The sequence below is a fragment of the Cladophialophora immunda genome, assembly GCF_000835495.1.
Source record: "Cladophialophora immunda strain CBS 83496 unplaced genomic scaffold supercont1.5, whole genome shotgun sequence".
NCBI classification, from domain to species: Eukaryota; Fungi; Ascomycota; class Eurotiomycetes; order Chaetothyriales; family Herpotrichiellaceae; genus Cladophialophora; species Cladophialophora immunda.
Window position 1 is genome coordinate 3,800,997 of NW_015622545.1, and position 103,129 is coordinate 3,904,125.

The 103,129-nt window shown below is 53.1% G+C and overlaps 18 protein-coding genes across 18 annotated transcripts; 14 read left to right on the plus strand and 4 right to left on the minus strand.

Annotated features, from left to right (window-relative positions):
* Positions 1–8,421: 8,421 nt before the first annotated feature.
* Positions 8,422–11,019, plus strand: PV07_09439 (uncharacterized protein; the record flags this gene model as incomplete). Its single annotated transcript, XM_016396699.1, has 4 exons — positions 8,422–8,783; positions 8,833–8,971; positions 9,028–9,815; positions 9,864–11,019. The coding sequence occupies exons 1-4, from the start codon at positions 8,530–8,532 to the stop codon at positions 11,017–11,019; spliced, it is 2,337 nt and encodes a 778-aa protein (XP_016246555.1). The 5' UTR covers positions 8,422–8,529.
* A 2,180-nt stretch (positions 11,020–13,199) lies between these two features.
* Positions 13,200–13,394, plus strand: PV07_09440 (uncharacterized protein; the record flags this gene model as incomplete). The annotated part of the gene is made up of 1 exon (XM_016396700.1): positions 13,200–13,394. The coding sequence occupies one exon, from the start codon at positions 13,200–13,202 to the stop codon at positions 13,392–13,394; it is 195 nt and encodes a 64-aa protein (XP_016246556.1).
* A 1,353-nt stretch (positions 13,395–14,747) lies between these two features.
* On the minus strand, positions 14,748–17,001 carry PV07_09441 (uncharacterized protein). The gene is made up of 3 exons (XM_016396701.1): positions 16,311–17,001; positions 16,126–16,258; positions 14,748–16,061 (listed from the first exon to the last, which is right to left on the minus strand). The coding sequence occupies exons 1-3, from the start codon at positions 16,337–16,339 to the stop codon at positions 15,237–15,239; spliced, it is 987 nt and encodes a 328-aa protein (XP_016246557.1). The 5' UTR covers positions 16,340–17,001; the 3' UTR covers positions 14,748–15,236.
* A 14-nt stretch (positions 17,002–17,015) lies between these two features.
* On the minus strand, positions 17,016–20,423 carry PV07_09442 (uncharacterized protein). The gene has a single exon (XM_016396702.1). The coding sequence runs from the start codon at positions 20,214–20,216 to the stop codon at positions 17,133–17,135; it is 3,084 nt and encodes a 1,027-aa protein (XP_016246558.1). The 5' UTR covers positions 20,217–20,423; the 3' UTR covers positions 17,016–17,132.
* Positions 20,424–20,500: 77 nt separating this feature from the next.
* On the plus strand, positions 20,501–22,538 carry PV07_09443 (uncharacterized protein). The gene is made up of 3 exons (XM_016396703.1): positions 20,501–21,565; positions 21,615–21,858; positions 21,929–22,538. Exons 1-3 carry the CDS (start codon positions 20,940–20,942, stop codon positions 22,412–22,414), a joined length of 1,356 nt encoding a protein of 451 aa, XP_016246559.1. The 5' UTR covers positions 20,501–20,939; the 3' UTR covers positions 22,415–22,538.
* A 144-nt stretch (positions 22,539–22,682) lies between these two features.
* PV07_09444 (uncharacterized protein) lies at positions 22,683–26,077 on the plus strand. The gene has a single exon (XM_016396704.1). The coding sequence runs from the start codon at positions 22,869–22,871 to the stop codon at positions 25,572–25,574; it is 2,706 nt and encodes a 901-aa protein (XP_016246560.1). The 5' UTR covers positions 22,683–22,868; the 3' UTR covers positions 25,575–26,077.
* Positions 26,078–26,280: 203 nt separating this feature from the next.
* On the plus strand, positions 26,281–30,942 carry PV07_09445 (uncharacterized protein). Its single transcript, XM_016396705.1, has 3 exons — positions 26,281–27,143; positions 27,196–29,866; positions 29,922–30,942. The coding sequence occupies exons 1-3, from the start codon at positions 27,015–27,017 to the stop codon at positions 30,089–30,091; spliced, it is 2,970 nt and encodes a 989-aa protein (XP_016246561.1). The 5' UTR covers positions 26,281–27,014; the 3' UTR covers positions 30,092–30,942.
* An 834-nt stretch (positions 30,943–31,776) lies between these two features.
* On the plus strand, positions 31,777–34,764 carry PV07_09446 (uncharacterized protein; the record flags this gene model as incomplete). Its single annotated transcript, XM_016396706.1, has 1 exon — positions 31,777–34,764. One exon carries the CDS (start codon positions 31,777–31,779, stop codon positions 34,762–34,764), a length of 2,988 nt encoding a protein of 995 aa, XP_016246562.1.
* Positions 34,765–35,300: 536 nt separating this feature from the next.
* PV07_09447 (uncharacterized protein) lies at positions 35,301–36,961 on the plus strand (the record flags this gene model as incomplete). Its single annotated transcript, XM_016396707.1, has 2 exons — positions 35,301–35,494; positions 35,554–36,961. The coding sequence occupies 2 exons, from the start codon at positions 35,301–35,303 to the stop codon at positions 36,959–36,961; spliced, it is 1,602 nt and encodes a 533-aa protein (XP_016246563.1).
* A 543-nt stretch (positions 36,962–37,504) lies between these two features.
* On the plus strand, positions 37,505–39,544 carry PV07_09448 (uncharacterized protein; the record flags this gene model as incomplete). The annotated part of the gene is made up of 7 exons (XM_016396708.1): positions 37,505–37,622; positions 37,688–37,774; positions 37,830–38,438; positions 38,501–38,652; positions 38,709–38,847; positions 38,952–39,366; positions 39,430–39,544. The coding sequence occupies 7 exons, from the start codon at positions 37,505–37,507 to the stop codon at positions 39,542–39,544; spliced, it is 1,635 nt and encodes a 544-aa protein (XP_016246564.1).
* A 15,238-nt stretch (positions 39,545–54,782) lies between these two features.
* PV07_09449 (uncharacterized protein) lies at positions 54,783–56,902 on the minus strand (the record flags this gene model as incomplete). Its single annotated transcript, XM_016396709.1, has 7 exons — positions 54,783–54,896; positions 54,998–55,118; positions 55,183–55,286; positions 55,339–55,947; positions 56,010–56,187; positions 56,251–56,524; positions 56,581–56,902. The coding sequence occupies 7 exons, from the start codon at positions 56,900–56,902 to the stop codon at positions 54,783–54,785; spliced, it is 1,722 nt and encodes a 573-aa protein (XP_016246565.1).
* Positions 56,903–59,756: 2,854 nt separating this feature from the next.
* Positions 59,757–62,125, minus strand: PV07_09450 (uncharacterized protein; the record flags this gene model as incomplete). Its single annotated transcript, XM_016396710.1, has 9 exons — positions 59,757–59,831; positions 59,896–60,035; positions 60,109–60,807; positions 60,891–61,033; positions 61,098–61,222; positions 61,277–61,381; positions 61,435–61,860; positions 61,920–61,984; positions 62,044–62,125. 9 exons carry the CDS (start codon positions 62,123–62,125, stop codon positions 59,757–59,759), a joined length of 1,860 nt encoding a protein of 619 aa, XP_016246566.1.
* A 6,293-nt stretch (positions 62,126–68,418) lies between these two features.
* PV07_09451 (uncharacterized protein) lies at positions 68,419–71,292 on the plus strand. Its single transcript, XM_016396711.1, has 3 exons — positions 68,419–69,497; positions 69,551–69,849; positions 69,904–71,292. The coding sequence occupies exons 1-3, from the start codon at positions 68,932–68,934 to the stop codon at positions 70,935–70,937; spliced, it is 1,899 nt and encodes a 632-aa protein (XP_016246567.1). The 5' UTR covers positions 68,419–68,931; the 3' UTR covers positions 70,938–71,292.
* A 3,092-nt stretch (positions 71,293–74,384) lies between these two features.
* PV07_09452 (uncharacterized protein) lies at positions 74,385–76,975 on the plus strand. The gene is made up of 2 exons (XM_016396712.1): positions 74,385–75,403; positions 75,464–76,975. The coding sequence occupies exons 1-2, from the start codon at positions 74,534–74,536 to the stop codon at positions 76,397–76,399; spliced, it is 1,806 nt and encodes a 601-aa protein (XP_016246568.1). The 5' UTR covers positions 74,385–74,533; the 3' UTR covers positions 76,400–76,975.
* A 9,523-nt stretch (positions 76,976–86,498) lies between these two features.
* On the plus strand, positions 86,499–88,389 carry PV07_09453 (uncharacterized protein; the record flags this gene model as incomplete). The annotated part of the gene is made up of 4 exons (XM_016396713.1): positions 86,499–86,687; positions 86,740–87,134; positions 87,192–87,788; positions 87,840–88,389. The coding sequence occupies exons 1-4, from the start codon at positions 86,553–86,555 to the stop codon at positions 88,387–88,389; spliced, it is 1,677 nt and encodes a 558-aa protein (XP_016246569.1). The 5' UTR covers positions 86,499–86,552.
* A 4,147-nt stretch (positions 88,390–92,536) lies between these two features.
* Positions 92,537–93,448, plus strand: PV07_09454 (uncharacterized protein). Its single transcript, XM_016396714.1, has one exon. It carries the CDS (start codon positions 92,635–92,637, stop codon positions 93,343–93,345), a length of 711 nt encoding a protein of 236 aa, XP_016246570.1. The 5' UTR covers positions 92,537–92,634; the 3' UTR covers positions 93,346–93,448.
* A 1,205-nt stretch (positions 93,449–94,653) lies between these two features.
* Positions 94,654–96,075, plus strand: PV07_09455 (uncharacterized protein; the record flags this gene model as incomplete). The annotated part of the gene is made up of 2 exons (XM_016396715.1): positions 94,654–94,973; positions 95,028–96,075. The coding sequence occupies 2 exons, from the start codon at positions 94,654–94,656 to the stop codon at positions 96,073–96,075; spliced, it is 1,368 nt and encodes a 455-aa protein (XP_016246571.1).
* Positions 96,076–96,269: 194 nt separating this feature from the next.
* Positions 96,270–97,996, plus strand: PV07_09456 (uncharacterized protein). Its single transcript, XM_016396716.1, has 3 exons — positions 96,270–96,632; positions 96,686–97,080; positions 97,135–97,996. The coding sequence occupies exons 1-3, from the start codon at positions 96,477–96,479 to the stop codon at positions 97,394–97,396; spliced, it is 813 nt and encodes a 270-aa protein (XP_016246572.1). The 5' UTR covers positions 96,270–96,476; the 3' UTR covers positions 97,397–97,996.
* Positions 97,997–103,129: the final 5,133 nt, after the last annotated feature.

The window sequence follows — 103,129 nt, forward strand, 5'->3', positions numbered from 1 at the left end:
AAAAGGGAAATGTCGTCTCACTATGGTTAGATAAAGTCGAATTGTCCTGCACCAACATACTTGTAGGAACCGTGCTGTCTGCATGAAATAGGAGCAATCCACAGAGGAAGCAACAAAGTACACAACCGCACCTACACTTTTGGAGCATGGTTTAGTTTTGAACAGTTCCGGAGCACAACTGACTGCATGGGCATTGGAGCATTCTGTCACGGCGTCTGTGAAATCGACATCAATAACAACTTCAGTGGGACCATAACACATTCCGATCTATGGTATTGTAACTCCCTTGCCCTCGAAACAGGGTGGGTGGGGCCTCGTGATTCACAGGTTCAGTAATCTGAAGTCAGAATGATGGCATGGCCCTTACAGTCCGTTTAGACCCTAGTCCTCCAGCTATCCCATAAGCGGTGGGATTACCATCATCTCCATGGCGGTGGTTGTGACAGAATAATGAACAGGATTTTGAGAGCAGAGCTGCGCCTTGAGGCCATCGGGAGTAACCTATTTCAGCTGATCGGGCATTTGCTGCTCTAAGGTTGGTACACTTTCGGCCGAGCAGCGCAGGCAGCTTAGGGCAGGCAGTACGAGGCACTTCTACGCACATTGAGATGCTGAGCGTGGTGGAGTCCGGGACAAATATCCATGCAGTATCCAGTTGCCTCATACACCTTCCTGGGCTTCCCGCTTATTCCATATGCTAGCACTCGTGAAACGTGCTAACGGGACCACACCACCATTGGCACCCGGAGGTTTATCCGTCCACATGAATTCTTTGCTTCCTACATCTAGTTCACATTACACCCGGATATTCTTTCCGCCAAGGAAGGTGCATTGCTAGGGTCCGCTAGGGAAACAGTGATCTTGGCACTCGATGAAGTTATAATCAAAATTTACAAACCGTCACAATTAGTTTCGTGCAATCTGGATCGGCCCAGACTTACGGATTCAGTTGGCTTGATAGAAAAAAAGTCCTTCCTGCAAAGCTAGAATTATTAAGATAGAGTTTATGTCCCCGAAGATAGTCATTATCACAGGGCTACAAGCTCTTGGAGCCTTGCTTCGCTGCGATTGAATAAGATATATCAGCATTCGTAAAGTCAAATATCAGAATTTTCTGCCACTGAGACGTAACCAGGCCGGAATGACTTTCATTTGATTGATTTCCGTCCGCCAAAAGTCCGGCGATATCCAAGCGAAACACGAGCATGCTGTGAGATCATGGTGACGAATTGTCGTTCAATAATCTTGATTTGTAGTCCACGACCATGGAAACAGTGAAACTGTTTCTTTGGCCGCGAAAATCTTGGTAGACGTAACTTGATGACATTTGGAGGCCAATAGGCTATACAGACCCTGTTTTTTTTTTTTGGCCGTTCAGCAGGTCAGAATCGGAGCAAGGCTAGTTCTGCTTGATGTCTCTATACACAGGACACTCTTGGTGCCATCATCTCTCACCGGCACAATTCTTTCATAGCAACACTTCGTCTTCTGCTCGAACAGTGTCTCCTCCACAGTCCGACATGGGCCACTCGCTATACTCTCCTCGCATCGCCCGCGTTGAGCGCATGCCCGATAATAGGTCCTGACGAAACTTGCAAGGAGCGCAAGCGTGGAGGCATAATGAGTTCTTTCAATTAGATCTTGTACATCAATTCATCAACATCACAAACATATAGAGATGCATATTACCAGATCTACTCGGACATGTCAACCTTCGATGATACGTGCACCACAAGCCCCCTTCCAAGTGCATCAAGATCATTATCTTTGTCATCGACAACAACTATACATGATGAGGATCTACGACACCGCGACATGGCCCAAATGATCAAAGATGATAATACCTCCAAAAACAGCCACGATATCGACGCCAAAGACAACGCTCCGCTCGGGCGGAAATCCAAAACAAATACTCGTCACGGTGTGGTGGAACTCGGATACCAGAAAGTCCTGCGCAGTATGATCACCGAGCCCCGGGAGCCTTTCAGATACCTTGATAGGAGCACAAGCACTGTCCGACAAGTCCAATGCGCCACTGATATCGAATTACGCTTATGGAAGCGTGCGCTTCATTCACTAAGGATACGGAAGTTCTCGCAGGTCAGCAAAGCTGCTCTTCCTGTGTTCAATGTCATGGATGAAGGAGTACCGAGGGCATTGGAGATACTGATGGCCAAGTTCGGACGTGCAACCCACTCGTCGTTCTTTGATGACATCTACAGCATTTATCTGCCAGAAGGTGAGCAAGCCGCGGTTTGCTTCAAAGTCATAAAGAAAGTAGCAGTCATGTACGGAGATCCACTTTGCGCCGCCGATGAGGTAGATCACGTCTTCGAGGCTTTCTGCAGCTTCTGCCACCGGCGACGATGGCATATCGCCGTAGTCGGCGCTGGTTTCGCTTTGGCCTTGTATGCTAAGAACAAACACTGGAGGACCATGGAATTTGCGGTGGAGCAGATCCTCAATCCTATGACAAATTCTGTCCTCGACGAGAGATCTGGAAATACGATCACAAGAACGAACAAGAGACTCGTTGCCAATGGTATTCAGCTGTACCTCTATGAACCTTGCCGCGGTATTCAGTTCAAACTCGAAGAAGAGCTCATCAAGGTGTATAGTGGCTGGCAACAAGATCGAAGAAAGCGGAATGCTCCTCAAGCCTACTCCGCAAGCATCAATCCTTTTGCTTTACCAGCTGTCAATCAGTACATGTACACCACTGACAGCAATGACAAGCCCAACAGTTTGGCTGGGCTCATACGGCTGGGTGCGAACGGTGGATATCTCCTTGAGCCATCCATTCAGCTCCCAGATGCTCCGAAAGGGGTCATTGGTTTTCTGGTAACTCATGCGATGGGTTTACTAAGGGATGAAGGGGTGGCATACATGACCTTTGGCCTCGAGGCTTTGCCGGAACTAGGCGAGATGACTCTCATGCCTTCATTGATCTAGACTGCCTCTCGTCGCATCTATCGTACCACCTTCGAAGGCTTGGGATTACTTGGAAGAAAAGGGTTCCACGAGTCATTTCACCCAGAGAAAGATTGTCAAGTTCCGTTGTACTTACTCTTTCCACCCGGTTCGCCTCGATTTAGTATGTATGAAGCGGTCCTCGATGTTACGCACATCAGCCTACACGAGGTGTGGCGTCGTTCGCGATCACTCAGTCGAAAGCAAGACAAGACCATAAGAGCAACCCATCTGTAACCACCAATCGTTCGGGGCAGGTAGACCGGAATATGGTGAGCGCAGCCGATCGGAAGCTGGATTCCACTTCCTTGATCCCACATTCGAGAAGGCTAGACACGACACCAGGAGAAGGCTTGCTGTACGGAGGTGCTGGAGAGAGAAATCAAACGCGATGAGTGATTCGAGAAGCATCCTTGCATGTGGAGAGATATGTGCTCAGAGAATCGAGAAACGGACGGAACGACACCGGTAAACGACGTTGGATGGCTGACTGTAATGGAATCTTTGTAGGGTGCCAGTCCTCAAAAGCCATCTAAGCTTCATCAACCGAGAGTGTGGCCATGATGCAGTAGTCCGGGGGACTTATCTTGCTGCTCCATGGGTCTTTGACTTTCGAATATATTTAGTGGCATGGTGAATAATCTAGTCACAGAGAATCTACAAATTGATTAACTTTAAAACGAGGTTCCTCGAAAGGAGGCTTCATTTCAAAGAACGTCATTGCGATATCGACACACTGCCTTATGTAACGGCTGGGAGTTCTAACCCGGGCATGCCCACTTCAGGTATGACCACAATATCCTGTCGCAGCCGAGTCCCAAAACTCTCAGTCTCTGCTCGAAGCATCTACCACTTCACACTCGAGTAGGACAATTTCATTTGCTATGGGTTCTCAACAATTTTGTGCAAGTGCCACACCGGGGGAAAATAGGGGATAAGATATCGCAGCTGGGTCAAAGGACATATGATACATCGAAGAGTTGGATAAAATAATTGGACATCACTAGCTGTGGACGAGTGTATGTCGCCCTACGCCCATCGCCGTGGAACATAAGATCCAACAGGAGCAAAGGAGTGATGATAAACCTGGAAAAACAAGTTGCAATCAGCACAGACTCTTTGACATGCATCCAAGTGCTCCGGATGCTTACCAGTCAGAATAACGAGCATAGTAGCTTTCGCGATTGCTGCCAGCCACACTAGTCGTGCTTCTGTTATACTCAACGTTGATGGGAGTTCATCCTTGATATGATCCCATAGCATAGAAGGCCTGCATGGCAGTCAGGTTGATGGCCGCTGCAATGCAATAGAAGATCCGATGCTTCTGGGGCTTCATGTGGCCGGCTACGATGACACCGAGACCAACCATGTCCATAACCGATACGATTGCATAGTAAACGTCCGAGCCATGACTGGTGATCGCGATAGCAGCACTCTTGCCGTTTTGGGTTGGATTAGAGGAAACAGCGTTATTCCGCTTGAAGAACGGATGAGATGTTCAGAAGCCATGGTGTAGGATCAAGTGAAGCCTTGCTAGGTCGATAAGTACCTGGAACAGAAGGCTTTCAGAAGAGAGACACTGGCAACTGCTAGCAAACAGCGGTACGAGGATATATACATGCTTGGCTGACATGACACCATGAACACTACGCCATTCCATGACAGGAGGTTTAGTTTTGCACAAGCTAAGTTGAAATATGGTTGCGTCATCTCGCTTGGGAAACGGCGTGTGATTCTTGGAAAGCTTGATCAGAATGTTAACAATGAGCTCATCAAGAGCCGGTGGAGTCCGAAAGCCGCTCAGGGGTCACGGACTTCAGATACGGAAGGCTGACAGCTTGATAAAAGCCGGGAAGCCAGAGACGCCTGGGAGTCAAGTACCGGAAGGCAAGCAGAATGAAACCCAGACCACTCTCATTTGAAACCAATAGTGGCCAGGATTCGGTCGATTACGCTTTGATCATCTGCTGATACCGTTGTTCTCAGATTGGCCCATTCCTTGTCCGCCTGACCATTCGGTACCGAGGAGTTTGGTTTTCTCGACCAGGGTAAATGCTCGCCGCGTGTCACTTTTCTTTTCAACGTTGACTACAGCGTGATGGGCACCTTAGGTACTTGAAGATGGCTCGATTCAGCAATCATCGCTCCGTCGAAAGAGAGGGGGAGCCGGAGAGACGGGCTCTCGTGGTGTGGTGAGGAACACTTGGCCAAGGCAAAAAGTCCATTACATCAGCAAGCCTTGAAGCCGTACCTTACAAATGAATTGATCCGTGTTTCGGAGGCACCGAGGATGTCTAGAACGGACCTTTAAATGGCCTAGACTGCCGATCTTCTCCTGACTGGAGCTCCAAGAATCGTTCAAATGTTCAACAGCCAGCCCTGATGCATATCTCATCTCTTGACAGTCGAGGCAGTGACAGCGTCCACCGAAGATAGGTCGGGCGAGGCAGGCTCTGCATGCATGATAGTTAATTACCTCAACAGGGTTGGTCACGACATGCGGCAGGCAGTAACACGTACAGTATTAATCAAAGGCCTCATAGGGGTCTCTATAAAGGATTCCACTAACGTAACCAGCACTTGCTGGCCTCTAGCACTCCGTGCTACTCCGACCTTAACAAACACGGATTCAGGGACAGGCTAATCCTTACTCGCTAGCATTAGATGACAAAAGGAAAGTGGTAATATAGGAGACAGGTCACTAATGATCACACGGAAGGGACAAAGAAAGGCTGGCTTGGATAGCCCAAGGCGCAAACGTCGATGTGCTTATATCGACTTTGGTGCTCTTCGAGGCTCAGCCGATTAGGATTCTGGTGTCCGTTGAGTATAGAAGATAGGTGAAGAAGAATCACGAGTGTCTGCGCCATCAATGGATTGCGAGAAACAACCACCCCCGGGCATCAAGTCGCCCATAAGTCATTGTGTGCAATTCAAATCTGCCAAGACGGGCCGAGAAGCGGTGCTGCAGCAAAGCAGTTCCTCAGCTTCGTGGTTAGGAGATTGCCACGAGATTCCCCAGACTGCGTTTGCCTTTTCTGGAGTTTGGCTTGCCAAGCAGCTAGAGTGCTTGTCGGCGCAAAAGGCAAACTCGACCTGTGACGATCCCTTGCATAGCTCTAGACCACAGCACCTGACCTGAGTCCGCTTATACCTTGGTTGTAGCAACATAGGTCAACGAACATCTTGAGATGAGTAAAGCTGTGTGATATAATGATAGAGGAGGCTAATGCGGCCGGGCAGTGATCCAAAAGTTGCAGAAAAGATGCCAACCTTGATTTAGCTTGGCGTAGTGCATCAATTTTCATTTAAAGACAATTTAAAGTCCAAATCTTGTGCTGAGGTTTGATTTAGCTATGCAAAGCACTTAAATATGACTATCAGTATCTGACCGCAGGTTTTTATTTGTTTTCCGGCGACGTTGCTGAAAAAAGTTGGGTTTGGTATGCTTTGGTCGCTGTGAAGCCTCTGATGCTGGTGGGATCTTAGCAGGTCCTTTTGAAAGAAATGCAGGCAGTCCTGCGGACGTCAGCGTGCTAGGATGATCTATCCCGAGCTTGCTCCTCCGCAGTTCCACCAACTTCTCCGTCAACTGTAGTGCCTCTGCCATCGCTAGGCCTCGCTGGACCAAACCGCCAGATCGAGCATCGATCGAAACGTGTCAGGATGATCCGCCCCCAAGCGTGCTCTTCCGCAGTGCCACGACCTCCTCTGTCAGAGGTAGAGCATCTTTGATTGACCCATTCTCGGCTAGAATCAGAGCCAAGACCGGCCATTGTTGGATTTTGTCCCCTTTGCTCAACTCATCTAGCTCATCCCTTGAGTTGCAGAAGCTCGTGCACATGCGACACCAATGACCGCCGAACCGTGTAGTCTTCACTCGCAAACCTCCATTCCATAGAGCTGGCCAATAGCGTTAGCGCTGATTGATAGCTGAGCGGTTGCTCCTCATCCTCGGGCGTGCGGTCGCAACACCATTCCCGCACTCGAATTGTCCCTGTCGCGGGTCGTGTCGCCGCTTACCTCGGATGTCCAATTCCATGCCATTGTCCATTCCGCGGCCGGCGACATCGATATACTTGCAGCTTAGCCGCTTCTGCTAATTCTTTATTGTGCTCTCCTTTTGATGCGGAAATCCTTCGCGCGCCATTCGAGGCAAGCGTTGATCGTCTCCGCCTCGCAGGCCTTGAGGCAATCGATGGGCTCGCATTCGACTCTGCCACAGAAGCTACAGCAGACAGCCAAGTTAGGATTAGTCACAGAGCGGGGACGAACTGGCGAGGGGAGAAGGGGGGCATGTTAGACGTATTGCGGCCAGTGGTCGAATTCTCGGTCCCCAAGCGACTGAGATCATGGCTTCCGCCGCGACCGAGCTCGACCTTTTTTTTTTTTTTTTTTTTGGAATCCGATCCTCTCTAGAAGGTAGTTGTCCTCTGGACTGGAACGCCTGTCACTCTCGGAAAGTGAATCGACTTCGGAAGCCGAATCTGTGGCGGCACCATCATTGAACAACGATTCCATATCTCCATATCCGTAGAGCTTTCTGACCCGCCCCAGACTGCGCTAGGGTCCCATCCAGGCTCCATCGTTGGGGTATTAGAGTAGGAATGAGGGTCGCAGCATCTGGTGGTAGCCAGATAGACGGGGCTATTAGACTGTCGCCGTCACCGGAGGCACCAACCCGTCTATCCCCTTTATTCGATGAATTAAGTTTGAGGCGGGGCAGTTGGCTTCGAGCTGCGTAGGAAGAGTAGGAAGAGAAGGAAGGGCAGGGACGGTCTAACAGACCTCTCAAGAGGCAGGAGTGTGACAAATGGCGAACCCATGCTGCCCTGCCGTGGATTGCTCATTCCTGGCCGACGTAGCCATCTATATACAGAAGGCAGATGGCACCCATGAAAGCGGAGAGGGAAGGGATGTTGCTGAGGAGAACAGAAACCAGCAGAACTTCAAAAGGCGTGCTGGGATGTGGGCGGAAGTCGGCCAAGCAGATCTGAACCAGGGTTGGTTTTAGAGGTATGTGGCTGGAGCGTCAAGCCACAAGTGGAGAGAGCTCGCAAAGCGCCACTATCACGCCCCGTCACTGTTTGCGGCCTGTCATGCTCATGTCTACTCGAACACCCTACCCGGAAACCTTTCCCGCCAGGACCTGGTGAGAGCGGTTGAGTGGATTAGAGCTTGCTATCAGGATTGTGCTGCTGGTCAACCACTGGTCATTTAGCAAGCCGCGTGATCTTCCTTAGCATGACGGCGTGGATCAACCAAGTTTCCCTGCCATAACTCGAATCCCCGGCTTGCTGCGCGACATTGGCGAGGAAGGAGTTTTTACCGACATACACGTGCCGCCAGTCATACGTTCCTAACGCAAAAGCTCACATGAGCGCTTCCTTCCCCTCTTGATAAGACGATCTTCGTTCAAAATGCTTGTCCTTTCCTCTCAACTGACACATCCTCTCATGTGGCTTTCCTTCCGTTTCTACCTGGTGCGGACTATTCAATGGATACAAGACACTCCTCAATGCTCTCTCCAGCACTTGAATTGCGACCTAATCTACCCTTATGGCAACCTATGCCGAGAGTATCGCTAGTGCGTCACATGGCCACGGTAGTCCCGACCAGTGTCATCGGCGGAACTCCCCTCCCAGACAGCCATCCTCGAGGAAAGCTTCCATTGCGAAAGCGCGTGCCTCACATGCTTGTGATCGCTGTCGGGTAATGCGAACAAAATGTTCCGGGGGCAATCGTTGCACCAAATGCCTTAAAGACAACGCACTTTGTGTGTACGGTGACCGGAAAAGGGAGCGCAATAAGAAGTTCTGAACTCGAGGCTCATTCATCGACATACCTGCTGATATGCAGCAGGGTCCTAGCCGAGAGCCTAGACCGCATCGGCTCGTTGGAGAGTGAGAACAGCGAGTTACTGACTGCTCTTCGTGCAATAACAGAGCGGCCTGATTTTCAACCGAAAGAACACATTGATATAGTGGACATCTTGGCCAAGGTACCTACTTGTACATCACCCTTCTGCGAGATATAGGGTTCCTAACAAGCACGAAGTACTCAAAACAAGAAGAGCATGATCCAGGACACGACTCAAGCAGCCAATCACAGACTAAGACCACCCCTTCTACCACTCCACAAACATCAACCGCTCATGGCCCGGCACGGGCGAGCGAGACCACGGGCGAAAACCGAGCCAGGTCGAGCGTGGGCTCTCCTGGCAAACAAGGCGAGCTACTTCGCATTGTCTCCCTGGACAACGGAGGAGGGGCCTCGGGCTTTGTTGGCAAGATGTCAGAGATTTCTTGGATCCAACGTGCATTCGAGACTGTCCGTGGATATCGGATCGACAATCTTGGTGACATCTATGCGGCAGAGATGGATCAAAATATAGCCACAACCACAGACTTCATCTATTTCACGGACGATACAAACATTCTGGCCATCAATGAGGACTACGTTGATCAGTTTCATTGGCCTGCCAAAGACACCGTGGTGCTCCTGTCTGAAGCTTTCTTTCACGCCATGCAGGGCGCGTATCATTTCGTCCTCCGAGAGCAGTTCCTACAACAAGCATACCAGTTTTCGGCCCAGGAAAAACCATTTCCATGGAGCCAAAGGCACTGGCTAGCACTAGCAAACCTCGTGTGGGCCATTGGGTCCAAATGGCTGCAGTTGACGAAGTTGCACGAGCCACAATCCGATGACAATCACCTCATATATTATGCGAGAGCGCGCGCTCTAGGCCTCGACCACAGGGTGATGTTCGATCATCCTGACATCGAGCGCGTTCAAGACATCGGCCTGCTGTCTTTCTATCTCCTCATCAACGGGTCTATCTCGCGGTCTGTCACACCTTCTTGAGAATTGCCTTTACTAACCCGTTTAAACAGCGCTTGGAATACTTTGGGTCACGCTACTCGCCATGCTACGGCACTTGGGCTCCACCTAAGAGTCACGGATACCAATGTCAGTGAACTGGAAAGGGCACGCCGTGCTCGAACGTGGTACTCTCTTTATAGCCTGGAGATATTGATTGCCGAAATTACAGGACGTCCAAAATCCATTTTCTTGACTGACGTGACCATCCCGATCGACCTGTTCTGGTCAGTCCCTCGGGAAACCCTGGCATTTTCCGAACAAGTCGACCACTTCTTGTCTCCTGCTGGCTCCAGGAAAATCTGGCTCGAATATTTACATTCTGGCTCCGGGATATCCCATATGACCGGCGGCATGGTGCCTTGGAAAAGCCTTTCGTCCGTTGGACGCGACGTGCCCATCTCTTACTTGCCCCAGCGACTGTACCTATGTCGTTTGAGCGATAAGGTCGCGTCGCATTTGTACAGTGGCACCTCCGAAGACTCGTGGTCTGAGATACAACAGAAACTAGGCAATCTGCAAGACGAGCTGAGACAGTGGGCTGGCAATCTACCCCAAGAGCTGGCCATCCAAGGCCAAGAGTCCGCCGGGACTGATCCGAGGGCGAAGATCGAACTGGGTATATACTATTACAGTGTCGAAATGATTCTCAATCGCGTCTGTCTTTGCGAAATCACTATACCAGATGAATCTGCCGGGTCGCAGGAGTTCAACCGCAGTTCGGCGCGGACGTGTGTTCACGCGGCTATGTCCATGCTAGCCATGCTGCCAGATCATCCGACCGCGCATGAAGCCTACCAGCTTCTCCCTTGGTGGGAGCTTCTTCATTTCGTGGCACAAGCGACAGCGGTGTTACTGCTTGAACTCGCCCTTGACGCACAGCACTTCCGTAACGAGGTAGCGCAGATAGTCACTTCTCTGCGCAAAGCGATGGGCTATCTCTGGTGTATGACCGAGATGTCTCTATCAGCGTATAGAGCATGGAGGATCTTTCGCCAACTGCTGACCGAAGTTATGGGTCGGCATGACGATCTGGATCTAACGGATATTCCGACCGAGGCAGCACCGCCGCCGGGGTGGAATGATGCGCTTGAGGCGGTGACGACGAGGGCCTTCCCAGGCTCCTGTAAGAAGGTTCTCATTCCCTGTACGACCGTAATGATGGCATGATCCACCCCGAACTAGAGGGAATTTGACAGAAATGTGAAGGATAGAAGTTCCCTCACCTTCCACATGGCTGTCGCGTGGCTGTCGTAATCGGCGGCGAGGTTCAACTTGACATGATGGTCGCCGGTGCTTACTATACGGACGGATTCCGACGCGGCCGTCCCAATTTGCGGCATCTGTGGAGCCGACCAATATCGAAAAAGCGGCCAAAAGAAACGGATGGTGACAGCGAATGGATTCACAGCGAGCGACAATGACAATGTTGAGGAAAGCCTAACAGAAAGAACAAACATTGGCATGTCGCGACATGTGATGGCATGTGAAGAAAGGCGTTTCGGTGGACAAGCTGCATATGGCATTATCTTTAAGCTGATATCTTGTCCTTCGAACGCGCTGAGCTCGGTGATTCTTGTCCCCTCGATTATCGCGATTCCGGCAAAGGCTTCTGGATGATATTCGCCTTTAACGCTAACCTGTATTTGTAGGCTTGACGTTGCGTGACCCAAGGTATTCCAAGCACTGGTTCAAACAGTTAGCAAAGAGAGATTCTCACCAAATGACGACAGACCGCAAGATTGACCCGTTGATGCGGAGGTAAAAACCACCAGGCCGATGCCTTGAACGCGCTCGATGCCAGGATGATCGAACATCACCCTGTGGTCGAGGCCTAGAGAGCACACGCTCGCATCCTGCTACTGTGGAGCGGAACATTTTGCCAGGTAAACGCAGTCGACCAAACCCATCGCTTGGAAGAATCGTTATTACTGTAAGTCAAAGTCCCGGGTAGCCAGTTCGTGAGAATAAACGGAGACTCAACCACATATTCACTTTCAGACTCGATTTTGAATGTAGTCGAGATCACTTATACACCTCGGATTGGAAGGCAGGCCGGAATTATATCGTCCTGGACGACATGCTTGGCGCCAGATTGCCTCTCATGGGTGATGTCATGCTTCATCTCCTTATACGATACAAGGAGCACGAAGGATAAAAGGCACTATCATGTGGTGAAATGGCATCCCCATGCTGTGAGGAGCCAATAAGCGTCGAAAATGGGTTGAACTCTGCGGGCCAGTGTCGGAGTAGCCACTTAGAGGCAGACTTCCATCTTTTATCAGCGGATGTAATGCCACCTGAGTGTTATGTGCTTTCCCAATAAAATGCAAGCGCATGCAGCATCCGTGAGATTGTGGTCTTCCCGAGTGATTGTTGGCAGCAAATCTGTAAGGATCAACCGTGAGTGGAAGTAAAGGAGACGGCGTAACTGACCTTGCCACAACGGTTGGGCTGGTCCTTAGCTTACTTGCCCTCTGACTGGGTCTTCAACACTACAGCCTTCTCGCCTCTCTCACATCGGAGCTTAACCTATCTCAGATGACGACTTAGCTACTCTTGATATATCCCTCTCCGAACCATCCCCTTTCCACCATCCCTTGCTCACCTTCACTCTAATCAATTTTACTTATTTCTACCATTCCCGGTATCGATTGATTCATCCAACTTCAAAGCACCTTGCTCTCCAATGGCCACAAGGCACCTGGCAGTCATGCCGGAGTACCGACCCCTACAACATCCTCCAATGGCAGAACATTTGGGGTCCAGCGGAAAAACTAACTCTGATTCCAAGAAAACGCACATCACAGAGACAACAATGACCATATACAACTGGTACGAGCACGTCAATGGGCTTAATTTCACGCTTATTGTTTTCGTTCGTGTCTATAGCTGCGTCCAAGCATTCTGGGTTCCTCTTCAGCTCAAAAGTGCGATCTGGGCTGTCATCTACTACTTCGCCACTGGTTTAGGTATCACGGCTGGTTACCACAGACTACGGGCACATTCATCACACCTAGATAGTCCGTAGTTGAAATATTAACCGTAGCTTTAATACAATAACTCTTAGTAATAAATCTATTAGTTCTCTTACTTCTTTACTTATATTTAGTCGCCTCACTAAGAGCTATCTAGATCTAAATTACATCAAAATCTAATAAGTTTTAAAAATGTGAAAACACAAAATAAGTTTTGTCACAACCTATCACTACAGTCCGGGGTACTTTCTTGTTAGCCGTAAGGGGACTAGTATAGGTGTGAGCGAGATGAACTCCGCCCTATCTACCATCAGCTCGACTTGATGCGCTCGCACGTCGAGAGCGATAGAGTGTGCATATAACCAGCACGACATGAAGGAGCGCGACGAGAAGGTTAAATTGATGCAATATGTTTTTTATCGCGCCGTCAACGTTCAAGCCTGGCTTGGGCATTCTTCACAAACGATCGAACCGTTAATTGATACCATCAACGATGACACTGCGCTTCAATCACTCTTCATCAAAACAAAATCCGACCCTCACCTAGATATCTGTGTGCATGAATAAATGCATTCGTGAGCCTGAAGTATTGGACGCGGATGTGGGTGATTCAGGAATTGGCATTGGCGCGCAGTGCGGTCTTTGTCTTCGGAGCCAAGACTTTCACAATGATAAGAGTGAATAAGCTGTACGAGGCTGTTAGAATGGGGACAGAGAACTTCAATGATTCGGGCCGGAGTCGCGCTCTCAGGACTTTCAGCCTTATAATGCGGGCGGAAACACAGTTTCCCGCGGTTACAATGGGCGCCCGCGGATGGAAAGCCGAGCGTTTAGTCGATATGCTGGCTTCTACACGTTACCTGGAATGCTATGATGCTCGAGATTGTATTTATGGGATGATTGGGATTATGATGGTTATGTTTGGCCCTGACTTCATTGACGCTGATTATGAATGCAGCTTGAGTGATGTTTACACCCGCTTTGCGAGCAGATTGATCGAGAAGACAGGGACGTTAACCATACTGAATCAAGCAGAGGCCATTTGTCCTTCAGCGGGAGGGCTGCCGACATGGGTCCCGGATTGGACGTCCCGATTTCGTCACTACGATGCCCTTAATCGATTATACCACCTGTTTGACTTCCAGGCAGCGGGGTCATTCTCAAGCAAGCCCGGAACGCTGGCCCCTACGTCCATGTTGTCGCCGTCACGCTCGAGTCTTCTGAAATGCAGGGGTCACTTCTTTGGCACGGCTCAAGTCGCCGGTGCGTATTGTGGGTCATATCAATCGCCCAATATGCGAAAAGGGCATGAGGCCGTGATTCGAGGCTGAGGAGAGAGCTACTCGGGCTCGACCCAGGCATTCGTGAGGACCATCACTTTCTCGGTAGGGGAGAGAGCTTCGGACTTGGTGGAATGTTACGACGCGGGATACGAGGCGGACACAGACGAAGGGGACAGAATTCGGAGAGGATGCATAATTGCTACAGGTGACAGACGATTCTTCGTGACCAACAACAACGCGCCTGGCCTGGGGCGCTAAAGATACGCGACCAGGGGATTGCCTTACCGTCCTGGCTGGAGGAAAGATGGCCTATATTTTGCGCCCCAGTTCAAAGTCAGGTGCTCTCCCAAACACATATTCTCTCGTTGGCGAATGCTTCGTCGACGGCGTCATGCATGGCGAGTTATTCAAGGGGATGACTCAACCCACCTTTTCGGATGTCTATATCGAATGATTGAGAAGCCTCGGAAGTAAGGACATTGCAACCACTCCATATTGAGGTCTCGGCGGGACGCAAAGGACGATCAAGCATGCCGAGAAAGGAAATGCAGCAGTGGAGCAGAGTTGATCGGAGATTCATCACGACAGTGCCTACCGGTTAACAAGACTTTCTACACCAACGAAGATAGCAATCGAACGGCCTCCAAATTACCGCGCAGCCGGCGACCGGCGAGCAGCAGCTGCAGGATGCAAAAGATCTCGCCGACAAGCAAAGGATGTTATTGGCATCTCTCGACCACGCCGTTCCTGCAGCAACCGACTAGAAAAAGATCTTGGACCTTGGAGCGTGGGTTAAATGAGCTCTGCTGTTCACGGGATATCAAACTCCACCGAAGCTCCATATCTCGTGCGTGTCTTGCTTTTCGCTCGCTTGTGGCGACGTGCCCAAACAACCCAAGCTCCATAACTGGCTAGAGACGAAGACCTGCCCTGGTCACAAAATACCGCGACGACGCCAAAGTGAACCTCCGACTTCTTCAGCATGGATTCTTTCTTTTTACCTCAATGTCTCCCTGCGAACGAAGGGAACGAACAGACGGTGGTCCTGAACGAAAGACCCCCCAGAGTCGACACGGAAGATTCACGCCAAGCACCGCTCCTCTCCTCTCACTGTTCTGTTGACCGCTCATGGCTCCTTCTTGACCTTCTTCGGAGTAGGCGCCCCGGCTTCCTTCCCCTTCTTTTTGTCTTCCGCACCCTCAGCGCCCGGCGCGGTCTCCTGCTTCTTCCTCCCTCTCTTCTTCGGCACCTTCGGCGGTTCGGCGGGGGTGTTCGCCAGCTTGTCCTGTGCCGCCTCCAGCATGCTGGCGACTCTGCCCATCACGGCCCAATGGAAGCGCGGGTTGCAGGTTATGATCTGCTGGAAGGTTGGGTCGGTGTGGTGCGAGAGGAAGTGCCGGCTTGTGGTTTCGGCCAGGGTCTTCCACAATTCCGGGTCTCGTTGTTCAGAGATGGCGAATCTTGCTGGTGGAGGATTGGTGTTGGTGGCGCCAATGTCTTGGTCAGTAGGGACGCTACCCTTGTTGCCATCCATAGAACTGGCGACTGGAGAATTGGTGACAAAGAAATGGGCCAAACACGGCAGCAATGCTTCCTTCACCGAGGTGAGGATTTCGGTGATCTCGCATACGGCCTTCTCGCGCAGTTCCGTGATCCCGTACTTGTGAGCGATGAGGTACATCTTCGCGTGCAGTGATATAGGAGAAAGATCCATGCAATCAACATCCTCCTCAGCACTGTCAGGTCCCGCTTCGGGTTCGGACACCTCTCGGTCGGAGTGATTGGATGGAGAGACCTTGCCATGCTTGAGAAGACTGTGTATGTCGAACCCAGCGATGTCGGACATATTCTCATCGTCGTATTCCTCGGTGTACCACCAGAGGATCAAGTGGGCAATAGTGACCGGTTCGTCATCCTCAAGATGTACTTTGCGTCGCTTACCATTCTGTTCCTATAGAGAGGCCCCGGTTAGTTCATGTCGGGGCTGTTAAAGTCCTAAAGGATTGGAGGCCTACCTCAGGCGCATCACTGCAGAGTTCCCCGAAGTCCCCGTGACCGCTGATGACATGACCATGGACTGCCCATCGATAATCCTTGACAATGATATCGAAATCGGGCTGACGTTCCTTCTTGAGGGAAGAGGCAAAGCTGATCCTTGTTAGGTCGCTGGACAATGGGTAACAAGCGATCAGGTACATACGTTCTGAGGTCGCTGTCCGTGACCGCCATGTCGAGTGTTTCGATTCCACCTCTAAACTCGCTTCACGCAGACAATCTCTGCGGTCGTGTCCAAAGTGTACTTACGAGTGCCAGTTTGAGAGAGTAGGACGGATGACAAGCATGAAATAAAGGAAGAGACATGCGAGAAGTGAGAAAAACAAGTCAAGCAGAAGCGAAGAACAAGTGTCGGAAAGCTTCATATTTAATTCACTTGAACGAACGGGGTAAGCAGATCGGCTCATCAGAGCATCAACCGAATGATCGCAGTCTGGCGGCCTAAGTCAAGCAAAAGTGAAGCATAAAAGACAGACATGCTGAGACTTGGTGCCAACCAACATTCAGTTGAATTGCCAGTGATATTGCGCATGGAGATTGAGAAAGAGTAGTGGCTGAAGGTGATTGATATACGAGGAAAATGAGAAATCATGTACGCACACCTCTAGTCTGCCTTTCTTGAATCTCAAAGAATAAGACAGGTCTGAAATAGATATGCCTATGACAGCAGTTGGGCATTCACAGTGAACATCAACCCGAAAGCAGAGTTTGCTGGAAGAGCAACCGGCGGTCAAGCCTCGATCTCGCGCGGAAGAAATGCTCGGTGGCACTTCGTGACTTGTGATCTCCGACCATGGGGATAGTTGCGGTCGCAGACGTAATTGCTCTGTTCTGAGTCGCGCTGTTGAAAAGAGAGAGGAAAGGGGAAGGACGTGAGATAACCAGTTGGCTCATTGGACTCTATTGGGGTATCTTTTGAAGAGTGGATAAATATACAATGTTTCACAGCACTTACTGTAACAAGTGTCTAGCCCTCGGCAGACATGTTCAAGGTCTTGACCTGCCAACGATCTGGATCGCGCTCGATCCAGTCTTTCTTCTCTCCAAGGACGCAGACGGACTTCAAATCCGAAGGGAGGTCCACAAGGTACTTTTGGGCGACCGCTTGCACAGCCTCTTTGGTGACACCCAGTAGGCGCTCGCGCATCTCCTGGTCCATATCCTCCGTGATGCCGTACATAAACTCTTTACTAGCTTCGCTGCTCACGCTTCTGGGAGCATCGATGCCTTGAAAGATGCTTAGCTTGCTCTCCTCAAGTTCTCGGCCGCTCCAGTCTTTGTCGCGGGCGTGCACTCCCGCGCGCTCGAACACACTTATCGAAGTGCGGGGATTAGGATCCCGATACGAAGACATGGTGAACAATCCACTGATGGGGCTTGCGCTCGCCGATGCACCGTATGCGCCACCTTTTTCTCGGACTTCGGGATGGAGAAAGCTGTGGACCAGCAGCTGGCCAAGCACGGTGAGTGGTGCTTTGTCCGGTGAGTTATAAGGTGCAGTTTGCAGGCATGTTCCTGTATAGGAGACCTGGAATGGCAAGTCGAAGAATGCTCGCCTCGACAACAACGAACCAGGTACAGCGTTTGATAGAGCTGAACTGCTCACTAATGGTTGACCTCGTGGTAGTTGCACCAGAAATCTCTCAATGAGATCTCGATTATCCTTCACCGAATCAGGCTCACACACGAGACGCATTGACAAATCGGCTGAGTTGGTGACTGCTATTGATTGAATGGTCTGCAGCTTCTGGATGACCTTCTCCAAGCTCTCCGGATCTCGCCTGGCTGCTTCCAGAATCCGAGCTGTAGATTCTATTTGTGAGAGACCAGAAAGCTGATCTTGAATCCGGCCTCTTTGCGTCAGGGCTGCAGAAGCGCTCGTTATGGCGAAATGGTGACCGCTTTCTGCAACGGTGTCCAATGCGCCTGAAGCTTTAGATTCCAGGAGCTCTCGAATGGCAGCAATAGCCCCTGGGCTTGTGAAGTCAATGTCCAAAAGCAGCGTACGGATGAGGTCAAGCATGGCTGGAACATTCCTGTCGAGCGCATACCCGTCAATCAAGAGGCCTTCGTTGCATCCCTCCAAGCTCCACGGGTCGGGTGCCGCAAACGATGAGACCGTTATGCCGCCGGTCTTCAGAAGAATTTCGGCTTCCAGGTCTCCCACGGACATTGTTTTCGTGCCCAATCGCATCAGCGAATCCGTAAATAGTGGCAGGAGTAGCCTCAGCTCGTTAGGAAGGTTCTTCAAAAGATGCTTGGCTTGGAAATATGTGATGCCGTTTGTCTCGGTTTCCCGCCACAAGCAATCCACATCACCAATCTTCAGATGATATCGTGGTTTCCTCTCCTTTTCCCGAGCAATGTCACTAACGCGGAGAGTTGGGAGGGTGTCCAAGTTCTTGTCCTGGGCCTTTTCTTGTTCCTCAACGAGGTCGAGTTCCTGTTGACCGAGCTCAGAGATGGCGGCTTCAGGTGAGCTGGCGGTTTTCTTGATGGTTTCTAGGATGCTCTTCCTTCGATCTTCTTCTCGTGTATCCAGGTCTTCACCGTAAGACTGTGAGGGTGTCATTGTAAATTGCATGCAGCTGTCGTTCAAGAGATATCTTTGTACAAGTCGGTCAAGATATTTCTCTGTTGTCATCCGCTGTCTGAAGGCGTCGATGATCTCGTTCCATACCAGTGAGTCCATTGGGTTGACTCCGTTGAACCACCCAGGGAGAGTTTTCTCCAGTAGACCCATTCCAAAATTGGCCGTTTTGTGTTTCAAGGAAAGCTCCAGCTGGTGCATGTAACCTTCAATCTTGTTTGACTGAAACGCTTCGTGAGCTTTTTCTTGCAAAATTTTCTGAATGGTCTGTTTCAGCCCAGAAATATCTTCAGCTTTCATACCATCGAGCCCGATCGAGAATACCCCAACCCTTGCAGAGGCATCGTATCCGGAATTAGGGCTGAAGTTGGTACCCAAGCCCGATTCGATCAGCCCTTGATACAGAGGGGAGCCATAGCCATTCATCAGCAAGGACATCATTATGCTCACACAAAAGGTCTCGACAATATCCGAAGAGGGACAGCCCATCCAGGAAACGGAAGACTTAAATTGCCGGTCAGGGGGCTGCATTGTATCGACTGGGCCGGGGACTTCGAAGGCTAGGGGGCCTTTAGAAAAACTGATGGGCATCTTGATCTCTGAATCCGGCGCGGCCTTTTCAAATTTTGATATGGTCTCGTCCACATACTGAAGTTGTTCTGCCAGGCTTAGACTGCCATAAGAGAAGATCTTTGCGTTGCTGGGATGGTAGTTCTTGCGAGAGAAGTCGACGAGTCGATCGTGCGTGAGCTGGGTCATGAATTCGGGATCACCCCCAGAATTGTGTAGAGAGGGTATAAGGTGTTCTCTAAATCTGATGTAGAAAAGATAGCTAGCATCCGACATCTGCCCTTTCATCTCGTTGTAGACAACTCCTTTGAACTTGATATTGTCTTCCGTTGGCGGTGCCCGGGGGTCTTCGGGACCAAGCCGCCACCCTTCTTGCAGGAAGTCCGTCCGTTTCAACAGCGGGTGGAGAGTTGCATCCATGTACACAGACGACAGATTGCGGTAATCTTGAAGATTTGTCGTGGCAAACGGGTATGAGGTGTAATCGGAAGATGTAAATGCGTTCATAAAATTGGCCAGTGATCTCGGCATCATCTTGAAAAAGGGATCCCTCACAGGATACCTTTCGCTCCCGCATAGCGTCACATGTTCGAGGATATGCGGCAAACCTGTTCTGTCCGTAGGGTTTGTTTTGAAGTTGATGGCAAAGACATTGTTCTTGTCGTCCCGAGCGACATGGAGGTACTCTGCGCCGGTCTTGTCATGCTCCAACCTCAACGCCGTCAAGTGTAACTCGGGCACATGTTTTATTTCTCTCAGGGTAAATCCATGTATGCTCTCTCCAGGTTTGGGATAACTCTCCAAATCCGTCACCGACGCATACCCTCTTCTAGACAGATACGACCTGGCGCACCGACGAATGCCCTGGCGAACGGCGCCATGCTTCAGCATCTCCCGATTGTAGGTTTCGTGGTAGGTAGCCCTATCTCAGGGTAAGGTTCTCTAGGGCCGGTTTGCAACGGTACGATGTTGGCGTAGAAGTGTCGGCCTGTTGTCAGCAGATTTCTTAACGATAGTAAACCCAGGGACGCGTAAATGGCGAAAGATGGCGAAAGAGAAACCAGAATTGCCTAACAAGAAATCTACAAGTCACGTGCTCAGAGCCCCGATCACGACGTTGTTAACCGACTTCGAAAGGCGATTTGCATTTGCTGGGAGGGGTCACAGATGAGTATGAATAGTTTGCTGTCGATGCTCTGTTCAAATCTTGCTGTGGGGAGTAGACATCTCGATTCATCATTGAGTTTGGTATATTGCGCATTTGTACACAGTGCTTGGCCGTGAAGGAAATCCCAGATCTGCGCGGCACGTCCTCCGATCGAGGTTCGTTTCGCTCGATCTCTTTCCACCGTGCTTGACTGGACTATCTCTCCCTCTGTGGTCCGCATAATTTACACACAGCAAAAAATAGACCCGTCATCACATTTTACCTAGAGATATTCCGGCAATCCTCACGTTCTTTTGCGTCCAATTGGTGTCTGACGCCACTGTGAAAGTCTTTGTCGCAGATGTCAAGGCCGAGTACTACAGTCGTGGGCACGAGTTTCGAAGGCTATCACTGGTCTTAAACCGACATACAAACGCTGCAGCTCACGGGCCTGCGCTTTCGATCATATGGCTACCGCAGCGCACAGTCCTACTTCTCAAACCACGAATGGCGACAGCCACGATTTGCCCCCGCCCGCACCCGCTACAAAGAAAGGCAAGGGAAAGAAGGACAAGCAACTGAGCGCCGAGGAAAATGCAAAACTAGTGCAAGCGCGGTTATCACAGCTGGAGCAGGAGAAAGCGGGTGACAAGGCTCAGCAGGCGGAGATCGACCGCGAAGTGAAGAAAGCTATTCGCGACCTCAATGAGTTGATCAACGGCGTCGAACCCCTGAAGGGGATCGACCTTGTCAAACAAAAATATGAAGAGCTCCTTGCTGAAATGAAAAAGACCGAACGCGAACACCTCAAAGCCAAAAAGAGTCGCGACCAGTACCAGAAGGAGGCCGAGAAATCCAAGTCGGAACACAACAAGACCACCACGATGAAGGACAAGTTGGAAAAGCTGTGTAGAGAGTTGACAAAAGAGAACAAAAAACTCAAAGATGACAATAAGAAGCTTGAAGAGACCGAGAAACAGGCTCGAGACAGCATCAATGAGCGTCTAGACCAGATGCTTTACGATGTGCAGGAAGCTATGAACTCCAAGACAAGCGCACATCCCGAGAGCCTTCATCTCGAGCTGGACGAGTTGTGAGTATGCGCAATCATTGGTTTAGGAGGTTGGCTAATATTTCGACAGATTCAGGACGCGATGCAAGGTCCTCGCAGATCAAGCTGAAATCCGAGAAATGCATTTCAAATCAATACTTCGCCACAAAGATGCCGAGATTGCCCATCTGCAAGCCAAACACGAGGTCGAGCGGCGAAGGGCCGACACTGAAGCAGCTCGGTGCCGGACTCTGACGGGCCAAGTGTCGACCTTCTCTCATACTGAGGCGGAGCTCCGCAGTCAATTGAATATCTACGTGGAGAAATTCAAGCAGGTTAGTCCCATTCCACCCCTTACCTTATTTTGATTGATGCATGAGCTGAAACTCTTTGCTCACCATCCAGCAGGTGGAAGACACCCTCAACAACAGCAACGAGCTATTCCTCACCTTTCGAAAAGAAATGGAGGAGATGTCCAAGAAGACAAAGCGGCTCGAAAAAGAAAACCTCACGCTCACGCGCAAACATGACCAGACAAATCGCAACATCTTGGAAATGGCCGAGGAGCGCACGAGGGACAAGGAGGATCTGGAGAGGCTTCGAAAGCAGGAACAGCGGATGCGCAACATCATCAAGATCATGCAGGAACAGGGCCGAGGTCGGCCGATCCAACAAGAGCCGGTGGACGAAGAAGGCACTGAAAGCGAGTATGACGAAGAGTACGAGGACGAGGACGACGATGATGAAGCCAGTTATGAGGGAGAAGAGGAGCTGGCGACCGAAATCGCGAAGCCTGTGTTTGGACCAGTGCCTCCGCCAGAAATGGTCGCCTCCAAGGCTAACGGCCAGAATACGGTGGCGCCAACACTCGTCAATGGTATCCAGCATTAAAGATGTGCATGCAAAACATCGCTTGTATTCTTTTGGGGACTCAGGAACAATTGAGTTAGCTCGCACGTTTATACAGGTGCCTAGATGTCAAGGTATCCTCCCAATACACCAAAATCCAACTTTGTTCGGGGCCATGTTGCTTGCGATTGGAAGCAGGATGGCGTACCTCGTATAAGGGGGGGCCTTGGTGCGTGCGTCACTCCGCAGGAACAAAATTCGGGAAAGAGACCAAAGTGGCCCTCTCAGCTCACCAGAATCTTGCGTTGCATGTGAACTACTTGCGCATTGTCCCAACAAGAGCCCACCTGCCCATCCCATGTCAGGATGGCTTGCGTGTCTGCAGTGCTTGCAGTTCCTCTCTTAGACTTTTCTGATCCGCCGTGAAAAGAATTCGTATGATAGACTGCGACGACTCTCCCATCCTTTTGGCGCCCGGTCGCGGCTTTGCCCTCCGATGACGCCTCAGAAGCTCACGAGAAATGAATCTGGCCGATCCACGTCTCAGGAAATCCACGACCAACATGACCTGACGCTGTCTCGCACTCCACGTCCATATCTTCTCCGGGCAGAGAGCCTGAGGCTGGCGCATTTCCAGCGCATTGACAATGGCTCCGATGTTGTCTCCAACGGCTATGTATCCTCCCCGAAACCCAGCCGTTCCGAGTCCAGCGAGAGCGGGACAGAGGCAGACGATGAGAAGGGGCCCTTTCTCAAGGGACTTCCTGCGCCGCCTCCACGTCTGCACAAGGGACTTCGAGGAACTTCGCCCGCCAATTTGACTCCCGCCCACAGCCCGCTTCCCACGCCGCCAGCCTTTGTTGAAGGGGAGGAACCACGATTCTTCGACTCGGTGCAGAAGGCAGGAAAAAAACCACAACGGACGAAAGAGCAGGCGAGAGACTACGAAGCATATAAGAAACGAAAGCGACGCGAGATCGTTCGACGATGCACGGAAACGTCGCTTCTTTGCGGCATCGGGGTGGTCGTCTGGAACAGCAGAGGGGGCTCAACAGGTCTCAAGGACTGGCTCCACGAAATCACGGCTTTCCTCTTAATCCCGCCGTTCGTCTATCTGCTCTATCCGATCAGGCTCACTATGCGTGCCTTGGCCGCAAGAAAGTCTGTTCTGCATGCCATCAGGCTGGGATTCCACATCCCCTCTCGATTTGACCCTGGCCCTCTGTTGTACCCGGTGACGCTGCCATTAATGATATCCATTTCTCTATTCCACCAGAGCATTGCATTTCTCCCAGCAGCAATCATCTGTGGGCTGTCGTCGATACCGCCAATGATTACAGCAACACCAAAGACTCCAACCCTTGGGGTGCATCTTCACTGGCTCCTTTCCATTGTACCTTTACATACCTCGAAATACCGATTATCTTCTGCCTCAGTTCCGAAGCCGTTGTCTTTGAAAATCGATCCCGGCTCTCCGTTGACCAGGGAAGACCTGGTGCTCCTATTTCCCTTGCACCAGGCCTTGATCTCAATGCTCGGATACCTTACGACTTCAAGTCTGGACGTTTCAGAACTACACCTCCTTTCCTCAGCACTGATTAACCTCTACATTTTTGCTCGGACGCCCCAGGCCGAGATTCTCAAAGCGATGATATGGCTGGGAGGTTTGAGCATTTTCATTACATGTAAGAACGTCCTGATGTGGGAAGTCGCCCTGGCACGGGTGCCCACTTGGAGGCTGTTGCGTTCACGGCGGCCTGGGGGATTGATGTCCAAATTCGATCAGTACATATGCAGCTTCCTTGTACGCAGCAGACATCAACGCGCCCAGGCAGACAGTTCCGACACTGAAGATGAGGTTCAACCCATGAATCCTATTCGGAGACTGAGACCCCGGTTGAAGCTGCAGCTGAATGGCAGAGCTTTCTCTGCCACGGGACCTGCCCAGGAGCCTGTGTCGGCCTTTGAGACGCCGCTTTCCAAGGCTACTTCACTGGATACCGCAGCTTTGTCGGCACCGATCCGAAGAAACACGTTCACCGCTTTTGATCAAGGTCGGCGCAAGCAGCAAATACCGATAGCAAAGAAGGTCAAACTAGCTCCCACTGGGCCTTCGGCGGCGTTTCTCACATTCAGCGTGGCACAAGCTCGAGTTCGAAAGTATGCGTATGCGGCGATCGCCTACCTGCTTGTGATGGGCACAATCCTGGGACCGGTTCGGATCTACGTAGGCCGACGTGCTTTGTCGAACCACGAACCCGTAGGCTGGGCGTTGGGATACTTGCTCGGTAATGTACCCGCCTTCCGACTTTGGGTGGTCAGCAACAACCTCGAACGATGGATCTGCCTCCCGGCTCGAGAAACGGACGACCCGCTGCCGTTCGGAGATGGTGTGATTGAACATGCCCGCCAACATACTCTTGGACCAGCCACCACACGCCTCATTATTTGTGCCTACTGCCTGGTGGTGCTCATGGTTGGGATAGCCGCCGTCCTCCGCCTCACCTCGGTCGTCGAAGTCGACACAAGACGCAAAGTCTTTCATGGCATCATGGTTGCCATGCTCTTGCCCACCATATTTGTGGATCCCTGTTTTATTGCGTTGGCGCTCAGCTTGATTTTGGCGATTTTTCTCCTCCTAGACCTGTTCCGGGCGTCACAACTACCTCCGATCTCCAAACCCCTGACTGTTTTCCTGGCTCCTTACGTGGATGGCCGAGATCATCGCGGGCCTGTGATTGTGTCCCATATTTTCCTGTTGATTGGATGTGCAATACCGTTATGGCTGTCGCTTGCTGCTGCGCCGCGCGTGGGCCAAGATCCTTGGGCTGGCTGGGACACCACATTGCGTGACTTGAGCATGGTGAGCGGTGTTATCTGTGTTGGAATGGGGGACGCAGCGGCCAGCTTAATCGGACGGCGTTATGGCAAGACAAAGTGGTACTGGGTCGGTGGGAAGAGCTTGGAGGGCAGCCTCGCGTTTGCGTCTGCCGTCACTTGTGGTCTCTCGGCGAGTTGGCTCTGGCTCAGATTGGGTGGCTGGGCCTCGTGGCATAACGGCGATCCATTTATGCTGACGCTGGGGAAGTGTGTGGTTGCGGGGACAGGGGCGAGCCTCCTGGAGAGCACGCTGACCGCTGCCAACGACAATGTCGTCGTTCCGGTTGGGCTCTGGCTGCTGGTGAGAGGCCTGGATATATAATCCGACGGAGCGCGGGCATCATTGCCGTGTGTAATTTGTAGCTGTGCAAGTGATCAGATACCCCCTCTGGACCATGGTTTACAGCACGCACCGGACGTACGAGGAAGTCGATGCGCGAACTTGGTGTTCGGAGACCCTTGCCATTAGTCTACCACTACGTCAGGTACGAGGAGCAGATCCGGAAGAACGAACCCACTTGGCAAAGATGGACGGACGGGCGAGTCCGATAGGGACAGGGAGTCAGGTGTTGGGAGGCGATGATTCGCCCATGGCACAGAGAGGCAAAGAAGTCCGGGGGAGAGTGGCAGAGCGAGGCAGATGGCTGCAGATGGCCGCAGATGGCAGCTCTAGCCAACGAACGAGCTCCCGCCGCCTGATCAGCGAACGAGGCGAAGCTGGGAAGATGATGGCCTTATCTCTTGCTTTCCCATATCACTCCGATTAGTCGTAGCCGGCAGCAGAGGAGTCACACGTTCGCTCCCACGCCTCCCCCCAAAGTCCGAGGGCAGGGTGGGCAGTGGACATTGGACAATGGCAGAGCAGGGGACCGCGAGCATCCACCGCCCACACCACCCACACCACGCCATACCCACGTCCAGGCTTGTCTTGTCTTGTCTTGCCGCTGGGAGCGGGCGAGTGCTGGTGCGATAGACACGGACAAGTCTCGCCTTTTTATCGCTTTATCGACGCCGAATGACTGCATGACTAACTTCCCTCTCTGCACGCTGCACGCTGCGCCCTGCCTGCCCTGCACCCTATACGACTGACTGCACTCCGGACTGCCCTTCCTCCCACCCCTTCATCTCGCTGCTTGAATTCACCGTTACTGTAGCCTACAATTATTTTTTGGTCCTTCTTCAACACCTCATCTATCCTGTATCCTATCTCTCTGGCCTTTAAGCCGCATCACGTTCTTTGTGCGTCGTGCCGGTTGTTCAGTGCTCCGCATCCCCCCAAGTCACACGTCACTCATCTTGTCCAACCACAGATTTCCCCCCAGAGTCGCGCGCCCGACAACCACCACGTCCTCGCACCACCCGCCATCCCAACCGACCAACTGAGGTCTATCTGTGCTGTTTCATCCAGACTCAACCATTGCACCTTGGGCCCCTATTTCCCCGCCGAGTCTGTGAGAGCTTCTCTGCACCGCAGTTGCGCAACCTCCCGAAATCACGCAGCCTGCCGTCCAATTGCGCCATCTCCACTCCTACGATTTGTGCCCGGTCGCCTGCTACCTGTTGACTCAAGCCATCCATTCATCGGTCGTTGTCACCTTTCCATCTCAGTCGTTCGCTTCATCCCGAGCAATCCATGGGCCACCACAACCCCTTGGACCCTTCTCTTCAACGTAGAAGATAGCCTCCGAAGCAACCTCACCTCACCTGACCATCCACCACTGGCCCTGTTGACCGAAGTAGGTGGAGGAGGCGAAGGGAGAACATGGCGTCCACAACCCCTCAATCATCCACTCCCAGGAGGTCGAGGGAGTCGGAGCGGATAGGCAGCTTTCAGCGTCATGAAGAGATTGGTCGAGGCAGTTTTGCAACGGTCTACAAGGCCATCCACACGGTTCGTCCATCCAAGCCACCACTTCTGGAAGACATACTGACAGCTTTCTTAGACCAGTTCGGGGGTCCAGAGCATCGTGGCAATCAAGTCTGTCAATATGTCCAAGTTGAACAAGAAGCTGAAGGACAACCTGACGTCGGAGATCTCGATCCTCAAAGGCCTCCATCATCCCCATATCGTAGCCCTCATCGACTGCAAAGAATCGAGTGCTCACATACATTTGGTCATGGAGTATGTTGCTCTGGGTGATCTTTCCCACTTTATCAAGAGACGAAATGAGATCAAGGACAGTGACTTGGTCGGAAACATGATGGTCAAATATCCCAACCCTCGATACGGCGGCCTTCACGAGGTGGTGGTCCGACACTTCCTAAAACAGCTCGCCAGTGCTTTGCAGTTCTTGCGAGCTAAAAATCTCATTCATCGAGATGTCAAACCCCAGAATCTCCTACTGAACCCGTCCCCTGACTACTTCGAAAAACACAAGCCACACCCCATGCCTTATAAAGTTGGCGACGACTCCCTGAATCCGGTCACCGGCATCAAATCATTACCTATGCTTAAAATTGCAGATTTTGGGTTTGCTCGGTCACTGCCCTCGACAGCCCTGGCGGAAACACTGTGTGGTTCGCCACTCTATATGGCACCAGAGATCTTACGGTACGAGAAATATGGCGCAAAAGCCGATCTTTGGTCTGTGGGAACGGTGCTTTTTGAGATGATGACGGCACGCCCTCCTTTCCGGGCTTCCAATCATGTCGAGTTACTTCGAAAGATCGAAAAGAGCGAGGACAAGATCAAGTTTGGGGATGAATACATTATCACCGAGGAGATGAAGAAGCTCATCCGGTCACTCCTTAAGAGAGATCCCGAGGAGAGACTTTCGTTTCCCGATTTCTTCAGCAACGAGATCGTGGCAGGCCCCATTCCTGGGTTGCACCCTGAGGATATGCCCCAAGATCCCGTTCAACCCCAAAACGACCGTCGGCGGAACAGTCGAACTGATCCTGTAGGGCTTGTCCGTCCAGGCTCCAGAAAGGAACCCGAAAGTCCTTATATTGATTCTTCCAAGACCACATCGGAAGAAAATATACCACGGCGATATAGTCGGCCGTTATCCGGCACAAAGGATCAAATCATCACGCAAAGAATCACAAATGAAGAGCTTCAAGCTACTCTGGCGTCACCCACCAGTCCAGCTGAATGCCGTCCTGCTCTTCATCCTCACGCCACCGCACCAGCAAGGCAAGAACTCATTCTGCGTCCCTCGTCGGCTCCAATGACCCGTCAGACAAGCACAGGCTCGCACAAATTACCCCCTTCCTCGTTGCGTGGCCAAGTCTACGATGAAGACCAGGAAGCCACCCTGCGCAAGGAACAGGAGGAAAAGGAGCGGGAGCGGGTCGCGCAGGATATTGCCTTTGAGCGAGACTACGTCCTGGTGGAGAAGAAGGCGGTGGAGGTCAACGCACTGGCAGATGAGCTTGAAGCCAGTCCACGATTGAACAGGAATTCTCTCCAGACTGCCATGTCCCCCAAGTCTGGAGCCATGGTCCGCAGAGCCACAACACAGGGCGCGCCTGGCTCGGCTACGGGCGCTCAGACGAGCGCTTCTCGTGCTGTCCAGATTGCCTCAGGGAGGAGACCAGAGTCACTTCATCAACGGCAAAACTCCTACGAACGACGATACGGCCCCAGCCCTAGCTCGGCAACTTCTGCGATATCAAAAGCTCTCAATATGGCGAGCGGCCGGCTGTTCGGAGTTGGATTCTCTCCTCCCGTGAACCTGATTCGCGGCGGCAAATCTCCCCCAATCACCTATAGCCCATTTCCTACATATCCTGGAGCACAGAGCAGCTTGGTCGTGATCGGGGATTCTAAGGGAACACCAGCCGCCGACGAAGACACGAAATATGTCCAGAATGTGGAGGAAATTGCCACGAGAAGCGACGTTGTGTATGGCTTTGCTGAGGTCAAGTATAAACAATTGATTCCTGCCGGCCCATCACACCCAGGGCTTGGTTTGCGCAACGCATCCGGGGATAACGCCACCGGGGGACCATTTGGGGCCTCTAATGAAGATCTCACCATTGAAGCAGTCGTGGTCGTCGCGGAAGAAGCCTTGGTGCTCTATGTCAAGGCATTGGCTTTGCTCGCTAAAGGCATGGACATTGCAGCACGTTGGTGGGCGCGCAAGAATCGGGCTGAGGCTACTAGCGATAATGTCACATATCGGTCCAACGCAAACTCGGCTGCTGCAGGGCAGAGGATGAACAACGTCGTGCAATGGATACGGAATCGCTTCAACGAAGTTCTCGAAAAGGCAGACCTGGTTCGTCTCAAACTCATCGATAGCCAGCGACGTTTGCCGGAAGATCATCCCAGTCATCCGAACAATATTTCGTCCACAACTGCGTCGAGCGCCGGCTTAGGGACCTCGGCAGACCAGGTGGTTGTAAGCTCTGGTATCACCGCCGAGAAGCTCATGTATGACCGAGCCTTGGAAATGAGTCGAGCCGCCGCCATCAATGAGTTGACCAATGAAGACTTGGCCGGGTGCGAAATCTCGTATGTGACAGCCATCCGGATGTTAGAAGCTGTTCTGGAGAACGATGACGACAACCTGTCCAGGAACGGCAGTGGGACTAGCGACCAAGATGAGAAAGAGGATCTGGCTCCGATCAATGGATTGGAAGCTGAGGACAGGAGGACTGTGAAAAATTGTAAGTTGTTGTTGAGTGCGTCGGACGGTTCACTTGCTAACTGTTCCTTCCTCAGTGGTAGCGAGCATTCGCCAACGGCTGACCATCATTCGGAGAAAGCTTCAAGTCATTCAGAAGCGTGCATCGGCACCGGCCGTTGCGTCTCCAACGAGAGCATCTCCTCCTATTCCACACCGTGGTAGCCACCCCAATCCAGGGACCGCCGCTACACCTCCACGATCATAACCTAATCGGGATTCACGAAATCATGAATACGTCTTTGGAGCGCTTGTTTAAAATGAACCCGGCAACGGGGCTTGCAGAGCCATCGTGACGGGGACATGGTTTGGCGTATACTTGGGCGTCTGTTTGAACTTCTCAGCCATCAGAGAGACCTCTCAACACTTGAACCTTGTGGGTGTGGTCTCTCTTGGCTTGTAATTATCCTACTTGTGTTATTTTTTTTTCCTACTCATTTCTCGTTTTCCAAATGTCCTCGGGCTGAGGCGATGGTGGCAATCATTCTTGAACAGCGTTCGGCAACACGGATGTGGCATATATTGGCGTTTTATACACTTTCCCCAAATCGAACTCGGATGAATTGAGCAAGCTCACTCGGGCTTACGTGCATGGGGCAGGAGGTGGTCGAGCTTTGATCCGTCCCAGGGAGATTTTGGACAACGGAATGGAACAAGATACCCGCTCACGACACGCAGATCACGGACGACTTGAACTTTGAAGAAAATGCGATGAAGGCTGGCGCGATGGTTCAAAGAATTTCGAACGAGTTTTATGTGGGGATGGGAACAGGCAGGGGTTTCTGTGCGGGCGTGGGTAATCTGGTCATGTGTGTATACCGGGCACTTCTGCGTTATACTCTCCACGGTGAAAGGAATCTATACGGAAAGCGGCCACGAGCATGGGCAGGATGCCCAAGTGCTCCTTGTCTATACGAACTGGTGGCATCGGCTTTTTGGTGGTGGTCATCGTGATATCACCGAGACAGAGCAACGATGGCTCCAAGCTAAGAGATCGTGATCAAAATCTTCAGTATAGAGAAAAAAAGACGCCCGTGGTTTTCCCCTCTCCAATCGTTTCATCCCCTGTTCTCAATAATGTGCCAGACAACTATGGAGAATCACCCACTTAGATAAGTGACTTCCTCAAACTTGCTGGGTGTCTTCGTTCTAGCAAGAAAGAATAGTAAAACAAATCAAGAATGCACGGAGATGTAGAGCATTTTGATGCCGGTTCTTGCGTGAGTGGGAGAGGGGAGGGTGGCGAGAGCTAATCTTGGGTACAGGATCAGGCTATCGGCCATTAAGACGCCTTCAACGTCGAGTAGGAGGTGACTGAGGCCCGCGAGGCTGAGGCCGAATTCGCGTAAGATATGCCGTGTCAGCCTCATCGAAGAAACGAATGGCCCGCCGAGTGTGTTGTGGGAGAGATCATTCTTGTGGAACTGGGGCCGTGCAGCAACAGACACGAGGATTCTGTGGTCAGCAGGACCTTGAGGATGAGGCCAGGGGATCTTGGTGCATCGGATCTGACGGGCTGCGAGTCAGATGCAGGTATTCAGGACAGAATACGGCTCGACAACGCAGGGTGTGCAGTCAAAGAGGAAGGAGAGTGAGAAACAGGAAGTCGATCACTGCAACAAAAGTCCCGCGGGAAGAATTGAACTCGCCGCACTTGCCCCATTGGACACTTGGGCCGGCTAGTCACGCTAGTATCGGCTCACCTGCGCTAATGACCAAGTAGGAAGGTATCTCAGGCGCCTTGCACCGCAGCTGGCTGGCGCACGAGACCTTCTGCCTGCCCACCCTCAACTGCGAATCCCTTCATTCCGTCCCCATTCCTTTGACTTTTTCATTCTAGACGGGGGCTGACCTTTTCTCTGTTGAGAAAGTCAGGTGGTTGAGTACAAGTAGATGCAGCCATTCTACACACGCTCTCTTTCCGGGCTTGCTGTTGAACCGCGGATCCTACCTCTGCAGCGACTACCAACACAGATCCTTCGACGGTCCTTCCAAACGCAATCTACGGACCTCCCCTACGTCAAGAACAACAGTGCCTTTCGTCCAGGCCACAAACAGCTTGCTGTGCGACCTCCAACTCTACAAACGAGGCCCTTTTCTCTTTCATCTTCGAGGCTCGGAGCTCCAAGACATCGTTCTTTGAAGCCGTTGCCTCCTCAGACTTCTGCGATTCCAACTCCCTTGCGGCCTTCAGCTTCTCCTGCAGCTAACATGTGTCGCTTCATGTCCGACTCGCCTGGTGCCGCAACCACTCAAGGCCGAATCGTGCTCCCCACAAATGTCGTCCCGAAACACTACGACGTGACCCTCGAGGTCGACTTTGAGAAGTTCGTCTTTCAGGGAACCATCGTCATTGACCTCGACATCGCAAAGGATAGCACCTCTATTTCCTTGAATACCGTGGAGCTCGAAATCCATTCCACAACCGTCCACGCAGACGGCGTCCTAATTACGTCCTCTCCGAAGCTCTCGTACGATGCGGACACACAAACAACAACCATTGACCTTGGCGAAGGCAAGTCGCTGTCCAAGGGCCAGAAGGTGCAATTGAAACATACGTATACGGGTCAATTGAATGACAAAATGGCCGGATTCTACAGGTCCAAGAGGAGAGACGGGCAGTATTTGGCAGTCACCCAGTTTGAGGCCACTGACGCCAGGCGAGCGATGCCTTGCTTTGATGAACCTGCACTCAAGGCTGAGTTTACGGTCACGTTAATTGCCGATGAGGGTATGACGTGTTTGTCGAATATGGATGTGGCTTCGACCGAGACTGTGCATTCGGACATCATCGGTGGGAAGAGGAAGGCCGTCAAATTCAATCGATCACCCAAAATGTCAACTTATTTGTTGGCGTTCATCGTTGGAGAGTTGAAGTCGATCTCTACGGACAAATTCAGGTTACCCATCAAGGTGTGGATGACCCCCGAGCAGAATGAAGAAGACGGACGATTTGCCCTCGGTGTTGCAGCCAAGACTCTGGCATTCTACGAGAAGGCGTTCCAAGCTCCCTACCCTTTGCCTAAGATGGACATGGTGGCAATCCCTGATTTTGCCGCTGGTGCAATGGAGAACTGGGGTCTGGTCACTTACCGAGTGGTGGATCTGCTCTTCGATGAGAAGTCGGCGGGTGCTGCGACCAAAGAGAGAGTGGCAGAGGTTGTGCAGCATGAACTGGCACACCAATGGTTCGGAAATCTGGTGACAATGGACTTCTGGGACGGCTTGTGGCTCAATGAAGGGTTTGCAACTTGGATGAGCTGGTACAGCTGTAATGAGTTCTACCCCGAGTGGCGGGTGTGGGAGACCTTTGTGATCGACACCTTGCAATCAGCCTTGGGATTGGATGGGCTCCGAAGTTCTCATCCGATCGAAGTACCTGTGCATCGTGCAGAGGACATCAATCAGATCTTTGACGCCATTTCCTACTCGAAGGGATCGGCTGTCCTGAGGATGATTTCGAAGTATCTCGGCGAAGACGCCTTCATTGACGGCGTGAGGAGATACATCAAGAAACATGCCTGGGGGAATACACAAACAGGCGATCTCTGGAACGCACTGGGTGAAGCGAGTGGTAAGGACGTTGCCCATGTAATGGATATCTGGACGAAGAACATTGGGTACCCGGTCGTAACAGTGACGGAAAACGAGAAGGACTCTACCATCACAGTTAAGCAGAACAGATTTTTGCGCACAGGTGACGTTAAACCGGAGGAGGATAAGGTCCTCTACCCGGTCATCCTCGGGTTAAAGACGAAGGACGGAGTGGATGAAAGCCTAATGCTCACTGAGCGGGAACAGACGTTCAACATCAAGGGAGGACTGGACTTCTACAAATTGAATGCAGACCATTCGGCCCTCTACAGGACGAGCTACACGCCACAGAGACTCGCGAAGCTTGGTGAAGCAGCGAAGAAGGGCCTGCTTTCGGTTGAAGATCGAGCCGGTATGATCGCTGATGCTGGTGCCCTTGCTGCTAGTGGATACGGCAAGACATCAGGTATTTTGAGCCTTCTGCAATCGTTCAACACCGAGACACAGTTTGTGGTGTGGAACGAGATTCTCAGTCGGATCAACGCCGTCAGGAATACCTGGATCTTTGAGGATGAGCCGATTAAGGATGCACTCAAGGCCTTCCAGCTGAATCTGACATCTGCAAAGGCCCACGAGCTAGGATGGGAGTTTTCTGAAAATGAAGACCACATCTTAAGCCAGTTCAAGAGCCTGATGTTTGGCTCTGCTGGCCTTGCAGGGGATGCGAAGATCCAAGCTGCCGCAAAGGAGATGTTTGGGAAGTTCATGAAGGGTGACTATTCTGCGATTCATCCCAACCTCCGGTCATCGGTATTTGCGATGGCATTAAGAGACGGAGGAGAGAAGGAATGGGATGCGCTGGTGGCAAGGTATCACTCTGCGCCGACCTCGGACGAGAAGAATACTTGTCTGCGGACTCTTGGGCGAGCAAAAGATCCAGAACTGATCAAGAAGACGCTCGAGTTTGCATTGAGCGGACAGGTCAAGATGCAAGACATCTACATGCCTATCGGCGGCCTGGGAACTACTTCGGAAGGCATCGAGAAAAGATGGGAGTGGATGTGCGCCAACTGGGATGAGCTCGTGGAGAAGCTACCTCCCAGCATGACCATGTTGAGCAGTGTCGTTAGCATCTGTGCTGCGGGCTTCACGTCTGATGCACAGTTGAAGAAGGTTCAAGATTTCTTCGAAGGCAAGGACAAGAAGGGATTCGATCGCAGCTTGCAGCAGAGCATGGACAGTATCCAGGCGAAGGCGAACTGGCTGAAGAGGGACGGCGAGGATGTGCAGAAGTGGCTGAAAAGCAGTGGGTATCTGAAAGAAGGGGTGGTGAGCGGGAAGCTGTAGCTGCGACCGGAAGGAGAATGGTTGTGTGCTGATTCTCTCGCTGAGGGCGGCTGTATTAGTAGTAGATGATACACATACGCATAGATTGCTTACGGCTAGAGAGGTAGCTAGGCGAAACAGCTCTCGTGACCAAGTACTGGAGACCGTACAAATACGTCCTCGTTGGAGTGGACAGGCTCAGCCTCGGCGAAGAATGGACTGACGAGGCTGAGGCGGTGAGGGGAAAATGCACGGCAAGTGGTGCCACCGACTGCAGTGGCTCGATTCGGATGGATTTATCCAGGAAGCCAGCCTCCACCAATCACAATGACTGCGTACCTGGCACGGCCAATTGTCCAAATTAATTTTCTGGTCGCCATCTGCTAAATACTCGGCTGCGCTGCCATACGGTCTCGACACTCTCAACACTCTCCTTATCGCGTCACGACAACCACATTCGTTCCCGCGCTCTGTCGTTCCGCCTCAGTCTTCCGACAACCTCACCACTCTACGCCTCTCTCCCAAGGCTCTGTCACTCTGCGCAACTGAGAACAACAATGGGTCTGCTCGCGGCCCTCTCACAGTCGGCCGAGCGCCTCCTTGGTTCTCTACCGACCTGGCAACTCGGCCTCCTCGGCTTTACCGCCTTCCTTGTGCTCTCCGTGACATGGAATGTTGCGAGACAACTGTTTTTTAAAGATAAGAATGCGCCGCCGGAAGTGTGGAGTTGGTTTCCCGTGATCGGAAACACGTACGTTCTGCTCAAGAAGGAGGCTATTTTCGATTGACTGACGGTGGATCGACCTTTAGGATATGGTACGGCATGGACCCTTTCGACTTCTTCTTCACATGCAAAGCGAAATACGGCGACGTCTTCACCTTCATCCTGCTCGGGCGACGAGTCACCGTCTGTTTGGGAACCAAGGGCAACGAATTCATTTTGAATGGCAAACTGAAGGACGTGAATGCTGAGGAGATATACACCGGATTGACTACACCGGTGTTTGGAGAGGGCGTGGTGTACGACTGCCCCAACTCAAAATTGATGGAACAAAAGAAATTTGTGAAATTCGGCCTCACAATGGAGGCATTTCAATCCTACGTCGACTTGATCGCGAGTGAGACCAAGTCATTCGTGGAGAAGGGCAACCCCTTCCGGTCTCATTCTGGGAAAATCGACGTTGCTCCCGCAATGGCTGAATTGACAATCTACACGGCGTCACGATCGCTCCAGGGCCCTGAAGTGCGGGCCAAATTCGACTCGACTTTCGCCGACCTGTACCATGACTTGGATATGGGGTTTTCGCCCATCAACTTCATGCTCTCGTGGGCACCTCTCCCGCATAATCGCAAGCGAGATATTGCACAGAGAAAGATGGCCGACACGTACATGGAGATTATCAAGCAACGACGAGCTGCTGGTGGCAAACGAGAGAAGGGAGATCAAGACATGATTTGGAATTTGATGGGCTGCGTCTACAAGGACGGCACACCTGTTCCGGACAGAGAAGTGGCGCATATGATGATTGCGCTTTTGATGGCGGGCCAGCACTCATCTTCCTCGACTTCGGCCTGGATTCTATTGAGACTGGCGACGAGACCAGATATCCAAGAGGAGTTGTTGGAGGAGCAGAAACGCGTACTGGGGGAGGACCTACCAACCTTGACGTACGACAACCTCCAGAAACTCAGCCTCAATGCCAAAGTTGTCAAGGAGACGCTGAGATTACATGCTCCAATCCACAGCATTCTTCGCAAGGTCAAGTCACCGATGACGATCGTGGCAGATACGCCGACCTCGACAAAGACTTATCGGATACCCACCACCCATACCCTCCTCTCCGCGCCCGGTGTGACCTCGCGAGAATCCGAGTTCTTCCCTGAACCCATGAAATGGGAACCACATCGCTGGGACGAAGGCCATCCCCTTGCGTACACACGAATGGGCCTGGACAAAGAAGAATTCGAAGACTATGGATACGGCATGGTCAGTAAGGGAGCTTCTTCACCTTATCTTCCGTTTGGCGCGGGCCGACATAGGTGTATTGGCGAGCAATTCGCCTATGTACAGCTAGGGGCCGTGCTCGCGACGATGGTGAGGTTGGTGAAATTTCAGCAGATTGAGGGCACGGAGTTAGTGCCCACAGACTACTCGAGTTTGTTTTCGAGGCCAATGGCGCCGGCTGTGGTGGAATTTGAGAAGAGGGAGAAGGCATGAGAGAGGAGTTGGACGACGACCTTGCAGTTGATGATACTCTCAGGGCGAAAGGATTGTACATACAAGAATAGACCGCTGGAAAACCAAAGGGAACTCGGCCTACAACGGGCACAGTCAGGTCAGGGCTGCCATAGAAGCCAGGTAATAAGGCGTTGAGCATAGCCTGACACGTGGATAGAAGTCAACCGACATAGATGCCTCGGTGGCCACCACGACGCTGTTGAGGATCTCCTAACATAATTCTATATTGTGGCGTCTTGGCTCTCCGCTCCGCGCCACAGTTCGGTGTTGGGTTGTGGCGCCGAGCCTGGATCCGAGCCAATCAAAATGGACACATTCTCGGACCTCGCCCGAGTCACTCGGCGCAGTGAAGAATGGTAGAGGCCGACCATGGCGGCATGACTGGGCTGGTGCCGAGCTACATGTGGTACGGCCTCCCTGGCGCTTGGGGGAATTCCAGGGTTCGAGAGAACCCCGCTGAATATCACAGTGGGCATTTGAATCTGCTACACTTGACTTTTCGCAGAGCCGACCACTGCCATTATGCTATCCACGATTTCGCAACAACCTATTCTGCTCCTGCTGCCACCCTTGGTGATTTTGGCAGCCTGCCTGCTGAAGCTAGTCTCCTTGACATCGCGGTGGAAGGGCGCGCCGCCTGGTAAGTGGCATGAGGAGAATGTTGTTTGTCTGGGCGGCTTGGAATTTGCTCACGATGCTTTGGAGGCCCGCCCACGAGACCGTTCATTGGAAATCTTCATCAAATTCCTAAAAGGGATCTCCATCTGCAGTATCAGCGATGGGGTGAACAGTGTGGGTAGACGCCTAGACAGAATCGGCCGTTTACTCACTCGTTGACGTATCCAAGACGGCCCGATCTTCTCGTTGAAACTGGGTTCCCAGAGCGTTGTGGTCCTCACAAGTGGCGAACTCATCAAAAGAATCGTCGACAAGCGGAGTGGCAACTACGCCGATCGGCCCAAACTCTACATGCAAGACATCTGGGAGGGCTCGAGAATCATCATGAGAGGATACGATTCCTTGTGGAAGGTCGAACGCAAGCTGTACCATCAATTTCTGAACATCAACAAGGCAGCGCGTTATGTCCCATACCAAGACCTGGAAACAAAGCAAATGCTGGTCGACTTACTGTCGGAGCCCCTGGACTTTGAAAATCTTATCTCGCGTACGACATTGAGCATTGCGACGAGCATGGTGTATGGATTTCGCGTGCTCGATCCACGGAGCGAGGTTATGCAGGAGTTATTCACCAACACCCATGGCTTCTTCGTGATGGTGAACAGGAGCAAGCTTTTGGACTGGTATCCCCAGCTGAGACCCTTCGTGCAAGTCTTGCCCACATGGTTGTACCCGATGGCGAGAAGAGCTAAGCAGGTCTTCTACCGTGAGAGGGCCCAGTTCCGGCAGTTGTACGAGGCCGCAAAGCGTGCCGCCCAACTCGACAACTCTCTTCCCAGTAAGTCCAGCACCGAAGTTCCGAATATCATTCGTGGCCATCGCGCTGAGGCTCCCCTACAGGCTTTTCGGCCGACATCAGCCAGGCGAAAGAGTCCTGGAAAGGCACCGAGAACGGAGCTCTTCTCACGGACCATGCGGCTTCGTATATTTCGGGAATCGCGATGGAAGGCGGGGCAGACACCACAAGTAATACCCTTGCCGGCTTGATAAAGGTAAAGATTTTGTTGCATCCGAAACCGCCTGGAACCACTAGTTGACAAGGTACAAGGCCATGATGCTCTTCCCCTCCGTCCAAGAAGCTGCTCAGCACGAGTTGGATACTGTTGTTGGCCCTGACAGGCTGCCAACTATGGAAGATTTCGAATCTCTCCCTTACATTCGCCAAGTCACGAAAGAAACATTAAGATGTATGATGAGTGTCTACCGGCTTCATTGAGTACCCTTCTGTGACATTATGCGTTTCCTTTCTCCGCTGTTGTTGTACAATGCTCACCATAGGTACCTTACCCAGGGCTTCCGACTGCGATCAGCGGTGCTATTCCCCACGCAGCCCTCGAGAATGACGAAGTGGATGGCTATAAGATCCCAGCCGGCTCGACGGTCGTGTTGGCAGTGTGGTCTGCAAACAACGATCCCAGCCTGTTCCCGAACCCTCGCGAGTTCGACCCCACCAGGCACAGGGGAGACGTGTCTTTTCATGAGTCTGCCTCTGCACCCGACTATAGAGACCGTGACAACTGGACCTTCGGCGCAGGAAGGCGAATCTGTCCCGGTATCCATGTCGCAGAAAAGACATTGTTCTTGGCCACGGCTCGTCTGCTATGGGCGTTCAAAATCTCAAAGGCCACCGACGACCACGGCCGAGAAATCGAGGTTGACAGGGACGAGGTCACCCAGTCTATAGCCGCTCGTCCGGTGCCATTCCCGTACGTATATTCACATTTGACTCGTTGCACGCATTTACTGAGATTCTGATCGGATTGGTGTAGATGTCTCCTGACCCCTCGGAGCGACAAGTGCGCGGACATTGCTCGAGCCGAATGGGAAGAGTCGAAAAAGCTGCTGAATGAAGATGGGAACTACAAGCAGAGTGTACTTGACTGAAACATGTGATGAGAAAGGACCTGGTTCAATAAATGTCATCTATGGTACCTATGCTTACCGAGATAGCGTGTGTCAGGGCATGCTGTCCATGCAAAATGGACAAAGTAGATACCACGCCATATCATTACTTCCCATCAAAGTCCGGGCGAATGGCGTAGCTATAAAGCTATTCCAATAACGTGCCAAAACAATAGATGTCGCGACAGCTAATCGCCCTACGATTCTAGCCCAGTTTTAGGGCACCCCTGTAGCTGGCTTGATGTATATCAACTTGACTTCAGCGTCCTCGGGAACGGCGACCTGTATGGTAATGGCTACTGCTACACTCAAAGGGAACAAAACTCCTCGCTGATCGACCTATATCACATCTCTTCTCAGAGCCAGCCCTCCGTCACAGGGTATAACCGCGCCGTGAATGAAGCTCGCCATCTCACTGCACAGGAACATCAGGAGCCAGGCCACGTCCGCCGGCATCCCCAAGCGACGGACCGGCGTGATCGCGGCCAGCCGGGGAGGCGCGTCGGGCGGGCTCGTGAGCCGGAACAGCTCCGTGTCGATCATGCCGGGGCACACGACGTTGATGCGGACCCCCTGCGGGCCGTAGTCCTGCGCGTCGGCTTTGGCGAAGCCGATGATCGAGTGCTTCGACGCGCAGTACGCCGACATGCCGCTGGACGCGTTCAGGCCCGCGAGGGACGAGACGGAGACGATGCTGCCCCGCGTGCCGCTGCCTTCCAGGGGTGCCTGCTTGGTCATCTGGCGGATCTCGGCTTGGTGGCAGAGCCATGTCTTGGAGAAGGGGGGAGAATGAGTTAGAGAAGGAGTTGGAAGAGGACGAGAAAGTACGACCGATCGTGGCGAGGATTGTATCTGGTAGATATAGATCCTCCGGGAAGGAAATGGAAACACAAACTCACCCCGTATTCGTTGATGTGGACGACCCTGTCATAGGTCTCCACGTCGAGTTCCGCGATGCCTTTCCTCTGAGGCACCACGCCCGCGATATTCAGCGCGTAGTCCACCCTGCCAAACAGCGAGACACAGGAATCGACCATCTTCCTCACGGAGGCTTCGTCGGCAATGTCGGTGCGCTGGATTTCCACTCTGGCATCCGGGTTAGCCTGCTGAATCTGCCTCTTGGTCTCTTCGAGACCCTTGAGGTCAATATCCGCCAGGAAAAGAGACCGGCATCCCCCTTGAGCAATGGTCACGGCGCTCCCTCTGCCGATGCCTGAGAGGTATAGACTTAGCAGGCTTTAGAGTCTCTCTGGGCGTTCTCATGCGAAGCAACGTACCTGAGGCTGCACCGGTGATCAGGCAAACTCCGGGCAGAGTGAGTGACATTTTGACCCTTGTTCGCCGTCAGGTGCGGAGTTAGATAGTAGAAGCCTGTCTTTTCTTCGACGTCTCTGGCAAGTTCTCCTTTTGCACTTTCGCCTCGTCGAAGTTCTCCACGATCGCAATTAGAGGCGATCCCAATCGGAAAAAGGAAAGACACCGGGCAAACCTCCAATCGTGGCGGCCCCGAGCCCGGCCTGAGCCCGCCTCCTTGATTCGCAGCCGAGAACCCGACACCGAGGCCGTGCGACTTCCACACATATACGCGCCACAGGGTTCAGAGTCGACGACAACACCCCAAGAAGCCAGGATGAGCCTCGAGATCCCTGACCATTGAACGATATACCCTGTCCATCCACCTCGTCTCTTCTCCTTGATGTTACCGTTCTCGGGCGTTGCGGTGGTGATTGGGGCTGGTTCAGGTACTGTGGCTTTCTGGACAACACCATCAAGCGAAAGATCAACGAGCCGGTGCTGACAAGTGCAGGGGACGGTAGGGCAGTAGCTCACCTGCTCGTCAAGAGCGGCTGCACGAAGCTGGTCCTCGGAGATTTGGACGAGATTGGTCTTGCACAGGTGGTGAAGGAATGCCACGCCCTGGGACACTCTGATGTCGAAATCCTAAGCAGGAAATGCGACACGAGAGTTCCCGACGAGGTGGATGGATTGATCACATCCGCGGTCGGGAAATTTGGGAAAATCGACTACTGCGCCAACTGCGAAAGACCGGACGGGTTCGAGGGCAAGACGTTGGATGTTCCGCTGCCTACTTTCACGGCGGCCGGCGAACGCTGGCAGCGAGGGGTACGTGCCCCCCCCTCTGATCTCGATCTTACAGGATTGTTTCAATTCCTCCCAGCAGTCTAACTGGAGATCGACATGACAGGTCTGGCTGTCGATGCGAGCCGAGGTGCGTCAATTCCTGGCTCAAAAGGAAACCCAACAACGGGGCACCGCGAGTATCGTGAATGTCTCGGCCGCGCACGGGCTGGCTAGCGATCCGGGCTTTCCCAGCTACGGTGCTGCGGCGCACGGTATTGTGGGCATGACCAGGGCCACCGCGCTCGACTATCTGCAGGACGGGATTCGAATCAACTGCGTTTGTCCCGGGCCCTCTGCTCCGTCTACGGCAGGCGCCGAACAGGATGATAGCAGTGCTCGGCGACGTTCTCTGCCACTTTGCCCTCTTGGACGTGATATCACGGCAGAGGAAGTGGCCCAGGCGGTGGTCTTCCTGCTTGGGGAAGCAGCCAGTGGAATCACCGGGATCGAGTTGCCAGTGGATGGCGGCTGGAGTCTTAGACACCATTGAAACCCGTGAAGGAAGTTGATATACACAGGCATAGCCGAGTCTCGTTTTGGTGTTTTGGGACGTGAGTTTCTCTGGTACTTTCCAGCCATCTACGCCTTAATTATTACTATCAGGTTCATGTCCAGCAGGCGAGGAAAATCGACTTTAATCCAAGACGTAATGATAGAATTCTCTCACGCTCGAGACGGGACTAGGACTTGATGAATGATCGAGCGGGAGCCCGTGTTGCAATACAAGAATTCGATCTTCTAAGAAACTAGATACTCGCTTACAACCTCGTAGTTGACTGAGAAGTTTCCCGCTTGTAAAGATCTCGTAGGTGCCTCTTGAGGTACTTCCCACTGGCTGTCTTTGGCAGGGCTTGCACAAAGACGATGCCGCCTGCCAGTTGTTTATATTTGGCAAGGCGTTCTGCGATGTACTGTTTGACCTTTTCTTCATCCAATGCTTCGGCATCTTGTCCCGATTGTCGCACAATGTATGCTCGGGGAAGCTCTCCATCTACCGGATTTGGGGACGGTACTCCAATCACAGCGGCATCACATATCAACGGGTGTGACATCAGCACACCTTCGAGCTCGGGCGGTGCGACCTGAAAGCCTCGAACTTTGATCAACTCCTGTACTCGCCGTGGATGTTAGAAGCTAGTTAATACAAGGCTGGAACCCCAAAGGTTGTAATACCTTTTTCCTATCTACGATATACCACTTTTTCGTCGTCTCGTCACAATACGCCACGTCGCCAGTGTGGAACCAGTCGCCGGAGAAGGATAATGAATTTGCTTCGGGATTGTCAAGGTATCCTTTAATCACCGTTGGGCCACAGATCAATATTTCTCCCGCTTTGTTGTAAGCCCGAACCTCCTGTCCGTCATTATCCACGAGCCGGTTCGAGATGTCAGTTCAATGGATTTTACAGCCTTGGAGGCCGGATTCTGGACTCACTTAACCTCGAGGTTCGGCAGGAAGTAGCCTACACTTCCATCACTGTCGACCTCTGGCCATGGGTGATGAGCCCCAATGCAGCTGATCTCAGTCATTCCATAGCACGGGTTGATACAGCCTTCCGGGTGCATCAGAGCCGTAAATCTCTGTTGAGACAACAGGTCGATTTTGGCACCCCCTGTCATGCCCGACCGCAAGCTCCTCAGTGAGTATTTCCTGACCAATGGAGACTGCAGTATCGACACGATGATCGGTGGCACCACAAACAATTCTGTCACCTCGTATATCTCGGTGAAGCGAAGGAAATCCTCAAGCTGGAACCTTGGCATCACGTAGGCGATGTGGCCTGAGCGCAGCGGGGTGATGTGTCCGATTATAGCCATGGCCGCGTGGAAGAAGGGGAGACAGAGGATTCGCTTCACCTGGAGGCCGTTTAATGTGAGAGACTCAAGATCATGAGGAACTCACTGACTCTGTATGGCTTCTGCACTTGCTCTTGCAGGAGGGTATGCTGGGCGACGAGATTGTGGTGCGAGAGGCAGGCAGCTTTGGGGAGGCCCGTGGTGCCTGAGCTGAACAGGATACAGGCAGGAGTGGACTGTGCTACGGACTTGTCGTCAAATCGTACCCAGTCTTGCTCTCCATGTCGTAGCAAGGTTTGCCATGATGTCGAAGAAAAGTTCCCTTGTGACAGCGAGTCAAGTTTGAGCACGTTGGACTCGGTTATTCCGCAAGATCTGGCCGCCGACAGGATACCATCGTACAGGGACGGCTGTGCTATGATCAACCTCACCTTGGACGCCTTCAGATGATGTTGCAGTTCGTAGTCGGTGTAGCCAGGATTCGTCCCAGTCCATGTAAATCCTGCCCCGATGGCAGCCAGACAAATGCAGGAATAATACAGCTGTCCTTGGAGCTCAGCGGACGGTAACTTAGCAGAGAGTTGGTGGGCTTGGGGCTTTACATCATTGAAACTGTGCACACAAATGCAATCGCCCTTCTCCAGCGACCTTGAGCGGAGCCCGGCTATGAGGCGTCGTATCAAGCGCCTCGCCTGCCTCGAGCTGAGGGAACGATTTGGGTCTCCGGGATCAACGTAGATCTGGAAAATCGTGAGATCAAGCAGACTGGAGCTGAGTTCGACTCACCGGTTCATCTTGCGGGTATCTGGGTTCGTCGAAAATCCAGGACAGGAGGTCCTTGGTTGGAACGTGCACGGTTTTCCTAGGCTTGAAAAATGCTTCTTGGTCGGTTTCCATGTTTCTCAGGCTCTCCGAATGCAAAAGATTGGTCACCGAACGGTTAGACCTTAAGTCTGCTGCTTTGATTCTCTATTACTGAATTGAATGATATGAGATGTGTGTCTCTCCAGGACGTAGATCCACACGGCGAGCTGTCCGCCGAAGAACGACAGATGTATTATGCGTCACCTACCCGTGGTCGACCTCGGACGCAAATCTATTTGCCTAGCACCCTGATCTGTTATAAGTCCGCCAGAGACTGGACCCGTGTTTTATATGAGCCTCGCGGGAATGGTCGGCGGACTCCAAATGGCGAAAACGACACAAGCCTCTGGTTGGCTTGAGGGGTCCTCGGGCCGATTGCACCCACTGATCACCGAGGATTCAAGGCCTCGATAGACCAGCATAGGTAGCGTGCTCATAGAGCATGCTTTATGGAATGCTGTTGATGGGCAAGGGATACTGCCGATCCTGGCTAACCCAAAGCTACAGAGGGCGTTTCAGTCTTCCGATACAAGTTCCATAATACGGTTACGAGCTCATTGATCTAGCACACCGGCTTCCTGTAGTCTACCGCCATAGATAATCTGTTCTTGACTCTTTTGAGTTCTCTACTGGACTTGGGGAGCTATGTCCGTTAGTTTTGAAGAAGGCTCTTCTTCCCTAGCAAATATGGCAAAATCGTGAATATTCAAGCATCATATTTGTGGTGAAACAATGTGATTGCAATGATCAGCTTGGTTACCGGTTATGACTATGGCAAGGGCACGGATTCAGTTCTCAGAATGCCCAGTCTGTCTCGCAATAAGGTCGTTCGGCAGCCAAGAATGACACCCTTGCTCATACACGCTGGCATTCTAGCAAACAGAGTGTGTTTTGGCATCCGCGACTATAACTTCATGCTCCGAATACAGTTGCTCTTGGTTTGAGAGTTTGCCCATAGAAATGTTATCGAGAGGTGCCAGATCTTCGACGACGATGTCCCCAAAAGCCTTGCTGACCTGCTCCAGAGTGAGTCCCTTGGTCTGTACCTCATTTAGCATTTCACCGCCATTTTGGCCATAATTAATATCTCACCTCCGGAAAAAAGATCAGAACGACGAGTACCATCACGGTCGTAAAGCAAATGAACACGAGATAGAATTTCCTATGCTTGTCCTCAGTTTCCGGCTGGATCTCGATTGAAGAGGCCCGTTGGGAAGCACCGACCATTTAATATTCTCAAAAGCTATCGCAGCAGCACCAGTCAGGATTGCCGACCACAGCTGGACGGCCGACAACGACGCACCCACTCCCGATGCTCTCCAGGCGGCAGGGAAGATTTCCGCAGTGTACACAAACGACGGACATTCAACTCCTGCGGCAAAACTTCGAGTGCGTCAGAATGGAGCTTCTCAATGGCACGGGCTGTACTTACAAGCATACAAAGAGGAAAATGAAAAAGGTGCCAGCGGAATTCGCTGAGGTATTGTCAGTACCGGAATATAGTGCGCTCAAGACCGCCGACAGGACAAGGCAGAGCAAGCAGCCCAAAAGTCCAATCACTGTAAAGTTGGTCAACGCCTTTCAAATCAAGTGCTGGGGGAGATATTTATTACCAAGCTGGTGAACGCGGCCAATCTTATCGGTAAGTATGCCACCAAATAAATTGAAGATCATCAGGAGAACGGTCCAGACGCCGGCTAAAATGCCTTGAAGGAATGGACTGAAACCCAACCTTCCATATATGACAGATGAGTATGCTGATATGGTCAACCTACAATGTCGATCTCTGTGCAGAAGTTGCATTCACTTACTCAGAATCACAATAGAGCCGCTGGACTGCGAGGCTGTATTCACCAAGAATCCAAAGATGAAACGCTTTCGCATGTGTGGATCTGTGAGGCCTTCCCAAAAAGATCGCTGGCGCTCAGATTCAAGATCGAGCTGAGCCTTGATATTCTGGAATTCGTGGTGTGCGTACGAGTTGGAGGGGTCTGCTCTATCCCGATGAAGTCGTACGATAGTCTTCTCGGCTTTCTCAACATAGCCAGCCAAGTACACTAAGTAAGTCAGAGTAGGGTTAGAACCTAGAACGAGCCAGGCACTGCTAAGGGAGAAGGTCACTTACGCCAACGAGGGCTCTCTGGCAAGAAAGGCACAATGAATAGCATCGCCAGAGGCGAGATACACTGCAGGGCGAGCGGAACCCGCCAGCCTGCCTGGCCAGTTGTGTGGAAAAATGCAACACCGATCCACTGCGCAACGGTGAAGCCTGCTCCGACGACACCTGCATGAAGTCCAACCAAAAAGCCTCTATTGTGTGCAGGGGCAACTTCAGCTTGGTATAGCGGGCAGCCAGGAAGGAAGTGGCCAATTCCTATCCCGGTCACGATACGTGCCACACACATCATGGCGCTGTGGACCGTGCCAGCTTGAAGTGCTCCGCCTACAATAACAAAGACAGATCCTACCCCGAGAGGGATGCGCCGGCCGAACCTGGAGGAAGAGAGTGGGTAGAGACAACATCCGATGAAGCCGCCCACGTAGAGCAAGGCGCTAAAAGCTGCAATAAGGCTGTTTGTGTGAGATGCACCGGGGCCTTGGAGGTCGAGGCCCAGATATTCGTAAAATGCGGCGTGGCCATATATGTTCGCCAGGATAGATGCGCAGTAGCCGTAGCTGAAGCTACCCATTGTGACGGCTAGCACCACCTGGACATAATCAGTTTTCACACCACTATGGAAAAATGACCAACGGGTGTGTTAAATGTACCAGGATATTGTAGGCTGATGTGATCTCGCCCATCGTCAATAACCGCAACTAATGAACAGCCCTTCAGTATCTGCGAACAAGGAACAAGGCTGAATGTCAGCAGCGATAATGTACGTAGTAATACTCGGTGAGTTGCATATCAGGTGCAGGAGGTGAGACGATGGCGCAGGGTTATCAAGTAAACCCCAGATTCGGCTGTGTCCTCCACGAATGGCCCTCGGCTCCGACTTTGTGCTATGCTTCATGGGGGAGATTTGAAGCTGGAGTGTGGCGGACTCCATATCATGGGTTCATTTGCTACCTTCCTCGGCCGTGTAAATGTCAATGCTTGCAGTAATTCTTCCATATATCCTCTCCGAGTATGCTTTTGTGGCGCTTACCCAGGGTGGTCGGAGCGAGAGGCTTGAAATTTTATATGGTTTTCAGCTATATATCACCGAATTCTATCGCTACCATTCGCTTTGGCAGCACAAAGGTTGGTTGCCCATGGAATATATGTCCCAGCAACAGAGCCCGGGAGATCACTCTCGGTGAGGAATTTGTATCAGGCTTTAGCTTTAATGAATTCGATACTCGCTTTATTGTGCTCTGCCACCGATAATAAGGACCCATCGCTCTTGTCCCTCATTTGCCCGCGGATGGTCGCGAGCCGCGAGCCTTGCTGCAAAACCTCGCACTCGATCTGGAGGTCCATGGCCTCTCGTACCGGTCGTAGATATGTGATAGAGAGCGTTCTAGACACGCCTCCAAACACCCAGAAATCCTCTTTGGCGAGCGGTGCGGCGCACATGGTGGTACACATGTCGTAAATCATGGCCACGGCACCGCCGTGCATATTGCCCATTCGGTTAGTGAAGTCCGGACCTGCCCTCATCGAAAACACGGCCTTCGAAGACTTCCCGTCACTCCAGGCACGGTCGATTTTGATGTATTTTCGCATGAAGTCCTCGTCAAAACCCTTGCTCCGTCAGTTGCCGAGCCTCAAGACCGGAGGAGTATATGTGAATGCTGGATTTATGACCGTACCTTATGATCCTTCATGTCTGCATTGGAGTACGAATCGATATATGCCTGAATTCGCGCCTTGGGATCTGGAACTCGCACATCGAATGCCATGCCAGGTATGCTCAGCAGCTCACTGCTGTATCGTGGCGGCTTCGGCTTCCTGGGCTCCATGGCTCACACTTGTGGAAAGCTGGAAGTCTGGCCTGTGCGTGTGATATCCGAGACTTCTACGAGGAGGCCACAAGTGCATGTGTAGCGTGTCGGCAGAGTTTATGCCACCAAATCTTAACAGGAGGTCAGCGAGTTAGTCCTATAATGCTACAGAAGTTATCGAGATATACGGAGTGGAGCCGAATCTCTTCCAGCACCAGACTCGGCGCCAATTCTACAGGCTCCGTCCTCGGTGAAAGTCCTGGCGACTTACATTCATATAGTAACCCGCACCATAGACAGATCTAGCTAATTCTATTATACCCTCGAAGACTCTTTGACACACGCCTGGCTGGTGCACTTGTCTAAGATCGCACCCTCCGGCTCTAGCTACCAAGGCATTAGACGTCCTAGGGTAACTTCGGTTCAACCGTAGATGATGTGTGTGAGATATTTAAATCCTCAAGGACAGCGGGCAAGGGGTTCTGTTGGCGATTTTGGGTTGATACGTGCAACTGTGGACACAAGAAGACCAGCGAATCCAAGACAAAGATGCTTCCTCTCTGCTCGGTGAGTCTGATTCGAAATCCTCATTTTCACTCGGTCAACAGACGGGACTTCATTGCGGTATCTTCAGTAGGACGCGATGCACGAAATACTCCATCTTGGAAGAAGTGGAGTATCTATGCCGCCCGCCGAGCTTTGGTCCCAGCTTCGGCGCCGAGGTACCACGGTATCACACACTCGGCGTAACTGGCCGCCCGTTGCTTCATCCCCTCACCGTACCCGACAATGATGGCACACTTTCCGTGAATCCTCCTTGCGATAGCAGAGGCTAGCCCTAGAGCCCGTCCCTTTTTGGACAAGCCGCATCGTGGTAGAAGAACCCCGGGCGCACGCACATCTCATGCTGGGCCACAAAGAAGGACCAACGACATTGATGCCATCTTTAGAGCGTATCTTGGTAGAAGTGGCTGAGAATGGCTAGTGAGGCTGCGGAGCTCAGGGGTTCCCCATTAACCTCGTCACCCCGCTTATACCCCGACTTTGCATTCACGTGTTCCTGGAGCTCAGCGACCTCCCCTCCACGAGCTTGACTCGATGGGTGGTGGTGGTATTTCAAACTTTGGTCCTGCTCTTCCGGCGTTTCCCTCCCCTCTCACCTCTGGTCAAACAGCGCCGCGCGGTTTCCGCTGGATTCCTCTGAGAGAATGGATTCTACCGACGACAACTTGGAAAGGCAGCGTTGCCTGGACCAAGGCCCTGTGAAAAGACCGCGGGCGTGCATTCATTGCCATGTCCGCAAGGTGCGCTGCAACGCGTGGCAAGTGGGGATTCCCTGTACGAGATGCAAGCGTCGCGACCAAGCCAGTACATGCACATTTCTACAAACGACACTCGGAGGAATACCCAGGTAATTCCAATGGTTTACAAACTCGTCATTGACGCCGGCTAAGATGTGCAATCAACCGAAGGAGTTCTGCGAAGCGCCAACGACGTGCACTCGACCCACCGGCTATCGACCACTTAACATCCCGTACAACCGGTGAACGTATCTTTGATACTGATGTCCTTGTAAGGCTGCTCTGCACGAGGATGTTCATGAACCGGCCTCTTTGGTTAACGAGCCTGACAGCTCCAGTCTTCTCCCCTGCCCCCAGAAGGGGCACAACCTCAACCGGAGATGGCTTCTGGTGGTCAAAGTGTGGCACCTGGCGACATGATGCAGCAACTAGACGGTCCACAAGTCCAAAGTTCATGTGCTAGAGCATCTCCCGTCGACAATGAACAAGCCGGAAGCACCGGCAGCGCAACCGATCCTGCCACCAGGGAAGAGGACATTCATTTCCGCATATGCGAGGAAATGTCACGCCCTAGGCAAATCGCCGTCTCTCCTTCGCCACAGTCCCATAATACGGACCGGCACGAGGTGATTGAGCTGCATGAGGGGGTGAATCCGATGACCATCCTGGGAGAAGCCCTGGCTCGGCAACACCCTAACCGCTTCGTCAGAGTCATAGTCGAGGACTGCAGCTCCAAGCCCTGTCCGCGCCAGTACATTGCTGGTTTCGACTACGCAGACGTGGTGTATCTGGAGACCAAAGGTGGCCTCAGCTTGCCACCTCGACACATTCGGTGAGTCTCTTGCCAGCCTCACGTCCGGTGTGCTGCCCTGACTCGGCGGACTAGGGACGAACTGCTCCGGTTGTACTTTGCCTATATCTACCCTTATGCCCCGATTCTCGACCGGGTCAAATTTATGCAGGATTACAGGGCCGACCGACACTCCATATTTGTCCTGCAATCGATCTTCGCAAATGTCGTCCCGTATGCTCCCGAGCAGCTCTTGAAGCAGGCTGGATACGAGGATCGCATCACGGCGCAAAAACAACTCTACGCGAAGGCCGCCCTCCTTTACGACATGAGATATGAGAAAAACCAACTGTATCTGCTGCAGGGCTCGATCATGCTTAGCTCCTTGTCCTTTTCGTATGCGATCGACAAAGACTATCGATATTGGCTTACCAATGCCGGGCGGATTGCCACTCAAATGGGACTCCACAGGAATTATGTTTCCCAGAATCTCGGACGGCGCTCCAAAAGACTCTTCCGCAGCATTTGGTGGGTGCTGTACAATCGCGATACGCTGTTGACCATCTCTGGAATCGACAACCTCAAGAGATTCGATGAGCGGTACTGTGACACGGCCCCCTTGGAAGAATCGGACTGGGAGGAGGAAGGAGAAGTTCCCCCCGAATTTCGAAACGTGCTCTCGCCGATAACGCGGGTGCAAAAGGCCTTCATGGTGGAGTATAGCAAGTTGTCGATCGTCAGTAAGCAAATCTTCTAGCCGTACAGAGGCCGAAGAGTGTGGACAACCGAGCTGACGGAACGGTCGTTGCTAGGCGGGGTTTTTATTCGAGACTTCAAAACGCCGGCGAAAACACCGACCCCGGACGAGATTGAACAGTTGAGCAACAAGATCATCGCCTGGCGGAAGCAGCTACCCGTCGAGATCATCCACGCATTCCAGGACGAGTGGACGTCCGACAACGTCCTCATCTTGGTCCTGTTGGCGATGGGATATCGTCTGGAGGCGGTTTTCGCGCGGGCGGCCAAGGACCACTACCGCACGAGAGGAGACCTTGGCTCGATGCAACGGATGACGCAGCGGCAAGAGAACGCCATGTTCGAGTTGTCCACCATGATCCAACGCGCCTCCCTGAACGACGTTCTTCATTTATGCCCTTTGTCCTTGTAAGTAGCCCAACGCCCTGTTCCTGATTCGTTGTTTCTCTCTGCCAACAAACCCCAAACCCCTCCCTATACCACATCATCCACTGATGACAGGCACCTCTACAATAAACAGTATGACCTGTGCCTCGACCATTCTTGCCATGCGGATCGAGATCGCGCTCGACCCCGCCACGAGCCCGCACAAGCAACGCGCCACCAAGGCCCAGATCTTCTCCGAACTCGAGTACGTGCGCGAGAGCTGCAAGTACTGGAACAGCCTCATCTGGACGGTGCGGATGTTCGAGGCCGTCATCGCACGGACTCGGCTCGGCTCGACGGACGCCTCGCCAAACGCTTCCTCAGAAGCGGACGAGGACACGCCGTCGGTCAACCACGTTCCCGGCCACGGCTCCGACTCGTCGTGTCGCCGCGCGGAGCAACCCGCCAACGACCTGTTCGAGGGAGGCAGGGACATGGACTCCGGGGCGAACGTGACCGACGACGTCTTTGGTATCTTACCCGTCACCGATGACTATGACTGGCTCGAGGGTCTCTTTGGCGCCAGCCGCCGTGACGGGACGGATCCGTCGGGTCTTTTTTGACGGGGAAGGGGGGCGGAGCAGCACTCGATCCGAAGATATATTTTATTTTGTTTCTATATCTGCAATGATGAACTAATGAACCCTATTACGGCTGAAGCTCCCAAATATCAGTTTATTTACTAGGTGAAGCTGGTTCAGTACACCGGGTTTGGAAACGATTGAGGCTGCTTGTCCTCGTCGTTCAGCAACCCATAGTACCACGTGAGATCCCGGCCATCGAACTCGCGGGTGTCGAACCCGTTGCCCAAGAAGTTGAAGCGGTTGGAGGACAGGTAGTCGAGGTCGAAATCCTCCCACCGGGGCTTCTGGAGGATGGTGAGGTAGTGCACGCGCGACCCGGGCCAGCACAGGGGTTTGTTCGAGGGAATCCCGTTCTTGAACCAGGAGCTGCACGGGCCCGACCAGGCCGTCCGCTTCAGATACAAATCGGCGTGCCGGGTGAATTCCTCGGCCGTCGCGCGGTTCACGCGCAGGCTCTTGATGTCCTCGACCTGGACCTTTTGCAACACCTGGATGATGTAGTTGGTGTACGCCTCCACCATTGGTATGACCGACCCGTGGCCCAGTGGGCCGTACGGGCCGATGAAGACGAAATAATTGGGCACCGACGGCACCGACAACCCCAGATACCCGACTATATCGCCCGTCTCGAACTCTTCTTGAATATTCTTACCGTCGACCATCATGGGGAAAGTAGGACGGAAGCTCGTGTCGAAACCGGTGGCGCAGATCACAACGTCGACCTCGCGTGCGTTGCCTTGGCCATCGACAAACCCATTCCGGGTCACTTCTTGGATTTCCTCTGTTAAGACAGTGGTCTTGTCCAGCGTCAAGGCTTCTAGGAACCCGTTGCCCGGCGTGGGGCGTCGACAGCCGACCCCAAAATTGCTCGGAATCAACTTGTCCATAAGCTCCGGCTTCTTTGCCAGTTTCCGCCGCATTTCCTGGATGGAGTACTCTCGGGCCTCCTTCGCGTCCTGGGAGCCGTTGATGTAGAACTTGAAGCGGATGTTCAGCTCGGATTCGATGGCCTTGCAGTAGGCCAGGTAGAAGTCGGGCTCGTCGCGGAATTTCTGCTGGGTCTCCTTTGAGTAGGCAAAGTTTTCGCCGTTCGGTCCCGCGTACGTGGGAGCAAAGCCCGCGGTGACCCAGATGGGCGATCGAGCCACCACGTAGAGCTGGTCGACTTTGTCGATAATGGTGGGCACCACCTGGACGCTGGAGCTCCCGGCCCCGATGACCAAGACCCTTTTGTTCTGCAGGTCGGCCTGCTGATCCCAGCGCGCCGTGTGCAGGAGAGTGCCCTGGAAGTCGTGGAGGCCTTTGATCTGGGGCCACCTCCAGGAGTTGAGCACGCCACCCCCGTGGAGGAAGAAGTCGGCGTAGTCGACGAAGACATCGGCGGGGTCCTGGTTGCGCATCACGCTCACCTTCCACTTCCCCGGCTCCTGGAGCCACTCGGCGTGCACGATCTTGTGATCGAGACGCGCGTACTTGAGCACGTCGTAGTCCTCGGCGATCTTACGGAAGTAGTCGTAGATCTGCTGGGAGCCAGAGTAATACCGCTCCCAGTCCGGCGACTTTGCCCAGCTGTACTGGTAGCAGACACTGGGAATATCACATGCGCACCCGGGGTATCTGTTTTCCAGCCAGGTGCCTCCGATGTCATGATTCTTCTCATAGATGACCAGCTCGACGTCCGTCATACGCTGTGAGAGGTGGTGGGCAAAGTTGATCCCGCTGCAACCCATGCCCATGAAGATGATTTTCAATTTCCGTCGGGTTCCCATAGGAGTCTCCCGGATCTTGTAGTCCGCGTCTCCGTTGATTTGGCCATCCTGTGGCTTTGGCAGATCAGGGGTCGAGGAATGGAGCGGTGTGGGCACGAGACGAGGGCTCAGAGCGGGCTTGGATTTTCCGAATGCTTCGTCTCGTATGTCGGCAGCTGGGGGTGCCTCTGCGACAGAAGGGGCCATCTTTCGACACACGTACAATCCTGAGTAAGTGGCAGAGATGCTAATATTGATAGCCTGAGCTCTTGTTACTAAAGGGGGAAGAAAATGGACCAGGGCTGGAGCTTGTGATATACAAGCCTAGCATCACAATTCGGCTTGCGAGGGGAGCAGTAAATCGGCGACAGTGAACTGAAGATCAAACAACATGTGCGAGCAAATAGCACTAGATTACGTCCTGCTCGGTGCTTCTGTGCCTCCTCGTATGACAATAGCGGCGAGGCGTGCGTGATGTTGGGAGAAGACGGCTCGTCCACAGCCCGTTGAACCCCCTTTTGGCCGAGCTTTCTGTTCTCGGTCCGGTTGGGCTTCGGTCTCCTGGTTGACCGGCACGCCGCGTTTTCTGCAGAACCCCCAAATCATCATCGTTATTGCTCCTTCGAGCCATCCTTTTGTTGAGGGGTCTTATTGGAGTAAGGAATGAAGATGGATTGCCTGTTGCCTCGGCCACGGTGCCGAATGCACTCGTCCTTTGAAGGGGTTGCTAGTAAGCTAGGCCGCTCGGTTAGCTTCATACCTCGAAGGCAAAAATGGCACTGATCATATGTGTTTGGATTTGGGAACAATATTAGCTCGCCCGTTGCACGCTAAACTATAGATGATTGTGCTTCGAGTCTGTAGATGGAGGAAACAAAAATCCTATTTAGTATTCACCAACTTCTTGGTTCTCGCCTGTTCGATTGTCTTTTCCGCCGCCGAAGACTCCCTTCAACGACCCCAGGAAGAAATGCCAGTTGATGGCACTGTCCGTTGTGGCCTAGTCTAGAGTTTTGCGGAACTATCGATTGTTGTATTCTGTAACAGCCGCCTCATAACTTTGCCGCTTGGAGTGCGAGGTATTTGATCGATAAAACGTACTCCCGCTGTCAGCCATTTGTGCTTCGAAAGCTTGGTCTCAACATAATCTTGGACTTCCTTTGCCGTCACTGTAGATCTCGGTGCCTTGACCACAAACGCTTTGGGGTACTCGCCGTCTCGTCTAGACTCAATCAGATATTTCCCCTAGAACTGAGATCTGGCTGCGGGGAGCTTGGATTGCTTACCTCCTTTCACCAACCACTGCAGCATCGGCAATGCCCGGATGGGTCAAAAGCGTCTGCTCGATTTCCGCAGGAGCGACTTGAAGTCCCTTGACCTTGATAAGTTCCTTGAATCATATTGTTATCAGCTTGATCGCCACGAGGATCTTCCAAATTTACCTTTAATCGATCGACAATGTATATGCAACCCCGATTGTCGATATAGCCAACATCGCCTGTCTTCAGCCACCTGGTGCCATCTTCGTGGACAATGATTTCCATGGTTTCTCGGGGCTTTTTATAGTAGCCTTTCATGACGTTCGGCCCCGATATCCATATTTCACCCACCGTATATGGCATTTCCTCAGGCTGCTCGAAGCCATCCTCTGGGACCGGCACGATCTTGGCCGATACATTGGGGTTGAGCCAACCAACCGACCGACCGTCGTCGTCGTCGTCTTGAGCAAACCCCGATGCCGAGCACGTCGTCTCGGTCAAACCCCAGCCTTGCTTCACCCGCACACCCGGCCGTAAATGAGTCTTTTCGACCAGTCTGCCTAGTTCTGGATTCAACGGCGCAGACCCCGTGACAACTGACTCGATTGACTTCAAGTTATACGACCTCGCATTCGGGTGCTTTGACAGGGCCACCATCAGAGTCGGAACTCCGGTCAAGAAGTTGATGCGATAGATGTCGAGGAACAACAGGTATCTCTCGATGCTGTATTTCATCATAATGAAGACCTTGACACCAAGTCGCGCCGCCGTCACACAGTAATACATTTGACCCTAGCTTGTCTGTGAGTCTGAGCGTGTTCCGTTCCGGTGGAAGACATTGTAGAGAGGCTCACATAGGCGTGGAACATAGGGAGAGGAGCCAACCACCGCTCACCGGAGAGGTCGATTCGTGCTTTCCGCTCCCGTGCGCATGGCGTGTTGGCCACCATGTTCCGTTTGAATATGACCTGGAGGGAGTTCGCAATGACATTCTGATGTGAGATCTCGACGCCTTTGGGTGTTCCAGTTGTCCTGCTCCAGTCAGTACCTGGTAGCAATCCAATATGAAGACCATGATTTCGATCCGCAACATACCCACTAGAGTAGTTGATTGCAACAGTAGTCTCTCGAGCTTCCTTGGCGGAGGATATGGGTTTCCAAGTCCATGTGGCGCTTTCGTTTTCGGCTGCCCAGATGTCGGTCCAGGATGGTAGGCCACTTTGAGTGCTTTTGTCTTCAGGGTCGGCGAATTCGAACACTCTGCCTTTCGGGATGCCCACTTGCGAAGCAGCTTCCAATGCTGTAGTGATCCCGGCAGAGCTTGCAATGATTAACTTCGCATCCGAGTCCTTCAATTGGTAGATGAGTTCTGAGCACGTTAGCTCCAGTCGCTCAAAGAAAGTCTCGTTGAATCCGAATTTATACCTGCAACAGAAGCACTTGGACTACAGCCAGTGAACACGCACCCCGCCGCCACTGTGCCCCAGTAGAGAATAGGGAAATACAGCGAGTTCCCTGAATAGAGCAACACCTTGTCGTTCGGTCGAAGGCCAAGGTTCTGTAGTCCTTTACCAAGCCTCTTGACGAGAAGCTCCGCCTGGTTTAGACTGAAGCAGCGATGGGGGCGATCTGCATCAAAGAATTGTGGCTGGGAACGCTGCTCATGGTCTCCGGACGAGAATATGAACGTCGTCAGGTCAATTGGTGGAATGTCGACCTTGTATTTCGAATCGTGCCGGATCGCCATGGGCATGCGTTACTCCTGAAGGTCCTGGTATCAAAGTTCCAGAGACCACCGACCCGCGCCAACAAGCTGTCTAGCACTAGGATAGTCATGCTAACAGTCACGGGCGTAACCACCCAATCTTATACACGGAGACTTTTCGTGTCAAAACCAGAAGCCCAGAAAACATGGCTCAAGATAGTCCTTGTTCGGATTGGCGGCCTCGGCTGCCTACCACTCGGCGCCGCATTGTTTCGATGCAAGAGTAATTTCACCCCGTTGTCCAATTGAAACTAGTCCACGCTTTGTGGGCTCGCGTCACAAAGGCGATTTCACAATAGAACTCTGAGAATCATGTATTTTTTAACCCTTGTGAGGGGACGCGGGAGTTCTGACAGAGTGCTAAAAGCTTTGGTAGAGTACCGAGTACACAACCATCAAGCATCCACGGGCAGACGAAGGAGAAAGCGACCAGTGACGCGGTTGCTGCCCTTTGGCTACGACTCACTACCCATCCTACAAAAACCAGTACTACTTCTTGACAACTTCAGTCATTAAATCTTCAGGCCACCATGCCTCGTCCACTCCGTTGCCCCGGGTTCCAACATTGTATCCCAAACGCACCGTCCCCGGTGGGAACTGCAGAACCGGTCTGGGGCTTCGAAACAGGAGTCCCCCCAAGGCCCCAGAAGCCCTTTTCTCAAAGAAGTCGGGGTTGAGGACTGTCTTATCCTTCCTCATCATCTCGATGTAGCGCGGAATAGTATAGTTCATGCTGTGGTAGTGTCGAAACACTGGTCTGCCGTTTCTTGTCCAGACGTCCTCCCAAACATCCGGCGGATACTCCCCTACCGTAAGGGCAAGCCACTGGTTGTAGTAATTGAGTGAGGTGTCGACCAAGTACGAGCCACCATGGACTGCTCGCTCTATGAGTGCATGCAGCGCACCACATGTCCCGATGATGCCAGTACAGTAGTCAGAATTGGGAAAGACGGGGGTGACGGCCTCGTCGTGGCCCATGGCGCGTCCGTAGCCCATAGACACGCCGGTATGGGCGTCGCTGATCGGCTGCCATCCACTCCGGTGTGAAAGGGGGCCGTCCCACCCGAAACAATTCTCGCGGATGTAAATAATGCCCCGTTCCCTGCCCTTGACCATATCGAATACCTGGTCTTGGCCAAACCCGTATTTGGCCAGGACATCAGGTCGGTAGCCGTTGACGACGATGTCCGCCTCCAGAATGAGATTCTTGAGCTTCAGTCTGTTCTCCTCTTTCCGCAGGTCCAGGTCGCAGTTCCACTTGCCCCAGTTGAGATCAGGCTGTAGGCCCGAAAAGTCTGGGAGGTGAGAGGCGGTGACTCTCATCACGCTGGCACCGAGCTCCGCCAGACCCCGCCCGATCGCAGGCCCTGCAATCACCCTTGTCAGGTCGACAACCTTGAGACCGCCGAGTGGTCGCTGCGGGCTGGTAAAGCTGGTCGACGGCCACCACCCAGCCACCTGGCTAGACCCTCCGTGCTTGGTGAGACGATACAAGTCAACCACGGAATTTGCTTTTCCCTGGGGGCTCCTGGCGTATTCCTCGGGGCTTAAGCAAATGGTTGCTGCCTGCCGATAAGTTTCTCCGAGGACCTTATCCCACTCTTCTGCGGTTTTCTCCTTCATGACTTCGATAAATGGCTTCCACGAGTCCTCGATTGTCACTATTTCAGACATGTCTCTGGGCAGACCAGCTGCCTCCAGCGACGGATCCGGGTTGAGGCTGCCATGAATGTGGAACCAACGGTCATCCTTCGTCTTGTAGATATTGTAGGCTGCTCGACGGTATAACGTCGACGCCATCTGGTGGAGATCGCAGTTTGGAAAGTATCTTGCATACTTTTCCGTGAGGTCGCGAATTGGCGTGGGTGAAATTGGAGCAGAGAAATCTGGATCAATCTCTAGAACTATAGATGACATGAAAAACAGCTGTGCATGATCGGTGTTGATGGTGATTTCTTTGGGCGACTCGTTGTACTTCCTCCCCAATAGTGCATTGATCATGACCGCCTCAAAGCCTTTCAAGGAGGCCACACTTTCCGCAAGCCTCCAGTTAATGGGAATGCAAGGTACTGCTGAGCCCTCAAATTTGACATATCGGGCCAATTCTTCGCACTCTGGAGGTAAGGATTGCTGCAGCCGGGATCGCAAAATCTCGCGCTCGAGCAAAGATTTGCATTCCTCTGGGACTGAGTATAGTTGCGACGGATCGACTTTCATCGTGGCTATTGCGACGGTGACATGTTCCCGGTAGAAAATGTGACTGTGTCCAATATATGTGCATGGGTATATAGTATGCTTTGGGAAGGCAGTCGCAAACGGCCTCCAGAATACGCCAATTTAGACCAGACACTTGCCGATGTAAGCAGGGCCGAAGCCAATCCCCACCCCCATGTGCCTCCCAGCAAGCCGACACATTCCTCCCTGAATCGAGGCCGAGAGCAGCTCGGCGAACGAGACGCAATGCCAGCTCGCTCGGCTAATTGCAGATTAACTCGCCGGGCTTTCTTCACGGCAGATCTGTCCCTATTTTTAAGGTCCTTGGAACCCTGCGAAGAGATTGGGTATAGCTGGCCTATCTAGGTCGTTGGGTGATTGTCATTCCTCGCTTGTTATTCTGTCGACAGAGATCGAATTCCGATGTACGCGAGCTTGGCCTCATGTTCTCGACTGCAACTAGGCAGCGCTATATACATCCATTGATAGAAAGTTGGTCTTCTGCCATATTAGCAGAGAAAGATTACTGGAAAGGGAGTCTTTTGTTGCAACAGTTTCCGAGATCATAGAGACATCTCCTTTCTTTCGTCTCACCGCCCTAAATTCTAATCCAAGGGGGAATTTATAAAACCGCCTCCTTTGCAAGAAACTTCTCAGGTATGTCTACATGCCGAGCCCTCAGGTACTCTGCCAGATTCTAAGATAGAGTATCAGCAGGCGAAGCTCAAGCTCAGATGCAGATGAACAATTGGTGACCTTACCTTTCCCAGCGCGTCCATCTTGACGGAGGTGCTCACACCGGCGCCTAGAAGACCGTGAATGACGAAGTGAACGGCACGGATATGCGGGAGTTCACATCGCTCGATATGCGTTTCTGCCGTTGCTTCGCGTGCCAAAAGCTCTGGTATCGTAAGGTCAGTCTTTCCTACGCTAGTACAGTCCCCAGGGCCCAATGCAGGGACGACAAAACTCACCCCGCAACCGTTCAGTCGTAAGAAGACTCCTAAGCCAGTCGTACTTTTCTGCTTCATGGATGCCTCTGGGGATGAAAAAGCCCACGTTGACATTTGCACCCTTGTCACCACTTCGAGCGTATACCGCGAGCCCGAGTGGAGCCTTGACAGTAGGCCCGAAGGCGGAAAACGGCGCCGGGTTGGCTGGCTGATAGTCTGGCTGGCCTGGAAGCAGATGTACCGGTGTGTAGACTTCATGCCCTGGAACAGCTATACCTCGTGCGTGGCCTTGAGAGACAAAGAAGACGTGTAGCTGGACGTGTTTCTGGTTGACCAGCCCCGGGAAGTACGTGGAGAGCAGTTTCGGTTCTGCCGTTCTGAAGTCCACGTTGGCCGTGAGGCCCGGATACCCAGATAATTGATTGCTCATGAGAGGACCCAAAAAGCGCCCAGAGCTCAAACATTTTGGGTCTTTTGCCTGTGCGAGGACTCGAAGCTGTAGAGTCGCTTCGAGCTGGCTTTGCGGATCCTCTTTCGGAGTTCCGTAAAGCTGGAAATCCAGGACATTGTACTGGCTGGTGTCCAGCATCTTGCGGGACATGATCTCGAAGCTCTGTGCCTTCTCCTTGGAGGCTAGCCCCGTCACGTAGAGCGAAAATTCGGCCTGATAACCGCCCAACGCCATAATTGCAACCTTCAGAGTCTCTGGGGCCGGAAGACCTACCACACGAATCAGCCTGCGAACCTGTTTCGCGCAGAACATCCGGCGGGAAGCGACAATTAAGCGGCGGGGCTATACACACCTTTGAATCCGGAGACGTGCACTCTGTCTGGGCCAATCTGCTCAACCTTGATACCAGACAGATCGGCGATTACGTCGGCGTTGTAGTAGAAAGGCCCTTGGATTTCGTAAAGAAGCTGTCCCCGGACCGTGTCCACTGTCACGCTGGTCTCGTATCAGCCGGAGCAATGCGTGCGGTGCACCAGGAAGGTTTGATATGGAGACGCACATCCCGTTCTGGTTCGAATGCTTCTGAATCACGCTAGTTCCATCCGTTCCAATCGAGGCGATCGGGAAGGATAAATCATAGTACTTTGGAAAGAGGCTCTGAAAGCCTCCGAAGTTGCCTCCAGTCTGCGTCGAGAGGTTGCTTAGCTTTGCCGATGCCCTTGGCCGATGACAACTTACGACGTAGCAGCCACATTCTATTAGATGTCCAGCGACAAGGGAGCCCGCAAGTTTGTCAACATCGGTTCGTTTCCAACCATGCCACCAGGCCGCCACCCCCATGACCTTGGAACAGCGTTTGTCAGCCCCAGACCACGCTAGAATGAGGTATTGCCTACAGTGCTTGCATCTGTGCATCGTCCACAAATGACGATGTCGGCTCCGGCCTCCAAAGCCTGGACGATCCCCCAGCAGCCAATGTAGACTAGGGCCAGGATGACATCTGGGTATTTGTGCTTCCAGCTCTGGAAGTCACCCGTCGCTCTCGTCAGGGGCTGTATGTCGAGATTGTTGATCTGGGGGAGGAGGTTGTCGCCAACAACATATGCGACTTTCCTTGGGCAACCTCGAGCCACTAGGAGCTTATGGACTTCCTCAGCGAGCCCCCTCGGATCGAGACCGCCGGCATTCACCACAATCCGAAGATTTGGGTTTCTGTAGTCCACATATTCTTGGAGGGCATCCCTCAGGGAATACAGGAATCCTGGCTCGTAGCCAGCTTTCTTGCCCGCACGAACCTGGAGCGACCTCGAAGCCAGATTGAACTGAGGAATGTGAGAAATGCAGAAGATTGGAACATGGATATGGAACAGGGTGGAAGTACCTCTGATAGCCAGTCCCCAACGATTGCATCGACTGTCGTATCCCCTGTTAGCATCGACTTCAGTCCTGAACACCGCATTAGCTGTCTTCTTGACACCCTCACCAAGCAACTCGATATGCCTCACCGTCTAATCGATCACCGGTCGAGCCTGACACGTTTCCCACCACAATTGGCCGTGACCCTTTTCCGAACACATTTGCAGCCATGCTGCCCGTCTGCTACTCGCTATCGCTGTGCTGGTCTCTTGAGGACACTGCTTGGTGAGAATATATTTAGACGCCACAGGTCTCCCCTTTCGGTCCCAGTCTGTCGTTTTACTCAATAGCAGCATTTACTCCACCTCACGGCGTACAACGCCTTCTACCTCGGCAATGTTGGCCGTCAACCTCCAAGGCCTACAGAGGCCGCTGCACCTCCTTGTACGGAGTACCTCTCCGGGTCTCGTGCCGTCTCGGCCATTGCCGATTCAACCGTGCGGCATTTCTTAGTGAGCCCGAGCAGGGTGGATGTTCCTTCCCTTGCCCTGACATTAGCGGCAGCACATTGAAGTATGGTTTCGGCCCGAGAGCCGTCAAAGCACTGCCAGAGGAATGACCTGAGCATTTCAATCTAATTAATTTAACACGGCTGCCAACCGCTGCTTTGTATTACATTTTCACTGCGCAACATGATTCTTCAGCCATTCTATGATCATGTCGTCAGTAGTTTTCCGCACGGCAGGATCAGTCAACTTTGAACCCATAGCATAAATATGGAGTTGACCCCATTCGATCGTCAGTTTGTATTCCAAGCCGGCCATTTCGCACATCAGCGCCCATTTCTCTGAATCGTATCGTGCAAATTCAGCACCTCCGGTGAGAATAAGCTGTGGGCTCAGGCCCTTAAGCTCTTCGGGCTGGCGATGGAGAGGATTAACCTCGGGGGAGTCGGGCGACCAGTTTCCGATGAAGAGCGAGACCAATGCAGGCACCGCCTTGTTGGCCATGACAAAGTAGTCGCTTTCGACGGCTGGGTTCCCTCCTACATAAGCCTTTAGAGCCATGTCGATCCAGGGAGAGATCAAAACTGTCGCAGCGGGCTGTGGTAGATTGAGCCGCTGAAGTTCGAGCCCAGCCAGTATGCAGAGTCCACCTAAACGTGGCCGTTAGCAGGAGATCCTCTGAAGTTTCTTTCTAATCGTCACCTCCAGCAGAATCTCCCATGAATACGATATTCTCGGGCACGATTTCATTGTCGAGCAGGTACTGATAGGCCTGGATGAAGGCACTCCTCTGTGCAGGGTGGCTTTCTCTGGTAGAGAGGGCTGCCGAGCACGCTTTAGCTCTCTCGGTGCGAGACAAAATACATTACCAGTTGACTCACGGTACTCGACACTGAAGAAAGCTAGATCGAGGTCTCTTTGAGCCGATTTTGCAATCCACCGCTCCATATAGTTGATATACATTCTTGCCTCACCACGCGCGTAACCTCCACCATGGGCAAACAAGACGACGCATTGTTGTTTCCCCTTGACAGATCTCGCAAATTCGGAAAGCTGTCGTGTTCCCGGAATGAGGTATGCGGGTACCTTCTCTTCCACCCGGCGAGCTCGCCGCAAGGAGAGATTTCCCACGGGTAGTCGGTGTGTCAAATCTGGAAAGGTCACAGCTGCCGCGGCGAGGTAGGCTCGTTGTATCTGGAGCCGTAGCGACTGGAAGATGGGAAAATGTGGCAGGAGTAAACGCCGCAGAAGTACGAGCGATACTTGGGACAGAAATGTATGTATGAAGAGCAGCGTCCGCAGCGGATGTCTGAGGAGCAGTAGCACGAGGTTTGCCATGATGAACGAATTGACTGACGATCCGAAATCATTGTCAGATAGAGGGACATTTTGACATTTAGAAAGTGTCTGTCTCTTTTGAGTTTGCTCCGCCAGCCGGCCTCGGTCTTGATGCGTTATCTGTGTAGCTGACACCGAAGGTATTTCGCAGCACCAGCCGTCCAGACCCTCGGCACCATTGTTGGCCGCATCTCTTGGCAGTCCGCAGCATCTATCCCTTTTCTCCAGATCCAGGAGGGCGTTGTTCATGAATCTGCCCTGGCACAAACTAGGACCTAGTCATGACGTCCGGCACAGACGCGCTCGAGCTTAGCCTCGATGGTGTCGTTCGATATACCTTGGAAGACACCGATACCGGTGAAGCCGTATTGATTGCCAAATGGGTCTCAACGCGCATCGTCACCTCTGGGAAAACCGGCACTGGTCGCGCCGTTCGAAGAAAGCGAACCGACCCCGGCGCACCTGACGCGACGTCCGACTTCGTGGGAGCGTGGACCATAGAATATTATGGGCCGGATGGCAAATTAGCAGTCATGCCCTTTCTTCTGGACCTGGAGCGGGAAGGCGAGGTATTGTCAATTCGTCCGACCAGTCCTGCACAACTCCTACGAGGTTTTCCGGAGGGAGTATATGCTGACACGCTGCTGGATAGATTTACCACGGAAGGTGGGCTGACCCTAACGGGCGGCCCTTGTTGGAAGGGTTTGGCTTCGAGGATGACGGAAAACTGTACATGAGATATGGAGACCGGCCAGCGTGAATCAACACCCGAGTATACTTACGCGTGTATGTTGCCAGCAGGCCACACCCAGAGGGACTAGGAGACTTTTAACAACTTGGTGCTGGAGGCTCTACTAATCGGATGAGAAAATGCCACTATGATTTGATACATTTGATCCGAGAACGGAATCCCGGTCAGTAGGAAAAGACACGGTCTGTCAAAGGATATAGTTTCCATTGCCTGAACCTCAATTACTGGCTCTGGCCAGACAGCTCACACAGAGAATCCAAATCGATAGGACTATTAGACGTTTCATTGAGATTCGGCTTTCACAGCCAATCGATGAGACGTGCGCAGCAAGATATCCTGAAGCTCATCCAAATACTCCCCATTCTCGTAGTCATCCTTTCCCAGGTCTAAATACCCCTGGGGCGCGGCGTCCCGGGGAACAATGCCAAAGGACCGCCCTGCAATGGAAAGCTTTAGTTCTGCACGGCATGGATAAGGATGGTGAGAAGTTCATGCTAACCATTTATCGAAGCATCAGAAGCGATCTTGAGCCACGCTCCAGCTGCGTCCGCGGCTTCGGCGAACACAATTCCTTTGCTTTTGCAATACTCTTGAACCGTGGGGCTGAGGATCGTGGTCCCCACGTACCTGTGGCGGAGAGTCAGAAAGATTACCATCCTGCTTGACTGGGGAGACCTGCCATGGGCCCGTAAGGTTCATGCGAACACCATCAACAGCCGTGGTCCTTCGAATGCATCTCATTAAACCGCGGCAACCCCATTTGGATGCCATATACTGGGGGATACCTGGGACGTCGAGGAAGCCCACGAGGCTTGCGTTCACGATTAGGCAACGATCGTGCTCTGCATCAAGAGGGTGCTTCATGAAGTAGTGGCGGGCCAGCTTGAGCGTATACATGACTCCGAGGAGGTTAATATTCACGATCTTTAGCTGAGGCTTGGCCGGTTCTTCCGTATCTGTGCTTCATTCAGATACTGTTGGCAATTGTGGATGTCACACCCCCAGTCCTGGCTCTCACCTTCGATAGTAAAAGCATCATCAGGCCCGCTGATGCCGGCATTGGCAACAACCACGTCGACAGACCTCCTGGGAGAGGCACTCGCCGCGAGCTTGAACATGGCCAGCTGGTCTTCCCAAGATGTGACATCGCAGCGGACGAATTTGGCGTTCCTAACCAGACCGTCAGCCAGATAGGTATCCCAACAACACGAGAGAACCAAGGCTGAGTTTGGAATCAAAGCCGCAAACATACGGAGCCAGTTCTGCCTCTAGCTTCGCTCCGTTCTGCTCGTCTGTGTCTCCGAATGTGACGTAGGCACTTCAAAGAGGATCGTTAGCACGCTGTGTGAAGGAGCTGGTCCAGGAATATTCGTGCCCTGCCGCGACAAATGCCCGAACTCCTTCCTCGCCCATCCCCTTTGCACCTGTTTCGAGTCCGTCAATCAAGAGTGACTCATGGTGAAGAAAACATCCGCCGAAACCCACCACCGGTGATGACGACACCCTTCCCTTCGAGGTTTGCCGGTTGAGCAGCATTCTTGCAGTCGACGACCTTCTTTTGGTACGCTGCGTAGGCCATGGTAAGCGGTTGTTTCTCGAGTCTCGGGAGGCACTGATGGAACAAAGCGAAACAGTCAAATGACGGGCATCTTTGAATGAACAAGGTCTGGCCGGCGTCCCAACAGATACTGAATTACTTGTCGGCAGAGTCGTCGGCGCCGAAGAAACCGGGGTCGAAGGTTGCATATAACCCAAGGACTCGGCCCGACCCCTGCAAGGCTGAAGGAGATATTGAAAAGGCGACCAACCGAGAACGGGAGCTTCAAGAGAGTCAAAGACGACCATTTCCTCTTGTTTTCGCATTATTGCTTGCTTCATCATGCCCACCCATTCCCCGACTCTGAATATTCCGCATTCTCTGTCCACCGTCTCTGTTTCGGTGATTGAGACAACCTCAAGAATCATTGCAAAAACCAACCTCGTCGTCCAACCACATATCCTGGGCCATGACGAGTTTAATTGTCCTTGCTACTCATTCCTCGTTGAACACAAGGGGACTGGGAAAAAGATTCTATTCGATCTAGGGATTCGAAAGGACCCCGAAAACCTGTCGCCCAGAACATACGCCTTCACCCAGGCAATGTCCATTTCCTCTAAACGGAACGTCTCGGACATCCTCGGAGACAAGGTATCCGAGATCTCTGAGATCATCTGGTCCCATCATCACTTCGATCATATTGGAGATCCGTCGTCGTTTCCGTCCTCGACCAATCTCGTCGTGGGGCCTGGTTTCAAGAACGAGTTCCTGCCGGGCTACCCTTCCAACAAGGAATCGTGGATAAAGGAGAGTGACTATGAGGGTCGCATACTTACGGAAGTGACATTCGAGAAGGCGGGCCTGAAATTGGGGCAATATGACGCAGTGGACTACTTTGGAGACGGGTCGTTCTATCTCCTCGACTGCCCTGGGCATACCATCGCTCATATCATGGGGTTGGCACGGACAACACCCGACAGCTTCGTCCTCATGGCTGCTGACTGTTGTCATCATGGCGGAGAGTTTCGACCAAATGCATACGATCCGTTGCCACAGATGGTCGATCTGCCGGCGACTGGCCACCATAAATCGCGAGCCCATCGAACACCGTGCCCCGGATCACTGTTCCTGAAGCTGCATCCCAAAAACTCACGGACGACGCCCTTCTATGAACTGATCAACCCACGTGACTCCGACACTGTCCGCGAAGCGATGAAGAGTCAACGCAAGTTGGAGGAGTTTGATGCCAGTGACGACGTGTTGGTTCTCACGGCCCACGACTCGGACGCGGCTGATATCATCGACCTGTATCCTAAGAAGATCGATGAGTGGAAAAGTAAAGACTGGAAAAGACAGCTCCAGTGGGCGTTTCTCAACGACTTCCAAGTCGAGTGACGCAGGTCGCCGTCGACGATGTCTTGTGCGTCGAGGCCGCGCTGACGTTGATGTTCAACATGTCGCGATGATTGCTTGGCTATTGAGTGTCTGTAGCGCATGACTGAGCCTGAAAATCGAGAGGTATACCTACCGATAGGATACGAAGTTCCCACGTCAGAGAAGATGAAAAATCCATTGGAAGAATGGGCTGATTACGCCGAAATCGCTGGGCGTATGTCCCTGAAATCCTTCTACAGTCGAGTATCGAGTCTGGAATATTTCTCGAAGATGCTCTTTGGTTTTATCTTTGGAAAAAGTACCCCTGGTTGAACCCCCTCCCCTGAGCCAAGGCTGTGCCTGCATCCGGCAGGGCAAGTAGCCCCGTCCAGCACGTGATTTCGTAGGATTCCCACTCGGGGTGAAAACACGCCGGAACCGAGTCGACTTCAAACGGGAAAATAGAAAGCAGGAGATTGGAAGACGGGGACGGAGGAGCCCCCAACACGGTCGAATCTTTCCCTGGTAGTTGTCGTATCCGCAAAGCTTGAAACACTCCCATGCAAGAAGACTGCTTGTTTGGGAAGGAAGAGACTTGGATATGCGAATACGATATGGTTCGTCGCGTCATTGAAGTCGCATGGTTCGTTTTGATGGGCGGCAGAAGGTTTGAGGAGATGGGAGACGAATGATGCCTAACTTGAGATCGTATTTCTTATATTCGATGTCGAGTGATTGGCTGCTCGGATGGTGGAACCTGAGCCCTCCGAATGCCCGTCCCATACGGATAGGCCTGCTGTCAGCACCCCCATTGGCAGGAGGCAAGCCTAGAAGCCCTTAGCGTGCCCAGCAAGTCCGTTGGGGGTTACGGGCGATGGGGGGTCCCTTAGCGAAGCCCACTGGGCGGCACGTAGATCTCGCCTGGGTGCTTCCCCCCTCCCCCCCAATGGTGGCATTTTCTTCAACCACCAAAAACAGCCTTGGGCTTTTGCCCTCGCAAATTTGTCCTCTACCCACCCGCTAAACAACCCCCGTACCATATCTCAGGGATCTTGTTATTATATCTCTTAAATCCGCAGACATGTCTTTCTCCATAGAGTTTCTCCCTGCCCTTTGTTGGTTCAGGGTGATTTCCTTCTTCTTTCGCGGGCCTTGTTCCTGCTTTGAGTGTTACTAGGCCTTGTTTAATACGTTCACATCATTCATTTCACATTTCGTCACTCAAGCTCGTACATACCAAACATTCCTCATCTCTCTGCTACTACTACCCACGGACATCTGCCAAACTCTTGTCCCTCACCAATTCTTGTCTAGCAGCAGAGACGGCCAGCCCTGCGAGATCAGGATCTGAAACAAGGGTAAGCACTTTCAGCTGCAAAACATCGAATCCATCCCGGGCGGCTTCATCCCATTTCCGTCCGACGGTTGCGCAGCCTTGACGGCCCCACGCAAGGACTGCTGTCAAATCCTCCCGCCTCAGAGTACATTCGGAGACCGTACCGCGCCTCGTCGTGGTGAGGCTGTCCCTGCGATGGGTCTGTTCGCGAAGAAGACAACAAACCCGGCCTCGACCACTCTCGAGCCCACCAACCAAAACAATGCCAAGTCTGAAGATACCACTGCCGTACCCAGCCAAAATGTATCAGACACAGATTCGTTGGAGAAGAGCAGAGACACAGAGACAACCGTCGTGGATGAAAAGGCGCCCGAAACCAACGAGGGGCTGCAAGATGCTGCCACAGGACCAAAGGATACCTTTGTCCCTTCGGAGAAGACGACGCACCCCCAATCGGAGACCTGGGAAAAGGCAGAAGAGGAAGTACAGATTCAGAGCGACGCAAAGAGCACAACTTCCGCGAGTGTGGTTGCTCCAGCGGGCCCGGAAGACGATGATGAAATAGTCTATCCTGGAGGACTGAAACTGGCGCTGATCACCCTTGCCCTTTGCCTGTCGGTATTCTTGGTTGCGCTCGACAACACCATTATTGCGACGGCCATCCCCAAGATTACAGATCACTTTAACTCTCTGGGCGATGTCGGGTGGTATGGGTCAAGTTACCTGCTCACGACTTGCGCTTTGCAGTTGTTCTTTGGAAAGTCGGTACCCCAGGAGATCTGACCCAAGAATACCTTTGCTAAATTTTTTCCAGGCTGTACACCTTTTACTCCATCAAGACAGTATACCTTGTCTCCATTGTCATCTTTGAGGTTGGATCGGCTGTTTGCGGTGGTGCCCCAACCTCCGATGCGCTCATCGTTGGTCGTGCGATAGCCGGTGTCGGATCCGCAGGGATTTTTAGTGGTGCTTTGGTGATCATTGCATACACTGTACCGCTGATTAAACGACCGATCTATACTGGTGTCATTGGAGCCATGTATGGAATTGCCTCGATCGCTGGTCCGTTACTGGGTGGTGCCTTTACCGACGGGCCCGGTTGGCGGTGGTGCTGTAAGTGCAAGATGGACGATGTCTAACCTAAGATGCGGCTGACGGGAAATGCAGTTTATATCAACCTTCCTCTTGGTGGTGTTACCCTCGCAGTCATCTTCTTCTTCTTCCACTCGCCCGTCCGCAAGGCCGAGGAGAAAGTACCCCTTCGAGAACGCGCCCACCAACTCGACCTAGGCGGCACTGCTCTCTTCATCCTCGACATTGTCGTCTGCCTGTTGGCCTTGCAGTGGGGCGGCTCGACATATGCTTGGTCCAACTGGCGGATCATCCTATGTCTCACGCTTTTTGGTGTCCTGACCATCATCTTCATCATCCATCAATACTACATGAAGGAATTTGCCACCATCCCTTTCAACATCATCTCGCAACGAAGCGTGGCATCTGCCTGTTGGTTCGCGTTTGCCCTTGGTGCTGCCTTTTTTGTCTTGATTTACTGGGTGCCCATCTGGTTCCAAGCCATCAAGGGTGCATCTGCCTTCAAGTCTGGAATCATGTGCTTGCCCATGGTCCTGGCACTCGTACTAGCGAACATCCTAACTGGTGTGGGCACGACCGCGATTGGTTACTACGCTCCATTCTACATTGGGTGTGTGATCTTCTCTACCATCGGGGCAGGTCTTTTAACGACGTTCGAAACCTCCACCGGCCACGAGAAATGGATTGGTTATCAAATCATATACGGCTTTGGAGTTGGTCTAGGCATGCAACAAGCTCTCATCACTGTCCAGGCCGTTCTCCCCTTGAAGGACGTGCCTACGGGCACTGCGTTGGTTATGTTCATGCAAACATTCGGCGGCGCCCTTTTCGTCTCGGTCGCCCAAAACATATTCAACAATCGGCTCATGTCGGAGATCCCCAAACAGGCACCAGGAATCAATCCTGCCATTATCTTGCACGTCGGAGCGACGAGTCTCAAGGATCACGTCCCAAAAGCGGCGCTGCACGGTGTACAGACGGCGTACAATAACTCGTTGACGCAGACATGGTATATTGCGGTGGCAATGACATGTTTGCAGATCATCGGGGCTGCGTTTGTCGAGTGGAAGAGCGTGAAGGGCATGAAGCCCGGAGGCATAGCTGCCTAGTGGGCACTGCCGACACCACCGTCCAATATTTCGAGTGAGCATTTTGCCTCGGCGTTGGTGGCGATGTTGTTCTGTGGACTCTGCATCTGTATTGTGCATTCGTCAACCATTGATATGGGGAGATGCATTGGCAAAAGTGGTTGTCAGCCCGACTTGATGTGTTGGATATGGTGCTGGGCGTGTCATATCGTGTTACGAATCCCCACTACTTCACGACTGAATAGACTAGATATAGAGATCTGTCGGGACGGGGAGTGGTCCCTGTCCGACCCTCCAAAAGCTGAAATCGTTGTCGCCAGAAGCATTGCATCGCTCCGTTCTTCAGCAAGACGAGTAGTTGACGTTGATCCATCCCTCCTCTGCCCTCAGATGTGTCCTGTTCCGTTCACAATGGGCGATGCTTGTCGGAGCGGCATGCTCGCGATCGATCGGTCACCGTGGTTGATTCCTCGCTTGCTCGATCCGACACGCAGGGAGTGTTGGAGGGGGAGGTGAGATGCCCTTTGTGACCTCCGCCTTCTCCATCAGCTCGTCCACAATCGCACAGCCACTCGTCTCTTCATCCATACCTCCATCCATCCTCCGCGGGGCTCCGTCTCCCTGATCTCCATCCAGTGCTAGACCTGGCCTTGACCATGATGTCTCGCCGTGGCTTCGACCTTGACCGGGGTCCTAATCCTGATCCTGAACAGGACCCGTTTTCCCAGACCGAGATCCACCACCCCGACAACGACCCCGACTCCATCGACCCAAGTCCGAGCCCAACCAAACCCAGTTGATCATTCAAAACACAGTGTCGATATCCCCCCTTTTCCATATCCCTCACCCGACGAACAACTCCGAATACCGTACGCGCCTCCATTCTCTTTAGATACGCTTTGCCGACGGCTCCGTGCTTTTGCCAGGGCTATTCGACGATCCGGCGGCAGGTTAGACCCGAAGGAGATGTCGCGCAGTGTCGACCCGGCTGGTGCCAGCGCCCCTTCCGTGCTTTGGTGTCATCGGATTTAGTGGGTCGAATTGCCATTCATTCTGAATGGGTATGTTTGTCCTTATTCCTTTCGCATTCTTGATCAGGGGTCCCGGTGTGGACTTGCTGCTTCTTCCCATCAGCTACCTATCCCCGTACTCGAACCCCTTTATTGCCTTCGCGGGGACTTACCACAGCAAGTCCCGAGACCGATTTGATAGAGGTCCCTCTCATTTCTAGTAGTCCATCGGCTTTGTTTGGGGGTTGGGTACTTGACAACGAGATTGTTGTTATTGTTGGAAGTGACGTTGGCATCAAGGTTGACAGCACGGCATGCTCATTTCTTGTGCAGACCAGGCACGTACACGTGGCGGAGGTAGATCCCGTAGATGCCCAAGAAGACGGACACGAGGCCCGAGTACCAGATTGAAACGCAGATGAACATCTTTTCTTTTCCTCTCAAGTTCTTTGGGGGAAGATGGGAAGCTTTCGGGTTCGAGCTGATTGCAGAGAAAGGAGGGTGATGGAAAAAGAGTGGAAGAGAAAAGAGATTTAATGAATGAGTTTGTTGCGTCTGAGACGAGCTCGCCTGAGATCACTCGTAGCCTAAGAGAGATATCTGGAAGAGAGAGAATAAACTTGTAGATGATGTCTCCGTGACAGAAGGAGTGGGAGAGAAAGCCTTATATGAATGACGATGATGGGACTGTCAGTGCTTCAGGGACGGATCCATCCCCCCCTTTTTTGCTGATTTATCGCCTTTTTTTCCCCTCTGCTTACCATTATCCACAATTTATGAGCAGTTTGCATTACTCGTCCAGCACAGAGGAGCACAAGTACTCAGTGGCCCCCCCGTATGGAGCGCGAGAAATCAAAAGGGGTGGTGGTGATGGGTGATGATGGTGGGTACTCGTACGAGAGGCAGAGGTCGGCCTCGGCCTCCCAGGTTGGAACGGTATGCCCTTTTTGCTGTTCCCATTTTTTGGAGCCCGTGTGGCTCCAATTGGCCGTGGGATCGAGCAATTATTATCAAGCAGGAAATTGGGGCAAGGTTTGCAACAGAGCAGGGAGGACGAAGGGCCAGAAAAGAGAACCAGAAAAAAGACCGTGCGCCAGTAGTAGCTTGCGAGTTGAAGCTCGATCGTGGGTGTGGAGCTAGGAGCGCGTCGGAATCGCGGCAAGGCTTCGTTTTCGGGCTTCCAAATCGTCAGACGCGAACCCGGCGAGGGGAGCAACGGCTGCTGCTGGCACCACTCACAAGCATCAAGGGCAACAGGCTAATGGTGTGTCCCCATCGGCACTGTCATCATCATCATCACTCGTGATCAGCTCGTAATTAAAGGGGGGAGGATGGCTTAGGTAAACTTGCAGATTGAAACGACCTGAGATATCGACATATGGATGGACATGTGTTCACTGGTTGGTGGTGAACGGGCAAGACAACACAGTTATTAACATGCACAGCTGGGAGCCCGGATCCGACGGCTTTCCGTGCTCCGGCTCCAGTCGTTTTCATTGTTCGTGAGCTGGGGTTTGCCCAGAGGTTGCCGAGACGATCAAATTTCGGGGTGTCGGGAACGAAAACAACGCGAAATCATAATAATGCGAAGCCGGGCCAGCCGGGAAGGGTTCAATGAAATCCCTTCTCCTCCCGTTTCCTTCATTTCAACGTTGTATCGTCTCATGTGTGTTTGAGATCAGTGGAGATGAGATCGGACTCGACTTGGGCTCGAGCTCGACTATCAGGCCGGTTTGCTGCCCGCGAGAGGGGAATGACAAAGATGGTCACGGGTAAATAAATGGGTGCTCTGCCCCCGTCAAAGAATCCAGCAGTAAATTCAGTGGCAAAGGGAAGACAAAGCCTACAAGATTGTCTCTAGGATTGAAGGACTGCCTTGAGGCGAGATCATCATTTCTGAATGGTGAGTATATGTCTCAGCAAATGGTGCACCCAGTTGAGGAGCAAGACTTGGAAGATGGCGAAGCTGAGGACCCTTTATCCCAAGACAAAGAACACTGAGGCTGGACGTTCTCGTATACAGGACCTTCGAGGTAACATGCTGCAAGGAGCTCTTTGATTTCGAAAGAGCCGTCCGAGGCTATGGACGGCATACAGACGTCAATGCAACAAAGCACATAGCATCAGGTTTACTAAATCGAGACTATGGCAATAGCAGTCGGGGAAGCTCTTACAGAACCCTTATTCGTTGGATACATGCATCTTTCTCTATACTTTGCCCCGGACGCAACCTGCGAATACACCATCTTTAAGCCCAGCTATACTATGGAATCTAGACGTCAATGAAGAATACAGTCTTCCACCCTCCCCTGCTCCTCTGGCCAATCAGAGCCCATGCGATATCCGTGGGTCTCTCGGCCTGCCGCAGCCAATCAAAAGCCACGGACCAACACACTTCTCGTATATCAATAAATTGCAGATAACGATACGATCTTAACATCAAAGACTTTGCACCTCGCCCGTCTCTGTAGCGAGCATCACTCGCCCATTTACAAGACTGGGAGACGAGTCCTAGACAATACTCTCTGACTGTGACACACACACACACCGGCAATAACTGACGATCCACAAAGGGGACAGAGCTGCTCCATCTCATAATGCCAGAACATGCCGAGGAAGACTACAGGTTGTTGGACTTGCCGAGCGCGCAAGAAACGGTGTGACGATGGCCGGCCCTGCTGTTCCTCTTGTACACTGCGTGCCATAACCTGCTATGGGTACGACGAGAAGCCACAATGGATGGATGGTGGCGAGGCCGAGAAGACTGTCATGGAAGGCATCAAACGTCAGATCAAAGAGAGCTACAGACGTCGGCGCTCCAGAGGTTCTGGGATCAAGTCTCGCCATGTCAGGCGCGAAATCGCTCCGAGCACATTCGATCCGTCGTCGCCATCGTCGGTGTGGCCCCAGGATAAGCCCACGCCGTCAGATAACAGCACAGTTCCTTCCCATCATCAGCAAGGCCCGAATTGGGGAAATCCAGACCGGTTCAGCGCATACCTTGTTGCGCGCATCGCAAGGACTGAGCCACAGAGCCCAAACACCTCCGGCCCCGTATCGGACCGCAACCAATCAGTCTCTGCCTCCCCGAGTCGAGACCTGAGTACCCGGATCCCGTTTGACGAAGAAGAGCTCAATCTGGTCATGTACTACCTCGACCACATATTTCCCAGGCTGTCCCCGTATTTCAAACACTACGCAGGAGACACCGGCAGAGGCTGGCTTCTCAATCTGTTTTTGCGGACGAAACCACTGTGCAATGCCGCCGTCTGCCTGAGTGCATGCGACAAGGCCCAGTTCGTGCTGGGACCGCTTAGCGACATTCCGCAGCCATACCATGAGCTGGAGATGCAGCATTTGCGGAGCGTGGCAGATATGCGCGACCATCTCGATCAGCTATCCAAAAAGACGGGCGCCAGCCAGATGGCGGCAGGCGTGGAGGCCCTTGCCTGTATCATACATTTGATTTTCTTCGAGGTTCGTTTCACCCGCGTCATTCGCTGTTACTCTGGTGTGGCCCTGACTGACAATGTCCAGCTTTGGATTCCACGAAAGGGACTTATGAGCGATTGGGTCATGCACTTGGATGCAGCCAGCGCTCTGCTGTCCTCTCTCGACGTTTCGCCGCTCCCTTCTGAAGAATCCCCGATCTCCGAGACGTTGGAAGTCTCCCATCCTCACGAATACGAGGCCCAATGCAAATTCCCGACCGAGTTTCTGTCCGAAGGAGAACAATTGGCTTTCGACTTCTTTCTCGACTTCTACATCTATTGTTTCATCAACGCCACAGCGAGCCTGGGACTCACACCACAATCTGCGCAGTCGATTCGCAGAGTCCGCGCCTTGTGCCATCAAAATCCGGCCAGGCTGTGGGACAGACGGGGATGCGAAGACTGGGTCCTGCTCACGCTCCTCGACATTGCCATTCTCCGGGACTGGAAGCAGAAGTCCTCCCGCGCCGGGACCCTGAGCCTCCGAGAATTGAACCGCCGTGCCGAGATCATCGAGAGCCGGCTTCACGAGGGCGTGGCAAAGTTCGCCGGCCCCTTCTCCCCCTCGACTTTTGCCGCCGTGGACGAGGAAAAACGCATGGTCACAAACATCTACGTCAACGGCGCGCTGGTATTTCTCCACGTCGTGGTGTCAGGCTTCTACCCCAACATCCCCGAGATACGGCAGAGCGTCTTGCGGACGCTGCAGGCGCTCGAATACATGCGCGAGCACTCGGCGATCAATTTTCCATCCTGGCCGTACTGTGTTGCCGGTTGCCTGGCCCTGGAGTCGGAGTATTCCCGCTTCCGCGCCCTGGTGCCCCCTTTCGAGAAGGGCAAACATCCCTTGGTGCTGTCAAAGTGGACGCTGGAAATCATAGAGGAGTGTTGGAAGACTCGGGCATCGCAGCCCGAAGGAGAAGAGTCCTGTAGTTGGGTGACAGCTATGAACCATCTGGGGACCCGACTGCTACTTCTATAAATCCCCTTCACCAAAAAAACAACAACAACAGCCCGGTGCGCAATGACTCAGGAGCTCTTCTGCTTGACGGCCAGAGCCGTGGAAATCAGCTCCACTATTCCAAGGATCTTTTCCTCTTGAAGTCTGCGTCCGACGAGCTGCAAGCCGACTGGCGTGCCTTGTTGAACTTCTGGGTCGTCTTTTTTGGCAAAAGGAAGTTGATCGTTAGCAAGGTTTCAACCTGCAACACCACACCAATGTCCGGGGCCTACTCACACTCTTCCCAGGTTTTCTTGTCCAGGTCATTCAAGGGCTGGTAGTCCTTGTCGAAGGTGTCAACCGTCTTGTCGACTTTGGTGACCGGGAAGACGACGGATGTATAGTCGAGGGTGTTAACCCAAGGAGTATAACCTGGGGAAGCGTAAGCAGTCAGTTCCTGGGCCACAAAGTGACGAATCGAAAACCGGAGGATCCAGCACATACCAACGTGCATTGCCTTCTCGAATTGAAGCGCGGCAAAGGGCGCGACTGGTGTCAGGATCGCGTCCACCGGTCTGCCAGACTCGGTTTGCTTGGCGGTGCTGTTCCAGTACTCCATGTACTCCTGTTGATATTGCCGGAGCTTGAGATTAATTTCCCAGACCTTATCGATCGTCTTAGGCGTCCCAGCCTGTTCGCCATAGAATTCCTTGACCCGGTCTTGGAGAGGCTCACCGGAGAGCCCGATGTGATGCCATATGTCAACCCCGGAATCGGCGGTGAAGGCTTCAAACTGTTTCCCATGGTCAGAGCCAGATCTATGCAAACGATGTCTCCGAAAGCAATCGACCACTTACAGCCAGTTCGATGGCCCTCGTGTGCGACGGCGGCTTCCATTCCACGACATCGTGGCCCATTTCGAGGATCAGCTCTTTAACCGTCTCAAATGCCCTGCGGACGGCGGGCTGGGGATCCACCACGCCGTCGGTCGGCAGCAGCCCAAACGTGAGCTTGCTGCCGTCCGCAGGTAGCGGAGAGCACAGCTCATCCCTCCAGGGCATTTCCACCACTGCGGGGTCGTGGAGCCATGGTTCCTGGCTCAATACCGACCGAAGCATCAACTTCAGTGCTCCGGGAGATGAGGCTATCGGCCCACAAACGGATGGGATTGTGTTCTGCCCGGGCATGCTGTTGGCGGCGCCCGCGTATGGGAGACGACCGAATGAGGGTCTGATGCCATAGAGCCCGTTGAAAGCAGAGGGGATCCTGGGGATGATGGAATAAGCTGGGACCATCTCTCGAAAATCATCCGGTAGCCATTCTTACCTTATGCTTCCTCCAATGTCTGTGCCAAAGCCTATGGGACTTCCTCGCATGCCGACGAGGGCCCCTTCGCCGCCAGAGCTACCACCGCAGCTCATGAGACGATTGTGGGGGTTCAAGGTAAACCCGACGATGTTGTTCCACGTGAGGCCGCTCATCACGGTATGTGGGAGGCTTGTCTTGCAAAACGGCACCGCTCCGAGGGCCTTGGCCTCGCGGACCAGTTCGCTGTCGAAGTTTTTCTCCTTCCCCGTGCCCTTGACGCCTTCAAAAGTGTCAATCCACCCGACATATCCCATGGTCGTCTCCACGCCCTTGACGTGGAATTGGTCCTTGAAGCTGACGGGGAGTCCATGGAGCGGACCCGTCGGGCCATTCGCAGCCGCGAATGCCGCATCCAGTTCTTTGGCTCGCTCAATCGCCAGGTCAAAGAATATTTCGTGGAGGCAATTCGTCTGTTCAACGGCGAGGATTTAGTCAACCCAGCCGGATGCACACACACCGAAGATGGGTGATACCAACCAACTGATGGGCCAGCGCTGCTCGATGGCAGAAGGCCGTCACGACCTCGACAGCCGTCCATTTCCCTGTCGTAGTGTGTTCCGTGATCCGGACCGCGTCGCTCTCGGTGATCTCGACTTCTCGCGGAGACAGGAATTGCTGCACGTAGGCACCGGTGACATCCTTCTGATCGGCGGGCGAGGGGAGCGGGGAGGCCAGTCGCCATTCCGGTGGAATAGCCGCCAATATCGACTCTCGCTTCTTCTGCGCGCGTTCTTGCCAGGTCGAAGCCATGGTGATGCAAGATACCAAAAAGATAGCGACGCGTGCAGGAAGGGATGTTTGAGAGGCAGTGGTGAGGGGATTCTTTATGGTGTTGTCGGTGTTGTAGCATATATTATGTTTCCCAGGTCCAGACCTTGGAGAAATTCAGGTCTTGGGCGACTCACAATTCCGCGCCATGGCACGAGGAGATGGGCGCGGTCGAGGGATGGATGATTCATTCCGTGCCTGGGGAAAGCGCACCTCCTCGCTAGGCCACTGACTCTGATAACGTTTGTTTTCTTGTCTTGCATATCGGCATCGATAGAACAATTCCCTTCTTGTTTTGGGACGCGCTGAATGTTCTAGATCAGCGTATGAGAAATCCTTCTGGCCGTTTTGGCAGAGAAACGGACGAAATGCCACGGGTGGCGTCTTGAGGCTTGATAATTGCCGTGCTCGCATACGGGGTGCCCCATAGCACTAAGAGATACGAAGACCGGAGACACGCTGCCCCTGGGTCTCGGGCTGGCCAATGATCTGGCAGTGTTGAAGAGATACTCAACGGCGGGAAACCAGGGGGGTAGGCGCGGTTGAATCCAACGGCGGCAACGTCTGCATACTCGTATTATCTGTCGCCCTTCTCTATTGATCCTGCTGTGATCGACGCCAGACTATCGACTTGCATGAAGGAGATATCCGTAACCGTTTTGCGAGATTCTGTCACTCGCATGGGAAGAACCAGAAGTATCTCTTATCTTCAAAGCCCAGACAGACGGCACAGTTGACTCCAAGGTCGAAGGGACCCCTCTTGTTCTGGGTTCCTTATCTCTCGCTCCGTGCGAGGGATAGAGATATAAAAATGGGCGACATGGAGGTCGGTCTCGCGAGGCCCTCATCTCACTCAACGACGAACCATCGAACCCTCCCGAGCTGCCACCATCGTCTGCGTGTCGCATATCCAGATCCCGTCACCGGCTCGCCATGTCGACATATTCCGTTGGACCAGAGCTGAAAGTGCTGAGCCCCGGCATTGGCTATGGCATCATTGCTGGGATTGGCGCGGTCTTCTGCCTGGTCATGATCCTGACGACCAAGTTCCAGAACCGCTACTTCGCCTTCTCCACCAAACAGTCCGAGGAGTTCAACACGGCGTCCCGAAATGTCAAGCCCGGTCTCATTGTGGCAGGGATTGTGTCTGCGTGGACCTGGTCTGCAACGCTGCTCACGAGCTCCACCTTCGCATACTCGTTCGGTATCTCAGGGCCAATGTGGTATGCTGCCCTCGGTTCGTCGCAGGTGATATTGTTCGCCCTGCTCTCGCTCAGGGTCAAAAGAGATGTACCGGGAGCACATACGTTTCCGGAGATTGTTCTGTCTCGCCATGGCAAAGGTGGGTCATTAGCTGGCAGTTGCATATCAACCAACAGACTAACAAACATGCAGTGGCTCACGGCATCTATACGTTCTTCGGATGGGTCGTTAACATGTGTAAGTTCCCCTCTGCGAACGCATATGGGCACCTCAACATTTGAAGAACTCTTCGCTAACCTCTTGTTACCTTTTCGAATCACAGTCGTTGGTGCTACACTGGTGCTAGGAGGATCACAGGTACTGGCGGGACTCTCAGGCGTCAATGTCTATGCAGCTTGTTTTATTGTAAGTCATCGAAGTGAACAGCATGGACATATTACTCACACGCCTCATCACGCAGATCCCCATCGCTGTCGCCGCCTACGTTATCCAAGGTGGACTTCGAAGCACCTTTGTGGCCGACTACCTACACACTGTGATTCTCTTTGTGGCAATCTTCATCTTTGCCTTTACGCTGTACACCTCAGATGACTACACCGGCAGCCCGGGAAAGGTCTACGATCTCCTGGTCGAGGCTTCGAAGCAGACTCCCCTTGCTGGAAACCGTCATGGCTCGTGGCTCACGTTTCAATCCTCCACCGGCATCAAGTTCGCCGCTGTCATCTTCCTCGGCAGTTTCTCGACGGTCTGGCTCGACCAGGCGTACTGGCAGCGCGCGATTGCTTCGAAGCCAGAGACCAGCGTGAAAGCATACCTCTTAGGCGGGGTAAGTGCCCATTGAAGGGTCCTTCGACTTCTGTTGGCTCAAATGAAAGATTTGGTTGCTAATTCTCAAGGACAGTTGGCGTGGTATGGGATTCCATACGGATTTGCAACGGTCATGGGCCTAGGCGCTGTCGCGTTGACCGGCTCCCCATCCTTCCCAACCTACCCTAACCCTCTCAATGCAGCGCAGGTCGGAGGAGGCTTTGCAGCGCCAGCCACAGCAATCGCTCTGATGGGCAAGAATGGAGCAGCCTTGATGCTGCTGCTCCTGTTCATGGCAGTCACCTCGGCAGCATCAGCCGAGCTTATTGCTGTGTCCTCGCTTTGGACATTTGATGTCTATAAGCTCTATATCAACCCCTCGGCCTCGTCCTCCAAGCTGGTCACTCAGGCCCATTACGGCATTGTGGCGTACTCTTTGATACTGGCGGCCTTCTGCTGCGCCCTGAGTGCCAGTGGCATCGACATCACCTGGATTCTGACCGTGGGTGGCGTCCTTGTGGGAGGAGGCGGCATTCCCCTAGGACTTATCGTTCTGTTCCCGTCGAGAATGTCAACCGCGGCAGCTATCGGGGCTCCGCTGATCGCCTCGCCGCTGGGGCTCACCGCTTGGTTTGTCACGACACATATCCGCTCCGGAACGATCAATGCTGTGACCACAGGCGACCTCACCAATGCCTTGGTCGGTAGTGCCACTGCCTGCGGTACTGGAGCGGTCGTGGCGGTGGTCTTCTCCCTCCTCTTCCCGTACAAATACACCTCGACGGATCCCGCGCATATCGCCCGCGTGCAAAAGATTCAGGGCACCACAACCCTCCACGGCCGTGAGGTACTCACAGAGTTAAACCCCAGCACGGCACCCACCGTAGGGGACGAGAAACTAGGCGAGACCAAGGCCGAACAATCCACAATTGCCCCGGTATCGACGAGCACCTCCCAACCCGGCGCCGGTGCTGCCACAGGCAACGACGTCGTCGACTACCTCCTAGCCAACCACATCGAGCCGCTGGATCTCAAGGCGTACCAGCGCGCCCGCCGCCTGGCCTACTGAGGCTGCGGGGTCTTCTTCGTGCTGGCCATCGTGCTGTTCCCCTTCACCTTTTTCGGGACCGGGTACATCTTCACCAAGGCCGCCTTCACGGGCTGGGTCGTCGTCAGCTTCATCTGGGTCTTCTTCAGCGCCATCGCCTGCATCCTCTGGCCCGTGCTGGAAAGCTACCCGACCTTGCGGGACATGACGAGAATGCTCCTCCGAGACACGTTCGACCGCAAGGCCAACGAAGAGGCGGTGGCGCATTCGGCGCCCGTGGAGCAGCGCGAATTTAGTTCCCCGGCTTAGAGGGAGCGACTTCAGATCAAGGGGATCTGATTTGCGTGCGTCGGTGATGAATAGAGGCCATACATGGACAGTGGGTGATGGGGCATAGAAAAAAAGTCTTTCTCGCGCGAGTCCGAGACCAGGAGGAGATGAGACCATTCAAATTATAATGGGGGAGGGCACCCAGCTGGGTTAAACGAAGACAGGAGTGAAGGAAAGAAAGATACAAAACAAGGGAGTCGACACCGCTCTCGTTCCCTCTTCCCTTTTCCTGTCAGCAGCCTCGAGTGCTAAGTAAAAGCAGCTTGACAGATTCTCGAATGTAGTTAGTGTGTGCATCGGTGCTCATATGTGTTCATGCTCCTCCCTCTTTCCTTCGACGAAGATACATAAGACTCCGACTCTGCCAACTTTGCTTGCTAAAGGGTATCAACAGACCCCTCCAGAGTAAACCAAATCACATCCTCGCGAACTGCTCCGGCATCCTGGAAACCGACGTGACGGGGATAAAGTTGCCATCGCGGGGGAGGACATCGCTCCTGCTCCTGCGCTCGGGCGCCGCCTCCTCGGCGACATGGCGCCTCATGTCGTACAGGTTCATCTCGTCGACGGTCAGCTTGCCCGTGGCGACCGCGGCCGCGTACCCGATCCTCTGGCTGGAGAAGCCGATGCGCTCGGTGATGTCCTCGCGCGCGCGGGCGCTGGCGGCCTGCACGCGGGTGGCGCGGGGCTTGCGGACGCGCTCGTAGAGGTCCAGGCCGGCGGCGACGTCGGCGGCGGCCGCGGACGCGTAGGTGTACTCCCGGCCGAAGATCAGGCCCAGCGCCGCGGCGTCCTCAAGGGCCTGGCACGCCCCCTGGCTCTGGTCCGGGAGCATTGGGTGCGCGGCGTCGCCGAGCAGGCACGTCCGGCCGGCCGTCCAGCGCGGATACGGCTCGTGCACGAACAGCCGCCATGGCCGGATGTCCCTGGCCTCCCGGAACAGAGCCAGCAGCCGCGCGTCGAGGTCCGGGAACGGCGCGAGCAGGTCGTCCACGCTGGCCGCGTGGTTCCACCCCTCCGAGGCGTGGTCGGACTTGGCGGTTGGGAAGAAGCAGTAGAAGCTGTTGACCTCCCCGGCTCGGCACGGCGAGTAGACGATCTTCTCGATCCCCTCGCCGCCCCAGAACTCGATCGCCCGGTTGCCCGTCAGGTCGAGCAGGCCGAGCCGCGCGACCTCGCTGGCCTCGATCACGCAGTGGTAGCAGGTCGAGGTGGACTGTTTGCGGGTTGGGATTATCCCCAAGGTGCGCCGGACGGCGGACTGTGGCACGTTAGAGATGCACTGGGGCCATGTTGTTTGGGAGAGAAAGAGTGAACTCACGCCAATCCCGTCGGCTCCGACGATCATGTCGTGCTGTGCAACGACCCCATTCTCGAACGTCACGATTCCTCTTTCGTGGTCGATCTCCTTGCATTTATGGTCCAACCGCAATCTCGCTGGAGTCCCTTCGCCGAGACCGGTGGCCGAGTCCATGAGCATCTCGTGCATGTTGACTCGATGGAACATGTTGTAGACCTGCAACCAATCCAGTAAGTCAAAGGCTCTTTCTGTTGACTACCCCCGAACTCGACAAGAGACTTACCCAGCCCCATTGATCCTTGTAGTCGGACAGGTCGTAGACGCTCTGCACGGCGCCCGTCTTCCAGTCGTGGCGGATCAACTTCTGCAACACCACCGTCTTGCCGAGGGAGATGTCGACGTTCCACTCTTCCAGCCACCGGGTGCCGTTGGCGGCACAACTGATCGACGCCCCGACCTCTCCAGCAAAGTGAGCCTGCTCGTAAATGGTCACGGTGTGGCCTGCTCGACGTAGAGATGTTGCTGCCGCCAGGCCCCCTTTCCCCGTGTTAGAATACACTTCAAGTACCGTAGTCTCTTGAGTCTATCGCACTCACCAATGCCGCCGCCGATAACAGCGACGTCCAACGGCTTCCAACCTTCCGCCATATGGTGTGAGGATCGGTGATTCTTGTGTGTCGTATGCAGCCAGGCGTCTTGGGCAATGAGGGCTTAGATTGCGCGATCAGAGGAGAGACTTGTTGTGCGTTCGAGCCTTCTTGACCTGTGCCAGTGAACCGCCGTCCAGTATTTCAAATTTCCCAATGTCCCATATGCCGTCATTGACGCCGTTAGGTTCTTATGCCCTGATAAGAACCCAAGACATTTTCTCTCGGGACGCCTCATTGATTGGCGCCATAGCCGTTCCACAGGGTCGCATGGACGTGGTAACAAATGCTTGATTTGGCAAGAAAGATGGCCGGTGTCCGTTTGGTACCGCAACAAGGTTGTCGTTTGGTGGCCTCTTAGGTGAGAGGTTGCGTGGTGTCTGATGCTAGTTGGGTGTCTGACCTCGAGACTGGCAACACCATTCGTCCATTTGTCGGGTAATGCACCAGTGCGCTGCCCGCCACCCGCGCATCTGTTGTTCATCAGCAAAAGCGGCTTAGTCTGACACCCAGCTTCAGTACCGTATGCACGACCACGAGATCTACTTGGACGTGTCAGACCGAAACAACTCCTGTGCGTCGGATATGGGCGTTGGGGTTGCGGAGAAGTGTATCATGAGGAGTTGGCTGTTCGACTGAGTGTCCGAGCGGAGTGACGCCGGGGCTTTTCCGCGCTGTACACACATCAGCGTCGTGGAAGTTGGTTGATTCCTGGAGGAATCTCCTTGTTGAAGAGGTCAGAATATAGTCAAACATCCATATAAGAAAGCAGCCAGTCATCTTCACATCGAGAGTCCTTGCGTTCAGAGTCCTATTGAATTCCAAAATGCTCGGTAAAGTGGCCCTCGAAGAAGCATTCGCGTTGCCCCGATTTGCGGAGAGAACACGATGGTGGGCATCGATGTTCGCGGTGAATCCGGACAAGCATGCCCGCGAGATGACCGACATCAACGACATCCGGATCCAGTACATGGACAAGTACGGAGTAGGGTACCAGATCCTGTCGTACACGGCTCCTGGGGTCCAGGACGTCTTTGACAGGAAGGAAGCAGAGGCGTTAGCGACTGAGATCAATGACTACCTCGCATCGACGATCAAGGCTCATCCAGACAGGTTTGGAGCGTTCGCGTATGTCTTTCCTCCAGATTTTGTGCGTGAACAAGTGTTAACCATCTCCTTAGAACGCTGTCTATGCATGACCCAAAACAGGCAGCAGATGAGCTTCGACGCTGTGTCACGCAATATGGATTCAAGGGTGCGCTGGTCAACGACACTCAACGCACAGGCCCTGATGGAGACGACATGATCTTTTATGACTCGGCGGAATGGGACGGGTTCTGGTCGACGGTGACTGAACTGGACGTCCCATTCTATCTGCATCCTCGCAATCCCACTGGCACCATGTATGAGAAGCTGTGGGCGGCGAGGAAATGGCTCGTCGGTCCTCCCCTGAGTTTTGCCCAAGGGGTCAGTCTGCATCTTCTGGGGATGGTGACGAACGGTGTCTTCGACCGGCATCCTAAGCTCCAAGTGGTCATCGGGCACCTGGGCGAGCACATCCCCTTCGACATGTGGCGTATCAACCACTGGTTCGAAGACGTCAAGAAGCCCCTGGGGCTGAAGGAGACATGCAAGAAGACGATCCGCGAATACTTTGCCCAGAACATCTGGATCACCACCAGCGGGCACTTTTCGACGCCGACGCTGCATTTCTGCCTCAACGAGATCGGCGCGGATCGGATCCTGTTTTCGATCGACTATCCCTTTGAGAAGTTTGAAGATGCGTGCGAGTGGTACGACAATGCCGAGATCAACGAGGTCGACCGAAGGAAGATTGGCAAGGACAATGCGAGGAAGTTGTTCAAGCTGCCCGAGTTCAAGGACTGCGATGTCTGAAGTTGGTGATTGGTTCTTTGGAGGCTCTTCTGGATGCGGCCTAGGTTAGTGGTTAGGTAGCTCTTTGGGCCTCGAGCCCCAAGGCTTTAACTAGAATCAGCCCCCGGGGGAATCTCCACGATGCCCATCAACCCCGCAGAAGCCTTATCTTGCTTATCCTTTAACTAAGGCTGGAGTGGGCCCTAGTCTCAAGCCCTAATAGTGTCGTGCTTATCTGTTCGTTCCACCAACGCCACGAGAATAATGACTCTTGTCCTTACCTACACTATCTAACAACATCCTTCCCAATCACCATCAATGCCTACAACATGAAGAGAGATGCCTCGTCCCAAGGTCCGTCCTGAGGATCGACAGCGGTCCGCCAAAGCATGTCTACCCTGTAAGGCCTCGAAGAAACGCTGCAACGCTCAACAACCATGCTCCAACTGTGTAAGGCGAAGAACGCCGTCGTCCTGTCGTTATCTGGAATCGAGTCATGCCAGGCATCAGTCTCAGACTCCGTATAGTCAGCCAGAAGTGCTCCGAGCATCGGTACATGAGTCCAACCGGGTTGTGGCGAGGCCTGAGTATGGCGCATCAGCACCCAGAGATGCGGCGACACATGTTCCCCGTGCAGTTAATTCAGCCCCGCGCGACTCGTCGGCATCAACTAGCCAGAGGCTCACGGGAGGCCGAATGCTTCTCAATTCGAAGGGAGAAAAAGGTATGAGATTGCTTAGTTGCCGCTGAGAGAGCTTCGAAAACTGAGGCGCTGGTGGTCTAGTCTACATTGGAGGATTCGCCTCGCTGTCATTTTTGCAGTTTCTTCGCCAGACCATCAGGCAGCAAATGGGCCCCTCGCTCTTCACGGAAAATACCCGTCGCCATGTCATGCTAGAGGCCACCAGTCCCGAAGACACAAGCAACAACTTCGTCGAAGACGAACACCAGAAACGAGCCATGATCGACGTCTACTTTGTTGCTGTAAGTTGCGTCGGGCGGTGGCCAAGGATAAAGAGATTGCTCACAACAATAGACCAACGGAATGCTAGACCTATTTTCTCGAGAAGAAGTTGAGGCATATTCTGCAACGGTGGACACCCCAAGTGCCGAGAAACGCGAATACATGACGGCTGCACTCGACCTCATGGTTGCCATTGGAGCGCAATGCCGAGCAGCAGATCAGTTCGATCGTCAGTATGCCGTAAGACTCTTTTCCAGAGCACAGAAAACCGCTCTCGCCAGCGGACTCGAGGACCCCTGTCTTGACATGGTTCGTTGTTTCCTGCTCATGACCTTCTACATGCTGGGAGCCTGTCGAAGGAACGCCGCCTTTATGTACATGGGAATTGCCAGTCAGGCTGCCTCTGCTCTAGGCCTCCATGTCACCGAACAATATCGTCATTTCAATGCTTCAGATCAAAGCGTGCGGTAAGTCACATTCCAGCGTCCGCATTCTTGATCCGTTTGTCCTGCTGACTGCGATAGGCTGCGCACGCTGAGGAGCCTTCGAGTCCTGGATGTGATGTATTGTTCGATTCTCGGGAGACCTTATTCAACAGGCGCAATCAGAACCGACCACGTCACACCGAACAGTGGCGACGTCGAGACAAGCAGTCCCCGCCAGCTCAGATTGAATGCAAGCTTCCGGGTCTGCACCATTATCGCGCAGATCACACAGCGCCTTGACTGTGACGGTTCTATGGGTCTGAGCACTGCCGAGGAGTTTCTGAAGCGCCTCCAGGAATGGAGTGTCAGTCTTCCGGATGACATGCGGCAGTTCAAGAAGCCGGTCGACCAACCCTTGGCGCTGTCGGAGCAGGAACAAATGATAGGGAATATTCACGTCTCCTGTGTTTATTATTTTGCTGTGATGCTCGTGACCCGGCCCTTTTTGATTTCACATCTGATGCAACAATTGACCGGGAATGCAGGCGATGGCTCCGTCACTATAGCAACCCCTGACGCGCAGGCGAATGTGATTGATGTGGCCCAGGCCTGCATTGATTCCGCAATTCTCATGGCCAATATGTGCTACGAGGCCCTCCAGTCTGGCATTCTGCTCAAACAGATGTGCATAATGAAGTAAGGAGCCGACACCCTGCCCCTTGGGCTGATGTAGGCTGACTTTCCCAGGGCGTGGGTCTTCGCCGCCGGCCTGGTGCTGGGATTCTCCATGTTCGCGCAGGGTGAATCCCGCTTCGACATGGACGACGCGTTCAACAACGCGCGCGAGGTCCTCCGGAATCTCTCCATCCACAGCCCGCAGGCAGAGCACTACTACGAGATCCTCAGCGGCTTCGCCGACGTCATCCAACGACACCGCCAGCATCTCTCGCGCGAGAGGCGCCGCTCCAAGAATAAATATGTCGACCAGATCTTGGCGCTGGATGCCAGTCCGAGTGCCGGCGGATCGCACTCGACTTCCTCTCCGCGGACGCCATTGTCCACCGACCACGGCATCGGACCTCTAAGCACTGCAATACCGGGCGGAAGTGAAACAGGAGGTGGTGTTCTTGGGACTGACTTTGACTTTAATGGACCACTGCAGATGGCGGATTATAGCCAGTGGCCGCTGGAAAACGGGGGCGGCTTTGACTTTGGCATGTTCGGCTGGGACAACTTTGCCATGCAAATTTCCGAGAACTTTTCCTTCGACAACGAGCCAGCTTGGGGTGTCACTTGAAAAGCATGCTGCTGTTGGTTTCGGAATTACAGAAATACTCTCCATGAAAGCATTCCAGAAGGACACCGGGGTTTTCTTAGCATACTTGAACTTTATCATATGCTCTCTATTATAGTGAGTGACCACGGTTGCCGATAGCCTCCACGAACTAGAAAGTTACCCCATCACGACGAGGTGCGAAGATCATTCGAGATCTGTATGAATCATATTAAATGACAATGCCTCACTCCTGCCTTACAAGCATCGAATCGCGGTATGACAGGGACAGTATATGGGCCTGTGTATACTTGAAGAGTAATTCATTTCCCAATCACCTGCGCCTGCATTCTACGACTGAGATTACCAGAACAAAAAGGATAGCTATCACCGCGCGCAATCGTCACTCGTATCCCTAGAACTTCAGTGTTGGAACATGCTCCAAAAAAAAATGGCTCTGCTTTTGCAGAGCCTGGTTTTCGGCGCAGTTTGGGAATAAGTCGACAAGTGGCAAGATTCATGGAGTCGTACCCTCAAAACGAGTAGTCTAAAGAGGGCCGCTCTCATTCTGCAGAAATGCTAGATCCCGGTCTCAGATTGCACTCCATTACTTGCCCGAGAGCTTCAGGATTGGGCAGGTCTATAGAGACCAAGATGCTCTGTCTGAAGATTGAAGGGTGGAATGCAAAATCCCGGTCATGCTATTCTGTTGAACAGATTGGAAGTCACTTTTCGAACGCGATTATGCATCCAAACCTCTTCTTCAATGGCACAGGCTTGTAGTGCGCGAGTTTTAGTATGTATTGGGGATCTCCTCGTCGAATAGCCGGCTCTTTGTTGCGTCGCCTTGTCCTTGGAACGCATCTCTCTTCCATATTTGATAGATCTTGCAAGGAGGCCAGAGAGGGTGACCATCGTTGAAACCGTGCGCGGTGCTCCAGTGTCGCGTCCTGTCTTTCCACGTTTTCCCAAAGCCCAGGGAGCCTTGCGGCGGAATGTTTGGGGCGCTCCCTTGCTCCACCCGGAACGTGTCGTCGAGATTCCTCATTCGGCGATTTTGGCCAATTTAAGAACGCACCATACCGGTTGCATTCAGACCAAGTCACTCACCACCTCCTTCATCCTTCTACCACGCACAGCGACTCCTTACTTCTTCTCCTACTCCGCGCGAATCCCTTTCATTTCCCTGGCCCCAGAGGCACAAAAGAAATACCCAGCGCAGAGGAAGCAAAATGGCGACATCCCCAACTCTGCCGTACTTTTCGCCACCAGACCAGCTCCCGGCCCCGCTGCCCACCGTCACCGAGATCATAGCCGCGACGCAATTCATGGATAATGCTCGATGCGAGCTACACCGCAACGTCGTCCGAGTCGGGGAACACTTTGTTGTCAAGTTCGGGCGGCGCATCCGTCTCCAGGAAGGCGAAAACATGCTCTTCATCCAGCAGAGTACAAGCCTGGGTGTTCCGACCGTCTATTCGCTTTTTCACGACGAAGCGACCGGTAACAACTTCATCATCCAGGAATACATCGCAGGTCAGACAAGTATTGGGGAAAGGCGAATCAAAGCGACAAGGAGGCAGTCGTCACCCAGCTCCGGCATTACTTTGACGAACTCCGCAGTCTCCCATCACCTGGCTATTTCGGTGGCGTATGGCGAAAACCCATCCTCGATGGTTATGTAACAGGTGGACCAACGGCTCCGCACGTTCCGCCATGCGATACAGAGAAGCAATGGGTCGACACCATGATTCGACGCGCCGAGGCCTCGTACCCCATTGAACCACCTGTACGATCGGAGCTTACCAAGCGTATGATCTACTCGATCTTCCAAGGCCATAACTCTGTCTTCACACATGGCGATCTTCATCCGTCGAACATCCTCCTCCGCGACGATAACACGATTGTGGTAATCGACTGGGCGTACTCGGGCTGGCATCCAAGCTACGTGGAGTACTGCAACATCATGCTGGTTATGAGCTTTGAGACCGATTGGGCTCTGTGGATATCGCGGTTTCTCGATGAATATGTTGGTGAGTCGAGTTGGATGCACGATATTCGTGGGTGGATGATGCGGGGTGGAGTGGCGGCATGGAGTTGATACTACCTTGGACACGGGCAGTAGTACTGCGCGCAGCGGCAGGCGCTCGTGATGTTGGACAAAATACAAAGAGCGAAAAGGACAGCCTTCCATTACTCTGCAACATAGGTGTCGAGATCGACATTCTTACAAAGCCCTCCGTACCTCCCCTTACTCGCAGACCTCTCTCTAGAGGTTGTCTCCGTCCTTGGTACCGAATCAAAGTTGGGATCTCGCAAGCCCAGCCGCCAATATCAACGCTCTCCAAGTCAGAAAGGAGTACCAGGGGTCGAGACAGGGGGCGAAAGTGCCAGGGTTGAGATCGTGGCCCAAGACATTGATTGGTGCCATCGGTACTAATTTTCAAACCGTTAGCCTTGAGGGTACTGGCCCAAGGAAGTGCAGGAAGACCTCCATGTGGCGCGCTTACCTCAAGGTAGGTTCCATAGCGCCTTGCCACCTCCGTGCCTTCAGATAGTCGAGGGCTATTGCTCTCCAGATAGTGTATGCAAGCGTTGAGAGATCCTCGTTCTTGGTCCCCACGTTCCAGCAGCGCACCATTTCGAGACAATGGACATATAGCCTGTCTTGGGAGAAACTTGAGCTGGTGACAGTTGGTGAAGGGGCCCCCGCGAACGTACATCAGGGTGTTTGCCCGTCTGCATGCTCGCCTTGAAATGGTGACCAATCTAGTTCATCCCAGGAAGCTCAATGTCTCGGAGCTGGAAAATGTGGTATCATCCCTGATGGTGTTGTACGGGGATCGAATTCGTTAGCATACACGTGCTAGAACCCGTAGAGGCCTATCTAGAACCGTTTGATAGGAAGGGTTTTCTGTTCGCGGCCCTGTCTCACTCTGCCACCAACAACACATCAACCAAACCAAACGCTGGAGGAAGGTATATAGTTAACAGGTCAGAATCGACAGCAGGACGATCTACAGGACGTCGCGGGAACAGTAAACAAGGAAGAATAGAAGGCCGAAGGCACAGCTAGCGAAGCTACGGAAGCGGGCGTTTTCAAAGCCTTGAAATGCCGGAAATTGAGAATGCAGGGCCCGCGTTGCAGGTCCCCTTCTGCAGGTTCACAGCTGTACTTACACCGCTCAGGGCCCAGCTCAGGGCTCGCCAAGCCATTTGTGATTTTCTTCCACCCTTTTGGGTTGACAGCGGTGCCGCCATCCATATCTTCAAACAAAACCTCCTACTCTTCCATTCGATGGGAGAGAATTGGTAAGGAGGAACGTTTCGCCTCTCGAATTTTCAAATTCTAGTGTACAGATATTTATCAGCCGCATCAGATCGGTGACTGAGGGCTGATAAAAAAAACAGAGATCGAGAATGTGTCACTTGATTGAGTACAGTGACCGGAAGCCAGTCCAAAACGAGGCTGTCTCCATCGACGTTTTCGAGTAAGCATTGCTTGGTCGATGGGAGCTGGTATTCCCAGGGCAGAAGGCACGTCGTCCAGAATGACCTTCCTACGCGCCTGGTGCCTAACTCTATCGGGAAGGTTAGACGGCTCCACTGCAATAGTGCACTGCCACGACCACACATTCCCAGTAGTTATGTGCCATCAATCAATGGAATAGATCAATTGCAAGAACATGTTGGTTACAGCACACGCAACTATGACACCAGCACGGGAGACCAGAAATAGGCCCTTTTCTAGAACAGTTAAGCCTCGAGCCAACCCCTTGAAAATGATGGGTGCCTTCGATGCCTCGACGATATTGTGAGCCTGCCCAAATGTATACCAGCCTTATGCGGTGGAGGCAGGTGTGGGCCCGAGTTCCATCGTTGAAACTAGCTAGCCATGATGTATTCTGCTGAGGATACTGATCAGCGGTATATACACCCGGGATGAGGTTCGTCCGAGTTCCACATTTCCGCATCTGGCATCATAGCCTGAACTGGAAGTATGGGCTCAATCGGGTTTGCTCCACATACAATTCGCATCTCTATTTCGAAACATACGCTCGCAAGACCTGGATTGATTTATCAGCAAACGTGCTGGATAGTGAGTGTTGCTCTTCTGGTGCGACTATATATTCTTGCGAGGGAACAGCACCATCGCCTCTCGCTGGAGCACCAAGCAACACTCAAACGGCAGGCGTCTTCGTGCTCTGTTCAGTCAATTTCACACAATACTTCCCCGTAACCCAATTTCAACGGCTCAGAATCGGAATCATGGCTCCCTTCCACATCGGCGCGCTGGTGTACAACTACCAGGCAATCGACGTCATCGGTCCTTTTGATTTACTCAACTCTTCTGGGAAGGCTCTCCTCAACGCCATGAGCTTCTTCATCCCCATCGACAAAAAGGTCCTCTCCGACGCCCCCGAGTTCGTGTTCCACCACATCGGCGAGACTCTCGACCCCGTTCACCTGCTCACCAGTTCCGTCACCATCGTGCCCAACACCACCGTCGAAGACTGTCCGGATTTGGATGCCCTCCTCATCGGCGGCCCCAACGTCGCCGACTTCGAGCTTTCCCCGAAGTATGCCGATTTCATTCGCCGCCACGTCGCCGCCGGCAAGCTACTCTTCACGATCTGCACCGGCGCCGGTGTGGTGGCGTCGACCGGAGCCCTTGACGGACGAACCGCCACAATCAACAACCAAGAATTCCACTGGACGAAGAAGCAGTACCCCAAGGTCAACTGGACCAAGGACAAGAAATGGGTGGTCGACGGAAACATTTGGACGGGCAGCGGTGCCGTGGCGGGCATGGACATGATCGCCCATTGGATCAAGGAGAATTATGGCTTGGATGTGATGACGCAGGGAACGAGTGGGCTGGACTACGAGCCGAGGGATATTGATGGGGCATTTGATACCGTGTTGAAGCAGAGGTATGATGCTAGTGGGAAGCGCTTGCCTGCGCACATATTCCCGTGATCGACCGCCAAGTCAAGTCGGCAGCAACTAGGTATTCTAGAAGCTAGAGAAGACCAGTGAACGTGTCAGCCGATCTCTGTAAACAAAATTTCTTTGTTCCCCGCGTACGTTGATACCGTTTCAAGCTTTCATCTGCTTCTTCGGTCACATTAGAGCATCGGTCCCAAGACGGGCGGTCGATTCAGTGGTCTCTGCTCGTCGGCTATGCAGACTGGCGATGGCCGTTAACGAGAGGAAGGACCATTTGCCTAAAACAGCTGAGCTAGCTAGTCTTCAATATTATTGAGGTGCTTGCATTAGCACTTACCAGAAAATAGCTGTTAAGAGGCATAATGGCGACACTCAATCCGAGACCGACCAAATGAAAGTGCGAAAATAAAAGTCATTCCTGTCGATTATATTTCTGGGCAGTACAGTAGTCTGCGCTATGGCTACCATGTAAGCCCCTCCAGAGCTATAACTGGATTCGCGATTCCTGTTCCCAAGTCATCCATATACACAAATGCCCCTTCCCTCCAACTCAGTAGTGAGAACTAAGTTCGGCCAATAGGAGTTGGCTGAGGCAGTGGCAGATGAATTCGAGCACTCCCATGTTGATATTTCTTCATCTTCATTTTCAGCCGTCTGCGTCGCTGGCAGCCACTTACACGAGGCTTCTCAATTGAAAGGATATGCAAAGTCCGGAACGAAATGTTGAGTACGAGACGAGGGTCGGACATTTAGGACGGTTAGAAGAGAGTTGATAGCCTTCTGATGTGTCTTGCTTTAAATCCGAGCAAACTTCACTGAGAGATTTGGAGTTTGATTTAGTTGTCGTCGGCATCTGGATGCGAGAAGTAACCGACTCCAGTGCGGGGGGCCGGTGCGGTCGTCAAGCGCCATCCTGATCAGTCGCAGAGGCTATTTCGGAACGACCTGGTTGGATACAATAAGTCCGCCCGAAAGTCCGGCCGGCCAGCCTCGTGCTGGTTGGGCCCTACGAGAGAAGGTCGTCCTTATCCAGTATTGATCGTTCTCGCTTCGATCGAGGCGGAGATCGACAGGGGTGTGTACTGCACCATAAGGAAAATGTATTGACCGCCGGAAAAAAACAAAATCAGAGTTTGAGTGGCGCCGACGTTGACCCTCGGAGTTAGCTATATCGCCAGCGTGAGTGTCGGTGAGGTGCTTAATATCGAACGGAGGTATGATCAGAATGATGCAAAGACTGCCATACTCTCCCATCCGTTATAAAAAGAGAGAGTGTCAAAGGTTCGGTGGTCAGCTGGGATTGATCACAACACTGCCGAGACATTATCGTTTACCAACATGGAAGTCCCGAAGACTCCTCACTCTTGGATTCCATCATGGTGTCGCTGGGAGACCGACAACCCGCCGCCATTGACCATGAGGCTGAACATTCTGTACGCCTGCGCGGCGGGTTTCACTTCAGCCAACCTCTATTACAGCTACCCCATCTTACATATTCTGGCCAAGGACTTCAATACCACGCAAACGGGAGTCGCGAGTATACCTGCATTGGCACAAGCCGGAGACGCCACCGGCCTCCTCTTGATTCTTCCGCTGGCCGACTTCCTCCCACGGAGGACCTTCACCATTACCTTGTTGTCTTTGTCGATGGCATTTTGGTATGTTGGCGGAATGGCCTCCACCCACCAAGAAAGTCGCTGACCGTTATACAGGATTGGCCTCTGTGTGACCACAGACCTGACTGTTTTCCTCGTTCTCACCTATCTTTCCGCCCTCTTCACAGGTATCACCCAAATCATGCTCCCTCTGGTGGCTGAGCTCTCGCGTGCGGAGAAACGTGCGTTCAATATCTCGATTGTCGCCGCAGGCCCGACACTTTCCATTCTGCTGGCGCGTATATTGTCGGGGATCGTCGCAAACTATACATCCTGGCGGAATGTGTACTGGCTGGCCTTGGGTTTACAGGGAGGCGTGCTCCTTGCCCTGTGGCTATTCATGCCGGACTATCCCGCCATCAACCCAACACCTGCACTGAAGATTGTGAAGACTTACCCCAAAATCCTATGGACAATCGTGACCATGTATTGGAAACACGCAGTTCTCGTTCAAGCAGCACTTCTCTCGTACTGCACCTTTTTCTGCGTGTCTTCGTTCTGGACCACCCTCACCTTCTTGTTGAGCGAGGCCCCCTATCGCTATAGCACCACCATCATTGGCATCTTTGGTCTGGTCGGCGCCGCAACCATGGTCTTGGGCCCGCTTTACAGCACGTTCATCATCAAGCCGCTCGGACAACCTCTCTTCTCCGCGATCGTCGGCAAATGCGTGAGCTTGATTGGGATCGTAGTCGGGACGTTTGCCGGTAGATACAATGTCGCCGGCCCGATCATCCAAGCTTTGTTGCTCGATGCAGGGCTGATGATTGTGCAAATCTCAAACAGGATGGCTATTCACCCGTGCGAACCGAAGGGAGGGAACAGAATCAATACAGCATTCGTTAGCGTGCTCTACCTGGGACAGTTGAGTGGAACCAAGGCAGGAAACCTGATGTATGAGCAGCATGGAGGATGGCTTGCAAGTGGTGGTCTCAGCATTGCTGTTATTGCGTTCAGCTATGTTGTTGCGCTGCTGAGAGGACCCCATGAGACTGGTTGGATTGGCTGGAGCGGTGGATGGAGGCTGAAGCCGGATGTCAAGAGGCCAGAGGAAGATCCAGAAGCAGTAAATGGACGGCTTGCGGAGGAAGTGAAAGATGGGTGAGAGATGATGATGCTAGGCGCGACTTACTCATCCGCCGTGTTAGTTAAGCGGCACGATGCCTAGACTGGGACATCGTGTCCTTATCACTGGTGCATTGCGGACGCAGCCGGTGCCCATATGCGGGGCATCGCCGTTCCGCCACTGCAGCTCAAGTCGCGTTCAATTGAAGGCTGCATTTTCCACCCTTGCGCCATCGCGTGCGGCGTTGCAGCTGTCCATAGAAAAAAGTGCCATGAAGTTACGGTGAAACTGTCCTCTACTCATTTTTCGAAGGTGAAGCTGTCCCTTTCTCTTTCTCTTTGACACTTGGTTTCCTCCTGTTGCTCCGAGAATATCAAGACCTCCCAATCTCGTCAACCGGCCCCTTCCCCTCCTCTCATTGACTCCTCACCGCCGCAACCATGGCCGAACTGTACCCCGACCTTAAGGACCGACCTGTCAAGGAGACCGTCTGCCTCTTCGACGTCGATGGCACTCTCACACCTGCGAGACAGTCTGTGTCTGCTGAGATGCTGAAAACCTTGTCCAACCTGAGACACAAGTGCGCAATTGGCTTCGTACGTGAGCCCATCAGTGGAGAGGGGTGCCGATGGAACTGACCCTTAAATAGGTTGGAGGTTCAGACCTCGCTAAACAGCAGGAGCAGTTGGGCACTCCGTCTCTTCCTGTCACCACCCTCTTTGACTTCTGCTTCGCCGAGAATGGCCTCACAGCCTATCGCCTGGGCAAGCCGTTGGCCTCTCACTCCTTCATCCAGTGGCTTGGAGAAGAGAAATACCAAAAGCTGGCCAAATTCTGTCTGAGATACCTCTCCGAGCTTGAGGATCTCCCTCGCATGCGTGGAACCTTCATCGAATTCCGAAATGGCATGATCAACGTCAGCCCGGTTGGTCGTAATGCCAGCAAGGCAGAAAGAGACGAGTTTGAGGCGTGGGACAAAAAGAGCAAATGCAGACCTCAGATGATTGAGGCGATTCAGAAGGAATTCCCCGATTTGGGACTCACGTACGGGCACTTTTGGGAATATCCTCGTTTGCGTTAAGCTGACATACACTCCAGATACTCGATCGGCGGCCAAATCTCCTTCGATGTCTTCCCCACAGGATGGGACAAGACTTACTGCCTGCAACATATCGAGGCTGAAGCAGATTCCAGCAAGGGTCTGTCTGGCATCCACTACAAGAACATCCATTTCTTCGGAGACAAGGCCTTCAAGGGAGGCAACGACTGGGAAATCTACAGCGACCCTCGAACCATTGGTCATTCTGTGAAGGGGCCGGAGGATACCATCGCCCAGCTCAAGGAGATCTTTGACGTCTGACTGGCAGCGCGCCTCTGATAAGCAAGACGAGGATTCCCTCTTCTCGCCCAGCACTCGGCTTTTGTGTGTTTTGACTCGGATCATACACTTTCTTTAGGGATTGGGAGCGACGACACAGAGAGCATCCAGGGTTAGAAAGATTCCATGGATCAAAAATGGATTGAATCAACAGACATAGAGGGATAGACCAAATGGTTTCACGCCGTAAGTGGATGGCTTGAGATAAGATCGAAGGGATCGAAAGATCGATTTCACCAATTGAGTCTTGAGGTGATTTTTCTTCGTGGTCCAACTTTTGCTTGAGCACTGCCTGGAGAGCTGATGAGAGTCCTCCCTGTCACTCACGCCCTCTCCCACACACACTTTTCTCACAGCACACGGCGTGAATCATTTGATCCTTCTCCCTAGTCCCACGACGCTCATCGTTCTGGGGCACCACTAATCCGTTGTTGAATGTCCCTTGGTCCCTTCAAAACTCAGACGCCTCGCTCTTCGGCACTACATTACATCCACCATCGCCACCTCGGTCGTCCGTGTATATGCGTCACGCTATTCGAACGAGCTTCAACGCCATTCCACGTTGGGCTCATTGCTCTCCCACAGGAGAACGCAGCAGCTGCAGGAAAATCTCCTGCCGAATTGGGCTGTTACCGCCGCTGCTTTTGGGCGCCGACTTCCCTCGATGCCAAGAATGCTACTGTATAGAAACTACGCCAATCAAGGATTAGTGTGTACTCCCTTCCGTTATGCGACGACCACCTGCGAGCACAACTAGGCCAACCATTTAAATGTTGGCCCTCAATATCAAGTATAACATTGCTCGGCGAGAGATGGTCCTGCAGCTCTTTATTTGTGCTTGAACTGCTGATGCTGCTCCTTGTACTGTCTTAGAATGCCTTACGGCGTTTCTGCCACCCTTGCCACTATCTTGAACCCGCTTACTTTGCCTTCATTCCCAAGCGGCACACCTTCTTCCAACATTCCAAGCAAACCTTTGCTGACAAGCCTCACAGGGTGCGGCCGCAACTTTCCCTGCCTCGCCAAAGTCTCCGTGAGCCCTGTGAACATCTTCGCGAACTCAAATTGCTCCCGATTCGGCGGATAATACTTCCCGAACTTGTCAAATGCCTCGCCCGCAAAGGTCACCAGCACACTGAAGCTGTGCTTCACGTCCTTCCGCGGGATGTCGTTGAAGAGGATCGTTCCGTACTTCTTGTCCGCGCCGGGGTCGGTGGAGAGAGCCGTCATGCAGATCTCGACGCCCTCGGCGGAGCCAATCGTGTCCCAGACTAGCTTCAGCCGACCCTTGGTGTATTCGCGGATCTGTTCGCCACAGGTCGGGTCGGTATAGTCGAACACGGCCTCGGCGCCGCGGGATTTGCAGAGGTCAAAGTTGCGAGGCGAGCAGGTTGTTAGGACAGCATAACCGGCTCTAGCATCAAGGCATCAGCGATTAGGTGCGTCTTTTGGATCGACTCCTCATTCCACGACGCGGACAGTGGGCGGTCAGAGGGAAACTCACAGGCTGCAATACTGAATAGCCAACGTCCCCGCCGACGAACTCCCGCCGTAGATCAAAACATACTCCTTTTCCTTTCCAATTCCTACAACATCGTCGTCGACGCTAGGCAATCTCAGCTTCATCTCCTGAAACAACCCCTGCCCACAGGTGATCGAGCTCGCGCCCACCGTTGCTGCCTCCTCAAAGCTCCACATCTCAGGTATCTTCATGCAGCAGTCACCCTTGGCCACAATGACCTCCGCCCAAGCCCCGTCCTCTGCCTCGTTGAAATTCGCGCCATGCGCGAACCCAAAGACCCGATCCCCTTTTCTGAACCGTTTCACCACGTCACGTCCAGATTCGAGAACGGTGCCGGAGAAGTCGCATCCTAACAGTCCGTTAGGCGCGGCGCGGGATTGAGAAATCGCCTTGACGTCAGTTGGGTTGAGAGCCACTGCGACAGTCGAGATCAGGAGATAATCGGGGCGAAGACGGGGAAGGGCTCGGTCAGTTATAAGTTCGGCAGCCGTGCCGTTCCAGATTATGGCCTTCATCATCATGGAGTTTTTGTTTTTGGAAGGATATCATCGGATGGTAAATGGCCCGTCCACCCTTTGGAACCGGCGGCCTTGCCGGCTTCATTTATGCGTGTTGACCTTTTGCCCAGATCTCTTTGATCTCGGAGCTTGTACTAGTTTGTGCTAGTTATCTTTTCCGTTGTGGTGCTCTCCTTCAGACGGTTACTATCGCCGTCTTGCCAGGCACTGCTGACAAATTTGGATGATGCTGTTCTGCTAATACGATAGATCATAAGCTGCATAAGTATGGCAGGCTCGGAAATAGGAGTTTGCGGGGTCTCTGCAGACTTTGGCTTAGTGGACACAGCTAATTAGTTTTTTTAGACCTTTCTTTGGAATGTTGCCCAGTTCTGCCCTGACTTGGCTGCATCCGGGACCGATTGTATGTGTGTCGTCTCGCGAGGCTGAGATCCACAAGGCTGGATCGATGCCCTCTCATTAGCATTCAACACACTTATCTAGTCCAGGCCAATCCTCTCGCTTGCCCCGTCATCACCATCATTACCCCTCCACCAACTTCAAAATCTCCATGACCTGTGCCTTCGTCGTCAGCGGCACCGGATTCGTTCTACACCAGGGATCCTCTAGACACCTTTCCGCAAGGAGCTGCAACGTCTGATCCCCTTCCACACCCACTTCCCTCAACGTCCTCGGCATCCCAAACTCGCGAAACAGTCCATCAAGCACATCTCCCAAGTCTGCTGAAGAACGCTTCAGACCTCGCTTTTCTAGCGTCTCGCGGATATAGTCATCGGACCAAAGGGCCACAAGGGCGCGTTGTTGCCGAGGCGCGTTGACGCGGGCGTTGTATTTCATGACCGCAGGGCATAGAACGCACGACGTGTGGCCGTGAGCGACGTTCATGGTGCCCAGTTCGTGGCCGATAGCGTGTGAGGCGCCCAGGTGCACGCCTCGACATAATCCTGACTTCAGTGTCAATGACTTTTTGTTTTGAAACGCCTTGTGGCCGTGCAAAGGCCGGGGGCCAAGATCCAACATACCATCCATCGCATAGTTCGAGCCGAACTGCGTCGCCAACCTCGCCTGCAAATCCGTTGGGTCCTTTTTCAACTGCAAAAGGCCTCGCACCACCAACACTAACCCCTTGGCCGCGGCCTCTTCCGTCTCAGCCTCAATATCGGGATTCAAGGACCCCAACAACTCGACGCAGTGGTCAATGCTGCGCACCCCGGAACTCATCCAGACCCACTCGGGCGAATGCCGTGCGAGCTCCGGGTCCAAGATCACCACGTCGGCGAAAAGGCTCTGTAGGACAAAGATCTTCTTCACCCCGTCCGTGGCGTCGATGCCCCCGGCGTACGGTGAGTACTCACCCGCCGAAAGCGTCGTGGGCACATTAATCATCGCGAACGGCGGCGGGTTCACGTCCGGCGGATCCGAGTTGGGGTGGTATTTGTAGTCGATGTCGTGCTGCATGGTGGCTTTGAGTTTGTCCGACATGGCGCCCAGCCCGGCCAGGTCATGCAGGCCGTTGGCGAGGGCGAGGCCGGCGAGCTTGACGCCGTCGGTGATGGAGCCGCCGCCCAGGGTGACGACGAGGTCCGCGCCGGATTGCTCTCTGGTTCAAGGGCGTAAGTACGCGGGTCAAAAGACAACAGCGTCGCCATGACTTGGCAGTTCATCCCGGGGGCCATTTTCGGGGCTCAAACGGGGGGGAAGCGGTGGACGACTCACATCTCCTTGGCCAATGCCAGAACATGCGTCCAGGGCGTATGGCTCGGGAACCCGACGTTCTTGCCCGCGAGCCTCGACCCCAGCGCATGTTCCAGCCTCGCCACACAGTCCGTGTGTTCAGCAAGCGAGCCCGACACGACCGCAAAGACGCGCTGTTTTCCCAATCTCTCGACATGGCGGGACACAAGTTCAGGGAAGGGCAGACCGGAGGATACCAGGCCCCGTTTGCGCCATGGGAAGGTTGGCCGGGTTGTTTCTTGAGGGGTGGTGATGGAGCCCATATTGTTGAGACTCCCTGGGTTGTTCGGACTACGATACACAATATGAAAAATTTGACTGGGGTGGGTGGCTGGTCAAAGCTACCGTTCGAACTCCTTCTCGTCACTGCGCTTTTGAATGTCCCCAAAAGTAGGAATCGCCCAGATTGAGCATTTGAGTTCCGGCGATGGGAAAAATGGTATTAGCGAAGCAATCGAATAGGGTTCAAGAGTAAATGTCCCCCGTGTCGTTAAGGGAACTCACTCATCAACATGCTGGACAAACACAACCTCCGCTTCGATGGAAGAATCCCTATTTTGCTTCCCTGACAGGTTGTCGATCGCCGTGGCGAGACGGACCTCCCAAGGCCCTCCTAGGGCACCGAGCTCAGGCGGTGATAGAGTTTTGTTGTCTTCGCAGCCAAGACGGCGTCTTGGACGCGTTGCGGGGTGGTGCGTCGGATTTGTAAGTGGCCTTGGGGACCGGACTCGCAGCAGCATGAGCCACGCATGTCACTGATGGGCACTGTGGGCGAATTCTAGCTAAAGGGAATATGATGCACTCTCTACGCGACTGGATTGATCGATGTAATACGATAGAAAGCGGATGAATCAAGGACTGGTGAATCAAGTTAAAGAGCAAAGCATTTCAGGAATCGTTCAACTTCGGCAGACGTTTGATTGTTTACTTGCAGCTGCGATAGTGGGATTCAGAACACCAAGGACACTCCATCAGCGGGGTGATAAGTGGTCTCTCCAGTCCTACCTAAAGACCTCAAAGAACTTGGTCTATTGCCTTTTCAATGTGCTGGGGGCCCTTTACCCTTGCTTCCAGATCTTCCTTCGTATTCTCTGCATCAGGGGATGCGAATCCACCTGTGCCCTCAACATACTGCTTGGTCTCCTCCCAAGATTCGGCAACCTTGTCCCCAAACACCCCCGCGAGTTCTTCAAGGGTCCTGCCCTTGGTCTCGGGATAGAAGAAGTACACGATGACGACATAGACGCAGTCGAGAACCAGCCAGATGATGAAGTACTTCCAAGTCATGGCCGCGATGGCGAGGGGCGCGGTCTGAGTCATGAGGACGCCCATGCAGTTGAAGACGATGTAGCCGCAGGCGACGCCGGTGGCTCGGATCTTGGTCGGCATGATTTCTGACGCGTACTGGAGGGGCGATAATGTTAGTACATCTGACCGACTGTCCGACGCTGGAATGCCATCAAAGCTCACAGTAGTCCCAAAGGTATTCATGATTGCCGCGTAGCCAAATACCGTGAGGTAGATGCCGACATTGATGCCCTTTGCTAATCCCAAATTCGTGTTTCCAGACTTCTCGAATGCTGCCCAAACTCCGACAATGATAATGGAGGCCGGGATCATAATGGCATACGAGAGGAACTGTAAATCCACACCCGGCGCGTTAGTAGATACACGTTGAGCTGAGCGGAGGGCGGTTGGTTGCGTTTTTTTTTTCACTTGTTTTGACTTGTTCACTTACCAGGGCGTTTCGACGGCCAATTCGATCGAACCAAAATCCGAGACTGAGCACGGCAAAGGTGGAGACAGTGCCCCAGACACCGACAAGGACAAGGGACATAACCGCGGTGGTTTTCAGCAGCGAATAGATTTGCACTTGATATACCGATTGGGGAAGGATGCCGGTGGCCCTGTAGAGGCTGTTAGTCGGAGACTGCGGTGTTG

What these genes read in the sequence shown, in the direction of transcription:
- PV07_09441 (XM_016396701.1), bottom strand. Translation starts at nt 16,339, where the DNA reads ATGGCGGTCACGGACAGCGACCTCAGAAC. An exon ending in ACGGACAGCGACCTCAGAAC is followed by an intron (nt 16,259 to 16,310) that starts GTATGTACCTGA and finishes AACAAGGATCAG; the next exon opens with CTTTGCCTCTTCCCTCAAGA. An exon ending in TCTGCAGTGATGCGCCTGAG is followed by an intron (nt 16,062 to 16,125) that starts GTAGGCCTCCAA and finishes GCCTCTCTATAG; the next exon opens with GAACAGAATGGTAAGCGACG.
- PV07_09442 (XM_016396702.1), bottom strand. Translation starts at nt 20,216, where the DNA reads ATGCTGAAGCATGGCGCCGTTCGCCAGGGCATTCGTCGGTGCGCCAGG.
- PV07_09443 (XM_016396703.1), top strand. Translation starts at nt 20,940, where the DNA reads ATGGCTACCGCAGCGCACAGTCCTACTTCTCAAACCACGAATGGCGAC. An exon ending in CATCTCGAGCTGGACGAGTT is followed by an intron (nt 21,566 to 21,614) that starts GTGAGTATGCGC and finishes ATATTTCGACAG; the next exon opens with ATTCAGGACGCGATGCAAGG. An exon ending in ACGTGGAGAAATTCAAGCAG is followed by an intron (nt 21,859 to 21,928) that starts GTTAGTCCCATT and finishes CTCACCATCCAG; the next exon opens with CAGGTGGAAGACACCCTCAA.
- PV07_09444 (XM_016396704.1), top strand. Translation starts at nt 22,869, where the DNA reads ATGACGCCTCAGAAGCTCACGAGAAATGAATCTGGCCGATCCACGTCT.
- PV07_09445 (XM_016396705.1), top strand. Translation starts at nt 27,015, where the DNA reads ATGGCGTCCACAACCCCTCAATCATCCACTCCCAGGAGGTCGAGGGAG. An exon ending in TCTACAAGGCCATCCACACG is followed by an intron (nt 27,144 to 27,195) that starts GTTCGTCCATCC and finishes CAGCTTTCTTAG; the next exon opens with ACCAGTTCGGGGGTCCAGAG. An exon ending in CAGGAGGACTGTGAAAAATT is followed by an intron (nt 29,867 to 29,921) that starts GTAAGTTGTTGT and finishes TTCCTTCCTCAG; the next exon opens with TGGTAGCGAGCATTCGCCAA.
- PV07_09451 (XM_016396711.1), top strand. Translation starts at nt 68,932, where the DNA reads ATGGGTCTGTTCGCGAAGAAGACAACAAACCCGGCCTCGACCACTCTC. An exon ending in TTGCAGTTGTTCTTTGGAAA is followed by an intron (nt 69,498 to 69,550) that starts GTCGGTACCCCA and finishes AATTTTTTCCAG; the next exon opens with GCTGTACACCTTTTACTCCA. An exon ending in GCCCGGTTGGCGGTGGTGCT is followed by an intron (nt 69,850 to 69,903) that starts GTAAGTGCAAGA and finishes CGGGAAATGCAG; the next exon opens with TTTATATCAACCTTCCTCTT.
- PV07_09452 (XM_016396712.1), top strand. Translation starts at nt 74,534, where the DNA reads ATGCCGAGGAAGACTACAGGTTGTTGGACTTGCCGAGCGCGCAAGAAA. An exon ending in TACATTTGATTTTCTTCGAG is followed by an intron (nt 75,404 to 75,463) that starts GTTCGTTTCACC and finishes GACAATGTCCAG; the next exon opens with CTTTGGATTCCACGAAAGGG.
- PV07_09454 (XM_016396714.1), top strand. Translation starts at nt 92,635, where the DNA reads ATGGCTCCCTTCCACATCGGCGCGCTGGTGTACAACTACCAGGCAATC.
- PV07_09456 (XM_016396716.1), top strand. Translation starts at nt 96,477, where the DNA reads ATGGCCGAACTGTACCCCGACCTTAAGGACCGACCTGTCAAGGAGACC. An exon ending in ACAAGTGCGCAATTGGCTTC is followed by an intron (nt 96,633 to 96,685) that starts GTACGTGAGCCC and finishes ACCCTTAAATAG; the next exon opens with GTTGGAGGTTCAGACCTCGC. An exon ending in TTCCCCGATTTGGGACTCAC is followed by an intron (nt 97,081 to 97,134) that starts GTACGGGCACTT and finishes CATACACTCCAG; the next exon opens with ATACTCGATCGGCGGCCAAA.